General features: G+C 40.6%; 2 protein-coding genes, 1 non-coding gene and 1 pseudogene across 6 annotated transcripts; 2 read left to right on the top strand and 2 right to left on the bottom strand.

Moving 5' to 3' along the window:
• Nucleotides 1–24,380: 24,380 nt before the first annotated feature.
• Nucleotides 24,381–24,487, top strand: LOC123455136. Its single transcript, XR_006633695.1, has one exon. It is a non-coding gene; the product is annotated as a U6 spliceosomal RNA (small nuclear RNA).
• An 11,210-nt stretch (nt 24,488–35,697) lies between these two features.
• Nucleotides 35,698–72,451, bottom strand: Dsc2 (desmocollin 2). Of its 4 annotated transcripts, none has more exons than XM_045135090.1 (16): nt 72,435–72,451; nt 62,719–62,803; nt 61,625–61,824; nt 60,419–60,538; nt 57,411–57,566; nt 55,977–56,121; nt 54,673–54,839; nt 50,457–50,591; nt 49,718–49,903; nt 47,342–47,598; nt 47,076–47,218; nt 44,366–44,590; nt 40,587–40,823; nt 40,090–40,214; nt 38,276–38,536; nt 35,698–37,526 (listed from the first exon to the last, which is right to left on the bottom strand). In XM_045135090.1, exons 2-16 carry the CDS (start codon nt 62,795–62,797, stop codon nt 37,329–37,331), a joined length of 2,634 nt encoding a protein of 877 aa, XP_044991025.1. In that variant the 5' UTR covers nt 62,798–62,803; nt 72,435–72,451; the 3' UTR covers nt 35,698–37,328. The 4 variants fall into 4 exon arrangements, with proteins under 4 accessions (XP_044991025.1, XP_044991024.1, XP_044991027.1 ...); XM_045135089.1 differs by lacking the exon at nt 72,435–72,451 and adding an exon at nt 71,874–72,203; XM_045135091.1 differs by lacking the exon at nt 72,435–72,451 and adding an exon at nt 37,614–37,659 and having other exon boundaries at nt 37,386–37,526.
• Nucleotides 72,452–75,848: 3,397 nt separating this feature from the next.
• On the top strand, nt 75,849–75,948 carry LOC123455189 (annotated as a pseudogene).
• Nucleotides 75,949–99,667: 23,719 nt separating this feature from the next.
• On the bottom strand, nt 99,668–129,069 carry Dsc1 (desmocollin 1). The gene is made up of 16 exons (XM_045135225.1): nt 129,007–129,069; nt 126,455–126,539; nt 124,676–124,878; nt 123,288–123,407; nt 122,201–122,356; nt 113,261–113,405; nt 112,002–112,168; nt 110,252–110,386; nt 108,348–108,533; nt 107,624–107,883; nt 107,361–107,503; nt 104,452–104,664; nt 103,487–103,729; nt 102,119–102,240; nt 100,799–101,029; nt 99,668–99,865 (listed from the first exon to the last, which is right to left on the bottom strand). Exons 1-16 carry the CDS (start codon nt 129,067–129,069, stop codon nt 99,668–99,670), a joined length of 2,670 nt encoding a protein of 889 aa, XP_044991160.1.
• Nucleotides 129,070–144,179: the final 15,110 nt, after the last annotated feature.

Here is a 144,179-nt window from a genome sequence, read left to right on the forward strand (position 1 = left end):
GTCACCGGTCTGGGCTCCTTCTAGTCTACTACTTCCAGAGTGCGACCCTCCTGAGGTCTCAGGCTTCCTAAGTAACTGTGGGCCAAAATCCCTAACTTTGCGCTTCAAGCCTCTTGGAGAATTGTCATTAACTTCCTTTACAGATTTAGGGGTTCAGGAGATCCCAGGATGAACTCTGAGCCCACGCAAAGTTTCCCAAAGCAGGACGAAGGGTTCCCAAAGCACCCTGACCCTATCCTACTTCCCACTGGAGCCCCACCGTCACCCGTGGAATCCCTGCTGCTACATCCTTAAGCTTGCCCCACACCTGGCTCCTGGGCACCCCAGGCTGCAGGCAGGAGCGGGGCGTGGGCTGTTGGACCAGCTCCAGAGTAATGACTAGGGGAGTCGGGGAGCCCCGAAACCCATTTCTCACAGGCAACACCACTCCGGCACCGAGGGGTACAGCTTCACCAATTGGTGTCCCCCCTATCCATGTCCAGCTGGAACCAGCGCGGGAGACCCCGGGAGTTCCAAAACGGGTCCACTACTACCTAAAAAACCTTCTGGAAAACACCCTCCCTCCCCCGAAGATGCCCCAGCCACCACTGCCACGGGGACCTGGAGCCAGGAGCAGAGCGCGAACTGTCGCGGGTGGGCAGCAAAGCCCCCAGTGCCCACTCCTAACCAGGACATGGCATGCGGCACCCACTCCAACCCCCCCACGAAAAAATCTGAGTCTCTACGGGGTCCCTCAGAAATCCCCTTTCGCACTTCACCCCTCCAGACGGAACCTGCCAGGTAAGATTGGACTGAACCGTCGCCTGTCCCCCTACTCCCGAGGGGTGTGTGGGGGGACCACAGAGGACGCAGCCTGGTCCCCAAGCCCGCTCCTCGGCGCCCAGCTTTGGCTCACCACGAGGCTCAGCAGCAGCTGCGGGCACAGCGCCCCGGGCCCGGCCATCGCGCGCGCAGGGACAGCGGCAGCGGGACGCGGGAGCCTGGGCGCTGGACGCGTCCTCCTCGCCGCCGCGGGTCTCCAAGTCGCTCTGGCCTCTCTCCCGCTTCTCCGCCCGCGAGCGTGTTCGCTCCTGAAACCCGATTGGACCCGGGAGACGCCGGGCGGCCCCTCCTAGTGATTTCTCAAGTTTTATCACCGCCGGGCCGCCGCGGAGCTGCCCGAGCCTGCCCAGCGCATCCCGCGGCCGCCCGCCCGCCCTCCCTCGCGGGCCTGGCTCCCGGCAGGGAAAGCGGCCCCGGGCCCACCCTCGGCCGGCCGGCTCTCCCACGCCCGTCGTCCGCCCCGCGGGGCTGCCGCGTCCCCCTTGGCTGCAGCGCATCTCCCGCTTCCAAACCCCAACCAGCCTGGGTGCCAGGAACACCCTTGTGATCGTATCAGCGGAGCCTCCCTTCCATGGCTGTGCAAATTCTGGGCAATGTCTTCAGGTTGAAACAAAACACAAGTATTCTCTGAACCTCATTGACATGACAAAATAAACCACAGCAGGAAACGTGTCCCGAGTGCCACACGGGTCGCCTGCCATTTGCTGAGCCAGAACTAAACGATTTTCCCACACCCAACGGTGTGAACGACCGCACTCAGAGCTTTATCGACGGTCATTTATTTTGTGTGTGTGTGTGTGTGTGTGTGTGTGTGCCTTCTAAGAAAATAAAAATACTGTTGGATAATAAATTATTGCTCTAGTGGCTTTTCTTTCTTTCTTTTTTTTCTTTTTTGTTTGCATGTGTGTTAACTGTCCAAAGATGAACTTTGTCAATAATGATTAAAGAAAAATCTACCTCCCTTGCAAAAATCTTACTCAGAAAATATTTCTTTCTTTTTGTTCATTTTTATTTATTTATTTGAGAGTGACAGAGAGAAAGAGGGAGACAGAGAGAGAGAGAATGGGCATGCGCCAGGGCTTCCAGGCACTGCAAAGGAACTCTAGATGCATACATCCCTTTGTACATCTGGCTAACACGGGTCCTGGGGGATCGAGCCTGAGGCTTCACAGGCAAGTGCTTAAACGCTAAGCCATCTCTCCAGCCCAGAATAGTTCGATTTTAAATTTTTTTATTATTGATTAGAGAAAGAGAGGCAGAGAGAGAGAGAGAATGGGCATGCCAGGGCCTTTAGCCACTGCAAACAAACTCCAGATGCATGTGCCACCATGTACATCTGGCTTATGTGGGACCTGATGAATCGAACCTGGGTCCTTAGGCTTCGCAGGCAAGCACATTAATCACGAAGCCAGCTCTCCAGCCCTCATATTTCAATTTGAATCAAAGATTCCGAAGCCCCTGAAGCACTCATCATTCCCCGAAGGGCTGGTGAAAGCACAGAGGACCCAGCATCTATCCAAAGCAGTTCAAAGTCTAGGAAGGAAGAACCGCTTTATAGCCATCCCACTGGCTTTTAACAATAGGGCTCCTATGCCTTTGGTTACCTTTAAACTGATAGCAGTCTGCACTGACTGCATCCAAGAGAATCTCTCTCTCTCTCTCTTCTCTCTCTCTCTCTCTCTCTCTCTCTCTCTCTCTCTCTCTCTCTCGTGTGTGTGTGTGTGTGTGTGTGTTGTTGCTCTTTACAGTCTATCCCAAACTCTAGGGTCAGAACCCTGGTGCAGTCCTTAGTAATCAAGAAGCATACTATTGCTTTCATTCACCCCATCCTGGACACCTCCAGTAGAATCCTCCCCAGCTCTCAGCACTGAGACTCCCCTAAGTTCAGCTTCCCAGCCTCATTTCTGAGGCACAGGAGGCAGCCACCTAGTGGAAGGTGCTCCAAAGCTCCTCAGCCCAGGACCCCAGAGAAGATTACTCAATGTCCTCCTGCACTTGAAATTCTGTTAGCTCTTAACAGAGAGGGGCGGTGATGCCAATCAACTGTAGAGCAGGATCTGTAAGGAGAGAAGCAAAGATCCTGGAGATCAGAACAGAGAAAAGGAGTGTGTGGGGTGGGGTGAAACCAGGAGTATGGTTCAGGAAAAGCAACAGCAACAGAGCACCAGAAGCTGCAGAGAAGCTTGTGAATTGCTTCTGGTCTAAAGACAGAAAGGGGTCGTTGGTTCGGAACAGTTGGTTGGGAGAATATGTCTGGGACTGGGGTGGGCCTTCAATGACAGACTCATGATAAGTCATGCCTAGAGGCCAGAACTCCTCCTGGAAGAAATGGAGGACCACCCATTCAAGGGCTGTTAACAGAATTGCCAGGCACATTCTCAACCAAACTATCATGGCCTCATATGGCTTCCTCTTAGTAATTATGGAATACACACATATACATATTATATATATCTTTACTATAAATGTCCCTATTTTTTGTTTTTTGTTTGTTTGTTTGTTTTTACTTTAACTGTTTCTTCTGATGAACAACAGCCTCACCTGCTCTGACTGTCCTCCAAGCAGCTAAAACTGCAAAAATCCACCATTCCTGATTATCTGGACTGTGTTGGACATAGATAAGCCAACTGATATGACAATTGCTTTGCACGTCCATATTAGAGCCTATAAAATATAAATTGTCACCATCTATTTTATCAAGGCTATGAGAAAGCATATGAGAAGTATTTTCAATTTGCCCTGCAATATAAATATTAATAATAACTGAACGCATTATTGACAGCCATCTTGGAATTTCCTGTGTTATTATAACATGTGTGTGTCCATCTGAGTAGATTAATCTAAGTCCTAATATGGAGCAATTCATGTTTTTAGTATAGATAAAAATCTTTATACACACTTTTAATTATAACATACAATGGTTTAGAGATGAATTTAATTGTACATATTTTCTGTAAATTATAATTTTAAATGAATTTTGAAACTGTATTTAAAATATGATTTTCAATTTGAATATCACTAGAATTGGATGCCTTCTATAAGAAAATTATTTTTAAATCATCATGAATCATCATGACACATAAAGAGCTTCTCTGACATGTCTATTTTAATATCCATTCCCTCCTTTATATTGAAATTACTTGGAATCACAGACAATAAGGAGGGTGGGATGGGAGGGGAGGGGTTGGGTGGAGGGGCACAAAACTGGACACAAATGGCAATGGTGCCATAAAATTCTATATCCTAAAAGACAGACTAAATGATTGAACCTTCATCAGGTCTTGGAGAGAACTCCTGAATCACAGGACCCTGGAGAGGGTATGATGAAGGCTGACCTTAATCTTCTCCTGTTTCTCTCTCCCCCTCTTCTCTCTCTTCTCTCTTTCTCTTTTATATTACCTATCTTTTTCTTCATTTCCTTGGTTCTGGCCTATAATTCCCAATACCAGCATGCGGTTAACATCCACAATGAGCTGTTGATCAGAGAGACCTACAAGGTTTCCCAAAAGAAGACAGATTTTGGTCAGAATACTTGATGACTCACCAAAGGTTAGTGGTAAGACCCTACTGCTGAAAACACCATATGCTGCTGGTACAGAACATGAAGAGCACTGGCTGGAATCTGGAAGAGAGTCAGTCCGTAAACAATTAGCTTGTCTAGTGACAAAGGTGTTATATGAGCAACTGGGGGAAAATGACCAACATCTGTCCAAGCAACTCATGGTCTAAGATACTTAGCAGCAAACATCCTGGCATGATGCTCACACAAGTGCAATAGTGGCACAAAGCCATGGTAGGTAACCATCTGCTCTTGATTTGGCTAACAGATCTGCTCAGTGGAATGGAACCCATAGCTGGATCTGGGAAACAACTCAGAACCTTATCCAAAGTACAAGCCTGCTCTCCTTTCTCAAGCTCCCACAATTGTGGGCTACAAGAGGGCCTACACCTGTTAAATTCTTTCTAAAATAATAAAGGTTATTCCATTTACCTGGTGCTAACTTCACTCTCCATTGGAGAATTTGCTTCTCTTTTTCAGATGGACACAGAACCTGAGGAGAGAATCAGCCCATCACACCTCACCAAGCCCCAGCTGAAACCATAGAGTAACTGGGGAAATGAATAAGAGTGCTGCCTTCTTGGTGAACCTGGCCAGCATAAGGGGGAGGAGATAGCCACAGAGAACACTCAACTCCAAACCAGATATCCAGAGACATAGCTTCTCCTAAGACTTCATCACTGAAGTAGACCTCAAACAAACCAACGTGGCTCAAGGAAATTCATGGAAAAGAGGGTGGAAAGATTGCTCGAGCCACATTTTAAGACATTATGCACAAAGGCATTGCCTCTTCCCCATAACTAATGGAAGGGTCCCTGCAGAGGGGGAAGGACAGGGAGCAGGCTAACTATGATACCAACATGGCTGTATACACAGTGTACATGACTAATAATAATAATAATAAAAGAAAAAGAAAAGAATCATGGACCAGTGTGTTATCAATACAGAAAGGAAAAAACAAAACAATCAGAATGAAGGATAAAAAAATGGGAAGAGATTTGAGATGAAGCTACAGTCCTTGAGGAATCCAGAAGGCAAACCAGACAATCATGAAAACGCTTAGCAGGTGTGGTGGCTCTTGCTCATGTTGCCAGCACTTGGACGGGGGTGACAAGAGGATTGTGGCTTTGAGGCCGGCTTAGGCTACGAAGTGAGTCCCACACCAGGAGGCACTACTTAGCATGGTTCTGTGAAAGAAGACGAGGGGAAGGAGAAAGAAGAAGAAGAAAGAGGAGAGGAGGGGCAGGGTGTGGAAGGAGGAAGAGAAGGAAGGAGGAGGAGGAAGAGGGAAAGGATTCTATTATATCCAGAAGGAATCTGGCTGTGGGAAGAGTAACTAACCTTAGGAGGTGGAGCTGACCCCTTATCCACTCTTCCAGGCTGCTTTAGGCAATCCAGCATCAACAGGTCTACACACCCACTCACCTTAATGTAAGTGGTCAGTGATGTGGAAAGTATGGGTCACCCCAGGCACTTCCTGCCAGGGCAACCACTTGAAGCATTTCTGCCACCAAGAAAAGTAAAATACATGAAAAGATGCTTAAGTGAAAACCAAGCAAAAAGCGGCTTTAAATAGCCTTACTAGCTACACCAAATGGATCCTGCTGTGGCATCCCAGCTTACAAGTACTTTCCTGATAGTATTGAGGACAGACAATTTGACAAGGAGACCTCCACAGATTTCTCAGAGAGTCACTGAAGCAGCCTTGCCCTTGTTTCAAAAGGCTCCTGCACACTGAGAGTTAGTGGAACCCTTAAGTAAGGAGCTACCCACATAGACTGCATTACTACTATCCAAAATAGGAGCCGGCACAGGGTTCCAGCCTGCCCTCTCCCTTCCAGGTACCCCATGGCAACTACCATCTTCTAGAATGATTTTACTCCTTAGAAATGCTCCTGGTACAAAAGAAGACCTCAGGCTTACACCCAAACAACACATGGCCTCCAAGAAAAGAAATGCTTTTCTATCCTCTTGTTCTCTGGTGGGTCCCTCATGTCCCCCCTTCTCAGCCTAGGCCTCATTTCTCCCTAGAATGATTGACAGTAGGATTGTTCTTTCCTGTCCACAGAACATTCTTCTATGCAGAGGAGTGGCCTTCCACTACAACATTAGCAAGGATCACATGAAAGTATGACATTAGCACATTCCTCAAATTTACAGTCAAGCAGTCCTGTAACTGTAACAGTAAGTCCAAGCCAGGGAGGGTGTGCCAGGCTGGGAAAAGGCTCCCTGTCAGGCTCCCTGTGTTAATTAGTGAGTCAAGAACTGTTACAATGGTTTACCTCTTCCTCCGCCGAAGTCTGGATGCTTCCTCCCAAATACACTCTTCTGAAAACAGTCCTTTTAAGGAGGGTGGAGCAGGGACTCCTTGCTGGTCTGGAAGGAATGGTAATTTCCACCCAGAAAACAAAGTTCCATTGTGTGAGTGGCAAGGTCTTATAGCCATGAACAAAAGTCATGTGACAAAACCCTGACCACCCAGGTGGATTTTAAGTTCCTCTTATTTGGAATGGCCTGTAAGTCTGCAACTGGATTTCCTCCACAGGGAAAAGTCTCCCTACTGGGAGAAGTGTGAGTTTTTCCTAGATCTGGTGGCGTCTACAAGCTCACTGTGAGCCTCTGTGTGCACAAAGGGCATTGCTCAAGCATGAAGGTTACAGGTGTGAGTGGGCTGACTTTCAATCCCGTGCGTCATTATCCCAGCATCATCCCTGAATCACTCCCCCGTCAGCCTTCTCTTTTCCCAGAAGTCAAGGACCATCCATCAACATCACCCTAGGGAGGCGGCAAAGCACCCAGCTCAGGGGCTTTCACCTAGCCCAGGAGTAGAAAAGTAGCTTCTCCACCCCCCTCAGCTCCCAATGAGCAGTACATGGTTTAACATCCATTCATTTATTATTTGCTTCAGTAATAATTATGCATTAGTAAGTTTTATTCACGTCATATTTTAAAATCTTTTTTTGTTGTTGTTGTTGTTTTGTTTTGTATTGTTTGAGTTTTATTTCTTTGGTCTTTCTGAGAAATGTTATCACTCTCTAAAGTATCCCAGGAAGGCATGGCATTTATTAGGAAGCCCAGATTAGCCTTCTACTCAAAGTGATCCTCCTGCCTCAGCCTTCCAAATACTGGTATTACAGGCATGTGCCACCGTGCCTGGCTGACATTTCTTTTTCATCTTGATTTGCCTTTACAGGACTCTGTTTCCCGAGCATTCATGCACTGGAAGACAGCAGCTTCTCCTCCCTTAGCCATTTGGTGTTCACAGAGCTGGCCCACAGCCAAGCCATCAGTTCTTTCTTTGTTGGGCTTCAAGCATTGTTCCTGCATTTGCCTTTCCACGTTTTAAAAAGCTGTGCACCATCCTGCCTTAGCCTCTGCAGACAGATAGCTGTTTCAAATAAGTCTATTTAAATGTTCCCAAACTCAAAGATCCATCAGCCAGAACTTCTGCAGGTCCTATTCCAGACAGCATCCAGGCTGTAGTCCTGTGTGGACCGTGTCTCTGCCACCTGTGCAAATTCTCCTGGACCCCAGTAGATATGGTTGAAGGACTCATGTTCGTCCACCTTCTACTGGGCATTTCTTTCTGCTCCATCTGCCACCCTTAGCTGGGGATTCTGCCTCATATACTGGTTGCCAGGAGGAAGGTTCCTGTTGTGCTGACTGCTTTAAGTCTTTGGTTTTGGGTAGGTCTCCTCCCCACCCTCCCTTTCCCTGACCTCCCCCATCATCCCACCCCAATATTCTTTCCTCTACTGATTTGTCTGGTATGTCCTCCTCTCCTCTGCCTCTATTTTCTCTTTTACCTGGTCCATTTCGGTTACAAGCCCATAGTCCTAATGTCTACTCCCTTTTACATTCCTCTTCCTTTGGTCCTGTTTAGGAGACACATATGAGAGAAAACATGAGACATTTGTCTTTCTTAGTTTGTGTAACCTCACTTAGGATGGCATTTTTCAAGACCATCCACTTATCTGTGAGTTTCATTATTTCATTTTTCCTTACTGCTGAGTAGCATTCCATGGTGTAAATGTACCACATGCTCACTATCCATTCATCAGCTGGTGGGCATCTGGATTGATTCCAATTCCTAGCTCTTGTGAATAAAGCTGTGGTAAACATGGATGAACAAGTAACTCTGAAGTAGAGAGTGGAGTCTTTAGTGTATATAATGAGGAGTGCAATAGCTGAATCAGATGGTAAATCAATTGTCGTCTTTTTCATGAATTTCTATACTGCTCTCCATAGTGGTTTTACCAGTTTACATTCCCACCAGCAGTGGATAAGTGTTCCTCTCTCCACACAGTCTCAACAACATTTGCCGTTGTTTGATGTTTTGATGATTGCCACCTTGATTGGAGTAAGATAGAATCTCATAGTTGCAATAATTTGCATTGCCCTGATGAGTAGGGATGTTGAACATTTCTTTTTTTTTATTTCTGTTTTTCAAATTAGGGTTTCACTGTAGCCCAGGCTGACCTGGAATTCACTCTGTATTCTCAAGGTGGCCTCGAACTCACAGAGATCCCCCTACTTCTGCCTCCCAAGTGCTGGGATTAAAGGCACACACACCACCACACCCAGCATGTTGAACATTTCTTTAAACAAGTATTTGTATGTTCTCCTTTGAGGATTCCCTGTTCAGTTATCTGTCCCATCTTTTGAGTGGATTAGAAACGACTCATGAGGTCATAGGACTTAATGTCAGATAGGATGTATATTATTTTCTGAACATTCCCTTTTTATAACAAAGCATCCCTGAGAATGAACCTTGCTTTCACTGACAATTTTATGAACCCATATATTCATGATATAGGATTTGGGGTCCAGGGAAGGATTAACTTCTATAAAGATGCAGGGGATCCCAGACCCATGGACCCCAGCTTTTGGGTCTTTATCCAATTTGCCAAAGAATTGAGACAAAAAAACTGACTCTGAGAAAGGGAAATTCTGAATTATGAAGTTTGTTATAGGGAGGATTAGGATCAAGGGGAAAGTCAGCTGGAAGACTTAACCCTGAGTAAAATTCCCCCCTTTGCCCTTCTGAAAAGGGAAAACGGGGAATGGAAAGAATCATCTTCACATAGAGAAATCTCAAGGGAAGCAACCTTTGCAGGGCACATATGTGTGCACACACATGTGTACACACATGTGAGAAACAAAGCACAAGAGTGCAAACCCTCCACATAGAGGGTCAGAGGAGGCTAAGTGATAGGATAGTAAAGAGCTCAGAGCTTAAAGAGAGACTGGACACATGACAAAGTGAGAAAGCATGCAGAAACAAAATACTTGGAGGAAGAATGCAGAGAAAATGCTCTGACAAAAGGAAGCACAGCCCTCTTCCATGGGAAGGGGGAGAGAGAGAGATTTACACAGGCATATCTAGGAAGAGACCACACCAAAGCAAGGAAGAACAGCGATCACACAGGTAGTGAACCAGAAAAGCACCCAGGGAAAAAATATGTGTAGAAAACTAGCAGGAAAATGCCCAGAGAAGAAGCCTCCAACTCCCATCCTGGCTGGGAAGGGGGAAGAGCTTACCAAAGCAAGGGCTAGGAGAGTCCAGCACCAGGAGAATGAAAAGCCGAGAGAGAGAGAAAGAGAGGGTGATTTATGCACATGTGTCAGACCCATTTATATGGGTCAGACATCCAATTAAGATGAGGTTTGTCATCAGAATCAGGTGTTTAAGGGAGACCTGATTGGTTGGTGGACACAAGAGACTGACTCAGAAAGATGTTCTGAGTGGAGGAAGAAGCAGGAAGCCCTGTTGCTGAGGAATCACTTGCAGCCATCTTGGATGAGGCTGGATCAGATTTGGGTTCGAGACCTGCCAGGGTAGGCAAATTGGTAAACATGCTCTCCCTTGTTCTTTATCCCTGGATGACTGTCCATAAGGAGCTATCATGCTCCTTTTTCCCCTTCACTCACAGTGAGAAACATCATGTTAAGGCAATTGGTCAGGAATGTGCCATAGTTCTTCCTTGAGGTTGGCTGAGGGCCTTTAGCCTCTTCCTCCCATGGACCCCTTCAGTTTTCAATAAATGTGGACAATATTATTTAATTGTCTGTATCTTTTTATAGGGCTATGGTTAAGGAGAAATGAAAGCTATTATTTTAGAAATCACATAACGTTAAATAAAATGAAAAAACTCGCTCCAAGTCTAGTAGTTGGCTTCCCAACCTCATCTGCTTGGAAACTTCAATTAAGTTTTTACTCATCTATAGATTCGTTTGGCCCTTGGCATAGATGTCTGGGGATGAGTCCATATATTTTCAAATCTCTGTCCTCTTTGTCTTATGAAAACAGTGAGTTTGGTGAAAATTGTTTTGTTGTTGTTGTTGTTATTCTTTTTCATTGAGTCAGTTACCAACTCTATATACAATATCCAAAGTTCTCACAGCTAGTTGATGAAAACGGCACTCCTGGCCTTTTTCCTTTCTTCGTTGAATTCTCATGATACACGGTAAAATTCACACAGCTTAAATATGCACAGTTTCTTGAGTTTTGACGAACACATACCTGACATGTCACTGTCATTCAAATCACAATATAGAACACTTCTTTCACCTTTGTCATCTCATCACAGCCTGGTAACACCATGGTGCTGATTTGGGTCCCTACAGAGTGTCCGTCACTTCCCTGGGAGTTTCATATAAAGTGAATCCTACACTGTGTTAGTCTGATCTTGCTGCATTGCTTTTCACTATGACTGCAAAGTTTAGTGCCTGAACCAGGGTTTCTTATCTTATCTCATGGGTCGTGTGGAATGGATGGTTTGAGGAGCTGTCTTGGGAAGGAAAAGTGGCCCAGATTTGGGGTGTGTGGGTGGGTCAGGAGAGACTTACCAAGTATTTAATCAAGGTGTTTAGTGGGTTTTCTCTCATCTTAAGGCTTCACTTGGTTGTGCAATGCTTGTTTGAAGCTCAATTGTCTCACTGTTGACAAGACTCAAGCTCTTGATGACTATTAGCCAGAGACACAGACTTCTTTGTTTGTTTGTTGGTTTGTTTGGACAGGGTCTTCCTATGAGACCCAGGCTGACTTCTGTATGCTTATGGCTGGGATAAATAGTGTGCACTGCCATGTGCTTGGCTCTTCATTGACCTTTCTAAGCAGTGTGGAGTTACCTGGCTTCCCTCAAAAGGAAATATTCTCCAAACTAAAGCCACAGACTTTATGATTCAGTATTAGAAATAATTGTCACCACTCCTGACTTCTATTGGCTGGAAGTCAGCCTCTAGGAGCAGTCATTGTCCAAGGAAGGACGGATCTGTGGGTCACAGTTACATGAGGCTATGAGTGCCAGGAGGCAGAAACCACAGGACTTGAAGGCTATGTGACATGGTTGCTCTTGTGCCTGCTCTTGTCCATTCAGCCTGCTTTAGATTCATTCAATATGGTTGACTACCAATGCATGCTTCTTTTCTTGTGTAGAACTGCATTTTAGGAATGTGCTATAAAATGCTTTATATCTCTATTTCTTGTTATTGGAAAGGTGTGTTATTATAAGTTTGATATGAGCACTTGTATGCAGTTCTTTCTATGGGCATAAGCTTTTATTTTTTTTTTTTAATTTTGTTTTTCTATAAGAAGAATTACCTGGGCACAGGACAAAAAATGCAAACAAACATTTAACATCATTAGAATTTTCCAGAGCAATTTCTCATGAGCAAGATAGGTGAGTCTGGTCATTCTCCATTCCCTCAACACATTTCTACCAATCAGAAACTTAGCCCTGAAGACTTCACAGAGTTTTAAATTTTCATTCCCCTGACAAGGTCTATTTAACTATGTTTTGTAATTGCATTGTTCTAATGACTAATAATGTTGAGTAGTTTTATGTGCTTATTTGGCATTTGTAAGTAGAATGTTTTTTTCTTTCTTTTTTAATAAAAATTTATTCTTACTTTAGAGAGAGCAAGATACATACACACAGAGAGAATTGGTGTGTCAGTGCCTCAGCCACTGCAATCAAACTCCAGACGCTTGTGCCACCTGCTCTGAAGATGGGTGGACGATGTGGGAAATCTCATTTGCACCTGGGCCAGAACTAAAGCCTGTTTCTTCCATGAGCAAAGCTACGCACATAGGAGCAGCATCACCAAGATGTGTCGTTTTCACACTGGCTGCAGGTAGACAGCCTTGTGGAAGGTTTTAATAAACACCAAACCCATACCCACCCCAGATCAATTGTGTCAGACTCTGCAGGGAAGGAACAGCTTTGGTATTGTCCTGTGCTATGTAAAAGATTTCCAAGGTCTTCTATAGTGCAGCCAAGGATAAGACACTTATTTTGGATACCCAGTAGTGTACGCTCCATTCAGAAAGTGGATTCTTTGCTCATTCAGAAATATAGTCATGATAGAGATACAAAACCCACAAAATTATGAGACCAGTGATGGAAGAGTTTGATCTTATTGTGCTTTAAATTTTCATTTCACTGATGCAATTGTATGAGACAAGTTATTTTTTAAGTATTGTAGTTATTCACTTATTTATTTGAGAGAGAGAAAAGAGGCAGATAAAGAGAGAATGAGTATGTGCCACAGCCTCCAGCCACCACAAATGATCTCCAGATACATATGCCACCCTGTGTATTTGACCTAGGTAGGCATTGGGGAATCCAACCTGGGTCCTTAGGCTTACCAGGCAAGCAGCCCAACTCACAAGCTATCCCTCTAGCTCTGAGGCAAGTTCCTAATTAGCTTTTGTGTAAAAGAAGTTTGGTCATTTTTTTTTTTCCTGTTGATGAGAAACCCTAAGTTCCCTGGTACACACTTTAAAAAAATATTTTATTTATCTATTTATTTGACAGAGAAAGAGGAAGAGGGAGAGAGACAGAGAGAGAATGGGTGCAACAGGGCCTCCAGCCACAGCAAGTAAACTCCAGACGCATGCACAGCCTTGTGCATTTGACTAATGTGGGTCCTGGGGAATCGAACCTGGGTCCTTTGGCTTTGCAGGCAAACACCTTAGCTGCTACGCCATCTCTCCAGCCCCTTTTAAAAATATTTTATTTTTCTGATACACACTTTTTAAAAGGCAGACCCAACAGCCCTGGCAATTGAATGAGCTTAAATAGCCCAAGAAATGGGCATTTTAGAAAACTTTCCCATGAAAGAACAAGATTTGAACATTGACCCTTGAAAGATTAGAAGGAATCACAAGGAAAGCATTTCCATCTGAGAGAGTAAAGTCCTGAGTCAGGATAACCTTGTCTTGTTCAGTAAAGAGAAAGAATCCAACAGATGGCAGAATGGAATGGGGTAATGATAGACAAAGCAAAATGAAGGAGGTTTTAAAGAACCCTAAGGTGGTTTGACTCAGGTGGCCCCATAAACTTAGGTGTCCTAAATGTTAGGTTCCCAGATGATGGAGATTTGGGAATTGATGCCTGGTGGAGGCAGTGTATTGTTGGGGGCAGTATTATGAGTGCTATAGCCAGTTTCCCCTTGCCAATCTTTGGCAAACTCTCCTGTTGCTATTGTCCACCTTATGTTGGCCAGGGGGTGATGTCTACCCTCTACTCATGCCATCATTTCCCCCTGCCATCATGGACCTTCCTCTTGAGTGTGTAAACCAAAATAAATCCTTATTTTCCCAAAAGCTGCTCTTAGTCAGGTGATTTCTGCCAGCAATGCAAACCTGACTCCAACAATAATGTTGGTACTGAGAGTCTTTGAAGAGACCTAAGTTCTCAAAGAGTGTCCTGTTCTTCAAAGTCTGCTTTACCCCCTTGATTAACAAATTGGCACCCTGCCTGATACTGTGGAGCATAAGAAATGCAGGAAATAGAGGGTCATTGAATTTGCAACATGGTCTTGTGTTTTGGTAACAGCGATGGGCAGTGTGAAGCAGGCTGGCTGGAAGTCTGCATGGAGACTATGGAGCCACGAGGAGGGACCGTGGCTTGCAGTGGAGACCCAGTGGAGATGTCAGGACCATGAGATGGCTGCCAAGGATAGCTGTCAGCCCCAGATGAACTTTTCCAGGACTGCGAGTAGCCTAGTTGGTGGGTCAGAGTTGGAACTCCAGAGACTTGCTGGTGAGTAGAATGATCGGACTTGGAGACTTGTCACTGACTAGAGTTACTGGACTTGGAGCTACAGAGTTTGATGTTTAAATCTTGTATTTGCTGAATATTTCTTTGCTATGCCCAATGCCATCTTTTGCAGTGTGTTTATTCTGTGCCATTATGGGCTTGGAGGAGGAGATTTTGGTATTATGGCTCAGTTAAAAGACCTTGGATTATGGGGATGTTTGAACACCATTAGGATTGGCAAAAACTATGGGGACTTTTAAAGCTGGATTGAATGCATTGTATTTTCTATCATGTATGATCATCAGTTTATAGGGGCCAGGGGCAGAATGTGGTGGTTTGATTCAGGTGTCCTCCATAAACTTAGGTGTTCTGGATGCTAGGTTCCCAGCTGATGGAGATTTGTAAATTAATACCTGCTGAAGGCAGTGTATTGTTGGGTGTAGGCTTATGGTATTATAGCCAGTTGCCAATGTTTGGCACACTCTTCTGTTGCTATTGCTTACCTTACCTTGTCCAGTGGGTGATGTCCACCCTCTGCTCATGCCATCATTTCCCCCTGCTATTATGGAGCTTCCCCTTGAGTCTGTAAGCCAAAATAAAGCCTTTCTTCCTCCCCCCCCCCCCACCAAAGCTGCTCTAGGTCGGGTGATTTCTGTCAGCAATGTGAACCTGACTGCAACAAACCCATAAGACTTATGAAAGGATTGAGGATTTCTTTAACCCAAATAAATCATAAGAAGCCAGTGAGAAAGATTTTGAATGTAAAGAGTGGTGACTTAATTGACACAATTTATAAAATCATTCGTTAATGGTCTCTGTAGGAAAACAAGTTATAGAGGCAATCTCTTACAGATGTGGTAAAGTTTGGATTTGTGGTATGAATTAAAGCTAGACCACACAGAACTTATTTATAGATTGGAGATGGGAAATATGAAAATAAAAAGACATAAAGATTTCAGCCAAGGGCTTTGGACAAAGCAACAGTGTGGGATAGAATGAAGAGATGGGGAATCAGGGAGAAGAAGTGGTTTAGACTAAAATGTCAAGAGGCTTTGTGGGACATGTGACATTTGAGATGCCTGTTAATATGTACAAATCAAGATGTATCATTTAAAACTTTGAGACTGAAAGAGCAGGTAGAACCCTTGGAGTGGCCAGAGACGGAGGAGAAGCAGCTGGTGAAAGTGGTGTCCCCTAAACCAGGGGAGGACAGTTTCGACTGTAAGGAAGTAGTCGCTCATGCCACAAGCATTTGAGAAATTATGTAAGATTAGGGTTTAAAAGTGGTAATTGGGTTTGACATGACTAAATTCACTGGAGATAAGTAATAAGTCGATGGAGGAAATTAGGATCTTTGGAAGTGATGGTAAAGAAGCCATGATTGCTGCTGAGAACCAAAGACAGACCAAGTGAGGTGAAGAGGAAATGGAGTCAGTGGCAGCTCATTTACAGGGCATTATTCCCTTCTCTGTGGCCCACAGGTGCTCATAAAACGTGAACTTGAAACAAGGATGCAAGAGAAACCAGTCCATCGAGACACCAGCCAAGAGGTGGAGTCAGAGAATGAGAAAATATAAATGTAATGAAGTGTGTATTATTGAGGTGATTAGTATAGAAGTGGGCTTAATCCAGCTGGTTGCCCTCTGAGATGGTTAATTTTGATAGTCAACATGACTGAATGAAGAAACACATAGTCTTACGGCGACGCACCTTTGGGTGTGTTGGTGAGGGTGTTTCCAGAGAGGATTAACTGAGGACACTCTAAATGTGGGCAGCACCATACCAAGGGCTAGAGTCCTGGACTTCATTTTAAATGGAAAGAGGAAATGAAGTCGGTCCCGAGAATTCCTATTCCCGCCTCCTCAGCTGTCCAGATGTGACCAGCATTCTCTCGTTCCTCACTGTTGTCTTCCTCGCCATGATGAATTGTTCCCTCAAGTCACAAGCCGAAGTAAACCTTGCCCCCTTCTTGTCAAACATCTGATCACAGCAATAAGACAAATGACTAACGTGTCCTCTGAGAGGATGTAGAACTCACCCTCAGAGTGGCGTGCTCTCAATAGTAGTTCTAAGCTAACAAAACCCGCACACTAGTGACTAGAGTCTCATGTGTCGGCAGTCCGGGTCTGGTTTCACTGTGCCTTCGCTTGTGAACCTCATCGGGTTGCTATTCAGGTGTTGTCTGAGAGGGGTTTTTAGAAGATCAACTGGGAAAATGCCCACATCCAGAATTAGCAGAATTCCCAGGAGCTATTTAGCCAGTGTCTGCTTTTTTATGGATATTTTCTGGAGGCTATCTTTAATTCTTTTTTTTTTTCTTTATTAGTTATATACATACTCAGTGCATAAACAGCACATGTTGGTACCACTGTTAGCCTCCTCCCTGTCCTCCCTCCTCCAAAGAGACCCTCCTGTGGGGGATTATGGGTAATACATTGTAGGGGGAGCCATCAGTTATGGGGAAGAGGCAATGTCTCTGATAAAGCCCCAACGTGTGGCTCTAACAATCTACCCGCCCCCTCTGCCACGAATTTCCCTGAGCCATGTTGGGTTCATTTTAGGTCTACTTCAGTGATGAGGTCTTGGGAGCCTCTGTGTCTCTGGATCTCTGGTTTGGTAGGAGTGTTCTCTTTGTCTATCTCCTTCACCCTTGTGCTGATGCCAGGTTTGCCAAGAAGGCAGCACTCTTGCTCATTTCCCCAATTACTGTATGGTTTCAGCTGGTGAGGTGTGATGGGCTGATTCTCTCCTCAGGTTCTGCGTCCGTCTGTAAAAGAGAATCAGATTCTCCAAAGGAGAGTGAAGTCAGAATTGGATAAATGGGACAACCATTATTATTTTGGAGAGAATTTAATAGGTCTAGGCCCTCTTGTAGCCCAAGATTGGTGGGGGCTTGATATTGGGGAGCAAACTAATTTTTTGGATATGATTCTGACTTATTTCCAAGTCCCAACGATAGGTTCCACTCCACTGAACAGATCCATTAGCCAATTCAAGAGCATGTTCTTTCCCACCATGGCTGCATGCCACTATTGCACTTGGGTGAGCATCATGTCAGGTTGTTTGCTACTGAGTAGCTTAGACCACGAGTTGCTTGGACAGATGTTGGCTATTTTCCCTCAGTTTCTCATTTATCACTTTCTGGCACTAGACAAGCTAACTGGGGACTGACTCTCTTCCAGATTCCAGCCAGCTCTCTCCATGTTCTGTACCAACAGCATACAGTGTCTTTGGCAGTAGGGTCTCACCATTAACCTCTGATGGGTAATCAAGTGCTCTGACAGAAGCCTATCTTCTTATGGGAAACCTTGTAGGTCTCTCTGATCATCAGCTCGTTGTGGATGCTAACCACATCCTGGTACTGGAAGTTATAGGGCAGCATCAAGGGAAAAGAAGGGAGAAAAAGATAGGTAATATAAAAGAGAAAGAGGGATAGAAAGAGAAACAGGAAAAGATTAAGGTTAGTCTTCATCATACCCTCATCACCCTCTCCAGGGCCCTTTGATTCAGGTGTTCCATCTAAGGACCTGATGAGGATTCAACTTTTTAGTCTGTCTTTCAGGATATAGTATCTATGGCACCAGTTCCATTTGGGTCCAATTTTGTGTCCCCGCCCCCTGCCAATCTTTACCCTCCCCTCGGGCCCCACCCTCCCTATTGTGTGGTCCTTGAGATGCCTGTCTTTAAGTCTTATGGGCCACCTGCAGCTTTAAGGGCCCCTGTACTTTATTGTTACATGGACACCCTTTTTAAGGTTGTTGTTTTAAGCCATCAAGGAAAACTTCTTTCTCCAATTCTATAAAATGGAGCCTTCTTTAATTATATCTGTTCGTGTTGAACACATGCTTTCGTTTGTGTGTGAGGTGTATATTCATGTCCGTGGGGGTGTGTGCATTTGTGTGTACATGTGTCCACATGTATGTGGAAGCCAGAGACCAACCTCAGGTATCATCCTCTGGAATGCTGTCTACCTCTTTTTGAGACAGGCTTTCTCATTGTTCTGGACCTCACCATTAGGCTAGACGTGCTGGCCAATGAGCAACAAGAATCCACTTGTCTCCACCTCTTCAACCTTGGGATTGAAGGCAGGTGACGTCATGCCTAGCACTTTTACATGTTTACTGGGGATCAACCTCAAGACAAGCACTGCACTGACTGAGCTGTCACCCCAGTCATGTTGTTGTATATTTTATTGATTAGGAACAGTTCATGGGTCCCACCCAAGTTTGAGAGGAAGGAAACTGTACAGAAACGTGGACATCAATGTGTAGAATGCTACCAGTGGGTCACCAATTCAGGTGAGAACCCGAAACATATATCCACAAATTCCAATTCCCCTATGGGCGAGGGGGATCCCTAGGAACTATCACTGATGACTTTCTGGATGGCATGCACACTCACACTCATGTGAGCGACACAGGAGCAGGAGCTCCAGGTGGGTACTGGCAGCATTCAAGCAGTGACCAGCTCAGTTATACCAAACTGATAAAAGGTCGTGGAGCAAAAAGGCATCTGTACTGCACCATCTTGAATCTCTATTACATGCATTTCGTATAAAAAGAATTGGAGAAAATTTTTAAAAATTGGCTTGAGGGCAACTGAAGGTGAACAAGTTTTAGTCACACAGAAGAACAAGTTGTAGTGTTTAAGAATTCAGGTTCCAAAGCCAGGTTGCTGAAACCAAATACTGATTCCATCTCAAGCTAATGCTGGGAATAGTTCCTTATCTGAGTAAGGGTAGAAACAATTACCAGGCATAAATTTTCACAACAGGTTACAGTACATAATGTCTGCTAGACATGCAAGAGCTATTATTTTTATTTTATCTTATTTATTTATTTGAGAGAAAAATATGTATACAGAAGCAGATAAAGAGAGAATGGGAATGCCAGGGCCTCCAGCCACTGCAAACAAACCCCAGATGCATGTGCCACCTTACATATTTGGCTTTACATGGAAATCACACCTGGGACCTTTTGCTTTTCTAGCAAATGCCTTAACCATTAAGCCATATCTCTATCCCCAAAAGCTACTATTTTTTTATTTTTATTTATTTATTTAAGAGAGAGAGAGAAGCACAGAGAGAGAAAGAGAGAGGGAGAGAGAATTTACCAGGGTCTCTAGCCGCTGCAAATGAACTACAGATGCATATGCCACCATGTGCATCTGGCCTGTGTGGGTCCTGGGGAATCAAACCCAGGTCCTTTGGCTTTACAGACAATAACCTTAACTGCTAAGCCCTCTCTCCAGCCCAGCGATGATTTTTATTGGGTATTTCTGTATACTTCTAGAAGTAACATAGGCAAAAGTTTTGTTTGATGAAGGAAGACTTTGGGGAAGCAAAGGGTCATGGGAAAGCAATTAGTAATGGAGAGGCTGCTTTCAGTAGCTGCAGAGAAAGTGCACTGATTGCAAGAGTCCAGGTGAGGGTGCTCAGTACAGATGCTAGCAGATGCAGTGCGGGTGTTAGCAGGAAGGCGGAAACACTCTCTTTGGCTTCTTTTTAATTTATTATTATTATTATTATCATCATTATTATTATTTTGAGGTAGGGTCTCACTCTAGCCCAGGCTGTCCTGGAACTCACTATGGAGTCTCAGGGTACCCTAGAACTCATGGCAATCCTCCTACCTCTGCTTCCCAAGTGCTGGAATTAAAGGCGTGCGCTACCACACCTGGATTTTTAATTTTTATTTATTTAAATATTTGAGAGAGTGTGAGTATGGATGTACCAGGGCCTCCTGCCACTGCAAATGAACATCAGATGCATGTGCCAATTTGTACATCTGGCTTTACATAGATACTGGGCAATTGAATCCAGGTCATTAGACTCTGCATTAGACTTTAACTGCTGAGCTATCTTTCCAGCTCTCGGCTGCTATCTCATGACTGAAATCAGATGTGATGTCAGGAATGTGGAATAAAGTTGTTGTTGTTTTTTTTCTTAAAGTCTAAGTAAGTGTTTTGAATTGTTGACTCTTATCCATTATGAAGTATTGTTTCCAAGGATAGGTTTGTAGCCCACTGGTATGGTATTCATATAGTATATGCAAAGCTTTCATCCTCAGTACTGAAAAAGATGAATAAATAAGTAAATAGATAATCTAATGTTGTATACTGGTAATATAACTCGTCTGTATGTAGTGGGACAGAAGCTTTCTGAATAATGGCTACAATTCGTGTCTAATACACTATTATTGTTCATGGCCTTCTTCTCATTCATCAATAATATAGTTTGCATGTCTCGGAATTGGTTCATGCCCTACTGTTTACAAAGACACTGAACGTGGGGAACAGGGTAAAATTGAGTCAGGCCTGTGAACTTTGGGGATCTTTGTTCTAGGACTTAAGTAAAAGTTATTAAGTGGGTAACAAGCAAGGTTTACTTAGGAACACTGTGTTGCCTAGGGACTGTAAAGGGAAAGAGAAGGGAAAGAAGTTGCAGGATTTAGAATGATAGACTAAAGCAAGAAATAAGTACATTTAAATTGAGGAAGAAAGGAAATGGTGAGAGCAACAAGACTGTGGTGGGGTGGCATTGTTTCCTGGTTTGTCGACTGTTTGGAATGGGAACGCTCGAGTAAGAAAACTAGATGCCTATGAGAAAGTGAGGCAGTTAAAGTGCTCGAAAGTTAAATTTGGGGTGTAGAAGTTATTACAAAATTAAAGGTGTGATGATGAATATGGATAAGTGAAGAGGGATAATGCAAAAAGCTTTCCTGCCAGTGCTAACAAAGGAACACGGCACTTCCAGGACTGTAGGAAAAATGAATGGACAGAGGAGATGCTAAAACTTTCTTTTACTTACCAGCAGAGCGCTAGGATGAAAGAAAGATGCAGAAAAGAGATTTTTGACTCTGGAAGGATATTTTGTTTTCTTTTCCTTTTTTTTTTTTTTTTTTTTAGACGGCAAATTCTCATTTTACTTAGCACTAGACATTTATTAATGTCATTCTAGTATAGCTCTCTTTTTGGCTGTTTCTTAAAAATTCCCCTGTTCATTCTACTTGAGAGATGGAAGTTTTAGGGTGATAGGTACTTGGGTAGTTTATACTTTGTTAGTGCAAAAAAATGGGATGGAATAATCCTGGCATTTTCTTAGAAACTTGAAGCAATGAGTTCTAGTTATAGCTTCTTATTTACTAATATTTTTGTCTGCTTGCTTATTTATTTGTTGCATTATTTGTTTCAGACTGGACACAGATCCTTGGTCACACTGAGAACAAGCTTGTAAACTCCACCCCTCATCCCTACCCTCCCTCATAGGCAGCTGTGCCACCCCATTCCTCTCCCCCCTCCCCAAATTGTATACAAGCAATGCTGATGTCATAGAAGAAATATCCGTAGGTTGTTTTTCTCTCTCCCTCTCCTTGTTCCTCACCCGGCCCCTGGCCTAGTCATCACATGCTCATATTGACTTGTTTTACATAGAATAAAAACATCTCAAACATATGCTAGCACTTTAGCTGTTTCCTTCTTTTTGCTTATTTTAACATAGTGTTAAATGTTTATGTCCAGCCTACTTTTGAAAAAGGCTTGCCAAATTGAATAATATAAAGCAGATAAAAACAAGTAGATAATGGGCTGGAGCAATGGCTTAGTGGTTAAGGTGTTTGCCTGCAAAGCCAAAGGACCTTGGTTCGATTCTCTAGGATCCACATAAGCCAGATGCACAAGGGGGTGCATGCATCTGGAGTTCATTTGCAGTAGCTGGAGGCCCTGGCACACACACACACAACTCCCTCTCCCTCTCTCTCTCTCTCTCTCTCTCTCTCTCTCTCTCTCTCTCCCTCTTTCTCTCTCAAATAAGTATATAAAATATGTTTTTAAAAAGTAGATATCAGTAAAATAACTGAAAAGAAGTAACTGCCATCATGGAGTCCTGAATTTTACGTACTAATCATGGATATTTGGGCAAAAGAATATACTCTTAGTTTTAGAGCTATAACACACTCTTTGTTTGATAAAAAGCAATATGACTATTCATTTGTTTTGTTTAAACATTATATTATCACATAAGCATGCTAAAAGCACTAGGTATAATGTGATGAATTTAGTTCTCAAAATGGCTTTGTCAAAAACTCTGGAACACTGCTGAAATGTGAGGTTGCAATATGAAATATCATTCCTTGATGAGGCATCAACAGCCTCTGGTCTATGTCAAGTTACGTGTGTTATACAAATGTGGTGATTCCTCCCTACAGTACAGAGATCCCCTGAATTACCTCCAAAGAATCGCCTAGTGAAAAGTATAATCCTCCTTTACTGGTGTAGCCAAATTTACAAGCCTAACATATGTTAGCCTGTCTTATTTTCTTTAACAGAAAAAGGAGAAAATGGCAGATAAGAAGAGTAATTTTAAATTTTCCTTAAAACCCTAAGAATCAAGGAAGCAATTTTATCTAAGTTGTTTAAAAAGTCATTTGGCAACTTCTCTGAAGTAACTCAGGCTACGAAAGCAAATTTCCTAAGTAGCGCAGTTCAGGATAATGTCCCACAAGGCATCAGAAGAGCCTTGGATACAAGCCAGAGGCCTGTGCTTTTTGCCACCTAGACAGCCATCATCTGAGCTCCTTATCAGCCGTGGGGAGGTGTGACTCCAGCCTTAAACCAACCCAGCAACCCAACCCGGTCCCTTGATGTCTACCCTGCTCACCACAGATCTCAGCCAGGAAAGTTTGGGAATATTTATTTTACTATTTAATTGCATTTCACTCATATTTAATTAGCATGGTCATATAAAAATAATACCACAAGTGATTTCTTTTTATTTATTTACTTACTGCAAGCAGAGGAGGATAGAAAGAGAGACAGAGAGAGCATTAGGGTCTGTAGCCACTGCAAAGGAACTCCAGACTCATGAGCCCCTTTGTGCAGCTGGCTTTATGTGGGAACTGGAGAATCCAACCCAGGTTGTGAAGCTTTGCAGGTAAGCACCTTAGCCACTGAGCAATCTCTCCAGTCCCAGGATTAAATGATGTCTAAAGTATACAACAGACTTCTCAGAAAGCAAAGATAGAAATATTTAATTTTATGCCTATTTCTTTCCTTTAGATACTTTTATCAATTTTTAAAACTTTTTATTGACAGTTTTCATAAATATAAACAATATACCATGATCATAATCCCCTCCCACCACCTTCCCTTTTCCTATTCCCAAAACCCCCCTTCACTGAATCCCTTCTTCTTTACAAGTAGTCTCTCAATAACTTTTTTTGCAAGCAGAGAGAGATAGAGATAGAAGAGAGACAGAGAGAAAATGGGCGTGCCAGGGCCTCAAGCCACTACAAACAGACTCCAGACGCATGTGCCCCTTGTGTATCTGGCTTAAATGGGTCCTGGGAAATCGAACCTGGGTCCTTTGGCTTTGCAGGCAAATGACTTAACCACTAAGCCATCTCTCCAGCCCCTTTAAAGAAATGTTCAAGAGATTAAATTAATCTGTTAACAAAACCAAAATCATAATATTGTTTTCTTCTTTCCTACCTAAACCCCAGAAGGCCTGGGCAGGGCTTAAGTTATGAATGTCATTCTCAGGTGAAATAGAATACCTAATTGTAATCAAAAAGTACAGCAATATCTTCAAGTTAAAGCCTTCCTGGTATCTAGGAAATTATCTAAATTCTTTTGTTGTCCTAAAATTTGTTTGAAGCCTTATGAGGAACCAGAGAGCCATGTTGGGAATTTTAGCAACATGTTTATTAGACAGAAGTGTTTTATAGTGGCATCTATTCTCACAAGATTTGTATGCATCTTATGCAGCAAAGAATAACTGATGGTTACATAAAAACTTTATATGAGATAAGAGACACATGAAGATAGTGTAAGGCTGAGCCATGATTGGTGGTGCAAACCTGTCATCCCAGCATGCAGGGGCCTAAAGCAGGAAGTCTTAGTTTGAGGCTAGCCTAGCCTACATAGTAAGACCTTGTCTCAAAAAAGTGCATAAACATGTACTCGCTTCGGCAACACATATACTAAAATTGGAACGATACAGAGAAGATTAGCATGTCCCCTGCACAAGGATGACATGCAAATTCGTGAAGCGTTCCATATTTTTTGACAAAATACAACATCACTTCATGATCAAAACATTGGAGAGAATTGCCATGGTTGGTTCATATCTTAACATAATAAAGGCAATATACAAAGCTCTGAAGGCCCAAATAATACTTAATGGAGAGAGACTGGAGGAATTCCCATTAAGATCAGGAACAAGGCAGGGTTGTCTTCCCTCACCTCTGCTTTTTGATATCGTACTAGAAGTCCTAGCTCAAGCAATAAGACAGGAGAAGGAAATAAAAGGGGTACAATTTGGAAAGGAAGAAGTTAAGTTAGCTCTATTTGCTGATGACATGATTGTATATGTAAGAGACCCGAGAGACTCCATCCTAAAACTCCTGAAGGTGATTAACTCCTACAGCAAAGTAGCAGGATACAAAATCAATGCACAAAAATCAGTAGCATTTCTATATGCAAATGACAAAGATACAGAGAAAGAAATAAGGGACATAGTCTCATTTTCAATAGCAACAAAAAAATAAAATAAAATACCTTGGAATAACATTAACCAAGGAAGTGAAAGATCTATACAACAAAAACATAAAAACACTCAAAAAAGAAATTGAGGAGGACTTGAGAAAATGGAAAGACCACCCATGCTCCTAGATAGGCAGAATTAACATTGTGAAGATGACAATCTTACCAAAGGCAATATATAGATTTAATGCAATTCCAATTAAAATTCCTAAAGTGTTCTTCACAGAGATAGAAAAAATGATCTCAAATTTCATATGGAAAGGCAGAAGGCCTCGCATATCCAAACATATCCTCAGCAAATGAAATACCTCTGGTGGCCTCACCATACCTGATCTAAAGCTATATTACAAAGACATAGTAATAAAAGCAGCATGGTACTGGCATAAAAACAGGGGTATAGACCAATGGAATAGACTTGAGGACCCAGGCTTTGGGTCAAGCAACTATAGCTACTTGATATTCGGCAAAGGCCCGAACAATATAGGCTGGAAAAAAGACAGCATCTTCAACAAATGGTGCTGGACAAACTGGATAACCATAGGCAGGAAACTGAAACTTGATCCACACATTTCAACATGCACTACACTCAAATCCAAATGGATCAAAGACTTCAATATGAGACCAGAAACTCAAATACTACTGGAAGAAAATGTAGGAAGTACTTTCCATGCTATAGGAATGGAAAAAGACTTCCTGAACAAAACCCCAGTAGCTCACAATCTTAAACAGTCACTCAACCAATGGGATCACATGAAGCTGAAGAGTTTCTTTACAGATAAGCATACAATAAGAAAAGCCAATAGATTACCCACAGAAAGGGAGAAAATATTTGTGGGTTATTCAGCTGATAGAGGCTTAATCTCTAGAATCTACAAAGAACTCAAAAATCTAAACAGTAAGAAGTCAAACACCCCACTCACAAAATGGGGCAAAGAGCTGAACAGGCAGTTCACAGAGGAAGAAACACAAATGGCAAACACATACTTAAGATAATGTTCATCATCCCTAATTATCAGAGAAATGCAAATAAAACAACTATGAGATTCCACCTTACGCCAGTAAGGATAGCAAACATCAAAAAATCAAACAAAAATAAATGCTGGTGAGGATGTGGAGAAGTAGGAACACTCATCCACTGTTGGTGGGAATGTAGGATGGTACAACCACTTTGGAAAGCAATATGGAGACTCCTGAAAAAGCTGACTATAGAGATACCAACAGACCCAGTTATTCCCTTACTGGGTATCTACCCTAAAACCTTCCATCCTCATAACAGCCAGATTTTTCCTTCTGTTGGTGAGGACCCATATGTTATTTTAGATACCACACCAAGGTGAAAGTGGCTCTCAAGCTGGAGGGAGAAGGCCAGAGAGATTTGCTCAACCATGTTTGTAGTGGCTCAATTTGTAATAGCTAAGAGCTAGAATCAATCCAGATGTCCATCACTAGAATGGATAACTAAGATGTGGTATATAAACACAATGGAATTCTACACAGCAGTAAGAAAAAATGACACAGAGAAATTTGAGGAAAAATGGGTGAACCTGGAAGAGATCATTCTCAGTGAACTTACCCAATCACAGAAAAAGAACCGCCACATAGTCTTACTCATCTACAGCACCTAACCTGAATCTACCCAAGATACCTTACACACCCAGCAAGCATCTCCTGGATTAGACACTAGGATGGATAGGGAGGGAGGGAAGGGCATAGAAGGGGTGAGAAACACTAATCTAGACCCAAACATCAATGGTACCATAAAATTCTACTTCCTAAAATGCAGACCAAATGGCTGAACCTTCACCAGGCCCTTACAGGAAACACCTGAACCACAAGACATTAGAGAGGGTAGGATCAAGTCTAACCTAAATCTTCTACATCTTCCCTCCCTCCCTCTCCCTCTCCCTTTCTCTCTCTCCCCTCTCTAACTCTTGTATATTAGTTATCTTTCTCTTCATTTTCTTAGTCGGCACTGACCTGTAATTCCCAGTACCAGCATGGGGCTATCATCCACAAAGAGCTTTTGATCAGAGAAACCTACAAGGTTTCCTAAAAGAATGACAGATTTCTGTCAGAGTACTTGATGACCCACCAAAGATCAGTGGTAAGACCCTATTGCTGAAGACACCATATGCAGCTGACACGTAAAATGGAATGGCATGGCTGGAAGCCAGGAGAGAGTCAGTCCCCAGACAGTCAGAGTGTCTAGTGCCAGAAGGTGCTACATGGGCGACTGGGGGAAATGACCAATATCTGTCCAAGCAACTCATGGTCAAACCTACTTAGCAACAAATAACCTGTTGGGATGCTCACACAAGTGCAATAGTGGCACACAAACTTGGTAGGGTACCAACTGCTCTTGATTTGGCTAACTGATCCCCTCAGTGGTACAGGACCCATAGCTGGAGCTGGGAAACAAGTCAGAACCATATCCAAACATAAGACCACTCTCCAATATCAAGCTACCATCAATCATGGGCTACAAGAGGGCCTACACCTATTAAACTCTCTATTAAAAAAAAAAGTAAGGGTTATCTCATTTGTCCTGGTGCTAACTTACTCTCTGTTGGAGAATCTGCTTCTCTTTTTCAGATAGATGCAGATCCTAAGGAGAGAGCCACTCCATCATACCTCAAAAAGGCCCTGACTGAAACTAACGAAAATTGGCGAAACAAGCAAGGGTGCTTTTTTCCTGATGAACCGGATACCAGCACAAGGGGGAAGGAGACCAACACAGAGAAAAATGAACTCCTACCAAATCAGAGAGCCAGAGCCTCAGAGACCCCCAATACCTCATCACTGAAGCAGACCAAAACTGAACCCAACATGGCTCAGGGAAATTTTTCGGAAGAGGGGTCGGAAAGAATGTCAGAGCCACATGTTGGGTCTTGATACACAGAATCATTTACCGTACCATTAACTGTGGGCTAACTCCACAATGAACAACCCATATCCCTCAACAAGGAGGGGCCAATGGGGACGTGGTAGGCCACGGATGAGCCTAATAATGGTACCAAACTGCCTGTATTTGCTGAATAGAAAACCAATTTTTTAAAAAAAGTGCATAAAAATGAGAAATGCAGTTATAGCAAAAGGCAATCTACATTGCCTTCCTTATAACACAATACCTATAATTTCTCCTCCATTTTCATTACGCACCTATCAATCAAACCTTTGAACTTCTCATGTCCTAATCCATTTTATCCTCATAATAGCCAGATTTTTCCTTCTGTTGGTGAGGACCCATACGTTATTTTAGATACCACACCAAGCTGAAAGTGGCTCTCAAGCTGGAGGGAGAAGGCCTGTGAGCTCCACTAGACTTAAGTGAGCAATCCCAAGATCCCGGCAGGACATGTGGGTAAGCCCTTTGTAAAAGGGAGAGCTGTAGTTAGGAAAAGTGCATATAATTTCATACCTTACTGCAGGAGAGAGGATTTCAGGGTCTGGGGAATAATGCCAGAGGTTCTCTCCCCAGCTCAGCCTTCTTGCTAGTTCTCATGTAACTACCGTTGCAGGAAGGAGGCCGAGGGCCGCTCCCTGTGTGGAGGAAGACCACCGTGCCTCCCACGTTGCCCAGGAGTTCTAGAAAGTTACTGCTGGCTTTCTGAGTCATGCTCAACACTTTTCTCTCCTTTGCTTTTATCAGCTTGGTTTACTTCATATTAGATATTCCTAGAGTGCTGTGCCCTGTCCTGCCTACATCGCGTCAAATGGAAAATGGCACCTGTTTCTTGCTTTTGTGTAGGAATTCCCATATGCAAAAGGCAGTTTGGTGAGGTGCATATTGTTTGCACAGATAGAAAGAAACATGAGATTTCCCTTGGCTGCAGAGTCACATTTTAATTAGGATCCCAAATTACCCCTAAAGTAAGATCTACTTTAGAGAATAAAATATTCTCTAAGAAAACCTAGGAATAAAACTCCAAGCAGACACACTCAATTCAGTAATAGCAAACTGCCTACCACAAAGATGCTCAGCGTTATAATGAATGGAATAAAACATCTCATGCTAAATATATTCCTTGGGCACATTTAGAGTTGAGTATTCAGAGATCTGCCTGCCTCTGCGGACACTGGGATGACTCTGACGAGTTATCCTTGGGAAGATTACATCTTTCTACCTTGGTGAACAGTGGACAGAGCAGTGCTTTCTCTATCTTACCTCCCCTCCCCACTGAATGTTCCACTTAGACCTAGGAGAAGATGTTGAGGAATTAATATCTAGCCCTTAAGAAAGTGATTGCAGGTAACTCTCCTATGAGGGACTTCATTTGCACTCCAAGCCAACCCTGGCTTGCTGTGCACGTCCATCCCCAAGCCTGAGGGTCCACTGACTGTGCCATCTCCCTTTCTGCCCAGAAGTCTGATCCTGATCCGTCACTGAGGCTCTATCTCTAGAAGGTCCAGTCATCACGTCCTTCTTTTGGGTCTCATATGTTCTTTGTACTGGAAGCTTTCTACTATCTGTTCGTTTTTAAGACCAAAATTACCAAACTTTTACAGGGAAAACAGTACATTTAAACCTTCCCAACAAATGCAAACGCTTTCCCCAACGTAGCTCTTTAAGACCTTAAAAGAAACAAACAAACAAAAAACACGTCTCAGGCTGGAGAGATGGCTCAGCAGTTGAGAGATGGCTTAGCAGTGAAGGCACTGACCTGAGAAGCCTTAGGACCCAGTTTCGATTCCCTAGTGCCTACGTAACACCCCCCCACCCCCCCACACACACGATAATATTCAAATACAGATCTGTCTGTTGCATTTATTAATAGTACATTTCTGTGGATTTTTCTTATTTCTGGGATTGTGTGGATCCTGGCCGCCATGGTCACCCAATAAAGACTATCAGTCATCCTCCGCACTACAGCCTCCATGGACCAGCCCAGTGTTACCAAACAGCTGCCACCTCCTCACCTTCACGGGTCACAGCGGGCGTTTGCTTTCGTAGTTAGGCTTGTCTCTGCAGAATGGCAGCCCCACTCTGTCTTTAGAATACTCGTGGCATGAGTTGTAGGCACATGACTGGCTAGCAGCAGTCACGGGGCAAGTTAACTCCGTCAGCTGGATGCTCACTATGTGGACCGGTGTTCCCACCTTGCCCTATGCCTTACATTTTACACACACGGGATAAGTAGAAACCACGGGACTCCAGGACATAGTCTAATCTGCTCAGTGTACTGAGAATAAGGATTTGACTTCACGTTTTGTTCTGGCACTTACGTTTCTAGCGTTTTCCTTAAGGTATCTTAAAGAATGAAGCATCTTGAAACTTTATTTTTTCATTTATTTATTTATTTATTTATTTATTTGAAATCGCATCTTGCCTTCTGAATGCTGGGATGACAAGCATGTCCCACTATGCATGGCTCTTGTAGATTTTAAGCAAATACAAGCTACTTGTTTCGTAAACCCAGTTATTAAATTGCTACCACTAGCTGTTGTTGTTTTTAACTTTAGAGTAGGTATGTCACCCAGGACGTTCCTCCTCCACGCTCTTATCATCTCTGTGATTCTGGCTCAGTATGGGGTCTTTATTCTGAACACCACAGGTGACTCTGTCGTAGATAGTTTGTGAACCACACTCTAAATAAAAAGTAGTGAAAGCAAATATTTCAAAGAATTGCTCGAATATTTGTTAATTCCAAAAGAAATGAGTGCTCTACCTCGTCCTCGCTCCTTAATCCAGTGATATAACTAAATGGGGGAAACGAGCAACAGCTAACAGAAGAGCATCTTAGCCACACACAGATTTTTTTCTGTGGAAGCACAAGGCAGTCACTCTGCTTCCTCACAAGCCACTGCCATGCCTTCCTGCTATGGCAGAATTAAACCTGGAAAGGCAAGCTGAAATGCAACCTCCCTCCCCTGAACTGATTTCTGTTAGGAAGGTAACTGATTCACTTGGTCTCTAGTAAGGTGGGAAGTGAGAAGTGACACTCACAGCTGTCACCTGACTTCCACATGCATGCCACGCATATGCCCACACTCACACATGCAAACATGCGCATATACTTGCAGACATACACATCATAAACAAACATATACACAAAGATTAAAAAATAAAATAATCCGGTGTGGTGGCACACGCCTTTAATCCCAGCACTTGGGAGGCAGAAGTAGGAGGATCACCATGAGTTCAAGGCCACCCTGATACTACATAGTTAATTCCAGGTCAGCCTGGACCAAAGTGAGACCTTACCTCAAGAAACCAAAAATAAAATAAAATAAAAGATCTTTTTAAAAAAATTAAATATCACTACTTTTCCTGGCTTTACTTAGTTGTTTTTTTACATTATGATTATTCCATGTCTTAATTTAAAATGCAACTGCAAGATGCACTTACATGCTTAAATTAAAATAAATAAAAGTGACTTAGGTTGCTCCTTAGCCACTGCTGGGATAAAGGACACAGATGAGAAGTAAAGATGTCTCTGAGAAGGAAGATTGGATTCACTGTTGATGTTCTAGATGTGCTAGAACTGGCAGCAAGGAAACCCGAGGAACATAGTCAGATAATCCCTCCTCACTCCAAGGAGCCAAAGCAGATGCTGGGCTGTCATGCTGTGTACTCAGCCTCACACGGGCAGGACTGGCCTGTCACCCATGTAGGTCAGAGAGCAGTTGATTCTGGCAACATCAGGAGTTCAAAATATAAGGCAGCCACTGCCTGGGAGACACACTCCCACGTTTTCTTGTCTCAGGTCTTCCTCCCACAGCTTCTTGTGTCAGTGCGCATGTGAGTATTGCAGTGTCTGATACAGAGAGTCCTCCCATGGCACTCAGGTTCGTGATCTCTTTCCTGCTTTCTTTCTACTTTTACAAAATTTCTTGAGTTGAGATATGACTTTTGGCAGTTTATAAATAAAGTGCATAGCATATTTGTAAGAAATAATTTCTTGAATTCCTAATACGTGAGTGGTTCTCAGTTGCCTTTTTTTTTCAGAAGGTGGTTCTTGGGTCACAGAAAATGACTATGATTACCATTGTGGAATATGGTGACAATGGCATGATAGTGGCAGCTGTGGTTCTCACATTGGTCAGTGAGTCTCTCCTTGACCGAAAAAAAAAAAAAAATCTACAAATCTGAGGAAATTCAGTGGGAAAGATAGAAAAGAACTCTTGTGAATTGCATCTCCCTGTGCATCTGACTACAAAGAGGCTTGCGCAATTATTGGCGGTAGGAGTCGAGCTGACCTGAAACCCCAACACTCAGAAGCATACTGCGGAGTTAGAATCTCTGCTGTCTGCGGCCCTCACTACACAGGTAGAAGCAGAAGGAAGGGCTTCCAAGCCTCAATGCCGTGCTTTCTAGTGCTGAGTTCAAAGGTCAATGTTCTATTACCAAATGACCCTGCATGAATAAAAAACTAAATGCAGGATGTTACATCCATCATCATGCTACATTTTTGTGAAAGAAAATCTATCTCATAAGAAAGTAAAGTAGTAGTCAAAACTTATAATGAGGGCTGGAGGGGTGGCTTAGCAGTTAAGGCATTTTCCTGGAAAGCCAAAGGGCCCAGGTTCAATTCCCTAGGACCCACGTTAGCCAGATGCACAAGGGGGTGCACACATCTGGAGTTCGTTTGCAGTGGCTAAAGGCCCTGGCATGGCCATTCTCCCTCTCTCTCTCTCTCTCTCTCTCTCTCTCTCTCTCTCTCTCTCTCTCTCTCTTCTTCCCTCCCTCCCTCCCTCCCTCCCTCCCTCCCTCTTTCTCTGTCAAAATAAAAGATTTTTAAAACCTTATAATGAGTAATCTTTAATATGATTTTCTCTGGGAACTAGTAATACAATTTGATCTCATAAAAGTGTGTTGATAGCTAGTCCTCTAAAGCTTGCAAATGTGGACCCTGTCCTTTCTATTCAATGAGTAGAAACACACACAAATGGACAGATACCAGACACATATTCATCCATGAATGAACACGACAGCACTGTGCTCTAGTCATACAAATGTCTTCCTGTTAGAGAGTATGACATGTGAATTAGATCTTGCAAAAAAAAAAAAAAAAAAAAAACAAGTCATATTTTTATAAGGGAAGGAATGAAAATGAGTGAGCCAGGACATTGCAAAAGACTGAACATGAGAGAGATGAGTGTGTGGAACTGCTTTCGGCTCACCATGATCCAGGCCAGTTCACCTCCTCCCACTTTGTATGATTGCACAAACATGCTTAGAAACAGCCACATGTCAGAGTGCAGAGTTCACAGATTGGAATTGCAAAACAAACAAAAAAAAGTGCATGGTTATAATGCAGTCATCATATCCGCTCTTTGTGGGCAGAGGGAAAAGCTGGAAGAAGGAGAGAGAAGGGAAACTGGAGACACCAGCTATTCACCAGTGCAACTGGCAAGCAAAGGGCTTTAACAGGTGCTCCTGGTAGGGACGTGGTGAAAAGAAGAGTGGGATAGGAAAGGAAGGCTGCCCCTCCTTGTATGAGCTCCTGGGCAGCAGAAGCAGGGGCTCAAGGACTCTCACTCGTCACCTGGAATTGCTTCTGAGTTCTTACTCTGTGCTGGGTGTCATACGATACGTTTTACAGGCGTTAGTCCATTCCTTACTCACACCCACCATGTCCTGACCTGCACGGGGCGTGTGGGCAGGGGTAGAGCTGATTCATCCTGGACTTTCTCATAGGGGTGCAGTCTTTATGGCGATCATTACAGAAGACCGTGGTGACTGTACTGGGAAGGCATTAAGTGACTTGTACAAATGAATGACTTCACGAATAAAATGGTGATAACAGTTTCAGAAAGCTGGATGGTTTGGAGTTGACATGTGCATTGGGGAATCTATTGAGGGAATCTCTGCACTGCAGAGGGTTACCACGATGACAGCCAAGGAATGAATGCCTAGTAGGACAGCTGGAAGAGCAGCTGAGGAAATGCTCACAGAGCTCCAGAAGTATGGTCTCTTTAAGAAAATGATGCTTTGCCTTCTCTCCATTTTGAACCTGGTGTTTTCATATTACAAACTAGACAAACCTGTGTACAAGCTTCAGCAGTATTTACAAAACACACTTTGAACAATGGTATATATGAGACCTAGCCCTCCTGTGATCATTAGGAAGAGGAATATTCATAATAAACATACATTTAAAACTATGTCTTTCTAAAAAAGGTTTTGCTATTATCCTATTTTATCAATTGATTTTTAACCAAAAATGGGTTATTTAAAATCAGGCATTGGTGTGCGTTGGTTCACACTTGTAATCCCAAGACTCAGAATGTAAAGGCAGGAGGATCAGAAAGTCAAGGCCAGTGCTTGGGAGATGGCTCAGAGAGTAGGAGCGCTTGCTGCACAAGCATGAGGACCTTGGTTCAGGTCCCCATAACCCGTGTAGCCCCAGATGCAGTAGTACCCTGGGTACCTGTAATTCTAGCATGCTTATAATGAAATGAGAAGGGGAGACACGAGAACTACGGGAAGCTGGTGGGACAGCTGGCCTGGCATACAAGGCAGTGAATAAGAGACCCCTGCCTCAAACAAGGTGAAAGATTGGAACTGACAGCCGAGGTTGCTCTATGCTCTCTGATTTCCACAAGTACTCCATGGAACAGATGCATACACACACACACAAAGATTTACGAAAGGAAGTTCATGGCCATCCTCAGTTACATGAAAGCTGGTCTCAACAGAAAAAAAGTATTGTCTTTCTGAATCCAATTCAATTCTTAAAAATAACAGCTATTGGGCTGGAGAGATGGCTTAGCAGTTAAACACTTGCCTATGAAGCCTTAGGACGCTGGTACAAGGCTTGATTCCCCAGGACCCACATGAGCCAGATGCACAAGGGGGCGCATGCATCTGGAGTTCGTCTGCAGTGGCTGGAGGCCCTGGAGCGCCCATTCTCTCTCTCTCTTTCTATCTGCCTCTTTCTCTCTGTCTGTTGCTCTCAAATAAATAAATAAATAAAAATAACAGCTATCTTGGAAAGAAACTCAATGCTCCACATTATAATCCCTAAACTCATGTTAGAACCTAGATTAACAAACTCATGTTAAAAGATGTTTAAAGAGCTAGGGAGATGGCTGAGTGGATAAGAATGCTTGTAGCACAAGCACAAGGACCTGAATTCAATTCCCCTGCACACACATTAAAACCTGGATGTGGGGCTGGAGAGATGGCTTAGCGGTTAAGCGCTTGCCTGTGAAGCCTAAGAACCCCGGTTCGAGGCTCGGTTCCCCAGGTCCCACGTTAGCCAGATGCACAAGGGGGTGCACGCGTCTGGAGTTCGTTTGCAGAGGCTGGAAGCCCTGGCACGCCCATTCTCTCTCTCCCTCTATCTGTCTTTCTCTCTATGTCTGTCGCTCTCAAATAAATAAATAAATAATGAACAAAAAAAAAATTAAAAAAAAAAGAAACCTTCCCTATTGAATTCGCTGTTGTCATTTAAAAAAAAAAAAAAAAACCTGAATGTGGCCTCACATACATGTAACATAAGCACTGACTTGGGCAGGGTGAAAAGGATCTGTGGGGCTCACAGGTCAGCTATGAGAGCTGAAAACACAGCATGAGCTCCAGTTTCAGTGAGACATTCTATCTTAAGGAAACAAAATGGAAGCAGAGTATCAGAATGCACCCAATGTCCTTCTCTGGCCTCCATGCATCTGCATATACCACACAAACACACACACCCCACTACCACCACCACCACATACCACACACGTAACACATAACACACACACACCACATATCACATAGCATACACACACCACACGCCTACCACATAACACACACAATGAAAGCCATTTAATTTACTTTATCACCACTAGTAGCACACAAATAATTCTGTATACAATTTATTAACAACAACTCTGAGGAATTACATTTTTGGCTGAGCAGTAACAATATTGAAAGGATGTCTGGTTATCAAAAACTTACCCATGGCTAGTTCTGAAAAAAAATAATTGTCATAAGTTGACCTTGTGAATTTGAGACAGACATACTCAACAATTTCAACCTAAGAAATGTGTCAAGAATGTCCACATGGCTAGCACACATGAATAATTCACTGACTGTGAAATAGGCTGTAAAGTCTGGCCTGGAATTTGATTTGCTATTAATTTTACTTTTGTTTAAATCACAAAAGTTTGGCCAATTTCTGTATTTGCTAAAAAGTGTAATCACAATGTGTTTTTAAACTAATTTACAAGCACAAAAATGTGACTAGCCATCTCATCTAAAATTTTATCCTAGATAAGATAAAATCTTACCCTAGAGAGGTTTCAAGATCCAGATGTTGACAAGCTCATTTCAAACACCATCACTACTTTCACTGACAAATGGTGTTCTTGAATTAAAGATTGGAACTATAAAAGAGCTCTTCCACACTAAATATCCAAATCCCAATTCTAACATACCATTTCTTTTTTGTAACTTGGAATGTTGCTTCTAATAAATTCAAGAAATGGTTCTCAAAGGCAAAATTAATATTCTCTGCTGAGGACAGATGGAAGTAACCACCAAGACACCCACAGCAATACAGTTAATGTTGCGCTGATGTCAAGAACAACAGAAAAACATGTGCTTACATAACACAAAGGAAGAATAATTAACTTTATAAAAGGAGGAAAGAAAGACAACTTTTAAGAATACTGAATTCTTCAATCTGAGTAGACATATTCCAGAAAGAAAAAAGAGGGGATGGTGGTTAACTATCTGGCATTTCAAAGACAACTTATGAGAGTAAAAAATACATTCAGAAAGCAGTTTGGAAACTAAAATTTCACTGACAAAGTAGGCACAGAGAAAAAAATGTGATTTAGTGCAGAATTCAACATAGAGTAAAATGTAAAAAGTTTGAATTCCAGTAACAGTCAAGACCTGTTTACAAATCTTCCTCTGAAACATGAAGAAAGGTCATGCAACAAGAATAAACTGAGAGCAAGATGTTATAATACACAGTTTAAAACATTTGGGAAAACAAGTTTCCAGCACCACACAAACAAACAGTGAACCAGAGACAACGTGCTCAGTAGTACTCCATCAGGCTATACTTCAAGTAGCCTGAATGCACTTGAATTAATTAAATTTTATTACTTTATAAGTTGGCTGTTGTCAATGTACAAATGTAAACAATAATGCAAGTTTACTTAAATTTTCCATCTATTTCTATCTGTAGATCTATTTAGGTAAAAGACAAATAACTAAAGCCTATGCAGAAATCACGAAGTGTGTACTTGTTTACAGAATTCCTCTGTAAATGTTCAGTTAGCCAAAGAGATTCTGCAAATGGAAGAGAAAACTGTTCAGAACCTGACGTCTTCTATATTTCTTTTTTAAATCCTGGATTATAACTAAAGAGAGAAGAGGAAAAGGGAACAAATCCACTGGTTTCCACTGACTTATTGGAATGTGTTCATCTCTTTGCACACACTTCTGCTAATGTCCTAAATTTGGGCTCCAAGTGATCCAAAAATTCAAGTCCATCTTCTTCTGGCCGATCACTGCAGCAACCCACAGAGCCAGCCACTGAGCCTCTCCCTTCATAGTTGAATGGAAGGACATAGTCTTGGGCGTGTTTATGAACATCATCCTGATCACACAGATGGACCTTCTGCCAGGGGAAAGAACACAACACATTTTATTATTATTATTTTAAGCACCAAAACTTACTAACATAAAAAGAATGGCTTTGATTTACCTTTCATTGTTTAATTTTTAATCAGAGTGTGTCCTCTAATGGATTCCTACATGTAAAAAATGCACATGATTGGTCTGAATCAAAAAAATCACACTATAAATCCACCATTAACATGCTCCTAATAGCTGCTCCTGATTGCAAGTTGGAAAGTGTTCATTTTAAGAGGCCATTGCTTTCCTCTTCCAAAATGATGGCTAGGAGTGAAAATGCACACAGTGAACTGAACCCACATTAATGTGGACTCAGTTCTTTCCAGATAGACATTGGGTGCAGCACACTACTCTTGCCTTATGTAACATATACTTCCAAGTATATGTCCTCATATAACTCCAGTTACTACATATATATATTATATATATATTATTATATATATATTTGCTAAGATACAAGTTTTCAGATGGGACATAGTAGCACATAGGTCATGAGAATAAGCATCACATCTTATTTCCCTAAGAGTAACCCAAACCAAGCAAAACATGTGAAAAAGTAAATGACCACTTAAATCTGAACATAACTAAATCCAAATTAAGGAAAACATAATAACTTTCCAACAAGTAGATTTATAATTAATTGATGGTAGCAGTCTATAAACGCTAACTTGGAATCATTTGTAAAATTTTAAGTCAACCAAATAGGCTTCTGGGACATCAAGGGAAACTCACTTCACCAAGTCGGGGCTGAGTGAAATTGTGCCACTCGGAGTAAGTGAATCTGTAGTTGTCAGTTTCCACATGTCCTCCCCTGCAGGGATCCATGGTGTGGTGATGATAGCCGGGCCCATGGCAGGTGTCCAAGGTCTGATGTCCTCCTTTTACCATTTCAATGGTCTCTTGGCCTCCGTTTTTGACTCCTTGTCCCAAAGTGGCACCAATTCCCTGACCAGACGTGCCCACAGTGTGGGTGGTAAAGCCATTTGTGGAATACTGCAAGGAGAATGATGCACACTGGTCAGATTCAGCGAGGAACAAGATGATTACACAAAAGATGAGTCGCAGGCAGATCGTGCCTGTATTTGCTCTCGGCAGAGAAGAAGGGCTTTTAGAAGAAGGGAATGAATCTGTCTTGTCAATCCTCTGTATCCAGTCCATTCCCTGCATTGGATGTGGTGTCAATCACAATTAGTAGATTGCAGATGCCAGTGTTTGGCAACTGGGAACAATTCAAAACACTTAATGTAGATTTCATCTTTAGAATCTTCTTAGGGGATTGGAGATATGACTCAGCTGGTAAAGTGTTTACCTCACAAGTGTGAAAACCTGAAATCAGATCCTTAGCATTCATGTATAAAGCTGGGTGTGACCACATGTCCCTGTAATCCTAGCACTGGAGAAGCAGAGTCAGAAGGATCCCTAGGACTTGCTGGCTAATTAGTCTATTGAGATTAGTGTGCACCAGGTGCAATGAGATACCCTGTCTCAAGAGATATGGTGGAGAATAATGGAAGAAATCACCTGGTATCAACTTCTGGCTTCCACAGGTATGGGCACACACTCACATACATGTGTCCACATACATACAAACACATACATAAACCATACACATAAAATAAAACACTTCTTGGAATACATTGCAACTTCTGTTTCAGTCCCCCAGCATTTCTCATCTCAAAAGCCAGCACTATTATGTCATGTGTATTTATTCCCTTTGTTTAAATCCATCACCCTTTATCTGACTCAAGCAGAAATATCAGCGAGGTTTTTATTTTTTATTATTCAGTGCCTAATTTAGTTTCCTTCAACTAAACTAAAACATAGTTTCTATAAAAAGACAAGTCCTCTCAGCCTATGTAAACACAGGCAGGAGGAGTATGGAGAGCAGCAGAGCTTTGGCCACTAATTTTCTATCATGTTTTGGGCATGGCAGTATAAGTGAAGTCTTATCTTTCTCAGTGTCTTCCCAGACACCACCATGTTCTTGCTTCTTTAGTCTTCCCTGCTCTGATCCTGTTATTCTTTCTGCAGGTTAATGACTGGTTCTTCCTCCACCTTTGGGGCTAGAAAGTGCCAGAGCAATGCGGCCCCTCCACTTGCTGTTTCCAGTATTCAGCCCCAGGCTTCTTTCTAAACCACATCACAGCCAGGAGGACTCCATTAAACTTCTTCCCACCATGATCAAAGTCTATAGAGATTTAATTGCTGTTGTTGGAAAAGGGACTGACCTGAGAGTAATTAAATGAAACATTTGAAAGCAGAAATGGCAGTTTAAGTGAGTACAAAAAAAGTAGGCTTAACACTAAAACCATGAAACATATGAAGTAGAAAATAATCATGGCAGGCACTATATGATCAAATTGAAATGCCACACATCACCATGGGAACCAAACTGTGGAATGGGTGATATTTTATATAAGTTACCCGAGTGCAAAAAAAAAAAAAAAAAAAAAAAAACTTTGGTCAGTAAAGATCATTTTAGAAGGAGTAAGCCTTTTAGACTCATTCATCCTCTCCACATGATCTGGAAAGACAGGCAGACTTACCAGTTTGTCATCTCCTGGGGCTTCAGTGTTTGACACAATTAGGTTCTGCTGAGCTAAGTCATCAGGAAGCACTTTCAGTTGTTTGGTTGCCCTGGAAACCCCACAGACTAATGTAAATAGGATACCTAGAGGAAGGAAGAAAGGAAGTAGTTCATTTAAGTCAATCATAAAAGAATGTGGAGCTATACACTTACAATGATTAACATACATAAGCCATAAATCAAAGAGTGTGTTTTAGAATACATCTTTCTAGAGCATATAAACATGATTACATGTGACAAACATTATTTTTCTATACTGAATTGCATGACATGCTCAGAAGACAGTATTACATATACATAAGTGCATTTAAAATATATGTTAAGTATGTTCATGTGTTAAATAGAAATACAACTATGTACAGGTGGTGAACTATAGATAAGTAAATAACATTGACTCTTAGAATGTGTCTTGAAAGCTAATTTGAATATTTGATTTAAACTTAAGAAAGGACTTACAAAATAGCAAAGCAATGCCCAGGAGTATTGCAAGGATTGCCCATGGTCCGAGTCTTACTTCTGCGTTGCCTGTCCTTTCTCCTGAGCGGGTTGTGCAGTCACTTTCCGTAATGCAGTCACATATGATGACATTCAGTGAGGTGAGCGTAGACAGACCAAGCCTATCTGTAACTCGGATAGGAACTCTGTAGGATCCAAATGAAGGGTCGTTCTGATAGTAAAGACGTGCTGCTGTATCTGAAATAAGAAAGTAAATAAATAGATAGATAAAACCAGATATTACAAAGTCATGGGTGTCTCCTAGCCATGGATCACTAGTTATCAGATAGTCATATTTCACTGCAAATGGACTTTTCTGATGGATTGGCACAGCTGCTAGAAAACTGTAACTGATTACACTATAGTTCTAACCTCCATCCATTATGAAGATATTTATTTATTCATTTATATTTGGTTTTTCTAGGTAGGGTCTTGCTCTAGCCCAGGCTCACCTGGAAATCACTATGTAGTGGCCTCAAACTCACAATGATCCTCCTACTTCTGGGATTAAAGGTGTGTGCCACCACACCTTGCTCACAGTGAAGATGTTATGTGTTCAATCCTGTCTATGCTGCATGTGACAGTTAATATTGATTGTCAGCCTGACTAGATCTGGTATCACCTAGCAGATACTCCTCTGTGTATGTCTGGGTGGGTGAGTCCAGAGAAGTTGATCTGAAGTTGAATGTGAGTTGCACCATTCCATGGGCTGGAGTCCAAGGCTGAATAAACAGAAGAGAGCAAGGACGAGCCACTTCACACTCTAGCCATCTTCCTGAAGCCTCCATGATGAACCGTTCCTCAAATTCTGAGTCAAAGTAAACCCTTCTTCCCCTAAGTTGTATGCAGGTATTTTGTCATAGCAACAAGAAAAGGAATTACTACAATGTATAACTATTAAAATCATTTGGATCTTTTAATAATATATTTTGTCAGTTCGTTTAGGAATCTTTTCTACCATATCAAGTAGATTAAGAGGTTTCTTTTAACATATTTTTAAAATAATCATTTAACCAGTTAGTTAGTATATATGTCCCTTTACATGATTCATCAGAATTATATATTTGAAATTCTGGGTGGTACAATTTGCTTTCATATATTTTACCAAAGAAGCAAAAATACTTGTGATTTATCATCCTAAGATGATTCTGATGGTTTAGAATCATAAATATATTGGCATATTATATAAGTCACATTGTCGGAATTGCATCTCATGTTCCTAAACAGACACTGGGGCCAACTGCCTTTTTTTAATTTTGATGCCGTTTTTGGATCAAATGTAGAAAACATCCAGATCAAGTGCCAATCTTGGTCTCAGAGTGAAAGATGTGACATGATTCTCAATGTAGAATGCCACAAGCCAGAGAATAGTTGCTCTATTACTTAACAGTCCAAGGGAACATTTTAATGTTCCATATTGGGCTGGATAGATGGCTTAGAGGTTAAGGTGCATGTCCACAAAGACTCAGGACACAGGATTGATTCTCCAGGTCCCATGTAAGCCAAATACACATGGTGGCACATGTATCTGGAGTTCATTTGCAGTGGCTAGAGGCCCTGGTGTGCTCATTCTCTCTCTCTATCCCTCTCTCTGTCTCTAATAAATAAATAAAAATAAAGCATGGAAAATAAGATGTTTAGTGTTCCATATTGTGTTTAAAACTCTGAATGTGAATTTGAATCCCTAGGGGAAAAGGGCACTGAATCAGGATTTAAGAGAAACCATGATTAACCTTTTAAGTGTATTGTGTAAGAAGTAACAATGAGCCATGGTCTATTTCATTCATTATCTCATTTACTGCCAGAAGTAATCCCATTTTACACATGGTTAAAATTATGCTCAAAGAGAATAAATGTCCCTGTCAGAATTGTGTAATAACTGGTGGATCTAGTATTTGACACTAAGCTGGGGTGTAGCTTATTGGTAGAATGTGGGTCCAGCATGTGCAAGACTCTGGATCCAATCCCTTGTACTTAAAAAACAACAACAAAACTGCCAAAGGTTTTGACCAACTCTTTGCTGATAAAGTTTTATTTAGATATTAAGGCACTTTTTAAAATTACATTTTCCTATCAATACTATTTAAATTAAAATATGAACATCAAATAATTAAGGACAAAAATCTAAAAGTAAGCTTAATTCTTATTAAGAACATATAATTGAAAACACCTCTGGTTCTCTCTGTGTCTCTCTCCCCACCTACACATACCAAAATATTGTTTACAAAACTAAAAATCATTACAGTCACAGAGTTCAAAACTAAGTGCCTTGACTTACCTGGCCCTTGCTGTAGTTTCCCACTCTACCCTCACATTACCTACAGCCATCTTTCTCATTTGTCATAAGAAACTGAAGCATTGGACAAAAATCATGAAGCCCACAGGAACAACTCAAACAAAACCCTAGAACTGACCGAGGTTTTTGTTTTTTTTTTTTGAGGGGGGAGGGTTGTCAGATGTATGTGTAGTTTGTGAGTGTGTGGATGTGGATGTGTGTATGTATACCTCTTTCTGGGTGGGTACAAGAATGTGTGGGAGTTCATATGTGTGTGTGCACGTGGGAGCCAGTGTACGACATCAGGTGTCTTCGTCAGTTGTTCTCCACCATATTCTTTGAGGCAGGGTTTCTCACTAAGCCTAGAGCTGATCAATTCAGCTAGACTAACTAGTCAGTGAGTCCCAGAGATTCCCCTCCCTCCACCTTCCCAGTGCTGGGGCTATAGGTATGTGCTACCATGTCAGCATTTTATTTGGATACCAGGGATCCAAACTCAGGTCCTCATGCTTGTACAATAGCACTGTACTCACTGACCCATTTCCCCAGCCTTGACTCAGGTTCCTGAGTTCACAAAGCTCCTAGGTCATGACTTCACGGTGTATGGGCAGTGTGGACAGGAGACAAGGGATATGCTGAAGAGTTAGGAGCTGGTGTAGTGGGTCATGCAAAGGTAAGAATGGACAAAGGCCAACTTGGGATCGTCAACTAGGGATCATGTTGAGGGAGATTCCCAAGAAGACCACAGTAAACACAAAGTGGTGAGTTATCAATATGGTGGCAGAGAGAAGCAATGGGGTAGTGCACACTGTTGCAGATGCAAATCCTCCAGAAATGGAGGACTCATGGCCCCAGCTGTTTGGGAGAGTATCAGCACCTTCAGTGGGCTTACCTCTTGCCTAAGCTGCTGTCCTTTTGGGCCCACCAATATCCACTGACGAAGCCACAAGAAAGAGCAAAAGACTGATGTGGGACCTCTTTTGCCCAATACTGCTTCCCTTCCTTTCATAGTTATTGATCCCAAACAAATTATTTCAGAAACATGCTGCCTAAGATAGACAGAGTCCACTTCTTGGGGACCTATCCTACAACAGATAGAGACTCCCCTATAGCCAAGGGCAGTATTATTGCAAAACATCCATGCAGATGGCCATTTGAGTGGGAGTAAGAATTCAAGAAACACCTAAGGGAATCCTTTAAAAGCTTAAAGAGGCAATCTGTGAAGAGGTCTACTACCCATCCCATTTACCCTCCTTCCCCCCAAATACTTTCTTCACAAGTGGTCCCCACACAGCAAATTACTCTTCCATTTCATCAAACTGTAAGGAAGCCCAAGTCCTCCTCATTCACCCTCCTTCCCACCAAATTCCTTCTTCATGAGTGGTCCCCAGAGAGCAAATTACATTTCACCTTATCAAGAAAAAATATTTTAAAGTTGTTGCTGGTAAAATGGAAAAACACATACCATTGATTCTGCTCAGCCTCCACATTCTCCGCACTTCTGGGTCAGAACTCTCCACTCTAAACTCAAATGGCGGGCCATTTACAGGCTCATCAGGGTCTACAGCAACAATCTCTGCAGAGGACATGGTAGTCTTGCAAATCACCACTGTCTGCCTGGTTATGAATGGGCCATTGTCATTGACGTCTTCCAGTATAATACCCAGGGTGCCAGTGCAACTTCTCCCAGCTAGAGACACCACAACAAAACACATTTTCATGGCATGAATTTTCACTAGAAGATCATACCTTGACAATTAGCAAACCTGCATTTATTAAGCACTTACAATGTGCAAGTTACAGTGACAAATACAACCATGAGCTATGGTTCAAGGAATGTTAAGAGAGAAACCGTATTACTTCCAAATGGATTGTAGAGGTAAGAGCTACTATCTGGATGTACTCATCTATTCAAGTCCTCACACAATAGGCAGAGACGTGTTAGAGAGGTGGTTTATGTAATCTTTAAGAAGGGAAAGGAAGCTGTGTGTGGTGGTGCATGCCTTTAATCCCAGCACTTGGGAGGCAGAGGTAGGAGGATTGCCGTGAGTTCAAGGCCACCCTGACACTCCATAGTGTATTCCAGGTCAGCCTGGGCTACAGTGAGACCCTACCTCGAAAAAAAAGGGGGGGGGGGAGGAAGAAAGTGTAAATAAGGGCTTAAATGTAAACAAATTTGAGGAGGTAGGAAAATATGCCACATGTGCTTATGGTCTGGAAATATGAAAGAGAAGGCTGAAAGTGGGAGTTGACACAAGAAAAGGGCTTCAGACATTTGGAAAGTAGACTAGGCAGCTAGAAGAGAGAGAGGGAAGGGGAATAAGGAGGGAGAGAGAAAGTTCACACTTGAAGACGTAAAGTGCTAGATCAGGGAAATTGAACATAGAAGGTATAGATTTGTAATCTTTAAACAAATCAGTACATGGACATTCTCGAAAGTGGAAGAACTCCAAATGTAGGAAATCACTTGCAAACTGAGCTTATCACTATGGGCATAACCTTCACAATTAACTGACCTACATATTAAGCAAAGCTGGATAACTGCTCTACAGAAGGCATCAGGGACCCTGAGGCAGTCACAACTTCAGTCAAGGGCCCAGGGCGTGAATAAGCAATGCAGTTACGAAGTTTAGAGCTGACCTCAAAGCTACCAGTCCCATCTCATAGCTACTTCTTCTTTCTGTTTATTAAGGAGGCCTTGGGCGCTAGAGGTGGAGAAGAAGAAACCTGCACCACCAATTTTTGCCCGGGCTGTGTTTGATAAAGGCTGCCAAGCCAGGAAAGAGAGGACCAGTGAAGAGCCTGGCAACCCTAGCCTCGGCCTGGGTCCCTGTGGCTCAGCAGCTGGGCCTGGGCAGGTCCAGTGCTGTCGTAAGAACTGTCCACCAGGACAAGATGTGGTTCTGAATCATGGATGACAAAGAAGGATGCCCAGGGAGCAAAAGACTGCCAACTAAGATGAGGCAAAGTGAAGGGAGAAAAACAAAGGCAAAAGGCAAACCAAACACGTCCCCTTTAATATTAGCAGAACACTTAAAGAGTCTAAGGAAAAACCAACAAAATGGTTATTCAAGAAACTAATTAACTCCATGGAAGATGTCTTTGAAAACAGATAGATTTAAGACCTTCAAAGACATAAAGAATGGCAATTACTTAAACAAAAATAATGATAAAAATGAAGCTCAAGTCTCAGTAGACATAAAATAGTATCATTAATATAAATAGGATTAAGAAAAAGAGCATAACAGTGGAGGAGCAATATTTAAGGAGATTAACTCTTCAAGTACTCCAGAATTAACTTAGACAGAGATGTAATACCAAAATCACCTCTACACTTTAATTTTGCAAGTTAGAGATAATGATTTATGTTTATATACAAAGGCACAAAGTTCAAATAGACCATTTTAATTAATTATTTATTTTTGTTTTATGTAGCCAAGATTGATTCTGAACTGATTCTACAGCTAACCTCCAAATTCTAGAACTTATAGGTATGTTCCAACACACCTGACCATATATGACATAATAAATACATATATATCTATATATATATTATGTACCAAATGGGTCTTATGTAATCAATGTCTTTATTTCTCTCAGTTTTACAAGACACCTAAAATATGATTTTGTCTTTATTTGACTCATGCTTCGTTTATCTGATGTTATATTATCATGAGTATGAATTATTTTTGCATAATATCTTTAATTAGAAGTCTAGCCCTCAATTGTACTGTTCATTTCCTGTAAAAAATGTTATTCCGAGGTACACAATAATGTGATTCTATGTATATTCTCCTTCTTATAAGCTCTCCTGACAAAAGTTACAATGATGGTAAGAGAAATGAGTAAACTGAAGCTAATTTTTCTAATTTTCTCAACTTTTAATGAGTAATATTAATATATTATCATATTGTTTCATAGTCTAAATGATTTTACAGGTATATCTCATACAAAGATTATATTAGAAAGAAGACATGGGTTATTAAATGATAACAAAGTTCTCAGTTACTCTATATGTTATATTAGGGAAAAATAAGCAATGAGAATGCATGCACAGCTTGATAAGTATATGTGATTGGGCTAGATATATAGCTCACGGGTATGCACTGAAAGATTTTTTTAAAAAAGAATACAGTGGAACATGTATGTAGGTGACTTAGAAACAAATTTATTACCTGAATCTGATGCAAGGACTGTAATATTATATATACCATTTCTCAAGGTCTCAGCCTCTCTATCCAGGTTTCGGAAAATTGTGATTGATCCTGAATTTTCTTCAACGGTGACCCACCCTCTTGGATCATTTAATTTCCTATACCTGTCAACAATGATGAATTAAAATTCCAAAATGTATCACAAGCCAAGTTATAATGATGATAGCTCCATAAGCTATCGATTTTTCTAGTAAACCTACAAGGAGCGATAAGGGAATGACAGATACCTTATGCCACTGCTGCTTCTGGTTTCTGGGTCATAGGCTTTGTACCCATTGCTTCTTGTTCCCAGTGGTGCATTTTCTTTAATTCGAACCGTTTGTGCTGGAGGTATGCACACAGGCCCTTCGTCCTGATTTTTCACAGTGACAGTCACTGTGGCAGTGCTCATGGCTGATCTGGAAGTCACCTCCCTGGTATATGGTGCTTCATTCACCACACCGATTTGCAGAGTCACCTGTTGTCTTTCTTCATAATCCAGTGGCTACAAAAACATGTTGAAAGTTAAAGGTGGTCAGGGGAGGGTGAGTCATTCTTTCCCTTGGCATAGTCACTGGAAAGTGATAAGAAGTATGGTGAGAAGAAGGGGGATAAGGGAAGGAAATGTGGGGACATATGATCAAAGTATAAAATGTATGTAGGAAAATGTAAAAAAAAATTAAAAAATGTTGAAAATAATTTAAAAGTTGGCAGTTAATGACACATAGGACTTGCTAAATTTATAATAATGTAAGAACTGGGTTGGGAATAGTCTTAAGAATATTAAACGTATGCCTAAGACTGTGATGACAGTGATAAGGGGAAAAAATCTTTCATCCCGTGTTGATTGAAGCTGGCCAAAACAAAACAAACAGAAAAAAAAAAAAAAAAAACTTTCAACTGTTCAACTGAGAAAAAAATCTCAACTTGGAAAAAAAGAAACCTCAAGTGAATATTTTTTGAGTATTTTTATTTATTTATTTGAGACAGTGAGAGAGTATGGGTGCACTAGAGGCTCCTGCCATTGCAAATGAACTCAAGATGCATGAGCCACTTCGTGCATCTAATTTTGCATGGCTACTAGGGAATCAAACCCAGTCCATTAGGCTTTGCATGACAGTGCCTTTAACTACTAAGACATCTGCCTCCTCAGCCCTCAACTGAATAATGCAGGCACTACCACAGAAACTGATAAAGAGTTCAGTAAGCAGTCAATGCAGTCACTTTTATGCTTACACACAAGATCCCCCCGTGTATCCACATCGTGGGAGCTTTTCACTTACTGGATTGCTACTTTTATGACAGGTTTTCTTATATTCTTGAGCTAAATAAAATTATTCACACCTCGTTTGGGGCAAGAAAACTCAGTCAAATTTTATTAAATGATTCTAAGGAGGAAGAAGATAGAAAGTTTAAACATATACTTTTTTAATAAAAAATATATTCCATCCAAATTCCTTCCTTTACAAAGTAGATGTACTAATTTTAATGGAAGAATTTGTTTTATTTCACCTGATTTGTAGTGCAAGGAGAATGGATGGCAGCATTTTTTTTCACGCTTAGACTTTGCAAGAATAACTTTTCTCCTTAGGATGGAAGCAGAAGGGGAGTGAAGGGAAAACAGGTTTCTCTTTGCTGGTTCGAAACAGAAATTAACCCACAAACCGCATCATTATACGGAAAACAGTCTTATCATTTTGAATCTATACTCCTGCAGAATATATACAAAAGAAAATCCTTATAGACCCATGACAGAAACATGTACTAAAGACAGCCAAATTAATCTATGTCTTCGTCTAAGTTCAGAGTAGCTCCAACTACTTTATGAGATAACTCTGGCTCCTAATTTAGCAGAGAGTTCATCTCACATGAAAAAAATAGCATTAGAAAGAAATCCAAGAAATGGTTTCATCTCAGAATGTGTAAGTTACATGTCTGAACCTGAATGTGTTAGCATGTACCGTATACTGGATACAGAGAAGTGGACTTACATATACCTTCTCTGAAGCTCTGACCAGGTAGAACTCACCTGGGAAATCCAGTAAATTGGAGGGGGTTCCCTAACCCAGAAAGAAGAGTCTAGAAAGGTTGGCTTTATCCATCACATCAAAGCTGTGCTAGTTTTTGAATTGTTAACAGATGTTACTTTCAGAACACAGTCTATACTATAAGAACTGAACACAGATGCATGATTTCTTAAAACTCAGGCCTGTAGACTGGAGAAATGGCTCAGTGGTTAAGGCTCTTGCCTGGAAAGGCTGATGCCATAGATTCAGTTCCCTAGCACCCACATAAAGCCAGATACACAAAATGGTACATGCATCTGGAATTCATTTGCAGTGGCTGGAGGCTCTGGAGTGCTCATTGTCACTCTCACCCCCCACCTGTTTGTTGAAAATAAAAAATATATATACATATTTTTTAAATCATGTCTTTATAAAGGGTTAGCAAAAGTGATGTGTTCATTATACCACATATTTTATATATATATATAAATGGTGTATTTACTAGTATTATCTATTTCATTCCTACATTTACTAGAATATCTCATATGTCCTCGTGTGCTGCTCTATGACATTCTGCACTACACATTACAAATAACCAATTCATGAATCAATTCTTACCTTAACTACACACAGAACTCCTTCATTGGTTTGGGGATCAGTCACAATTTTAAAGTTTCCATTTTCATTACCCGTTAGAATGGTATAATTAGCTCTCCAATTAGGAGTATTAACCAAATCTTTATCCTGAACAGTGACCCGTAAGATTTCCACATCAACTGTATTTTCTTCCACAGATGTCACGTACTAACATAATAAAAGAGACACACAGAGTTGGATTAATTCACCAAAATGGGCCACCATGTGAAGTGAGCCCCATTCTTCCAATATCCGAAGTGTTATGTTCTCCTGACTTTAACACCAAACTACTGTTCTGCTATTGTGAGTGCTTCTATGAAGCCAGGCATGGAGACGTGGGGTGGTGGGTGTAATGTTTGTTCTATGCACATGTGTGTGCCTGCCTCATGCACATATATGAGGTCAGAGAAGAATATCTGGTTTCCTCTTATCACTCATCCTCTTGTTCTTTTCTTGAGATGGAGTCTCTCCCTCAACCCAGATCTGCTATCCCTCAGTGCGTGAGCCTCTTGTTCCCACTCCCATCCCTTCCCCATGACGGTGGTTACAGGTGTGTCTGCATGTCCACTCCCTGCTTTCTGGTGTAGATTCTGACAAGCGAAACACAGCAGTGTCCAGCCCAAGGCCTTTGTCCTTCAGAGGACAAGTGCTCTTAACTTCTCGTGTCATCTCCTCAGCAGGAGATGTATGCATTTTGCAGTTGCGCACATCACACACTTACCGAAGTACGAGTAAATGTTGGCAAGTTGTCATTCACATCTCCAATAGTAATGATACAAGTTGCAGTTGTCTGCAAACCAAAAAATTGACCGTCCATGTCTTGCACCTTTATTTTCAACACATATGTCTCAATTAACTAGAAGCAAAGAAAGATGTAATTATTGGATGAAGGCAGCCATATGGTAAATTAAACATCAACTTTCATACTACATAGAGTTTTTAACACTAGTAATGTACAGGCACATTGTTAAATTTCATAGCATTTATGTCCAGAAGGGTTTCCTCACACCAGCCATTTTCAATCAACTTATGAAAATGAAGTCCTTTCTCAAATGTAAGGTGCTATCAACTCACAGTCAATTGGTTTCACTATTTTTCAAAAGAAAGAAGCATTGCATTCCTAAGTGCACTTAAAATTGAATGCCAATTACTTGAATTCTTCATATCCCCAAACCAAAGTACAATGTTATATTCAAATCATACATAGCAGTGACTCAGACATTGTGAAACGAAACAATAAAATAAAATGACTACCTGTGAATAAGGGATAGATTTTAAAAAATTACATTTATGAAAAGATCATTAATTTACTATGAATACAAAGGTTTGGGGTTATGAATTTTTTTAAATTTTCCATAGGAAATAGAAGGTCAGTTTTAAAGCCACCATCCATCAGATGTTGAAGGCTCATCACTACTTTTAGAAAACAATTTTCCCCCATTGTGGGCTCATTTATCAGAAGTGACAAGGACTGAAACAGCAATGATGTCTTTCGCATAGAGACTGGAGAAACTTGGATTCTGTTCTCAGCTCCAAAAGTAATGAACACAATCTTAAGCACAGGTGAATCCCTCTTTACCTGGGAGTAGTCTTCTATAAAGTGATTGTAGTGAGATCCTGTCTTACTAATTCATCTCTGTGACAAAACCCTATGTGAAAATCTATCCTAGCCTTCTCCATAGAATAGTCCCTCTTCTAAAGCCATCATCTTCCCATAGTTTATTTGCTGAACTTTCTTGTTTTCATGCAGTAACAATAAAATCAAAGTTTCTAACCTTATGCATTTTGCAACTAACTTTCCTGATTTACTCCTTCCTTATAACCTGTCATATGTGTAGACTTAAAAATTTTTCAATATTCCAGTTTAAAATTTTTTAAACTTCATACTGCAATATATTTGGGAAACAATTCCTGTTTTTCATGGTGTAGTGAATGGTGATTTATTGAAATAAAATACTGATTTATTCCAGGCAAGATGACACACACTTTTTAGTCCCAGCATTAGGAAGGCAGAGGTTGGAGGATTGCTGTAAGTTCAAGTCTAGCCTGACCTAGACGGAGTGAGTTTCAGGTCAGCCTGGGCTCAAGTGAAACCCTACCTTGAAAAGAAAATGAAAAATAAATAGCAAATAAATAAATAAATATTGACTTGTGATATATTCATTTGGAAGAGAAATGCCAATGTGTGAATGAAGCAACTGAGGCTATCTCACCACTTAATACTTGACACATTCCTCAAGGGGACCAGTATTGTTTTCAATGGATTCTTTCTCTGGTGTAACTTTAAAAGATTTGACTTAGGGGCTGGAGAGATGGCTTAGCGGTTAACCACTTGCCTGTGAAGCCTAAGGACCCCGGTTCGAGGCTCAGTTCCCCAGGTCCCATGTTAGCCAGATGCACAAGGGGGCACACGTGTCTGGAGTTCGTTTGCAGAGGCTGGAAGCCCTGGCACGCCCATTCTCTCTCTCTCTCTCTCTCTCCCTCTATCTGTCTTTCTCTCTGTGTCTGTCACTCTCAAATAAATAAATAAAAAATTAAAAAGAAAAGATTTGACTTAGAAGTTTGTATTTCTTTGGTTTATTATTTTTATTACTTATGATCCCCTTGGCATCTATATACAGCTGGTTATCCAGGCTAGATAACACAGAAGACAGTCAAATCACTTAACGGAAAACAATTATTTGTCACTAATGATAAACAGAAGTTTTCATGCAAAAGCTGGAGTTTTGGGTCATTTCAGTCAACCACTAAGATAATAACAAAAGTGAAAAGTGATTTCTTTGATATTATTAAATGATGGGTCATTCTTTGGGAGATCTATAGAGTTTAGTGAGCCAACATTTTCCAAATAATCAGTGTAGGAAGTTATAAAATATATATATCACAAGACATCTATTATGACATTATAGATGGGTCTACAAGTGGATTTCAACATAATGTACCAAAGTTCATTAACAAGGTTTCAGAGTCCTGATTATAATAATAATAATAATGAGGCCACCATCACTTGTTAAATTTAACTTTTAGTGCAGTATAATATGAAATTACTATCAAAATACTCTTTTCTAAAATACTCTTTTTATGCATGTCAGAGTTTCTTTCATGTACACTTTTTATACACTTTTATTCATTTTAGCCAAAATCGTATATTATAATAGACAATGCAAAATTGCATGCAAAATCTATTTTTCTTGCATTAAGCCACATATTGGGAAGATTTAAAATAATGCCTAGTAACTTTCCATAAATTATTATTTTGAAAACTACTTGTTTTTATTTAAAGCCTATCTATATTAATATGTACTTCATTTAATGTTATATTAAATGAGTTAATACATATTTTAAAGTTTCTTCTGTTTAAATACTAATGTCATAAACACCCATAAATATAACCCCATAAATAAAAAAATGGAATCCTAAATAACAGAAAACAATGTAAATATGTCCTGAAACCAAACATTTTGAGGACTACTGCTCTCAACTGAGATAGAAAGATAAGAAAAAATAAATTTGACAAGTTTGAAGCATCAAAGAAATGCCAGATAACCACATATTGCTATAAAACTAAAGAGTATCGATTACAAGCAGGACAGATGAATGGCTGTAAGAATTCAGATGCTAAACACTTGCTTGTGGCTAGAACAGTTGAATAGACAGGTAAATAAATGACAAGTTAGGGTGGCCACAGGGAAAAAAGGCACAAACGTTATCTCCAGAGTACTGTCAACATTGTTTGGAAAAGCATCTTGATCTATAAGGTAAGAGACAGCATGACTAAGATGATAACAGAAAATTTATTAGTAAGGGAGGCACTTACCAAGGTCATTTTAACTGGAAAACATGAAGAGAAAGCTTGTTTAGAAGGAGAGAAGTGAAAGTTTAGGGATCATGCATCTTAGGCACTTTGGAGACATCTGAATAACGCTTCCTAGCACTTGTAAGAAATGGGAACCCAAAGGTACAAGATGTACAGACTTTGTTTTTATCTACATCACAGGAAGAGCATAAATGAGACTAGACTGTTGAAGAAGAGGCTACACAGACAGATGATTTGGTTGGTAACAAACTTTTGCATATATCTGAAAGTTTAGCTCTTCATATTTGACTATATTTAACACTATAAGTACATTTATATGAGAATATTTGATTTCATGAAAGATAAAAACTCAGAAAAGAACTAATAGTTCCAATTTTGCATTCTACAAAACCATGTAAAGACACCCACTAATATACTTAAAATAATAAATTCCTAAAGCTTAATTGATACCATACATTTCCAAAACATGTGTACAGGTGACCCAAAGATATGTATGGGCATAAGCTGAGCATCTTCTAAAATGCTTGGGGATCAGAAATGTTTTCAGTTTCAGATTCCCAGATTTTAGAACACTTTTATATATACGGTAACTTGCCTTGGTTATAATCTAAACACAAACTCTGCTTCACTTGATCAGTGCATGCAATGTTTGAAGGTGGTTTTATAGGCTCCTTTTGCCATGTTTGCTTCGTGGGTGTGTTTGTATGGCATGTGTGTGGGTGGGCGCACGTGCACTCCAGAAGTTGCCATCAGGTGTCTTACTTGATAACTCTCCTTCTTACCAGAGAAGATAGGTGCCTTCAGTGAACCCAGAGTTTACACGGTTGGAAAGAACAGCCCTGCCAGCACACCCCACGGATCCTGCAATCCCTGAAACTGGGATTACTAACGCTTGTGCCATGAACAGTTTACCCACTGAGCCACCTCCCCAGCCATGCCCCATGCCTATGTTGAGACTAAGACCTGTCCATGAGGCCAAGTGAGGAATTTTCCACTTACGGCATCATATTTTTGCTCAAATTTCAGAAGTTGGAAGATTTCAGACCATGTTTTTTTTAGGTCAGGGGTAATGTGCCTGTGTTGACAAGCAGCCATGCGAGAGTCTGTTAGCGTTTGTTACCTCTCTGTCAAGCTGGGAAGACGTGGTGGTGATGATGCCTGTAGCTGGATGCATAGTGAACAGAGTGGGCGGAGAAGGGGACTGCTCCAGGATGGTGTACCTCAGACGTGTGTGCATCGTGTCGGGTTCGTCCTTGTCGGTTGCACATACCTGCCCCACGGAAGAACCTACAGAGGGATGAGTTTCTTTCAACGTCCACTTTATTATAGATCGAGATCATGACTTTCACTTCTTACAGACGTCTCCACAAAGCATCCCTTCCTTTTAGAATGCCCGTGTTCGGACTGGAGAGATGGCTTAGCGGTTAAGGAGTGTGCGTGTGAAACCTGAGGACCCAGGTTCTATCCTCCAGCTCCCACGTTAGCCGGATACACATCGTGGCGCATGTGTCTGCAGTTCGCCTGCAGTGGCTAGAGGCCCTGGAGCACCCATTCTCACTCTCCATCTCTCTCTCTCTCTCTCTCTTTCTCTCTCTGTCTTTAATAAATAAAAATAAATCTTGAAAAAAAAATAGCCAGGTGTAGTGGTGCACTTGGGAGGCAGAGGTAGGAGGATTGTCATGAGTTTGAGGCTACCCTGAGACTATACAGTGAATTCCAGGTCAATCTGGGATAATGTGAGACCCTCCCTTCCTTGAAAAACCAAATATATATATATATAAAATGCTCATGTTCTACTAATTTTTAATTTGTTGTTCATGCCCACTTTTATTGCATTTTAATGAATGACTTTATAAACACTGTGAAATTTGTATTTCTCAACTGAAAAAAATATAACTGTTCTTTAGCCTTTTTCTATTTGCAAGTCTGTACTTCAATTAACAGAGAAGGCCACTTTCTGTGAAAATTACTAGCTCAGACTTCTGGCTAAAATGGGCTGAGACTCACAAGACTGAGGAAATACTTGTATTGCTCTCAAGGACTCTTTTGATTAGGGCCAGAATCCTGTCACTCATGGGTCAATGTAGAAACTAAGTAGATATTTTCAAGACTAAGTCTCCGAATGCCAAAGGCTTTCTTTTCTAGAGCACACTCTCTTCGAAGCATGAGTTTCCCTCCTGGAGGAAGGCTAAGTGACTGCTGCTAATTCCGTGGTACTATGCTTCACCAGTCTTCATAGCGATCTGGGATTTCAAGAGCCCACTGTATAAATAGGCAAATACAAAAGTAGCAAGAGACAGAATAAGCCTCCACCCGCTGTCCCTGTTCCTGCCGCCACCACACTGTGCTGGTTGCCAGTGGCCAAATGGAATTATAAGCAGAAACACTGTTATCCTGCCACGCATCGTTTAGGTCGCTACTCACCAACTTTGCAGTTTTCAAAGACCGTAAAACTGTACGTTGTCTCTGTGAAAATTGGGTAGTTGTCATTTTCATCTTCTATTTTAATAAGGAGGGGCAGTGGATATTCGGGTGTGTACCCGTCTGGGGTTGTTGCAAAGGCAGTTAGCTGTGAGGAGAGAGAAACAAGGGGAAATAATTAAAATAATTATTAAATTAAATAATTAAAGCAACTAAATTAAAATAATATCTTTGGCTTTCTGGGCTTCTTACATGTGAAGTGCACAATCTACCATTGCCCTATGCCCTGAGTCCCCAAAATAATCCCTTTAAAATAAAATGCGGCTCAAACTTTCTTTGGCGTTCATTTGCACACAGCTCAGGATGGCAGTGTTTGTCTTACCACTTGTTACTATTTTGGGATGTCAACTTTACATGGATACCAAAGAGGTTGCTGATGTCATGGTATACTAAAATATGCTTAAATTCACCTACTAAAATGGCACATATATTTTTAATTTCCTCGTCATCACTGTATGTTTTTCATGAGCATAGTATCATCATTATTATTGTTGTCACTGCTATTATTTTTCAAATAAAAGTCATGAGTACTTTATTTTGTTTAATGATTTCAGATGTATGTATTTTAAATGCAACTTTTGGACCTTTCATAATTTAGAACCTTACAAACTCTTCTGGTAGAATTAACTGTATAGTATCGTATTTTCTGTTAGTTAGGGCGTTAGGCATACAAATGGTTTGTGTCATTTCTTAAGACTTTTTTAATTTAAAAAGCAAAAGTTAGAAATAAATCAAATGATAGCTACATATTTTGTATGAAATATAATGCATAAATCAATTTTATAGTGTGAATTTCATTTCTAATTTTTATTCATAGCAATAATCATTGAAAGAACAGGAGATTATGGGTACTTAGAAAGTATGCTGTGGTAATTCTAGACTTAATTCAAGACTTGCATGTTTACACTGCTAGTTTGATCCCCAGACTGAATAATTAATTCATCTAAAATAGATGTAAAAATATTTAACAATAAATGAAGGAAGGTAACAAGGTCCTGTTTGGAAATCAAAATATCATAAATTCAGATTCTCACATATGAACCCACATTCCACCATGGGAATTAACAAGATGATTGAAAGAATGAATGACATTTGTTAAGGGCTTTGTTAAGTGCTTCTATTTCAAGGTATAGGTTCATGGAGCTTATAAGCCTTGGTTAATTTCTGTGGAATCTCTTCATCACAAAAAAGCTCACATGTCTTTTCTGACAACTAACTAAAGAAAATATGCTTGTGCTTGATGTTGATGATGCGTTATTAACCATATAGTCAGAGTACCAATGACAAACTCAGAAAATAAAAGTAAATGAACTGAGAATGGGGCATAAAATGGCACAGCTCAGTAATTACTAACAAAACACAAACTTCAGACTTTACCTCAAAAGATTCATACTGCTCTCGATCTACTGGGCCAGTGCAGAACAGGTTTCCAGTATCTCTTTCCACATAAAACAAGTTTAGAGGTTCTTTATCTACTCCAGGCCCTCTGATAGAATAGTAAATTGTGTAGTTTTGTGCTGTGTCAGATTGAATCTAGAGATAAAACAATACAAACCTGAGACACATTCTCATTTCAGCAGAATCTCATTGTGTCTTGATGAAATTGCATTTCCATTTTTACTATAATAAACAAGTGACTACTCTGTTATTATATATAAATAAAAACAGTAATAGAACAAGAAAGCATAATTATTGAGAAATCTGATGAGCAATGCATGAACAAAATCATGTTCCAGAGTCTTAGTTCTCCAAACTAAGGAATAGTTAAAAAGCTTAATTGTACCTACATGAACCAAAAATGTAAGACTTTATCCTATATTATAAAATGTAGCAATCAGACTGTGAAAACTTATTCTGTTTTCCCTTTTTGTGAAAAATTACTGGATTCTTTTTGCATATGACAAGATATTTAAGAAATTGTGTTTAGCCAGGTGTGGTGGTATAGGCCTACAGTCATAACACTGGGAGCTAAAGAAAAGAAAATGACAACCTGGGCTATATAGTGAGTTCAAGACCAGTCTGGGTCTCCATAATAAGTCTGAGATCAGCCTTGTGCTTCATAGAAAAACCTTGTCTAAGTGAAATAAGACAGACTCAAAAACATAAATATCTCATGATTTCTCTCATTTGTGGATCCTAGGTTTTGTACAAAACTATATAAAGGCATCTTTATGACAGGATTGTAGAAGGGAAGCTCTGGAAGGAAGGACACTAGCAGAAAGGGAAAGGGAAAGAAGGAGAAAAGCAAATGTGTGGGGGAAAATATGATCAAAGTTCATGATGAACATGAAAGAAATTGTCTTCATGAAATATAGTACTATGTACAGTGAATATACACAGAGAATATATACAATATGTACAATGACTATACAGAGATAAAAATAAAAATGCTGTGGTGTTTGAATGTAAAATACTGTCCATCGCCTCAAGTGTTTGTGGGTAAGCCTTCTACTTAGTCCCCAGTTGCTGGAACCTTGCTGGAGAAGGTGTAACACTGAGTGTGGGTCATGTGGTTTATTAGCCCATCTCCACCTGGTGTTCAGAACTCACTGTCCTTCCTCCCTGCTGCTGTGGAGATGTGATAAGCAACTGTCTGCTCCTGCCACACTTCCCCCACCATGATGAAACCTCCCCTTGAAACTAAAGTAGGAAATAAACTCTTTCCTTCTATGAGCTGCTTCTTCTCAGGTGTTTTGTCCCAGCAGTGAGAAGGCAACGGCTACAAACTTTTTCCTTAATGGAAGACTCTGTCCTTTGTATCTACCTTATTCCAAAGACCAAATAACAAAAGCTGCATGAGAATAAAAATGATATTTTGGTCCTTGATTCAGAAAACAAATTTCTTCCAAGTTGCCTTCATCCTGTTAGTAAGATCTTAACTCTAATGATTCCCAGGTGATTAACACAATTATTTCCCAACAGTATTCCTCTCAGCTATCCTAATTTTATTACCAGAGTACAATGGAGGAAATTCCCTACCCCTTCGAGAACTGAGGGGAAAAATACAAGTCATGGGCTAAACGGTAGTGGCCACTGACAGTAATGCATGGCAAGGTCTGGTGGAGCCTCCACAAAAATGTTATCAAATAGAAAGAGAGAAAGTTGGAGCACCTATGATTTAAGAAAGGGATTTGTCAGATGAGGGGACTGTTTGGGAGAGGAAGGAGACCAGCAGGAGTAGGGAGTGGGAAAAAGAGCAAGTTATTAGTTATTATAGGAGGTGAATATGAGAAAAGTATAATGGCATACATGTATGAAAATGTTATAATAAAGCCATTATTCTGTGCATTCATTTAAAAATAATTTTAAATGCCATATAGAAGGGAGAAACAAAGAAAGAGAAAGGAATTAAAAAAGGAAGGAAGGAAGGAAGGAAGGGAGGGAGGAAGGAAGGAAGGAAGGAAGGAAGGAAGGAAGGAAGGAAGGAAGGAAGGAAGGAAGGAAGGAAAGAAAACCAAATGGAAGGAAAGGGAAGTGAGGGGAGGGGAGGGGAGAAAAGGGAAGAGAAGGGAAGGGGAGAAAAGGAAAGGGAAGGGAAGGGAAAAGAAGGGAAGGGAAGGGAAGGGAAGGGAAGGGAAGGGAAGGGAAGGGAAGGGAAGGGAAGGGAAGGGAAGGGAAGGGAAGGGAAAGGAAGAGAAGGGAATGGAAGAGAAGGAAGAAAGGAAGAGACATAAACACTAGAAAGATATATGTGTCTTTCTCTTTCATGGCATCAGAAATTTTTATATGGAATATATTGGGAGATTTTCTAGGTTATTTCCCAACCTCTATGATACCCTTATGATTAAAAAAGAATTATTGGGCTGGAGAGATGGCTTAGCAGTTAAGTGCTTGCCTGTGAAGCCTAAGGACCCCGGTTCGAGGCTCGGTTCCCCAGGTCCCACATTAGCCAGATGCACAAGGGGGCGCACGCATCTGGAGTTCGTTTGCAGAGGCTGGAAGCCCTGGCGCGCCCATTCTTTCTCTCTCCCTCTATCTGTCTTTCTCTCTGTGTCTGTCGCTCTCAAATAAAAAAAAAAAAATTAAAAAAAAAAAAGAATTATTGAAGATATGTGTTTGGTAATTCAACATGATTTTTACCATTTTATAAATTGCTTTTGCATGACTAAAGCTACAAAGTGTGTGTACAACTGCAGATAAGTTATATTTACATACTTACGTAGAAACGTGATACACATGCCCCTTCACTCATATATTCACATACAACTACTTTTACATACTTTTTTTTTACAGTACTAGGGTTGGAATTTAGGGCCTCCAGCATGTTAGGCAAACGTTCTACTATTGTTCAACATCTCCATCCCTCACACAATTATTTTTAAATAGCTATATAGTCAATGTTAATTGTTTTTAAAGCTGGAAATAACAGTTGAAGGAAACTGTACCTGTTGAAGGAAGAGTGGGAAGGGACCCAAGGAATTCTCTTGCATGGAACAAGGAATAGGAGCCCATCTTCTCTTGGGTCGACTTAGAACTTTTTCTTTATTGTACCCTTGCTTTATTACCTTGATGTAGAAGACAGAAAAGACCAATAGATGAATGCAATGACTAATCATTCTCAAACATGAGAGCACTGATATATCTTCCTCCTTTTGTGAGGACTGGTTGGGGAGCGTAAAAACAGAGAATGCTTGAAAAGCTAACCAACACTGCACATCATGACAATGATGATGGTGAAGAGCTGCACTAATCCTCTTCAGAAAATAATGGTGAAAATATGCAAGAAAAAATATGAAACTGGAAGCATAAGTGCAAAACTGAAAAGAAAATTCTTTTTGCCACATTGCCATGCAGGCAGGAACATGAGAGGAGAAAGATGCAAGGAAGATGACTGCAGAGGGTCATTCCATGTTTAGCATAAGCATGGTCCACTCACCAGCAACTAAGCCAGAGCCAGAGGACCCATAGACAGATCTATGTCAGAATGAGGAGAGAAATATGGTGAGAACTCTTAAACTACTGCACTGAAGATTTTCCTCGCTAAGGAGAGGTTATTTTGATCTTGGGCATTGCACTGAAATAGGTACATGCACGATTCAAACCTCCTCCTAAAATATTCACCAATTTTTTTTTTTTCAAGGTAGGGTCTCACTCTAGCTCAGGCTGACCTGTAATTCACTATAGTCACTGTAGTCTCAGGGTGGCCTCGAACTCATGGTGATCCTCCTACCTCTGCCTCCCAAGTGCTGGGATTAAAGGCATGCGCCCCCACGCCCGGCTTTCATCTGCTTTTTAAGACTACAAGCTATGCGAAGATGCTAGAAAAAAAGATTTTCTTTATCTAAAGATAAGAGCTTCAAAGCTTGGTTTTGGAAATACAGTCTGCAGTAAAATATACAAATACTTCTCCATGTCTAATCTTAACCTATTGTGCCTTAATGCATCCTAGTTTCTCTGTTTATGTCTCCAATGAGAAAGATTAATATTTTGCAATATCCTTTGATGTATAACCTTTTCCCTCTTAAATGGCATTGACTAATGACTCATTCTTCCTTAAACCAAATTATACCAGTCTTTTCTGATTCTCTCGTAGTAATGTTAGTCAACCCTAAAGAAGTGACATTCTATTTCACTTATACAGGGTTACATACCTCTGTTGGACCCTCTAAAAGGACAGATATTTCCCTCCCTTCTTGGGTCTCTGTGTTGAAAAGTAATATGGTAAAAGTTCTCTTCGCCAAGGACAAAATAACAGTATTTGTTGTGTAGACTGAACCATCTTCTAAGATTTGGAAATCAGGGTCACTGGAATGAATTAGATTTGCAGATTTGAAGCACTCCTTCAGGTTAACTGCAGAAAATACATGACATGGCTGTCAATTGTCATTGCTGTCAATTGTCAACAAAACAAAACCTTCAGTTTTACAATATATATAGTTTAAATAATATGCTGTTTAAAATATGTGCATGAAAGGCAATCAAACACTCAAATTATACTCACACTTATTTATTTAGCATTCTCAAAAAATATATGAATCTATGTGATTCCTTTCTGCTAAGCACATTATTTCTAATGCTCCATTTTAAAGAGACATTTGTCCTGAAATAAAGGCTCACAGTCTAGTATTTGAATATTTAAGCCAACACTGAAAAAGAAGTTTTTCTTTATTAACTGATATTAGCTACATTTGAATTAAGATAAATAGAATCTGATAAAAATCTAAAATTAAATTTTATTTATTTGAATTTGCACTTAATTAATTAAAGCTTAGTAATTAAATCATTATTCAACTTGTCACCTACTATTAAATAGTGATATTATCCTCTCATTGGTTTTATATTTTATTATACAAGTGAGCTTATAAAAATAACCAAACAAAAAAACTGCATGTGAAAGTATGTGTCAAATGCCTTATGATAAACATCCAAAACCAATTTTGAACTCAAGAAATAGTTTCAACTCAACTTCTTAGAAGCATGTTCAGCATAGACCATATCCTTTATGTGTTGAAAATAGTATAAAAGACTGTATTACTCAAACTAAACCTCATACCTACTTTATCTAACCATATTTTCAATAAAGAGTATTTTCCATTGGTATGACACCACATGTATTATAAATGATAATGTTACTATATCAGATTTAGGTATTACTTCAAACTCACTTATGATTCTAAAAATGACAATAAGTTCTAGCAGGTCATGGTGGATTAAGATTTGTTACACATTCTAACAGGTTTTTTACCTCTACCAACAAATTTCTCAGCATGCAGTTCAGAGGGAACATGTAGAATTACTTGCTTGCAGGCGTCACACCCAAGCATTAAGATCTAGAAAACAAAGTCAGTATCAATCAGTAAAAGATTCTTTAATGCATGCATTTGTAGTTCACATACTATATTGATTAATGTATATTTAATTACATAAATTAAATAATTAAAATTTAAAAAATATTTAGAATTATATAAAGCTCATATGATTGTAAATGACTATGTAATAAGAGAAATAAAATTGTAAATATATGCTATCTAGAGTAAGAAGTCAGAAATCTATTAGGCAAGCTAATAAAACTATGAGCCAAACATCACAGTTCCCTTCTTTACTGTGAATATAAACTCAGGGAATCATACTCTTATAGACTTTGATTTCTACTCTGTAGAATGAATTTACTGGGAAATGGGTAAAGTGTAGATCCAGAAGCCCTCTGTGTGAGACACTGCGGGAAACTATGATGAAGACGGCACAGGGTGACCGATAGAGAAGAGAAGTAACGAGCATGTTTAGAGAGCCAGCAATTCCTATGAATAAATTTTCAACTGCCATGAACTCACTGAACCCATATAATAATATCAACAAAACCTCAGTACTTTCATGAGAAGCACTAGCTCACTGCCTCAGAAGGTGTGTCTTAGTCCGTAAAAAGACAAGAACCATTTTGCTGGGATATTTTGAAGATGCATTTTCTCATTAATGAAAGTTAAGGTCATTTAAGAAACAGTTTATAGCCGGGTGTGGTGGTGCACACCTTAAATCCCAGCACTCAAGAATCAAAGATAGGAGAATCACTGTGAGTTCGAGACCAGCCTGAGTCTTCATAGTGAATTCCAAGTCTGCCTGGTCTATAGTTAGACCCTACTTCAAAAAACTTTAAAAAAAAAAAAAATTTACTTTAAAAAAATGAGTAATTTTTTTTTTTGATTTGTAGCTAACAAATTCCAATACAATGAATTCTAGAACACATGAAAACTTCATTTGTTTTCTCTGAAACCTTTAAGTGGATGCATATGAAAGATACACGTTCCTTTTCCTATTGATCTGATACTTCAGCCCAAAGCACGACTACTTACTGCATTTACACTGTAAAGTGAAAAACTCCATAAACATAAAGCCACCTAGACTGGGATAAAAAATTCTATTCCCAATATATTTTAAAGAACCTGCAATTATCCAATTTAAATTACATAGGGAAGATTGGGTAAAGCAGAGATTAAATTTTGTTCAGAAATGAGCAATAATAGACAGAGAAAGATGAATTTGAACTGGAACACAGAAGCAGAGAGCTCTCCGGACTGCACAGTGGAGAGGAGGAGCAGAACCACATGGATGTGAGGATTGCAGCTTAAGGTGATTGACAGCAAACACCCACTCACCATGCACCCAACACTTGGTCCTTGCGAGGGAAGTGCTAAGCAGAGCCATAGCTCCAGCAGGGAGCAGAGTGTCATTGCCATCATGGGATCTCACTCTACAATGAGACAGCAGAATTCCCTAATTGAAAAAAAGTCTTCCAGGTGGGCCCAGAAAACAGAACAAAAATGGAGGAAAAGGATTAACTCCTGGTATGTTAGAGAAATAGCAAGCAGGTCAGAGTAAGCAAGCACAGCCAGGAGGAAAGAAAAGAAACGAAACCAAAGGTCAGCCCCAGACATGCCATGCAAAGTGTCAATGGCAACAGAACGGTAGCTGGATGGTTTAGGGTTGCAGGGTGGCATAATCTACCGTTCACAGCAAACACGTCTGCTGGTTGTTTGGTGAGTAGACCATAGACCACAGAAGGGAGAAGAATGGAGGCCAGAAGTTCAACTGGGATGACATAGTGGGAATCTTAAAGAGGGATGGTGGTGACTTATGCTTAGGTCTCAACAGAAAGAGTCAAATGAACAGACTAAGAGAATTATTTTTAATAAGAGTAGCCTAGTCACTCATTCATTCATATGTTAAACAAAAAGTTATTGAATGCCTACTAACTTATACTGAGACAGAACAGTAAACACAAACCATGGGAGACATATGATTCATGAGCAAAACATATGTTTTAAGCTCAACGATGTAGGAAAATGCCTTAGCGGGAAAGTGTAAGGTGGTATGGGGGAGCAGGGCAACCATCCTCATCTAGGGGCCAGATGTGGTCACCCAAGGAGTAAAGATGAGGCAGCCGCGGTAGGAGGATGCAGAGCTTACACTCCAGTCACAAAGCATGGCACTGATAGCAGAGAAAGGGAAATATAAAATGGCTGACATATATAATGGCTGACATGTATACTCCAAGGAGAAAAAAAATTCAAAGCAATTCAGAGGAATAAATGAGGGCTAGTTTCTAAATGGTGTTAACAAAATAGATGGACTACTTCTCCTATAGATTAAAAACAAAACAAAACAAAACACTATGCCTTAGATCTTAAGCGTGTCCCCAAAGGCTGAGGTACTGAAGGTGTGGTCCCCAGATGTTAGATCCAAACACTGTGCTGCTTTTGAATAGCGGGTGCTTGTTCTAATCAGTGGGTAAATCTCTTGATGGATTCCTGGCTTGATGGGATTTTGGGGAAGGGGTGGGGCCTGCCTTAAGGAAGAAGCTAATTGGAAGCATGTCTTTGAAAAGTGTATCTTGTCCAGCCCTCATGTTACTCCTGTTTGCTTAATGGATGCCACAGGGTAAACAGAGTTCCTCCACCATGTCCTTTCTATTTTTTTTTTTTGTGATTTTTATTTTTATTATTTTTTTACTTTTTTCTCAATTTTTATTAACATTTTCCATGATTATAAAAAATATCCCATGGTAATACCCTCCCTCCCTGCAACTTTCCCCTTTGAAATTCCATTCTCCATCATATCCCCTCCCCAACTCAATCATTCTACTTACATATATACAATACCAACTATTAAGTACCCTCCTCCCTTCCTTTATCTTCCCTTTATATCTCCTTTATTATTATCTCTTACTGGCCTCTGCTACTGAGTTTTTTCCTTCTCACACAGAAGCCCAATCATCTGTAGCTAGGACCCACATATGAGGGAGAACATGTGGCGCTTGGCTTTCTGGGCCTGGGTTACCTCACTTAGTATAATCCTTTCCAGATCCATCCATTTTTCTGCAAATTTCATAACTTCATTTTTCTTTACTGCTGAGTAGAACTCCATTGCATAAATGTGCCATATCTTCATGATCCACTCATCAGTTGAGGGACATCTAGGCTGGTTCCATTTCCCAGCTATCATAAATTGAGCAGCAATAAACATGGTTGAGCATGTACTTCTAAGGAAATGAGATGAGTCCTTAGGATATATGCCTAGGAGTGCTATAGCTGGGTCATATGGTAGATCAATCTTTAGCTGTTTAAGGAACCTCCACACTGATTTTCACAATGGCTGGACCAGATTACATTCCTACCAACAGTGTAGAAGGGTTCCTCTTTTTCCACATCCCCACCAACATTTATGATCATTTGTTTTCATGATGGTAGCTAATCTGACAGGAGTGAGATGGAATCTCAATGTAGTTTTAATCTGCATTTCCCTAATGACTAGTGACCATGACCTTTCTTGATCTATGAAATGTCTGTGTCGTATGAGCCAACAATAAGCTGACATGGAATGTGACCTGGAGAACTATGAGCCAGGGGAAGTCTTTTCTCCTTTAACCTGTTTCTTTAGGTATTTGCCACAACAATGAGAAAGCTAACTAGCAAAAACAAACATTCAGTCCAGGCAAATCAATTCTATTAGCAGCTTCATAGGTGAATAGGGCAAGTCTGAATACTGTGAGATCAGGGGAAATAATTTTCCACTATAGACAGGTGAGGTAATTAGGAAATTTCATGCCAAAACTAACAAGGATTGATAACTTGTTTTTTTAAGCATCCTACAACATCAAAATAATAAAAGAATGAAAAGGAAGTGGTAGGTTAAAAAAAAAAATCCGGCAGCTAAGACTGGAACATAGGCAGCCAATGCAGGAAAACAGAAACAACTTCTGACCTACCAAAATCTGGGTCTGGTTTACTCCAATAGAATGAATCAAATCAAAGGGCAGGGCCCACCTATGACCTAAGAGCCGATCCCTTCCACCACACCTCAATGTAAGGCTGAGCCAGAGGCTCATCTGGCCTTTGCAGGGCTCGTGATCCACACTCACATTCACAACTGGCCCAGAAACCTCAAGTGAAGACTGAAGCACGTGATCACCACACAGATGCTGAAAGGCAGTTGACTCAGTTCAATAGCCGTGATTATTTTCTTCAAAAAGTCTTAGGAACAGGGGATTGATAAATACTTCTTAAATATGACTTTTGCATATTATAATCAGGATGCGAATGGGAAACCATTAGAAGCATCCTCTTGTGGTGATGAATGCCCACTGGATTTGGAGTGTCCTGGAACACACATCTGTGTGTGTCTATGAGGGTGTTTCCAGCAAGGCTTAACTGAAGATCCATCCTGGATACGCGTAGCACATCCCATAGGCTATGGTTGCCCCACTGAATAAAACAGGCAACTGAGCACAAGCATTCCTCTGTCTCTGCTTATCAACAGCACGTGCAGTGTGACGAGCCACCTCCAGCTCTTGAACATGCCTTCTCCACCCAGGTAGACTGCACACACAAACTTTCAGCCAAAACAAACCCTTTCTCCCTTCAGTACAGCTGAACACAAGATGGGCTTCTCAAGGCCCCCACAGGTGCTACACTCAAGGCTTCTTAGGCAGAAGCAATGAGCTACAGAGGGAGAGGCAAAACAAAAAATGGCAAAGTCTATTTCAGGAAAGCATGAAAACTTCTCTGATGACATGCAAATTATTTATATATAAAAAAAGTATACAGTTATCTAGGATGAGAACAAAACAGCAGCATACATACAGAAATCCTAAGGAAAATTACAATTTTAGGATCCCATAAAATATCAACAGAGTATTTCCTAGACCTAAACAGGCTGATTTAAAAAGTCATGGAAAAAAATAAGACTAGTCAGGGAAACGATGAAAGGAAGATCAATGAAAGGATATTAGCCCCAATGTTAAAGGATTCTGTAAAGATCCAGGAGCTAAAATGAGGTGGCACCAGTGCATGAACAGATAGGCATTAGGTACATGACTTGGAAAGGAAGAGACAGACAATTTCCGTTTGCACTTAATTGACTATGTACAATCAGTCCATAAAGGACATAGGACTTTTAAATTTTATTTTTTATTTTCTTTTTGACAATTTCATATACGCACATTATGTATTTTGATCACGTTTATCCACCATTACCCTCTCTTATCAACCAGTCCCATTCCTACTTTCCTGTCACAGTTTCTTTTCTTTCTTTTTTTCTTTTTGTGACCTATCGAATTTCACTGGGCTTGCTGGCATGAGCTTGTTAGGAGGAGGTGTTACTCACTGGATCACTGGATCATGGGCAACTCAGCAGTGGCTACACCACTGAAGAAATGACTCTTCCTCCCCCAGCAACCACCAACTGCCAAGAGCCCTCCGATGAGCCCCTCCACCCCCCCGTGATGGAATGCTGGCCGCCTCAGTCCTGTGTACTGAAACACTGCTGCCGCGAATTCACGAGAGTAAAGGCCACGTCCTGTCCACAAGACAGCATTTCATAGCAATTCTCTCCATCCTGCAGCTCTTATATCTTTTCTGCTCCCTCTTCCATTATGTCCTCCAAGGAAATACAACTTTTGTCACCAACAATTTATGAGGATTTTGTTTTGTTTTGTTTTTTTGCTTTTGGGTTTTTTTTTTGTTGTTTATTTTTTTAAAATTTATTTATTTGAGAGCGACAGAGAGAGAAAGTGGCAGAGAGAGAGAGAGAGAGAGAGAGAATGGGCATGCCAGGGCCTCCAGCCACTGCAAATGAACTCCAGACGCGAGCGCCCCCCTGTGCATCTGGCTAATGTGGGTCCTGGGGAATCAAGCCTCAAACCGGGGTCATTAGGCTTCACAAGCAAGCACTTAACCACTAAGCATCTCTCTAGCCCAACACAGCATGTTGTCAAACTTTTGCATGTTTGCCAAATATAACATGGCATTATAATATAGTTTTTCTAACATTTTATTTTTATTGATTTATGAGAGAAGAGGTAGAGAGAAAGGGAAGTAGGGTGGGGGGAGAGAATGGGAGCACCAGGCTCTCTAGCCACTGCCAGCGAACTCCAGACATATGTGCCACCTTGTGCATCTGGTTTATGAGGGTCCTGGGGAATTAAACCTGGATCCTAAGGCTTTGCAGGTAAGTGCCTTAACCACTAAGCTATTTCTCCAGCCCTTCAATGTAGTTTTTAATTCACATTTTCTTACTATGCATCAGGCTTACATATTTCATATGCATATATTTCAAGGAATCTTTTACTACTTTGTAAGAATATATCATATCTTTATCCATGCTGGAATTTTTCTTCTTCATTTATAAGAAGTTGTACATAGCCACAAGCAAGAGATTTATGTAATATTGGGACTTAAAGAGGGCTTGGGAGTGAAGAGACACTATAAATAGTTTCCGGACTCCTATTTGAGGAGCAAGGCATGCAGGAATGCTATGGATTGAAATTGTTCACGCTAAAAGAAAAACAACATTATGTGGGAAGATAATAAATGTTGTCATACATTATGTTATATAGAGAAATATAAGGGCTGTTGTTTAATGATGAGCAATATCAGTTTAGGACAGTGTGATATATTTTAAGACACAAAGTAAATAAAATGGGATAAGGAAATGTACATTCCAAACAAGTTGGGAAACTATCAGCATTAATGATATTGAGGGGCTGGAGAGATGGCTTAGCAATTCCCCAGGACCCACATAAGCCAGATGCACAGGGAGGTGCATGCATCTGGAGATTGTTTACAGCGACTGGAGGCCCTGAGGCACCCATTCTCTACCCCCCCCACACACACACACCTTACAAGTAAACAAAAACTTTAAAAAAAAATTTAAATATATTAATGAGGCACACAAGTGGCGAAACTCAAAGAAGGGAAAAACAGTCAGTAGCTGTCAGGGTGTGCAGTATGAGGAGAGGAGATGTGCTCTGAAATAGGTACAAAGGGTCTGTCGTGCAAGATGAAAGTGTCAGTGACCTTCTGTGCGCTTGTAAATTAACACACTGTAGCATACATAGAAAATTTGTCAAAGGGGCAGGTCTCATATTATGCCTTTCTACCTACACATGCAGAACACAGAGACCAGATATTAGGATAACTTCTTTTTGACTCACTTTTCACAAGGCATTCCTGCATTTTTTCTTAATCACCAATGCTGTGGTTGTGACAGTTAGCAGCGTGCCCTTCCCAAAGACCTGAATGAATTCAAACCCTTGAGCAGGATTCCAAGGAGACAGTGTCACCATACATAGGAAGGTCCAGAAGCTCACAGAGTGAAGAAAAAGAGACTAGATAGGGAATAAAATACTAAGGTTTCAGAAAGATTTTTTAAAAAAAGAATTTCAAGAATAAAGATATAATAATAGGGTAGAATTACATGCGGAATAAAACACGTCACTTGTATTTGTCAAGGGAGGTCTTTGAGGCTTTCGAGAACAAAGCACCCTCATTCAGGAGGAAGCAAGCTGAAGCGGTTAGGACACGCATGGGGCGGGCCGCGGAAGAAGCCGGTGTGTGGAGTGTCAGGGGATTACTAGAGTGATGGGAACAGGCAGTGAAAAGGGCACCGCCCCACCAAGTCATTCTTCTCCCCAAAACCTCACACTTAGCCTTTTCAAGTTTCTCACACCCACCTGAGTCTGGCAGTGCATTGCACAGATGGGCCGTGGGGCCAGAGCCACTGGGGACTCAAACTAAGGGCTTCCTGCCGGAAAAGCAAAATGAGGGGCACGGCCGACCAGGGCCCCCGTTCTTTCTCTCTACCCTATAGCTCCACTATTGGACTCCAAAGCACGGGCGGATTAAGGGCACAGGGATTTGATGTCAGCTTCGTCGTTCACATCCCCGCTCGTTTCCCGGAAGGATCTGAGAGGACAGGCATGAAGTCTCCTGGGGTCGTATGCCAGCATCCCTGGACCGTCGAGCTAAGCGTGCATTCTGTGCCACCTACTCTGGGACCTTCATTCACCCCTTTCTTAGTCCTCAAGCGTACAGCGCTGAGGGCAGGCTTCTGGACCTTCCTATGTATGGTGACACTGTCTCCTTGGAATCCTGCTCAAGGGTTTGAATTCATTAGGGTCTTTGGGAAGGGCACGCTGCTAACTGTCACAACCACAGCATTGGTGATTAAGAAAAAATGCAGGAATGCCTTGTGAAAAGTGAGTCAAAAAGAAGTTATCCTAATATCTGGTCTCTTCGCTTCCACCACACGAGAGCTGCTCTCTGGGTTCCTCCACATCTACGCACAGAACAACACTTGAGCCCAACGCGGGAGGCTCCTGTGGACATTCATGCGCACCAATGAGCTGTTTCCTTGCCAAGAGCACCCAGTTAAATTGCACTCTGGGTACTTTGGTCCCAGACTCCCCAGGGGCCAGCGCCCTATCCTTGGATACTTGGGCCTTAGGTCTCTGCAGCGAGATCTGGTCTTTTCTGCCAGGGAATCGGGAATGCCTGGTCCCAATTAAAGCCACTCCTGTGGCTCCCAACTCTAGAAAGAGGCTCACCCAAGGTCGCTGTCTTGCTCCTTGAAAGGGGAACACAACCGGAGCAGGGATTCTAGGTGAGGGGACACACAGCTACTAAGACCCAAGCTCAGAACCATGCCTTTCCTTCCAGAGAGATTTTAGGGGACAGGAGGCGTCGCAAGCTCACGATGGAAACCATACAAAAGGTCACCTAATGCCTGCCCATCTCAGGATTTTAAAAATAGAGGGTCCCTTCCTCCAGTCCAGCTCACACTACCCTTCCGTCAGCACACACACACACACACACACACACACACACTCCCAAGTTCCCTCTTTGACCCCCAAGGACACTCGCTCTCCGCGCCAGCCACCGCTGAAGCGACTGTCCTTTGGACGACCCGAAGGCGCCGGGGCCGAGCCAGGGCGCAGGGAGCGGCCCGGCGCACCCGAGGCCACAGTTCCGCAGGTTCGAGCCCCCGCCCCCGCCCGGCTCACCCCTGGGCTCCAGGCCCGCCCGAGGACCCCGCAGCCTCCCGCCCCTCTCGTCCCGGGGCGCTGCTCACCGCCGCGGTCAGCAGGAGCCGTCCGCAGAGGGCCCCGGCCCGGGAGCTCCAGGGTCGCGCGGCCGCCATGGCCAGGACGCGGGCGGGATGGTCACCAGCCAGGACGCGGAGGCGGCGGGAGGCGCTTTTCCAGCGGTTCTGAAGCTCTGGCCCTTCGTCCCCAGGAGCTTTTCCTCCAGCCGAGGGTGGGGTTCCGGGCACGTCCCCCAGGACACCGAGCGGCCCCTCCTTGCTATTTTCTTAAATCTCCAAGCTTAGGAACTCAACCAGTGGGAACTCCCTCTCTCCGCCACCCTGTCACCTGTGCCAGGTGTTCCTCTCCAGCGGACGTCACCTATATGGTCCTGTCTCCCCCCCCCACCCCCTCCCCCCCGCCCCGCGGCAACCTGGCAGGATTGGCCGCTGGCCCTGCCCAGCAGAAGCCCTGACGGTGCCGAGACTCACCGGGAGCCGCCTGGCCCCGCCCCGGCCCGCGCAAGGCCCCAGGCCACAAGTCCCTGCCCTGCCCGGGGCAGCTCCAGACCCACAAGGCCGCATGCGTCACCGCTGCCTGAGGCCCACCTAGTAAAGAGTGGATGGACTTCGGGGAGACTCGGGATGGTTAGGTCAGAGTCCGGCAGACGCGCAAATGTAATTTCCACTGGACTTCCAGCTGAGCCTCTAGAAGTCACACAGTAGGTGTCTCAGGGATACAAGTTCCATCATCCATCAGGAGGGAAGGACTAGGGTACAAAGGAAAGAGAGAGGGAAGCAGAAAGGATGGAAGGAAGGAAGGATCAGGGATACAGGGGGAAATGACAAACCCAGAGTTACTATAGAAAACTCGTGGGCTACTGATTTTCCCCCAACCCCCCCCCCCACACACACACACACTTGTTCACAAATAAAACCAAAAGAGAGGTTTCCTTTAACTTTTCCCCTGAACAGTTCTAGCAAAGGCTATTTTTCTCTCTGCTGCTATTAAGGCTGGAGTCCCTGGTGAAAAGTGAAAAAGGAGTGGGGGGAATCCACGTTGTAAGGAACGAAATGGTGACAGTTCTTTTACCAAGAGAAGGAAACAGAAAAGCTGTGCGCTTTCAGCTTTTCAGCAATGACATGGCATGACTCAGTCCCCCGCCCGACCAGGGAACAAACAAACTTCTCAGTGTCTGGTTTAAGTCCGCTCAGGGATGGTTGAAGAAAACCAGTTTGAAGAGTCAGCAAATTCAGTTCTGAATGAAAACATTTTCCTGCTGCGCCTAGGGACCCAGAATGATTTGACATCTACCACACGTTAAATTCAAAATGAATGTCCAGTGGGCATGCCTTACACATTATCTTGTTAATGGATGCCACATAATTAGTTCTATTTTCTCCACGTTCATAAAATTACCAGCAAGCCCTTTGCTTGTAAAAATAAGCCTGGGTCATCCGTGTTTGACCTTGTGTTTGACACACTTTTGGTTTTGTGTGTTTTGAATACTCGGGTGTATTTTCTCGGCAATAATTTAATAGACACCTGTCATCCTATTAATGATGGCATCACAGTATCCGGCTGGAAGCTTCAGAGAAAACAGAAGCAAACTGGTTTCAGGGTCCAGAACTCTACTCAGACTGTCATCACAGCTTTGGACAATAGGAAATTGCTAAACTCACTTGCCCTTCCACCTCCAGTGCCTTAGAGATGGCTCATGGTTTTCCTCATTCCAGAAAAGGGTGGAAGATCAATTGGATAAGAATTCATCAGATATTTATTGTCATGTTTTCTACCACATAGCTGAGGCTTTTAAAATGGAGATTTTCGTTATCTGTTTCATGATGCAAAATGGTTAAAAAAAGTTAGTTACTTAAAATAAAATTAGTTACTTAAAATAAGTGATCCAACTTTTTGGTGGTAATTAGATTATACTTCCTAATCATTGAAATAGTTTCCTCTATAAAAATAGGTTTGAAATGTGCAACCCATGTTTAGAGACAATGAATTTAGGTAGATGTGATTCTTTGGTAAAAAAATGTCTTTTGGGGCTGGAGACATGGCTTAATGGTTAAGCACTTGCCTGTGAAGCCTAAGGACCCAGGTCTGAAGCTCGGTTCCCCAGGACCCACATTAGCCAGATGCACAAAGGGGCGCAAACGTCTGGAGTTCCTTTGCAGTGGCTGAAGGCCCTGGTGCACCCATTTTCCCTCTCTCTCTCCCCCCCCCCTTTCTCTGTCACTCTCAAATAAATAAATAAAAATGAACAAAAAAATTGAAAATAAAAGTCTTTTGGTTAGGAACATAACTCTGCTGACATGTCAGTTTTTTGTTTGTTTTTTGCTTTGTTTTGTTCTGTTTTGTTTTGTTTTGTTTTGTTTTGTTTTGTTTTGTTTTGTTTTGTTTTGTTTTTTGAGGTAGGGTCTCACTCTGGCCCAGGCTGACCTGGAATTAACTATGTAGTCTCAGGTGGCCTCGAACTCACGGTGATCCTCCTACCTGTGCCTCCCAAGTGCTGGGACTAAAGGCATGTACCACCATGTCCCGCGATATGTCAGTTTTTCATTGCATTGGAACAGAAAGTGCACCAGAGCAAAGGTAAGGATACATTTCCTGTGCATCATTAGCTCAAAAACCTCTCAGGGCTCCATGCTCCCACTGGTTAATTAAATAACCAGTCATGGTGGATACCACCTAAGGGATCTTTTCCATTTAAAATTAAACTACCAAAACTTACTGAGTTTTACTGAGAAGCTAGGCTGAAAACAAATCTTCTATACCTAGATATCACAGAAAATCAGAACCTGAAGGGTCCTTAAAGAGTGGAACAATGTTTAACTCAAATTCCATGGGCCGGATTCACCCAGAATACCTTCACAATTTCAGAGGCCAGATACTAAATGCATTAAAAGCAAAGAAATAATCCCAGTTGACACATGTGCATGCAGAAAATCAGCTCCATGAGTAGCAATTCTTACTATCCCTCCCCCTGACAAGATTCTGTGAAAGAGAACTCCTGTGGACACATGTGGTCTTTAAAGAGAACCTGTCTCAGCCTGGTGTACACATGACAGAGACTGAAGCCCAGACAAATGGGATAAGCAAGACACAGTACCCAAGGTAGGAAATAAGGCCAGGTTGAAGGTTATTGTCTAGTTTCCATAGAGGTGGGAGCAGAGAGGAAATATTTGCTGATGGCAGTAATGGAACCAATTATTTACCTTCACAGTTGTCATGAGCCTAAATGACAGGCACATGAACTGCACTCAGAACAAAACTTTGGACGTTCTAAGGCCTTCCCCATTGTCAGTTGTCATCATTAACAGAAATAGTACTAGTAGTAGTATTAAGTTTATTATTAAATACTTACATTTTCCAAAACAAACTTTCTAACGCTTTACCTGTGTATTTGAAGTTTTATTTTCAAAATTAGCCTTTGTGAAATAAAGTATATCTGGGGCTGGGGCTCAGTGGGAGTGTGTGTTCAATATTCGCGAATCCCTGGTTCTTGGTTTGCATCCCGAGTGAATGTGTATTTGTACTAGTGAAGTCAATTTTCATTATATTTCACAACCCATTTTTGAAATAACTCATGGATTGAGTAAAAATAAAGAAAAAGCTATAAATCACTTGTTACTACAGTACTTCTCATTGAGTAGATCCTGAATGAAAACAAGCCAATGAGTAGACTCTGGAACAACTGTGGTGAATGTGATAGGAGACAGTTTATAATATCTGGTCTGTTTTCCATATTCATCATTGATATACTGATATCTCCTCACTAGGAGTGCTACACAATTTGTAATCATCAGTTTTATGAATTAAATAATTAAAAAATATTTGCTGAGTATTTGCTATTCATGAGGCTTTGTTCTCGGCTTTATCAATGGAATGGCAAGCATGGGAATAACAATCATGTGCTTCCTTCAGCAACACACGTATTAAAATCGGAACAAAAGTGTCGGGAGAGAGGGAGGGAATTACCATGGGATATTTTTTTATAATCATGGAAAATGTTAATAAAAATTAAAAAATTTTTTAAAAAATCAGAACAATACCAAGAAGGCTAACATGGCCCTGCACAAGGATGACATGCAAATATGTGAAACATTCCGTATTCTTCAATGATCAGGAGGCCCTCAGAGGAATGGAGGTGTAAGAGAGGGAGTATAAAAACATAACCACATGGAAACATGACTAACGTGCAATATGTTCATATATTGAAGCTCCCCCAATATTATCTAAAAAATAAATGCATGAAAGGGAAAGAACAACAGCTCCAGGGAAGAACCTAAGACTTGTCAAGTAACTGGGTAAGATAAAAACTATTCCCTGCCCAAGATTTGTACCGTGTTGATTTCTTCTTTAAAAGGCAGGGAAGAAGAAAAAAAAAAAAAAAAGGCAGGGAAGAGTAACCATAAGTGAAGTATAAAATAGGCTATAAGCAGGGTTTTATACAAATGAAAGATTGCCAGCATAAGAATTATTAATTGTATCTGTGTTATGATTTGAATCTCAAATCCTCCTCACAGGCACATGTCTTGTATTTCCTATGAGATGACAGTATTCAGGCAGGCTGTGGAGCCTTTTCATGATGGGCACTAGCTGGAGGAAGTAGACCACGATGGGCGGGCTTTGGAACGTTATGTTCTCTGGACCCTGGTCCCCCATGATGTGATGAGTGTCTCTCACATGTCCCACTGCCATGATGGACTAAAATTCCTCTGAAACTATGACCCCAAATTAACCTCTTCTCTCTTGGGTTGTTTCTGACAGGCATTCTCTTGGCCATGGCAATGCAAAAGTAACAAATACAATTTCAGGTGATTAAATGTTACTCTCTTTAATGGTCTTAAAGTCAAGAGACTTGTTATTCTGGGATATAATCATATCAGAAACACTTGTGATCTTGGCTTGCTTGACTGACACATCTGCTGTTTCCTTCTTTCCTCGCTGGCTGTGTCTGTGTTTTCTCTTGCTGACTGGCTCTTTCTTGCGCTCTGACCTGTACATATCAGTGCATCCCATGTGTGGCTGCACACACGCACATCTGTGATCCTTCAGGACCTTGTACTCATGATGCTCCTTCCCCTCTAGGTGCTTCATGCATAGCCTTTCCTCCACCTGAAGTCTTCCATCCCTCTGCCCCGGTGAACTCCCATGCACCCTACAAATGTCAGCTTTTATACTGCTCCTCTACCAGCTCAAACCTTTCTTATTAACCACTGCTGCTAATACAGTGTTACATTTGTCAGAGCAATTTTAAATTGCTTTATCTTTCTTACTAAAGATTATATTTCATACCTACAGTGATCTGTCTTGTTTGGTTTATTCATATATCCCATGCATTATCACATTTGCAAGAATATTATATATTTAGCTATTTAATAAATGACTGAAGAGATGAATAAAGAAATAAATGATTTGTGTCTAGTATATATGGGCAGTTTTGGCAAGTAATTCTTCCTTTTTTTCATCTTAATGTGTGTTAGCATAATAATATCTTAGGTCATATTTGATCATGTAGGAGTTTACTGAACATGTTTGCTGAAAAAGATGCAAGTTGGACTGAGTAAGAATTTCCAGTGTTATTTTTGCACATTGACAGATAAGTACACTAATGAATTTTAACATAAAATTCATGACCAGTAAATGTATAAAAGGAAACTTAATATCTGAAAAAAAAATATGCCAATAGATAACTGTGATGGTTAATCTTGATTTTCAAGCTGGTTGGACAAAGAAACACACATCTGAAGAGGTTTGTGAGTGCATTTCCAGGAAAGGTTAGCTGAGAGAAGACCCTCACTCAGAGCAGGAGGCACCTGATGGTGAGTGGCCCACTTATAAAGAGGTCTGGAGAGAGGTGTTGTTGCTGGCCTGCCCTCACTTGCTGCTGGTGAGTATGCCTATCCCTTGGTTGTTGTTGCTTTCCCCATTGCTGTCACCATCCTTCTTTGACACCATTCCAGCTTCTTTGATCTTCCAATTTGGTCCAAAGACAGGCAGTTCTCCAGGAATCTTCCAGACCTTCAGCACCAGACTGGGGCACTGAGGCCTTTGTGGACTGAGCAGGTCTACCAGGCTCCCAGCCACTCAGCATGCAGACAGCCGTTACTGTCCTGCCCAGCCTATAGTTGAAGCCTTCTGAGTCAATCCCTTTGTATTTTATATGATTTTATTTTTCTAGAAAACCCTTTCTAACACTGACACCCTGGTGAAAAGGATAAATTATTGTGCAGTAGCATTGAGTAAACAGACTCATTAGAAAAAAATAATAATAATAATCCAACACCACATACAAAGTGACTGCTAGATTAGTCTGTCTCTGTAAAACTATGGCTTTGTAGCAGTCAGATTTGCACTGCTGGCAGAAAACACCTGACCAAGTGCAGTTTGTGGGGAAAAGGGGGTTTATTTTGGCTTACAGACTCGAGGGGAAGCTCCATGCTAGCAGGGGGAAATGGTGGTATCAGCAGAGGGTGGACATCAACTCCTGGCAAATATAAGGTGGACAACAGGAACAGGAGAGTGGGCCAATCACTGGCAAGAGGAAGCAGGCTATAACATCCATAAGCCAGCCCCCAACAATACGCTCCCTCTAGGAGGCATTAGTTCACACATCTCCACCAGCTGGGAACCTAACCCTCAGAATACTTAAGTTTATGGGGGACACCTGAATCAAATCAGCACAGGTGTCCAAGATAAAAAGTAAATGGAAGACATTGTAATACAACATCTATATGACCCAAGACGTTGAAAAAGAAAAAAAAAATACCAATATCATAAAGTTTTTTTAAAACAATGAATAGTTTTAAATGAAGATTCCCAAAGAATACAGACTCCAGGAAAATAACTCAGTATCTTTAAAAAAAAAAATCTCATCTAGGAAGTGGAAATCCATTAAGGCCTAGGGTATTCTGTCTGTCCTGTGCCTTATTTCAGGTCCTCATTTTCTCTTACTAAGTAGAAAGTTGTATGGATACATCATATGTTAGTACCATCATTCCCCTCCCTCCTGCCCCATCCTACTGAGGACCCTCCTCCATGGGATAGCTGGTATGTTCCGTAGCTTTGTAGGTTATTAGATGTGAGAGCGTAGGTCAGCCATTGTAAGTGGGGAGGAAGACAATGCCTCTGGACATTCCCTTCCACTCTGTGGCTCTTCCATACTTTCCACCCAGTCCTCTGCAAAATTCCCTGAGCCATGGTGGGTGTGTTTTAAGCCGACTTTAGTGCTGTGCTCTCAGCAGGTTCTGTATTTCTGCTTTGGTGAATTTTGAGAATCCTCTCTGTCTCCATGACCCTGGCACTGGTTGACAGTCTCACTATTGAAGCCGCACTCTTGCTCATCCTGGCAATTCCTCCGTAGTTTCACCTGGGCCCTGGCTGATGTGCGAGGAGTGGTTTATCTGTTTGGTTCTAGCCACCTTCTGAACAAAGAGAAACAGATTCTCCAAAGGAGATGGAGGTCAGCATAGGCCCAGTGAAATAAGCACTGTTGATTAAGAGAGATTTAGGTTTGTGTAGCCTCCCTATTGGCTAAAGACCAGTGTTGGAGTCCATGATGTTAGTATCCATAGCATTCTGACTCTGTTCCAAGCTCCATCTAAGTGTTTCTTTCCATCTCTTAGCCAACCCGTTTGCCATTGGTTACCCACCTAGGCTGGGCGCCACTATTGCACAGGGGTGTCCATCTTGTCAGGCTGGTTACGTTTGTATAGCAGTGTCCCCTGTTAGCACACAAAGTTGTTGGCCATTTTCCCTCAGCAGCTCATGTAGCTCTTCCGGCACTCTATGGGCAGACCGTCCGGGCACTGTCTTCCTTCCAGATTCCATCCAGATCTCTCGGCGTGCTGTGTCAGCAGCATGCGGTGGTCATTACGACCACGGCAAGCATACGACCCGTAGACAGATGTTAGATAGGGAGAAGAAAGTTATTGTGACTAAAATGGACAGGGGATGTATGTAAAATATGCAAGGGGCTCCTACACATCAGCAAGAACATGACAGAGTCTCAATGTACAAACAGACAAATGTACGACCAACTATTTGAAAACTTCCAAAGCCTATAGGCAAATTTATGTAATCAGAGAAACGGACGTAAAAACCTTAGGTTATCCTTTTACATCTGTTTTGCAAAATTGAAGAAAACAGAATGATTCCAAAGGTTGATAGGATATGGGTAACTTGGGAACCCTGGGGCATTGTTGTTAAAATTAAAACTTGGCCCAAATGCGCAGGAAAGTAGTCTAATAGTGTTTGCATATCCTATAACTAATGGTTTCTCTGTTACTTGTGTTGCAGTCAGGTTCGCATTGCTGGCAAAAAACACCCAATCAAGGGCAGCTTGTAGGGAAAAAAGGGGGGGGGGTTATTTTGAATTACAGACCAGAGAGGAAGCTCCAAGGTGGCAGGGGAAAATGATGGCCTGAGAAGAGGGTGGACATCACCTCCTGGCCAACATCAGAAGGACAACGGCAACAGGAGAGTGTGCCAAACACTGGCAAGAGGAAGCTGGTATAACACCCATAAACCTTCCCCCAACAATACACTGCTTCCAAGAGGCTTCATTTCCCAAATTGCCATTAGTTTGGGACCTATGCCTTCAGAACCCATAAGTTTATGGGAGACACGTGAATCTAACCACCACAGTTGTAATGCAAAGGCGTTCTCACTGGAGACTTACAAAGGGCCGCATATTGTACAGGGAATTGGGAACAATCTGGGCTTCATTGTCAAGGGGAGAGTAAGATAAAACATGATGTCTGCCTCACCTCCTGGATCATTGTGCCAAGTTGGAGTTGACAGGCTTCATATGAAGTTTAAGAACAGTAAAGTGACTGAGACAGAATGTGTCTGCATTCAATATAGATATATATAGAAAAACAATTCCACAAACAAAATAACACATTCTAAACATATCTAAGAAATTCCTCTTAGAGGTAGAGAGGCATGGGTGGGCAGAACAGAGGTGTGCAGAGACTAACAAAAAGAGGAAAATCAATAGTATATTATAATGTTTTGAATTAGTATCTTACAATTTTAATATATTGCAATAGTTTTAATAGGTAGCAAAGGGAAAATTGTATTATTTGTATTATATGCCTGTTTATTATTGTTACACTATTATAGTGTATGTGCATTATATTTTATATCGGTGAATACTTATTTCTAGCTTGCAATTAGGAAACAGCAATGCAAATGGCTATATTCATAAACCAAATGAATGAAAATAAATCAATATTGAATAAAAGGAAGAACTGTCAACTTCAATGTTCACATCATAGCCAGACATAATAAATGGTTAAATGTACTAAATTCTTACTCAGTTTTGTTGTGGGAATTGAGAGCAGCACAGCTTTTTGTTTTTTTCAAGTCTAGACTGGCAAAACTTAGTTACACAGGACACTCTAATTCCCCAAGCCAGTGGCTCTCAAACTCTTGTGTTATAAATAGAAAAGAATTGACAAGCACAGACATAAAGGAGGGTAGGATATAAAAATTTATTTATTTATTTTTGCAGTTATCATTATTAGTATTTATTTATTTATGTTGGGTTTTCGAGGTATGGTCTCTCTCTAGCCCAGGCTGACCTAGAATTCACTATGTAGTCTCAGGGTGGTCTCAAACTTACGGTGATTCTCCTGCTTCTGCCTCTGCCTCCAAAGTGCTAGGATTAAAGGCGCGTGCCACCACGCCCGGCTTTGCAGTTTTGATTTTTGAGGTAGAGTCTTACTTTAGCCCAGGCTGACCTTTAATCCCAGCACTTGGAATATGTATTCATTTATCTAATGAATTAAATAAATATTCATTATGCAGTCTCAGGCTGGCCTTGAACTCACAGTAATCCTCTTACCTCTGCCTCCAAGTGCTGGGATTAAAAGTGGTGTGCACCTTCACGTCCAACAGAGACTGCACAAACTCCAGACATGTCACCACCCTGTGCATCTGGTTTTACCTGTGCACAGGAGAATCAAACAGGTTTCCAGGCTCTGTAGCAAACACTTTAACCACTGAGCCATCTCTCCAGCTCAGAAATTTAAGAGGAAGTAGATGTAAGGCAGGAAATAACCCAAGGAGATTTATGGAGTTTGTTGTACATCTATGTGAAATATGTAAAACATGGCATTCTAAATGACAAATATGAGACATTTCCATGAAGACTGGGCAAAAAAAAAAAAAAAACACAATTGACTTACTGGACAACAATTTTTGTTGTTATTGTTGTTGTTGGTTTTATGTTTTTTGAGGCAGGGTTTCACTCTAGCCCAGGCTGACCTGGAATTTACTATGTAGTCTCAGGGTGGCCTCAAACACATGGCGATCCTCCTACCTCTGCCTCCTGAGTGCTGGGATTAAAGATGTGCACCACCACGCCCAGCTTGGACAATGTTTTGTTGTTGTTGTTATTTTGTTTTGTTTTGTTTTAGTTTTTTGAGGTAGGGTTTCACTCTGGTACAGGATGACCTGGAATTCACTATGTAGTCTCAGGGTGACCTTGGACTCATGGTGATCCTCCCACCTCTACCGCTTGAGTGCTGGGATTAAAGGTGTGCGCCACCACGCCCAATTTGGACAACGTTTTACTTACAGAAGGAAGCTAGTGCTGACGAGTGTGCAGAGTGCTAACCACCTAGAGGAAAGCTTCTGAATGTTTGGGTCACTGACTACAGAAAGGTTCTCCAGCCCACCAGGCACTCTGTTTTTTCACTAGGGCCTCCTAGAAACATTATATCCCAACATGAGTCAAAATAATCTTACTGAAAATCTAAGTAAATGCTGAAACAGATGAATCAGTAATCTTAAAACAGGGATAGAGAATAGAAGGAAAATTTATTAATGATATTGATGTTCTAGAATAAAAGTAATAATTATGGGCTGGGGAAAAAGAAAAAAAGCTCAGGAGGTAAAGTGCTGGCTGCATAGGTACAAGGACCCAAGTTCAGATCCCTGGCACTCACGTAAAAGCTGGATATGGCGGTGTACATGTATAATCCCGATTACCACTCCTCCCCCTTGCAGAGGCAGAGATGAAAGTGTCCGTCCCTGGGGTCTGCTGGCTGTTACACTAGCCAACTCGGGGAGCTCGAAGTTTGTTGTGAGACCCTGTCTCAAAAAACAAGGTGGACAGCAATTGAGGAAGAAACTTGCCATCAGACTCCAACCTCATACGCGTGCTTGCACACGTTCACATGCACTTACACACACATGCACACCACACACACACATGCACAAAAAGAGAAAACCAGAAACCCGGTAATGCGCTTTGAGACCATTTCATTTGTGTATCACTCACGTTAACATTAAAATTGTCAAAAAGATCCAGCAATTCAATTGAAGTTTATATGGTATGAATAAACTCATTTAGTGACCTCTATAATCAGTTTTCACACACTCAAGAAAACATGTTCTTTGAAGTTTTCTGAATAGGACGTAGTTCCTTCCAAGTGCGCATGGTCATGACATTGAAGCAGGGAACGTAGGAAGGCTAAAGAGGTTCACAGCAGTGGGGTTTCGGGAGCGTTTGATGTGACAGGTGAGAGAGAAGAAAGAGCTGGGAATAGCAGCTGTTCCTATATCTGGAGGACATTTCAAGTCATAATGACAAAAGATGGAAGAGAAGAACTTAACTCTTTTACTGCACAGATAATGTTTTGCAGGTGTCCCCTCTTGCCCATTTTATTATTATTATTATTATTATTATTATTATTATTATTATTGTTATTTTTGCAGCTAGAAACAACTTTATTTTTCCCATCAAGCTTCATGTTCAAACAGAGTAATCAAGAGCACAAACATCACATGCAACCAATGCCTAATGGTCAGTGGCTCTGTGTAGGCATGAGCACATTTCTGAATCGCTCGTACTTCAGACATGTCCAGCAGTTTCTACTTCCTTAAGTCAGCCACACAAAAGATGCACTTTGGCTAAGTGTCATGTTCTCTCCTACCTTTGCTCATGCTGAAAAAATTCAGTACCTAGAAGTCAAACCTTTTACTGTGCAGAAATCTGACAGAATCTTTGACATGATAAATTTTGATATTACAAAACCACACACAATTGGCATTTACAAAAAGATGAAAAACAAAATAAGCTGCTTGAAAGAAAACATGAATGATTTGTGTTATCTAAATAACTTCAATCAAATGAATAGTATATTCATCTGATAAGATAGACTCTATATCTTAGAATATAAAATGTGCTCAAATTACATTTAACAAAAATAACAAAAAAAAAAATCTCACCAAACTGGAATAATTTAAATAAAGATAGTAGCATGGGGAATCAAAATGGAATCTCTGTTGCCATGCAGGAGGCAAGGGTGAATTTACCTGACGTGGGGCTGGAACGAAAGCACTAACATTGTGAGTGAGAAGCTTCCTGCCTACAAGAGCGAGAAGTTGTCTCCGAGCACTCCCCATGTGCCTTGCTTTCTCTATGGAAACCATTAACATAAAATCAGGTGTCTGGGCTACACTGCTTGCAAGATGACAAGACTGGGTCACCTCTCTTGACTGTCCTTTCCTAGCTAACTGTGGACACCCCACAAGAGCTCAAAAGAACATACTGACATCTTTGAAGAAACCTAGGCCACCAAGATCTGCACAGTATTTTCAAACATATTGCATGAACATGAAACTGAGCTGAAGAATTTTCATACCCAAGTCACTGTGTGCCTTCCCACAGCCACTGGAGAAGGCCACGGGGAACGGCTCCTCAGGGCAGACAGGGACCACCGGGTCTTTGTGCTCAGAGCTGGGGGAGGAACCCAAGGCTTGGGAAGGTGCTGGGCCGGGGTTCCCTCTCTACTTCATGAGTACCATCAACACGCTCCCCACAAAGGGAAAGTGGACGCAGTAGGGCTGGGGCCAAGGACAGCGGCACTGACTCCACTCCACTGAGACCTGCCATGCTGCCCACTTACCCATTTTGAAGTGAGAAGAATCTCCTCAGGCGTTCAATCTATTTCTCTAATCCACTCATTTGCTTGTTTTCCTTGGCAATGCTTTTAATTTCTTTTTTAATTTATTTGTAAGGAGAGGAGAGAGAGACAGGGAGAGAGAGGGAGTTAGTGTGCCAGGCCTCTTGCTGCTACAAACTGCAGACGTACGCATCACTTTGTGTATTTGGCTTTACATGGGTAAAGCCATGGGGAATCAAACCCAGGCTGTCAGGCTTTGCAAGCAAGTGCTTCAAGCACTGAGCCATCTCTCCAGCCCCTTGGCAATATTTTTATGGCTCCTCTGTGTCCATACCTCAAATTCATCTGCCTGCTCTGTTATTCCCCTGATTTCTATTTCATAGAGCACATGAAAGCCATCAAGGAAGGGGCTGAGCACACAACTCATTTGGTAAAGAGCCTGCCTTTCAAGCATGAATTGGCTTCCGGAGCCCATGAACACAAAAACGCTAGGTATAGGGGTGTGCTTGGAACCCCATTGCTGGGGAGGCTGTGACAGAGGAGCCGGGGTTCACTGGCCAACAAGTCTGGCCTATTTGGCAAGTCCAAGTCCAGTGAGACTCATCATCTCAAAAACTGTAGTTGGAAAAAAAAAAAAAACTGTAAATGGCCTCTGAGGAACAAGCCCTGAAATCATCCTCTGGCCTCCACGTGTACCCTCATACACGCACGTGTGTGCACACACACATACACATTCACGCATACACTCACTATCTAGGACAACTTCCATAAGCTTCTTTCCGCCTATGCGCCTCGCTCCATCTGCACATCTATGTGGTCTTTTCTTCTATGCACTCCTCCCCCACTGGTCAGAATGGTATCACCCTCCCTTTTGTGTAATCGTCCAATCTGCTCCCACCTGCTCAAGGTCACTGATCTACATTGTCCATCCAACCCCTCTATATGTTGCTAAAACCACCTGAACAAAATGAACAGAAATTTTTATATCTATCCTACTTCTTCTACAGCCATCACATCCCATTAATCTGCTCTCTTTACAGAAAAAGGAAAAAAAAAAAGGATACTCTGATTTACTATATGTCCTTCATTTCCTCCCACGAGCTCTTAGCCCCTTTCTGGCTCTCTTCTCTACCTCATGACCAGGAATGTTCTTACAGTAGTTACACGGTTGTCCCTACTGGTAAATCCGGCAAACAGTTGTTAGTTCCGTCGTCTTGGTTGCAGGAAGTTGGCACACTTATCCTTGAAACATGTTCTCAACTTGGCCATTGTCGCTCTCATCTTCCCCTGCGTCACATCAGCTGCTTCACCTTCAGACTCATTACTGGACTCTGGTGGACCTCACTCGCCTCTGACATTGAGCTAGCCAGAATGCTGATGAGCCTAAGCAACGAGCCCAGGGCTCCATCCTAGCCCCTCTCTCTGCTCCAGATCCCAGCTGCCTAACAAAAGCCTAACTCCAGTGTCTGCTATGTTTTGCCAAATCAGTCAGTCTTTCCAAGTGTGAGCTTCCAAACTTCTCCATAACAAACACCCCCAAATCTTCTCACTTTTGGTCATTGTCAACTGCCCTCTTTATAGATTTGGGCCTATGATTTTTCCTCTCATACTCTAAGTCTAGCCTGTCACCAAACCCATCAGATGTCTCTGAAACCTACCTGTCATGCACATTTCACTCCTCATCCCCATCCTTTCCCTGAACTATGCCCAAATCTCCCAAGTGGTGTTCCAGATGCCAAAGTTTCTGACCTGAACCTATTTTCAACCTAGAAGCTATATTGTCTCTGTTCTTAAATCAGTTGGGTTCATCCCTGGGAGGGTTGAAGCAGAAGGATCAGGAGTTCAAGGCTAGCCTAAGCCACATAGAGAGACGCTATCTCAATAAAGAAATACAACAGGATGGAGGGGAGACCATAATCTGGGAACTGGAATGCTAGTCTAGCCTTGTTGTAAGCTCCAGGCCAATAAGAGACTCTATCTCAAAAAGACTAGATGGCATCAAAATGAAAGAGAGACTGATTGAGAGGGGGAGGAGATATGACGGAGAGTGGACTTTCAAAGGGGAAAATGGTGGGGGGGGGGGAATTGCCATGGGATATTGTATACAATTATGGAAGTTGTCAACAACAAAACGACTAGATGGGCTGGAGAGACGAGTCGGCGGTTAAAGGTGCTTGCTAGCAATGTGCGGGCTTGGGTTTGATTCCCCAATATTCACATACAGCCAGAGGCACAAAGTGAATGACCATCTGGGGTGTGCAGAAGCAGGAGGCCCTGGTGCACCCATTCTCCCGCTCTTCGATCTCTCTCTCTCTCTCTTTCAAGAAGATAAATGTTTTTTGGTTTTTATTTATTTATTTATTTATTTGAGAGCGACAGACACAGAGAGAAAGACAGATAGAGGGAGAGAGAGAGAATGGGCACGCCAGAGCTTCCAGCCTCTGCAAACGAACTCCAGACACGTGCGCCCCCTTGTGCATCTGGCTAACGTGGGACCTGGGGAACCGAGCCTCGAACCGGGGTCCTTAGGCTTCACAGGCAAGCGCTTAACCGCTAAGCCATCTCTCCAGCCCAAGAAGATAAATGTTTTAAAAGAGAGGTAGACAACATACATAAGGAATGTCACCCAAGGCTATCTTCTGGCCTTACACACACACACACACACACACACACGCACATGCACACGCACCCTCATACACACCTGTACCCACACTTATATGAATACACATACACATATGCAAAAATAAATTGTTTAAACTATCATATTGCTGTATTCAAGCCCCTCTAAAATTATTCCAGGATTTTAGAAGAATCAAAAATCCTGCCGAGGCACCTTATCTCATGTAGATCAAATCCAGAGGTTCCTAGTGGCCCACAAGGCTCTATAGGGTCAACTCCATATTGCTCCATATCTGCCCCACTGTGGTCAGGTCGCAGCCACTTTCGGAGTCTTTTCTTTCCGTGCTCGCTCCCTCCAGCCTGCTGCTGCCTCGGGAAATGGAAATGTCCGCTTTCCTACTGCTCTTGCTCACGCTTCTCTGCACTCCAGTGCCTGCCAGACTGGTGGGGTCTTTCTCTCCCTCTGTCCTTTTCTTTAACAGCTTTACTAAGATAGAATTCTCATCTTTTTTATGTTCACTTTATTTCACCCCAAAACAAATGTCACTAGCATATTACTGATTAGCTTAACTTTCATAACAAGATCCCTACACCCTAGAGTCAGAGGAGGAAGGCTTAGGTGAGTGGGAAGGAAAGAAACACAGAGGCGGAGGAAGAGCCAGCGTACGCACTGACTGGGCAGCACACAGAAATGAATTTGGGACACCCTCGCAGAATAAAAGATTCTTGCCATGAGTTACATAGAGAGCTGAATAAAAATGTTTCCCTGTCCTAAGAGAACGTCCGACACGTGGAGATGGATTACATGGGTATTAAGCAATAACACAAGGCAGAACATTAAGTACATCCTGTATCTCTAACTTAGAGACAGGAAGTGCTTGCCTGAAACTCTCATAAATACCTCAAGCTCAAAATATCCCAATCTGAAGCCATTATCTTTCCACAACAAAATAGCTTTGCTTTCCTCCTCGTTACAATTAATGGCTTCTTGATCCTCCCACTTACTAAAGAAAGAAATTAAGGAGTCATGGGAGGAATCCTCTCTGCCTCCCCCTCACCGATGTCAGGCTCCAGGATCCTTGCACCACTCAGCTCCTTGAGTCTACGTCTCCCAGTTCTCCATCGCCTCCTGCCCATTCCCCGGGCTCCGGGGTCCTTACAGAACTCAATCCTTGACTCTCATGTCTCTCCATCACCTCCTGCCTATTCTCCACAATATTAATGTTCAAGCTGTGCTTTTTTGGAGGCTATTGGTTCTTGCTCGTTTTCTTCATTTGCTTTGCCTGTGGTCGTTTTATTTTGTTTGGGAGTCTCCACTTCCATTTCAACAAGAACACTGCCTTCTGTATGCTTATGAGCCATGCCTGACCTTTCCATGGAGACAAATGCATTTGAATTCTCTGTGTGTAGTGCTGGTTCCGTGGTGTAATGGCTAGCATTCTGGACTCTGAATTCTCTGTGTGTATAATAACTCTCTGGCGTCCACCTCAGTTGTTGCAGTTGGCCAACATGCTATACTGATTCTATTTGTAAATCTGTCCTCAGTCTCTAATTTTCTTGTTTTCATATGGTCAGATAATTGTAGAATTCTAGATTAGTTATGCATACTGAAAATAGATGGGCAATGTCAATGCCAAGGAGACAACTGGGAATGGCTAGGCTGTGTAGGAGTTTAGTTGCCTTTGAAAACACTGAGTTTGAGACTTCTGTGACAATCAAGAAGGAAATAATTAATAGGAAGTAGGATATGGAATTCAAAAGAGATATCTGGTATAGGTGTTTAATCTTGATCATCAGGATCTCAACATTAAAGGTAACTCCAAATGAAAGCAATCTGCATAGATTTTTAAAAAACACTTTTACTTCTTTCTAATTGGAAAATAATTGTATATGTTTATATGACACAATGTTACGTTATGATAATGTGACTATATTGCAAAATGATTAACTCAGTCTAATGAACATGTCCATCTACCTCATCATATATAATTATAGTTTCAATCCATTAACAGTATTATAGACAGGATCACTTTAGGCAGTAGGAGTTTCCTTTTGTTGCTGTTGTACATATTTAAGAATGCATTCAGGGCTGGAGAGATGGCTTAGCAGTTAAGCACTTGCCTGTGAAGCCTAAGGACCCTGGTTCGAGGCTCCATTCCCCAGGACCCATGTGAGCCAGATGCACAAGGGGGCACACGCATCTGGATTTCATTTGCAGTGGCTGGAAGCCCTGGCCCACCCATTCTTTTTTTTTTTTTCTCTCGCTCTCTACCTCTTTCTCTATCACTCTCAAATAAATAAAAATTTTTAAAAAACAATGCAATCATATTTTGATATGTGCATGCATAATGGAATAATTATTATAGTCAAGTAAATTAACATATCCTTCATCTTTTCTAGTTATCTCTCTTGAGGTATGATAAGATCATCCAAAATCTACTGTTTTAGCAAGTCCTAGTAGACAATATGTTAACCATAGTTCACATACTGTGTACGATGTCTCTAGAGATTTTCATGTTGTGTATGGACACAACTTTGAACCCCTTGACATTTTATCTCATTTCCTTTCATCCTCACTCCATGTGGCCTCTGGTTTGATTTGTGTTTATATGTGCTTAATTTTATTTTAGAATCCATAAATAGGTGAGGCAAGCCAGTGGTTTTCTTTTTCTCTGACTTATTTCAATTACTATGATGTCCTCAATATTCACCCATAAAACCTCTCCTTGATTTTTTAATTATAATTTAATTTTTTATTTTTTTATTTTTTTATTTTTTTTATTTTTTTTTTTATTTTTTTTTTTTTTGAGGTAAGGTCTCACTCTAGGCAAGGCTGACCTAGAATTCACTATGTAGTCTCAGGGTGGCCTTGAACTCACAGTGACCCTCCTACCTCAGCTTCCTGAATGCTGTAATTAAAACTGTGCACCACCATGCCTGGCAATGCCTCTCATTTCTAAAGGTAGAATGCCCATTCTCTTTCTTTCTCTCAAATAAAGTAAATAGTTTTTAGAAAAAATTGTAAGTGCTGGAGAGATTGCTTAGCAGTTAAGGCACTTGTCGGCAAAGCCTAAGGACCCCTACGGTTCGAATCCATATTTTTGCAAAAGTATTCTTTAATACTTGCACACAGTAGGTCTTCGACAAACATTCATTCAGTTCCCTCCACGCAGCAGGCACAGTCCTGAGCAAAGGACCTGCACTCTCATGGAGTTTTGGTCATATTTATTTTCCATACCCACCTCCTTCTCATGGGTTACAAGGTCATGAAAAAAAAGTGGGTATGTAAAAGATCATGTCTAAATCCACTGTCACAGGAGGGGGGAGTATTAGCAACAGGACAGAACAAGGTAGAGAAGCTGAACCTACAGAAGAAAAATACAAGAGGAAACCAAGAAAGGGTGGGGGGAGGATGGAGAAGGAAAAGGATGCAATGGGCCAAGAAGTGAGCTGATGCATAAGTCCTCAGTACTTATGATTTTTCTTTTGTATTTATTCATTCTAGTTATCTAGCTATTCCATAAGATGAATATTTGGGGGCTGGGGAGACAGTTCAGTGGTTGAAAGGCACTTTCTTACAAGGCCTGCCTGCCCAAGTTTGACTCGCTGGTACACATGGAAAGCCAGATGCACAAGGTGATGCCTGGTCTAGAGTTCATTTGCAAGTGCAAGAGGCCCTGGCACACTCATACTCTTGCTCTGTCTTTCTCTCTCTCCTTGCTAATTAATAAAAATATTTTAAAATAAGAATAAATGTTTTGCGACAATATATGTTGACTTCAGGAAGTGGAATGTCTTCCGGATTATTTATATCATTTTCCTAGATTAGTTGTCATCCTTATAAAACGTCTCCCTTCATCATAGTGCTGGATTTTGCTTATATATTAGAGTAAATCCCCTATTTACTTCCCCTTTCTGATGGAAATAAACATGGAAATAGCCTCCAAGGATACTTGATAAGCAGAGATTGGTGGAGGAGCGTCTTAAAGAGCTTTTTAGCATGTTCATTCTCTGCCTCAGACATAGATGAAGTTATTAGAGTTGCACCAGCTATCTTGTGAGTGTGAAGCAATTTTTATAAAATATGGTAAGCACAAAGACTCCTGGAACCTAGATAGCATTAAAAAGCCTCCATAAGAACCCTGAATTCATTTTGTTTTACATTAGAAAAACAGTAACTTTTACTTTGTACAAGCCACAGTTGTTCACTTGTTATTATGGGCTAATACCAGTCCTAGCTACTCACTGAGAGCATTTAAAATGACGTTTTATATAATCAATCTATAATATGGAACAGTAGAATTCCAACTCAGTTAATATAATTCCCATTGGTCATAAACAAAACCATAAAATTGTCTTGATTGTTACAGGCTGAAACTACCACGCTTTCTGTCTGTCAGACTCACCTTGCTGACTCTAAATTCTATCCATAAACATAAATGTAAAATCAGTTTTGAGATTTTAATGGAAATTAAAAAAGAATTTTAATTTACTTTTATTTGCCTTTGCATGGACTGAGTGAAAAATAAATGAGAATAGATCTCAGGCTATTAAAAAGCAACCCAGTAGTGAGTCTTTTGAACTTCAGGATACATGCATTATTTGCCTTGTTACTCATAGGAGTGAAGAACAAAGTGCTGAGAATATTATTCCTGATTTTAATGTCTTTATATCTAGAAAAGTTGTTTGCATTTATAGTTTTGATGTACCAATTAAATATTAAACACGATCTAGATGAATAATTAACCTGAATAAAACCCTGAACCTGGGGCTGGAGCCCAGGGGCAGAGCTGTACCTTGCAAGCATGAAGTCCAAGCTTCTATCTCCAGCACCACCACAAAAAAAAATAATAATAATCCTGTTAAATACAAGTAAAGAGGGGATACGGAAGATGCCATGAAGATTTCAGCTACAATGGTACCCTTTTCTGTAAGAACAAGAACAATAGTATCAATATAAGAACTGCATAATTGGGCTGGAGGGATGGCTTAGCAGTTAAGGCATTTGCCTGAAAGCCAAAGGACCCAGGCTCGATTCCCCAGGACCCACGTTAGCCAGATGCACAAGGGGGCTCATGCGTCTGGAGTTCGTTAGCAGTGGCTAGAAGCCCTGGTGCGCCCATTCTCTCCCTCTCTCTCTCTCTTTCCTTCTTTCTCTGTCAAATAAATAAATAATTGTTTAAAAAGAACAGCATAATTATAAAGTTAACCAATAAAATTCTTTTAAAAGCTGAGGATCAAAGTCTATGAGGTTCAATAACTGGCAAGAAACACACCGCAGCTTATAAGGAAGCCCAGACTAGAAGACTGGTACCAGAGTCCAGTCACCACACTCCTAGAAGGAACTGACAAGGAACACAAGCTTGTAGAAAAGCCCAGGCCAGCAGATGGTATAAGAATCTGGTCACCACGCTCCTAGAAATAGAGCTTGCTACTGAAGTCAGCCTTGTCAGCTTAGTGAGGCTGGAAGAAAGAACCTCCTAGTGACCCATTACCAGGCCGGTTTTGATTTCCAGGAAATGACTAATATCTCTCCAAGCTTTGAGGCTGGTTTGAGGAACACTGAATAATTATCATCAAGGCTCATTGGCTTAAACTAACAATCAAAGGAAAATGAGTTCTCATGATGGAATAATTTCACTGAATCACAACAGGTAAAATAATTATTTCCTTCCAATATTTGTTATCTCCCTACATCAGTTTAGGACCAGAAATTTTATACCTGAAATGCATAAACATTAATGTACTCACATGCAGGCAGGTTTGAAGCTGCACAGAACTTCAAGGAATCATGTTGAAATCTTTCAATTCTTTCTTTCTATTCTATTCTTCTATTTATAAACACTGTCTCCCTGTTTATCCCAGGCTTATCTCAAAAACGTGATCCTCCTGCCTCAGCCTCCTGAGTGCTATGATTTGACCACATGCTACCACACCCATTTCAGCCTCTACAGATCCTTGTGCTGTTCCATTCTTAGTGCTTAGCTTGCAACCTGAAGCTGCCTGACCACCACACCTCACCTCTTTATTTTAAATATGTTAAATAGAATGAGGGTGAATTTCCACAGTTCCCTTGCAGGCATCTACTCAGAAGCTCTTACACTCCATTTTCAGTTCTCAGGGGCCAGAATTTAGGACGTGGTCACCTTCAGTTCAACGGTTTGGTAAGTAATGTTGTCTTAGGAAAACACAACTCGCTTAATTCAAATGGCGTGCTGTCTCTAGAAAGAATGCTATTGAGAGATCATTGGCAGATAGCCAACAGACTCTGCCAGGGCTTCATAAAATAACAACAAATATGTTTGTCAGTGGTAAGCATCCTGTTAATGTCCAGCTTTGAATATATTTACAATGAAGCATTAATGTCAAATTAACACTTCACATTAATAATTCATGTATTCAACATTTATCATATTAAACATATTTTATATGTAAAATGTTTGATGACAAATCATTAGTATTGATTAAATTAACTTTAGACTATTAATATTTTTCAATTGTTGAAAACTTAATGGGGCTGGACAGACTAATCCATCAGTAAAGTGCTTGCCTCATAAGAATGGGGCTCAGAGTTTATCACCAGTATCCACATAAACATGCTGGGGGTAACGGCGCACATTTATAATCCCATTCCTGGAAAGGCAGAGACAGGAGGATCACTTAGGTTTTCTGCAAAGTCAATTTAATATAATTGGCAAGTTCTAGGCCAATAAGAGACCCTGGTGTTGAAAAGGTGGGCAGGATGGCATCTGAAAAAACGTCTCCCAAAGCTGTCCTCTGGCCTCCACACACATGCAGATGCATGTGCACCTACACATACCCGTTTGCCCTGTGCCCATAAACATGTGTGCATAAGCACACACACACACACACACACACACACACACACACTAAACTGACCTTCTGCATGATCTCTCCCTGTCTGAAACTAAAAGAAGCAGTCATGACAGAATATGCTTACTTAATGCCACAGACAGACTCTGATGGCTTCGTAGCCACCCCATGATATCCTGAACTCTGCCACACCCACCAAAAATCAAACTTTTAAAGCACAGTTAACAAACTGGATCAAAAAGCAAAGGTTCCATCAGGGTACCTGTTTGCCAAAAGGACCCCAGCAGATTGGTTATAATCATCAGTAATATTCAGCATGGTTTTTACACAAACATTTAGAAATTTGTCAAATAGACCTGATCAAAACTAATGGGATTTTTTTTTTCTTAATTGCAGGTGAGCAAAACTAACTTATTAAGTATAATTGAAAATCACATACTTAAACTTGGTTCCATCGTAGACCCTTGTACACCTTCCCACATATGGTCTTGTTTTAAGGTCCAAAGTCAGTTGCCCACACATACAGGCACACAGAGAGGGTGGGGCTGCTGCTATGGCAGTGGTGAGAAAGAGTCTTGAATTTGGGTCACCAATGGAGTGAGGACAAATTTGCTTACCACATGTTGTTGGTCATGGGCCAGGCGCCCTGGGATACCTGCCTTGCACACTCTGGCTGGCTAATTACTTTGTGCCCCTCCTAGTACCTGCTGTTCCTCTCAGCTAATCATGTATACAGTATTTATATGTTGGGTACATGCAGATACCCTGGCCACCTTGCTAAAATGCTGATTGTGATTTCCTAGGGCTGAAGTGGGGCGAAAGAACCTGCTGCCCTGACAAGCTCGCGGGTGATCCCGCGCTGATGGGGAGCGCGGGACGTGGAATCAAGGAGCCAGCGCTGAGATGAGATCCGGAAGGACAGGCGTCCCTGAAGTTGACTGCGGCAGAAACCCCTAGGGGCTGTTTGCCAGCTTCCAGCGTCCTATTAGTAGGTCAGGGCTAGGACTCCCGTGTTTGCTTTTCTAAGTCTTAGCTGTTCCTACTGCTCTCCACACGGGTGATGGATCGAGAGTCGCGGTCTTCACGAAAAGCATCAGTTGCTCTCTTTATCAGAAGCAGCCGAGACCAGCTCAGGAGGGATTCTAGATTGGGCCTGGTGACTTTCCCCGTAGAAGGAAGGAGCTGAGGAGGCTTATGAGAGCCTCGCCTTGGCTTTCTTTTGCCCTTTGTGCCAGCTGTATGCAATGATGCACTGGCCTCCTGGCCTCAGGGGCTGGTCAAGAGACCAAGAGCTGTGGGGCGATCATCATCATCATCATGCATGAGAACTTTTTTTAAAACAATGTTTATTATCCTTAAGAAGATGTTTCATATGCATACATAATGTGTTGGAACCTTCTTTTCCCTCATTCCTGCCCCCATTGCATTTCTGAAAAAGAAAAAGGGATTCTACAATAGGGAGTGATGTCAGTACAGTCTAAATGGGATAAGCATTATTAATTTAGGGAGAACTTGAGGTATGTAATCCCTCTTTTAGCCAAAGACTAGTGAGAGCTTGACACTGGAGAACATAATCTTTGTCTCCATAGGATTCTGATCTGGTTCCCAATTCCAGATTTGAGTTCCATGACACTGAGCAGATCTCTTAGCCAATGAGAAGGCTATTGGTCACCCACTGAGGTGTGTGCCGCTATTGCACTGGTGTTTCCCAGCGTGTGGGTGTTTGCTTTTGAGTAGCTTAGACTTCTGTTTACTCAGACCGTTGTTGGCCGTTTTCCCCCACTAGCTGGGGACCCAGGGGCACTTCCATAGAGAACTTATTTATTTGCTTATTTATTTATTTTGGTTTTTCAAGGCAAGGTTTCACTCTAGCCTAGCCTGACCTGAAATTCACTATGGAGTCTCAGGGTGGCCTTGAACTCACAGCAATCCTCCTACCTCTGCCTCCCAAGTGCAGGGATTAAAGGCTCGATAGAGAACTTTTGATGCCACAGTTGCCTTGGAGTCTCCATGCTTCAGTAAGTAAAGATGCCCAATACACTCATTAATTCACCAGACTGAACTTTGGTGGAATTGAGCTTTATGTGGAGTGCCCTGCCTGGGGGAATTGAACTTTATGTGAGCTGCCCTGCCTGGAAGGAATTGAACTTTATGTGAGGTGTTCATACAGTTTCTCTCCAGAAGAGCTTAGGCAACATGGGAAATGAGAGCTCTTCTGGGCTCAGAACAGAGCATTAACGCTTGCTTCCTTCTTTCTCATACCTACCATGGATTCAGCACTTTTTGGAACTGGCTCAGGAGGAAGACTTTGAACTGCATAACTGTCATCTACTCTGCAATTCCCCATTCTAAATATTTCAGGCGAGGTAAAGACAACCCTTTCATTTCCACCTTGATGTTTCATTTCACTCTTGCACTGGGTGGCATCAAACCCAGGGCGCCACACCGAGTAGGCGAGCTGCTCACCAGAGTCCCACACACTTGCTCACTTCCCATTTAGACCGGAGTGTTTTATTTTTCCTGAACTTTACCAGGTGAAAAATTACTCCATGTGAATTTCAGGTGTGGATTCTAGATGAATCTTCACATACCTCAACTGAAGCCTCAGTATCTTAATAATCAGTAATTAATACAATGTTGTATCATTTAAAAATGCCTAAGTATGGACAAATAAAGCACCACAGTGGTAAGTATCTACTGTTACAAGTAACAACTAAATCAAACAAATCTTGTACATTCTATGTAGCACTCTAGAGTAGACGAGGGTCATGCTTATTTTCACTTGTTTGTTTTTCTCTAATTTAGGCAATAAATTAACTTCTAATTCTTGTAGATTGACTTAGCAAAGACTATCTTATCCCCATTGACCAAAAACTTACTTTAAGTAGTGCATATGTTAAACAATTTATCTTCATAAGATGAATATTATGGACATACTTGACATAATGGTTTTCATACTTATATACTTGTGCTACAATGTATATCTCCAGTTGAATAATGATTATCATCTTGTTTTTCTGAGGATTTCAGGTCATAATGCACTGTTTTTCCCTTCTGTGCAAATGATGTCTCTTCCAACTATTTTTTTTTCAATATTGAGCCTCTAAAACTATATATAAGGGCTATCCATTTTTAGTCATGTTTTCTCTGCTATTCTTTTTCCATTCCTACCTAAGTAGAAAGACAAAGACAATGTTTGGCCAAGTAAAGCGTTCCTTCAGATTTATTAGAGAAGCAGATAAAAGAGACTAGATAAATGTAGCAACATATACACTGTTTCATTACTATGATTTCATTTGGGGTTTTCAAGTAGTATAGGACTTTTTTATAACTAATATACTATAAAAAGGGATAATAATTCTCAACTCTAAAACATCTAATTTGAGCAATTTCATAATAACATAGCAAATAAAATTTTCTACAAGTAAACATTTACACAGGTTTCAAGTTTTATGGAATACGTTTAATGAACTCAGAAGAATGTATTTTAATGAAGCTCACATAATAATTGCATTGATTTTTTTTTCCTCTCACTTTAGGTTCCCATTGAATTTTTTCCACATGAAATAGTTAATGACATAATTAAGATAAAAATTGGGTTGTATTTCCCCCTCACTATACATTTCAAAATAGAAAAAACATATCTATTTGTTAATAGACAATTAACTGACAACTTACATGAAATATAGTATTTTATTAACAAACTAACTTTGTAAACAGTCTGGTGGAGTTTCACAAATTTCATTAACCATACAATTAACATTCAATTTTGGGGGTAAACAGAATGATTTGAGTTGCCTAAGTAAATCAAACAAATAATTATAATTTGGGGGGAGATAAATTTTAATATTTTCAAAATACTTTAAGTAGCTAAAACTGCTTAATGCAAAATAATTTCCAAACAATTTTTTTTCCATGCTTCATTCAGTGTAAGAGCAACCTGAGGACATAAAACACAAAATGTTCAACTAATATTTTAGTTGCTCAGAGAGCATTCTATATCTACATTCAGGACTATGACAGTATGATATTTGATGTAGTTCCAAAGTGATAATATTACACCTGAAATTGCATCACCTCCAATTATCTTTAACTATAAAAAATAGTACATTTGGGCAAATTATAAAAGCAAATGTGACTGATTAATATATTTCCTTCTGTTCCAGTGTCCAATTTCACATGAAGAAGCACCTTTCTGAGAATGAGAAGACTAAGTACAAAATTTAAAAGAAATAGGCTATTTTTATAGGTAAGGTTGTGAATTATAAAACAGTTTTTTGAATGTGAAATTTCCAAGTTATTAAAATTGTTATTGTATGTAAATTACAGTTTGCCACAAGTGACTATTTCAACATCATTAAATACATAGTTCAACAATGAATAAAATGTCCCAATAATTGTTACACCTTCAAATCAATATATTCACTCATATATTCATTTATTCATAAATGCATAACTCAATAACTATTTGATTGATGTTGCTGTCATGGATTTAAAATGGTTCTATATATTTCTGATCTAGTTTTTTAAGTCATGTCAATGCAGCCTGAGTATTCAGTGCTAATATGGGTGCTAATTCAATGTTTTCATAGTGTGTTAGGCTTTGTGTACCTGAGTTCCTTCAAGGCTGATTATACAAAGGTTTGAAGCTGCCAGATGAAAGCAACGATGATGGTGGGTCTGTGTCAAACCAGAGGACAAATGTTTTTGCCAATGTATTTATAAAGCTTTTTAAAGCTAGTACATAATGTTGAGCAAACAACCAATATTTGTGAGCCTCAGTCAACTTGTAAGGTTTAGGGTTCCAATTCTTTCATGGGATGTTCTCATGTAATGCTTGGCAAGCCTCTGCAGGCAGTGAGCTCTGATCCATGTCATTCCTGCATAAGGCACCTGGGCAGAGATGCAAGGACTAGCTCTGAAGGCTCCAGAGTAAGGAGCAGGCTCCTCTGCAGAGCTCAAGTGTGGTGAGAACTGGGCTTGCTTCCTGAGGGGAAGGCTGCACCAAGAACGCGTAAAGAGCACATCTGACGACGCTCTGAGAGAGGGAAAGCGACTGACGCTAGAGAAATATTTCCAGAAGCAGAATTCTCCCCCAAGATTTTAAAGAAAATATTTAATTAGCACATCCAAAATTAAAATTCTTTTTTTTTTTTTTTGATCAGGCCTCCACAGTACCCAACTCTCCCATAGTCTTGCATAGCAGGCAAAAAGAGCCTGTTTTCACACAACACAGAAGGTGCAACATGCACAGTGGAGTTCTGAGAGGGAGATGTATGCACGCACAGAAAAGAAAATGAACAAAATATGGAGGATCCATCAGAAAAGGTGAGTGGAGGGCAACCTTGATACTAAGCACCCTGTCGATACATGACTTTCCCTCCAGTAAGCAAGGAAGGCTGTTTACATCCAATAGACTTCTCCCTGTGCACCTGCACATGTTACTCTACTAAAAGGAGCACTTATTTCCTTACGCACGTCTTTGCTAATGTCTTAAATTTGGGTTCCAGGTGATCTAGAAACTCCAGGCCTTCTTCCTCCTGCCGATCACTGCAGCAGCCCACAGAGCCCGCCATGGAGCCTTTACCTTCATAGTTATATGACCGCACATAGTCTTCCGAATGCTTGTGTTCCTCATCTTGTCCACACAGATACACCTTCTGTGTTAGAGAGAGAGAGCATATTTTATTACATATATTTTAAAACTCACCTAAACATACTAGCATAAAAATGATGTCTTGGATTTACCTTTTACTGTTTAATTTTTAATCAGTGTGTGTCCTCTAATGGATTCCTACATGTAAAAAATGCACATGATTGGTCTGTATTATATTCATTCTTAAAATATAGCAAATAAATCAATGCTCATAGTGAACACATTTATGAAAGTTAAGACTATGCATACATCACATAAGTTAGCAATAATTTCCCATTTGAACATAAGGTAGGTTTCGTTGAAATTTACCTGTGGAGCTTGTCATATAAGGTACGTTTCTTATGTTCACACTATTATATAGTTATGATACTCTAATATATTCATATTATATGTGATAATATAGTAAGATATATCACATAGTTATAATAGTGTAATATATTAAACTGGTTCATATCTGCCTATCCTGACTAATCTGAACCAAATAATAATTGAAAACATGAAGGAATGAAACAGGACCTAAAGTAAGACGCTAACAATGTGTCTGGCTGATTTTGGTAGCTAACCTTCCATAACTACATGGGAAATTCAAGCACATTGACAGCATGGTTAAAATTTAATGATCTTTTCATTATATTAAAACCAATATTTTATCCTGGATTTTTTCTGATATTATTAATGAAAAAGCCACCAGTCTTTTAATCTTCCTGAACACATCTACATAAAGGACTCCCATGGTTTTCTATTTTATAAACTGGATTTCAAAATTAGATCCTTAAAAGCATTCTGCTCTTATTTTGGATGTGATGTCCATATCTATGCTGGTATAAAACTGGGAAGATGATGTGTTTCAAGAGTCTGAGGAATAAAACTTTTGGTAATTCCTTATGTATGGTGCTTGACTTTCATAGACTATGAACTTGAAGACTTTGAGACTCACTTCACCAAGCCGAGGTTGGGTAAAACTGTGCCAGTCGGTATATGTATATCGGCCAGAATCTGGGGCTCCCTGTACAGCTCCCTTGCTGGACTCCAAGGTCTGGTGGCCAACTCCTCCTTTGACCATCTCAAAACTTTGCTGTGTTTTGATTCCTTGGCCACCAAGAGTACCAACAGACATGCTTGTGTCACAAACATTGGATGTCTGTGTGGGGATTCTAATGTTTGCTTCCTGTAAATAGAGTTATAAATTAAATCAACAAAATTGAAATTATCTTGCTTTATTTCTTTCACACTATAGACAAGTCACTTGTTGTGCCTCAGTTCTCTGTAGGTAAAATCCCAATAATGAAAACAACCATATCATAGGCATTCCCAGCTAAAATCTGTCTCCTCAAAGTTCATGGGTTGAAGTCTGTGGTAGTTTAGATGTGGAATATTCCCCATTGATCCATGTGTTAGAGTGCTTAATCTCCAGTCAGGGTGCTGTGTGGGAGGCTTGTGGGATCTTCAAGAGATAGAGCCTTGCTAGAGGAAGTATCTCTGGGGGCAGGCTTTCAGTATTGTAGTCTATCTCTGATTGCTGCTCTTCTGCTCTGTAGCTGCTCCCTGCTGATGTGAAGATGTGGTGCCAGGCTGTCTGGTCCTGCCAGGCTTTCCCTGCCATGATGAAACTTCTCTTGGAAACAGTAAGCCAATAAAATCCTGTCCTTCCATACATTGCTTCTGGTCAGGAATCTTGTCACAGTAATGAAAAGTGACTGATACAAACCCTTACCCCCACCCCATACCTCAGAATCTGACTTATTTTGAAACATGGTTATTATTGATAGAATCACACAAGTTGACATGGCATCCCATCTTAATCTGTTGAATCTGTAATCTAATTAATCTAATATGACCAGAGTTCTTTTTAAAAGGGAAAATGTGGACACTGACAGGCACGTGGAGAATCTCGTGAAGATTTGATGTGCCGCCATAAGCCAAGAACAAGAAACGGTGCCTTCATGGGAGAACATGGTCATTCCAGGCCTTTGTTTCTGATTTCTATCCTCCACAACACTGAGAGCATACATGTATGCTGTTTAATGCCTTGTGCTAAGACAGCCCTTTGAAAGCAATGTGATAGGATTGCAAAGCTTAAATGAATTAAAATATGCAAGGCACGTGAAACTCTGCTTGACATAGTAGGTATTCAACAAACACCACAGGTTATTTTCACTGCTACTTGTAGGAATATTGTTACTGCTGTTTGTAGGAATAATCAAGTTCTGGTCACTAGGTCGCCATACAATTCAGTGGGATGGTAAATCTGATTTACCGTCACTTCCTCTCCAGGTCCTTCAGTATTCGATACAATTAAATTTTGCTGGGCAACGTCATCTGGAAAACATTTCTTTACTGTTCTCTTGGCAGTGACACAGAAGCATGTAAACAGAATACCTAAAACAATTGAAAGAAACATGAAGATAGAATAGTGCTTATTTTACCTGGCTTATATTAAATAATTTGATTATAAGATTTAAAATAACATTATTTGTGTGTGTGTGTGTGTGTGTGTGTGTGTGTGTGTATTCATGCTGCTACAAATACCAGACACTTGTGCCACTTTTTGTCCAGCTTACATGAGTCACTTGTGAATTGAACTCAGGCCTGCAGGATTTGTAAGCGAGTGCTTTTAACTGCTGAGCCATTTCCTCAGCCCCATAATTTTTTTAAGTGTCTTTTTACAACTTTAAAAAATTCATTCTAAATTTTGAGATAACTTCACTAAAATTTAAAAATCATATGGAGTATACTTACAGGGCATAGAAACAGAAAACAAAACGAAAAGAATCAGGCAAAAGTATAAGTAGGGGCTAGAGAGATGGCTTAGCAGTTAAGCACTTGCCTGTGAAGCCTAAGAATCCTAGTTCAAGGCTCAATTCCCCAGGACCCATGTAAGCCAGATGCACAGGGGGCACATGCATCTGGTGTTCATTTGCAGTGGCTGGAGGGCCTGGCATGCCCATTCTCTCTCTCTGTCTCTCTCTCTCTCCCCCCCCCCCACACACAAGTAAATAAAAATAAACAAAGTATAAATAAGCAATTTCTTAAAATTGGTTGTTTGAACAGGTACATAAAGTAATATAATGCTAAGAGGAGCATTCAAATTAATGAAAATGCAAATAAAAATGAATTAAGGCACAGTAAAGATTATGGGAAAAGTTGGTAAATGTGGTGGTGCTTTGTGTCTGAGAGAGACTTAAGTTGAAAAAAAAATTGTCATATTTTTTTTTTCTAAACTGCTACAGTTTGGATAAGTTTTCCCCAAAGGTACATGTGGTAAAGTCTCAGTCCTCACCTTAGAGTGCTTTGGGAGGTGAAAGAATCTTTAAGAGATGGGTTTTAATGGAGGAAATCCAGTCATTAGGGAGTATGCCCTACAAAGGCCTTAAAGGGGACCATGAGACTCTCCCCCTTCCTTGCTCTGTCTTTGCTTTCTATCTACCCTTAAGTGAGAAACTGGCTTCACCACCCGCTCCTGCTCATAAGCACAATTGCAACAGAGATTCAAAACCTCAGAAACCGTGTTAAAATAGCCCTTTTCTCCTTACAAGTTGTTTTCTTGGATATTACAGTAATGGAAAGCTGACTAACAGACACGCATTTGGTGACACTTGATCAATGCATTCTAAGTGATACTTACATAACAGCAAGGCAGAGCCCAGCACCATGGCAAGAATAGCCCATTTTCCAAGTATCACGTTGGAAGGTTTGACATCCCTCTCCTCTTTAACGCTCATTCTACATTCCGACGGAGTTGTGCAGTCACACACCCTCACTGAGAGCACATGTTTTGCAGATAAACCATGTCGGTCTTGGATTTGGACAGGCACAGAATAATAGTTGTAATTGAGGTTGTGTCGCTGACGAAGGAAGGCACGTTTACCTATGAGGGCAAAGGCGGAGAGAACATACGTTATAAGACCTTTCAATAGCAATATTGTTCCTACTCGATATTCTTGAGCAGGGATTAATTTGCATAAAAATTCTAATTTTTTTTTCTTTAAAAAAAATTACCTTCTTTGAAAACCAAGGAAAAGAACTGATACTTGTTGCACTTATCTTCATGGTGCTGGGCAAACACCCGACTAAAATTAGCTTAGGGGAGGAAAGTTGTTTGTTTTGGCTTCCAGTCTCAGAGGGAAGCTCCGTGACGGCAGGAGGGGGGTGGTGGAGCATAGGCTGGCCGTCCCCTCCTTGCCACAGCAGACGGCAAAACAGCAGCTGGAGAGTGAGCTGAGCTCTGGCAAGTGGGAGCTGACTACAAGACCCCTAAGCCCACCCCCAATGCGCCTCCTCTACCCAGGCACTACCTCAGATTGCCATCATCTGAGAATCAAGCATTCAAAACACATGGGCTTATGAGGGACACTTGATTTAACCCATCCACAATACTACTTTAATCTCAGGTTAGACTAATGTATGCTTAACTTATTAGTCATTGAAAATGGGTTACATATCTTCGTAACAAAAGGTAAGTGTAACATAACTGTGTGTTTTAAGAGAAGACAAGTGAAAATATGTTTACTATGACGAATTAAGGTGAAAGTTGAAATTATCAGCCAGCTGGAATCCCTGTTGCTTGCAAGATTTAGCATAAGTACTCACCATCCTGTGCCTCTATTGTCCAAAGTTTGCTGGCAGAATTATCCAGAAGGAACTGAAAGGGTGGACCATTGTCAGGCCCATCTAGATCTACAGGTTCCAAAACAGCATAATCCTTCTCATGCTGACAGATTGTCAGGTCTTTATCAATCTGGGGTGGGTGATCGTTAGAATCTTCCAAAAGGACTACTAATGTTCCTGTGCAGGACCGGCCGCCTGTGATAAGCCAAAAACAGGTTATTTCTCCTCTCAGAAACGTGTTCATTTTCAACAATTGATAGAATGCACAGCTGTCCTCTGCTTTCAACGAGCCCCCCAGATCTCTGACAGCTTTATGTCACTATGCGCAGAAGGGCAGTGGATGATCAGATCATTTCTTTAGGAGCTTTCTGAAACTGAAAGGTGTAAGGTTAGGGGGGGCTGCCACCACAGAGCAACCCGCGAAAGACAGGATTGACTTGTATCTTTCTTTATGGAAAGCAAATCTTCATCCTAAGAATAAAACTACATCTGGTCATCAGGGACCTTCTCAACTCCTTTACCTCTTGTATTGTTCGTTAAATTTCTCGTTAAAACCTTCTGTGTGCTTCCCGTCTTGTTATTTTTGTTGCTTTACTTTTTCCTGGCGCTGGGGAGGAACACAAGGCCTCACCATTCGAAGCATGTGCTCTATGAGTGAGCGTCACAGTTAAGAATTCGCCTGAGTACCAGCGTCTCATCAAGCATGCTTTGACAGAGACAGTGGCTGTCATGGTGGCCTGGGTTTGCTCAGAACAAGTTGTTCATCTACTGCAGCCAACACAGGGAACGCTGAGCTCACAACCCAGGGATCCATCTGAGAGCTCAGTCACCTGCCTGTATTTCCTAACTATGACTTAATGAAACTACATTGAACATAATGCAATTGCTGTTTTTTGTGGTTTAAAAGAAATCAGGTTAATAAGCTAGAAAAGGGTATTTGTGCTTCTCCACACCAATTCAATTGATATGTTTTCATTAGCAAGAACTATCTTTTACTCATCACTTGATCAACACTATTTTAGCCAAATATTTCACACACAATGAGTAGTTTTATTTGAAATGCTACTTATAATTTGTGTTTGAGATATAATGAAATTCAGAAATAGTCAAATTATATCATTATCATTTGTGAAAGTTAATAAAGTCCCATTAACAGTGTAGTTTGAAAATTAAAATGAGCTGTGGAGATGGCTCAGTGGTTAAAGGTGCTTGCTTGCAAAGCCTACTGTCCTGGGTTCAATTCCCCACTACCCACACATAAGGCCAGATACACAAAGTGGCATATGTGTCTGGAGTTCATTTGCAGTGGCAAGAGGCCCTGACAAGCCCATATTCATTCGTTCTTTCTCCCTCTTTCTCTCTGTCTCTCAAGTAAATAAATAAATGAATATTTTTTAATTAAAATAAACAAGTAAATTATGCAATTTCTCATTTTCCAACATTGTGCACAGGTCTAACATTGAAACATTTTGTTAAAGTGATCATTAAGACTATTCTTCAGTGGAATGTTTTTCTACATAAATTAAAATAATTGCATGAAAAGAATATTTGTGTGAAGCCAGGCGTGGTGGCGCACGCCTTTAATCCCAGCACTCGGGAGACAGAGGTAGGAGGATCGCCATGAGTTCAAGGCCACCCTGAGACTACAGAGTTAATTCCAGGTCAGCCTAGACCAGAGTGAGACCCTACCTCGAAAAACCAAAAAAAAAAAAAAAAAAAAGAATATTTGTGTGAAATACTGGTAGGAAAAAAGTCATCTGCAGATGATTAAATAATGGTATTTACATTTAGACTTTCTTTCACAAGTAATTTCAGATATTTGAAACTAAGTGTTTTTTGCTCATAGCATTCCTATGCAATATATTGCATGGTCAAACATGTACATAAACACACTAGCCAACACATTTAGCATATTTACATGCATATTTAAATATATTTAAAATAGTGACTGGTAGGCATATTTGTTCTACAGAGTTTCAAGATAACTCCTTTAGAATATTTGAAGGATATTCTTTACAGAATAGGTACTAGAGTTAACCTTGGAGCTTGCAAACCAAAGCAAAGATGTGAGCCAGCGTTGGATCTTTTCTTTAGCAAATAGGATACATGATCTGTTAAGAGAACTGTTTGAGGTGGATTGAACCCTTCAGTATGTTGAAATCATCGTAATACTAAAAACAAAATGGATATACTTGAGGTTGTCACTGTTTATGTAGCAGATATCAAATAATATGATACTCAAAATATAAACCAAGTCAGGCGTGGCAGAACACACCTTTAATCCCAGTATCTGGGAGGCAGAGGTAAGAGGATCACTGTGAGTTCCAGGCTAGCCTGAGACTACATAGTGAATTCTAGGTCAACTTGGGCTAGAGTGAGAAACTACCTCAAAAAAAATTAAAAATTTAGACTTTGGTCATTGACACATCTGCATGAGGGCATAAACTGGGTGAGTTTGAATAAAATGAGAAATTATGATGAATACATCACTTTGCAGTGTGCATTGCTTGTACATTAATGTAAACATGGTTTTCCTTAAATTTTGACCCGGGGCTGGAGATATGGCTTAGTGGTTAAGCGCTTGCCTGTGAAGCCTAAGGACCCCGGTTCGAGGCTTGATTCCCCAGGACCCACGTTAGCCAGATGTACACGGGGGCACACACATCTGGAGTTCATTTGCAGTGGCTGGAAGCTCTGGCATGCCCATTCTTTCTCTCTCTCCCTCTCTCTCTCTCTATCTCTCTCCCTCTTTCTCTCTCTATTGCTCTCAAATAAATAAATAAAAATGAATAAAAATTTAAAAAATGACCTGGAAACTAATGAATTTCACACCATGTTATCTTAGAAATGCATCCAATATTCATATTTTATTTTTAGAAAATGGCACTCACCTGTATCCCTCGCCACGACAGAAATATTGTACTGGTTGTTTTTTACAAACTTTGATTCTCTGTCTAGTATTTTTACAGTTTTCAAGTCTCCGGTCAATTCGTTAATTTCAAACCAGTTGTCTTCATCTCCTAACTTCTGATACCTAATTTTTAGAAATCAAATGTAAATGCTAAAGCCACAGAGAGAACCCACAGAACTTTCCTAAAATTGAAATCAGTAATAGCACAATTAAAATTAAGGAGCTTTGTGAAAAGTACGTCACCTTAAGCCTTCACCACTGCTTGTTTCTGGGTCCAGAGCTTTGTATCCAAGGAGATCTTGGCCAGCTGGCAGGCCGTCTTTGCTCTGAATGATTTTCACGGGGGGCTGGCACTCGGGACCCTCGTCCCTGTCTTTGATGTTAACAGTGACGGTTGTCGTACACATGGCAGGGGTTTGGGAGCTGGCTGCTTTAGAGAACTGGGCTTCGTTAAGAACTCCAATTTGCAGAATGACTTGACGGCTGAGTTCATAGTTCAACGGCTGTTCAATAAACATTCTTTAATCAGACAGACATCACTTATGGAGGATGAATGGTTCCGACTTTTAATACAAAAGGAATGCCATGTTTATGTTTTAAACGTTATCAGAAGTTGGTGCTAACCAAAACCTAATAATGAGCTCTTGAAATGATCAGTACTGTGAAATACAAAGTGGTTGATTTCCAGTTTCAACTCATTTTACCCTTCCTTATTCACTATAACTTTAAATATCAGATAACTGAAAATCTCAAACGCTTCCATTATGTGTTATATGAGATAACTAACAATGATTCTATAGACCACCCCAGATGAAACATACAAATAATTAGATGGAGATTTGGTTACATACAATAAAACAATTACTTGAGTACCCAAGTCAAGTGATAGGGTGACATCAAAGTGTACAATCCTAAACTGGATCACTAGACAGACTCTTGAAACAAGTTAAATGATGAATTTATTTACCTTGACAACACACAAGACCCCTTCATTTGTATTTGGATCTGTGGTAATTTTGAAGTTTCCATTTTCATTTCCCTGTAGGATCGTGTACACCGCTTTCGAGTGAGGCGTGTTTGGCAAATCTTGGTCTTGTACCATCATTCGTAAAATCTCAACATCTATTCTGTTTTCCTCAACTTCAGTAGTATACTAAAAAACAAATTTACTTTCTAGTTATCAATCTATCAATTTAACACTAGTTTTTCTATTCTCAAAATGATATTTTGAAGAAAAGGTGATACATAAATAATGTAGGCTCATAAATTGACAAGATATTTATAGATTTGATGCATAGCTTATTTCATTCTTTTTTTGTTCATTTTTTGTTTATCTATTTGAGAACGACAAGAAGAGAGAGAGATTGAGAATGGATGCACCAGGGCCTCCAGCCACTGCAAACAAACTCCAGACGCATGCGCCCCCTTTACATCTGGCTAACATGGGTCCTGGGGAATCGAGCTTTGAACCAGGGTCCTTAGGCTTCACAGGCAAGCGCTTAACCACTAAGCCATCTCTCCAGCCCACTTATTTCTTTCTTCCTAAGCTACTTTCCAGACTTTTTTCCATTCCCAAAAGATGACTCATGCCTTAACTGTTGAACTTCTGAGCTGATTTTCCTCTCACTCTAGTCATCAGATTTGTCTCTTCTCTGTCCCTGTGTGGTATTTACAGTCCTCCTCTTTTTAAATATAAGCGCTGGATAAATGCTTTCTTATAACACACTCACCACACAATACCTGTACATAATTAGAGTATACATTGACTTCTTATTACTAGATAGCTTGCTGCCCAGTGATTTTTTATTGACTTTGATACTAACGAATACTTTAAAAGTTTTCTCTTTTTTGAAAAATTAAGTCATACACTTCCTCTCAGAACAAATATGGAGACAGAAGCCCAAGATAGAAAAAAAAGTATAAATGAGATTTTACAAGGTATTGAAGATGAATTCATAAGCAGATAAAAGAAATTAAAACTAGGATTTATTTATGCTTTTTTGAACTCTTTGTTTTTGTTATTTATTTATTTGAGAGTGACAGACAGAGAGAGAATTAGGCAAATAGAGAATGGGTGTGCCAGGGCCTCCAGCCACTGCAAACAAACTCCAGATGCATGAGCCACCTTGCACATCTGGCTTATATGGACCCTGGGGAATCAAGCCTCAAACTGGAGTCTGTAGACTTCACAGGCAAGTGCTTAACTGAGAAGCCATCTCTCCAGCCCTTATTTATGTTTGGTTTTTGAGGTATGGTCTTGCTCTAGCTCAAGCTGACCTGAAATTCACCAATAAATAAAAAAATAGATATTTTAAAAATACATATTATATAAATATACCTATCACTGTATTAGCAGATATTTCATTCTATGACTAGTACTATAGTGTTGATTCATGAGAAAATGGAAATGGGAAATTACTTATTAAAGGTTATAAAAACAACCATTCCCTGTGTTTCCACATGCTTGCTTAATGTGAAGGCAAAATTTGGTCATACATGATCCAGGAAGAGCCTTGGGGGAGAAGGCTGGACTCTAACCCAAGCAGAACATATAAAGCCTGCCTAGAAATGTGAAGGACATCAGAGAGAGGGCCTCTTTTCCCAACAAAAGAATGTGCGTCTGATTTTAGAGCTCAGTAATCAAGAGCATCTTGCACACAGGAGCTGTGTCAGGCTCAGCTGTGAGCATGGCGATTTCCTTACCACCCCAAAGAAGTACTGCACGGATTTTTCTTGTGAGAATCACGTTTTCTCTGTGTTACTTTAAGTAAATGCTAGTTAAATATTTGTGATCTCAGAGAGCTGCCAAATTCTAGATTTGACTTTTGAAAAAGCAAATGAATCCAGGTAGACGGGCACAGAAATACTCACGGAAGTTTGCGTGAAGAATGGTGAGTTGTCGTTTTCATCCTCAAGAGAGATAGTAACTGTTCCTGTGGTAAATAAACCAAAAGGTTGCCCTCCCATGTCCCGAACTTCCATGACTAACTTGTAAGTGTCACATTTCTGAAAGAAAAGAAAATGGTGTATTGGTGAACACTTCTGTTTACTGCAACTTTAAATTACCATAGAGGCTGTATGTGTTGTGGTTATTTTACAAATATTCTTTTAAAGTTATTATAGGTATGTACTATGTATCCAGCCCAAAATGTTATTTCAAAAAAATTAGCTGGGCACGGTGGCGCACGCCTTTAATCCCAGCGCTCGGGAGGCAGAGGTAGGAGGAGGATCAGCGTGAGTTCGAGGCCAGCCTGAGACTCCATAGTGAATTCCAGGTCAGCCTGGACCAGAGTGAGACCCTACCTCGAAAAAAAAAAAAATTAAACACAAATACAGAATAAGTGATTACCCAATTAGTGTAATATAAGGCTATAATGTTCTGGGTGTGCTTTTTGTTTGTTTTGTTTTGTTTTTGTTTTTGCTTTTTTATTTTTCAAGGTAGGGTCTCACTCTAGCCCAGGCTGACCTGGAATTCATGATGTAGCCTCAGGGTGGCCTCAAATTCATGGCGATCCTGCTACCTCTACCTCCCGAGTGCTGGGATTAAAGGCGTGTGCCACCACGCCCGGCTAAAATGGTTACTTTGGATTGCCGACTTGATTGTGTTTAGGGTCACCTAGGAAACACCCCTCCCAACATGTCTAGGAAGGCATTTCCAGAGATGTTGACTGAAGAGGGAAGAGCCATCCAGATTGTGGGCAGCAACACCCACAGGCTGGAAGTCTCCAGCCAAATGAAAGGAATCGTCGCAGGGGCAACTGAGAATGGGCAGCACTCATTTCTTTGCTTCCTAAGTGGATGCGGCAGCCTAGGCACCCTCAGACCATGCTGTCCTTCCATGACGGGTTACACGCCTCAAACCATAAGCCAGAATAAAACATCTCTACTTAATTTGCTTTTGTCAGGTACCCAAGCACTATTCTTGTTTAGATAAAACCAATATTGCCACAGCAATGATTAAAAAAATAACTAATACTGGAGCTAATTGGCTTACTATAACATTTTTAAAATGTAAGGTTACTTTCTTCACTTATAATTGCTAAGCCTAAAATTGCCTTAACGTAACATTTATTAAATTTTTAAAACTTCATATGGGGGTTGGAGAGATGGCTTAGTGGTTATGCGCTTGCCTATGAAGTCTAAGGACCCCGGTTCAAGGCTCGATTCCCCAGGACCCACGTTAGCCAGATGCTCAAGGGGGCGTACATGTCTGGAGTTCATTTGCAGTGGCTGGAGGCCCTGGTACACCCATTCTCTCTCTCTCTCTCTATCTGCCTCTCTCTTTCTCTGTCTGTTGCTCTCAAATAAAAAAAAAAAATTTTAAACTTCATATGGTGCAGTAAAATAAAATTAACTTTTTTTTATAAAGCAGAAAGAAACTGAGTACGACAAGGTCATACCACATCAAACCAATGAGTGCAAGTAGACGCTGGCCTTAAACCTTGTACTATATCAACATCTTTTTAGAAGTAAAGGAAGTTTCCAAAAAAAAAAGTAGCCCTAAGGACAGTCAAGGATGCTTAGGAGTAAACAACAATAGCCAGATTGTAATTTGTTTTGGCAGTAACTATCAATTTAAAAACAGCAGAGTAACTGGTAAGTTAATCAAGCAATTTGTTACTTCTCTATCCAGCAGAGGTGTGGTGGTCGTGATCACGCCTGTATCTGGGTGTATGGAGAAATGCTTTGGATGATCTGGGATTTGTTGTAGGATTTTGTATTTCAGGCGAGTGTGTAGAGTTCCAGGTTCATCTTTGTCTATGGCAGTCACTTGTCCCACTGAAGTTCCTATTTAGATTAAACCAATATTGTCAAAACACTAAAATCTTAATATAACTACAAACCAAGGATAAAATAAAATCAAGTGGGATTATACATACACAACCTACAAAAGTCAACTCTTTAAATTACAATAGACAGTTAAAAATATTCTTCGACATGGTAAAATGGATCTTCCTGGGGCTTCTTCTTGTCCCTCTCCTTTGTCCCTCTCTGGATTATAAGGGAAAGTTGAATTTTTCCTGTATCTAACCTTTCATAGCCTTAGGTAAATGATTATTTTAAAAAATCCACCAAGGAACAGATAAATTAATGAAATAACTTATTTGACTAGAAGACACAGTGTTTCCTGGTGCACTTGTAATTTCTCATGACATTCTCTGTGAATTCCTGGCTAGAAATTCCTTCCTGCCATCTCATCCTACTATTTGCATTCAGAAAATCCAGCAATGTTCTCAAACCACAAAGTTTCCAAAATCCAGCTGGAAATCAAGCTTCACTTCAACAACTAAGTTCAAAGCGAACTGAGCCAAATAAAAATTTCCAAAATTACAAATATCTTTTGAATCAGCTCAACCTAACCCTGAGTAGGAAAGTTATACAATATCAGTTTCTAATGGGGAGAAGGGTGTATATAATTAAAAGTACCCCCAAAACTCAGGAAAAGTAATAACAGAATTAGGTATTCTAGTTATATTTTGTATTGTGGTGTATTTATGATGTGTGTGTGTTCCTGGGTGAGAGTGTGGGCATGTGTTTGCCACAGCCCTGTGTGGAGGCCAGAGGACATCGCTGGGTATCAGTCCGCACCTTCCACCTTGTTGGAGGCCAGGTCTTTCATTGTTGTTTCTGCTGCCATCACCAGGCTAGGTGACCCACAACACTGGGGTGATTCTTTATTCTCTATCTCCCTTCTCACTGTAGGCACACTGGGAGTACAGATACCCACAATAGCATGCAGCTCTTACTTGCATTATGGGGAGCCAAATTCAGATGTGCACACTTGCATATCACATTTTTATCTACTCACCAGCCCTAATCACTTCTTTTTTTAAGTTTTAAGCAAATTCTTTACCATATCACCATTAAACATGAACTTACCAGATCGGCAATTTTCAGGTATACTAAAAACTGTCAGTTTGGTTTCAAAATAAGGAGCATTATCATTGTCGTCTTCAACTTTGAACAGTAAGGGAAGAGGGTAGTCTGGGGCATAGCCATCTGCTGTTGTCGCATAGCCATATACCTGGGAGGAAGGGAAATAACAGTTTGTTCTCAAATGACAAGCTATGTACAAAAGCAAGCCTAGGAGCAGGGCAGGCTGTATCACTTTTAAACACCACCCACAGGCATGTGTGCTAGGAAATGATGCAAGTGAGAGATGGTGTCCATACAGAGTGTGCATACCACATAGCTTCAGTGTCCTGAATGTATTATTTCTTCTTATTCCTCCATCACAGTACCATGCTGTCCCAGCACCCAGAACTCCAGGTGGCCTCAGGGTTAACTGTACGCTATTCTAGTTATTAGAACAAATGTAGGCTCCTTGTACTTATGCTGGTAAAAGTATTTTGGAAAGGATATTCATAGATTTTATATATGCATATATATCACAGCTATCTCTGGGTTATTTCTTTCCTGTTCTTGTTTGTTTTTCTACCATAAATATATATTTGTTTTTAATGAAGATGCAAATACAATATGCACATATGCCAAACTCCATGTCAAAATAATGTATCTTGACCCAGGCTAACAAGATTTAATGCTTTCCCCTTTAAGTTCCATCAAACCATATTTACATTTTTCTCATGTGGCTTGTGCAAAGTGTTCAATAAGTACTTGCAGAGTGGGACCACTGCCCCACCTCTTCTTCTATCACTACTACCACCACTGCCATCACCACCACCATCGCTGCCACCAACACCACTCCTATCCATGCCACCGTCGCCACCACCATCATCACTGTCACCTACACCATGCATCGTTACCACCCTATCCACAGCACGCAAATGTCACCCTTTTCACTCTTCTAACAGTTCCTCCATTCTCCCCCTACAGATGATGTTAATTTTTTTTTCTTTCTTAAAATGCCACCACTTTGTGATCTGAGACTAATAAAAGCATAAAACTATTTAATATCTCTGGTATAGCATAATTATGCTTAGGCATGGAAGCCTATCATTCGTGGATACTTTTGTCACTGAAGCATCTATCGTAGTAACAGCATGATTTACAATGGGTAAGTCCTGAATAAATAACACTCCTATGCAGTTACAGCCACTTCTCATTTTTAGGACGAGAAACTACCCCTTAAGCTTGTTCTCCAAAACTTTCCATTAGCCTTTTCTACCTCCTCACAGGGCATCAGACTGCTCCTCTGCCTAAGCCCATCCTGCCATAATTTACACCAATTCTTCTTAATCTCCCTCTCTTCAGTGAAAATGAAGATCATCTGTTTCCCACCATACAAGCTCTGGCAGTTTGAAATAATATTTCTTGATATTTGACTGCAAGGAAGTATGCTTTCGCATGCTGCTGATGGAGATGCAGGGGTTCGTTTCCAGTGCAATTCTGATTTTATCTTTTTACTACCAATGAACCAAGAATCTGCAGAAGAAGCCTGAATGAAATGACTGGTGCAAACAAGGACACTGAAGCTAAGAAAAAGATAATCACAAAAGCCTCACATAGATCACCTGGAGAATCCACTCACCCTCACATAACAGAGCAAGTGATTAGTAAATACCTTCTTACTTAGTCATAATAGCTACACTTAGAAAAACTTCAAGTGGGGTTGCAGAGCGGGCTTAGTTAAGGGCACTTCTTGTGCAAGTATGAGGACCTAAGAAGGACTGAGAGACCACTTGAGTTAGACCCTCAAGACCCACATAAACAGCAGGAAGTGGCCATGTGCATCTAGAACCTGTCCTGAAGGGAACAGACAGGAGAATCCTAAAGGCTTATGAAAAAATTTTGCAAGAGACCCTGGCTCCAGCAAGACCAATAAGAATGAACAGAGAGGAATAGCAGGGGCCACCCCACTCCAAGTGAGTGCACAGGCGCGTACACGTGCATACACCATACACTACACACATGCACACGCGCAAACACACACACACACACACCACAAACCAAATACATTACACATATACAGAAAAGGCTCAGATAATGGCTTTGTACAGAAGATGTCTTTATTCTCTATCAAAAGCAACAATATATTGCAATTCTAGTATACTAAGAGGAATAATATCTTAGTCCTGTTTTCAACCAGGCTAAGTCTATTATTTAAATATCATGGAACCATGATTTTCATACTCTTCCCCCTTTGAATTTTTCTGGAGTCTGACGAATCCATCTCCTTTAGGCCTCCCGTGCTTTATTTTTCTGAAATTGCTATCATGTTGGGAAAATTCGAACAGCCTCCACCAGAGCACTTGTGGTCTGAGGCAACCAGTGCAGACTGAGTGAAGACAGTGAGAAGAGTAAGACCAGACTGCACAGGCGCAGAGGGGCATTAGCAGCATGCATGGAAAAGAGTGAGAGACCTGCACGTCTGGAAAACCAAAAAAGTATCAGTGAGAGGGAGCTTCTGGTTGGACACGTCAGAAGGACCATAGTTTCCAGGTCTTTCAGACAGTATAGATTCTCCCCACCCTCCAGAGAGGAAGGGTCAACCAGTTTCTATCAGATAAAGATGTAGAATTGAAAGCTCTCTTCTGCTGTTTGGAAGACTTTCAAAAATGCCCAAGTGTATATCCCTGTACCGTTACCTAAGTGTAATGATTTAAAACAAACCAGCAATTTGCAGTGACAGAGGCACATGCCCAGGATATATTCATGAGCCAGGATTAAACAACAAAACACCAGGGCAGGAAAGAGTAAGAACACAGTAAAAAATATGTATTGAATTTGACCCATGGCCAGTATTTTCTAATATTTATTAATGTTACAGAAAGAGGAAGATGAAGAACAAGTATGGGCTTCCTGCCACTGCAAATGAATTCTAGCTTCATGTGTCACTTTGTGCATCTCGCTTCATGTGGGTACTGGGGAATCAAAATCAAAACTGGGCCATTACGCTTTGCAAGCAAGTGCCTTTTCAGTGCTAAGCCATCTTCCCAGCTCCTGTGGCCACTATTCTCAGTAATCAAATAAGTCAAATTATTTAAAACATAATTTATTATTAATATATATATACAGATGATTGGTCAATTCCACCAAAATCCCCAGGACAAAATTCTGTAGTATGAACCTTGTATGTTTTAAAAAGCTTTCTACTTTGCACATAATATCGTCAACATTGTGGCATTGAACACCAGAAATGTTCTGAGGTAAGTCAGACAGCTATTACCAGGTACAAGCAAAGAAAACAGACTACTAGAATTCATGTCCTATCCAAGCTATAAGGAGTAGTGGTGAATACTTAGGCTGTATCTGAGAAATAAAGCATGCAGTGTACCTTAAAAAAATAAACGTGCATTTGGGGCTGCAGACATTGCTGACTGGTTAAGGCACTTGCCTGGAAAGCCATAGGATCCAGGTTCAATTCCCCAGTGCATACATAAGTGAGATGCACAAAGTGGCACATGTGTGTGGAGTTCATTTACAGTGGCTGGAGGCCCTGGCGTGCCCATTCTCTCTCTCTCTCTCTCTCTCTCTCTCTCTCTCTCTCTCTCTCTCTCTCTCTCTCCTTCTCTCTTTCTCTCTCTCTAATTTAGTCTTAACTTCTCTCACAGAGAAATCTCCCATTCCATCTTAATCTAGGTCATTCCACAGCTTGCATTATGCTCTTGTCATACTTCACTTGATAAATTTTATTAATTTGAAAGTGGTTTCATGGGGGGGGTATGTCTCAACACAATAAAGACTATATATAAAGCTCCTAAAGCCCAAATAACACCTAATAGGGAAAAACTCAAGGAGTTTCCTCTGTGATCAGGAGCAAGACAGGGGTGCCCACTCTCACCACTGCTCTTCAACATAGTAATAGAAGTACTAGCCCAACCAAAAAGGCAGGAGAAAGAAATAAAAGGGATTCAAATTCGAAAGGAAGAAGTCAAGTTAACCCTATTTGCAGATGGGACAATCCCATGTAAGTGACCTGAGAGTCTCCATCTCAAAATTCCTAAAGGTAATAAATTCCTTCAACAAAGTGGCAGGGTACAAAATCAATGCACAAATCAGTGGTTTTTCTATATGCAAAGGACAAAGATATAGAAAGAAAGAAATCAGTGAAGCTGCCTCATTTTCTTAGCAACAAAAAAGTTAAATACCTCAGAATAAAACTAACCAAGGATGTGAAAGACCTATATAATGAAAACATAAACACACTCAAGAAAGAAATAGAGGAGTACTTGAGAAGATGGAAAGACCTCCCATGCTCATGGAGAGGCAGAACTGATATTGTAAAAATGGCAATTCTACAGATCTAATGCAATACCAGTAAAAATACCTGCATCATTCTTCACAGAGATTGAAAAAATGGTCTCAAAATTCATATAAAATTGCAGAAGGCCTCAAATATCCAAACATTTCTTCATCCTCAGAAAAAAAAAAAAAAAAAGGTTTCTGGAAGCATCACCATACCTGATCTAAAGGTATATTACAAATCTATAGTGACAAAAACAGCATGGTAATGGAATAAAGACAGAAATGTAGACCAATGGAAAAGAATTGAAGACCCAGACCTTAGGTCAAATAACTACTATAGCTGCTTGATCTCTGACAAATGTGTCAATAATATAGACTGGAAAAAAGACAGCATCTTCAACAAATGGTGTTGGAAAAATTAGATGAGCATATGTAGGAATATAAAATTAAACCCATTCATTTCATCATACATAAAAATCAAGTCCAAATGGATTAAAGACCTTAATATAAGACCTGAAACTCTTCAACTACTGAAAGAAACCATAGGAGGCATTCTCCACAACATAGGACTAGGAAAAGACTTTCTGAACAAAACCCCAGTAGCCTAGGAAATTAAACAAGCACTCAACCAATAGGATCTCATGAAGCTCAAAAGCTTTTGCACAAATGTACTATAAGCAGAGCCACTAGATTATCCACTGAGTTTAAGAAAATCTTTACCAGCTATATCACAGTCAGAAGCCTAATATCTAGAATCTACAAATAATTCAAAAAATTAAACAATAAAAAAAATCAAACAATCTGCTCCAAAAGTGGGGCAGAGACTGAATAGGGAGTTCTCAGAGGAAGAAATACAAATGGCTAACACACACTTAAGAAAATGTTCCACATCCCAACCATTAGGGAAATGCAAATTAAAACAACTATGAGATTCTACCTCACCCCAGTAAGGATAACAAACATTAAAAAATCAAATGAAAACAAATGTTGGCAAGGATGTGGAGAAATAGGAGCACTCATTCACTGTTAGTGGGAATGTAAGATGGTACAACCACTATGGAAATAATTATGGAGACTCCAGAAAAGGATGGATATAGAGTTACCAATAGACCCTGTTATTCCCTTGATGGGCATTTACCCTAAAATGATGCTCACACAAGTGCAATAGTGGCACACAGCCATGGTGGATAAGCAACTGCTCTTTGATTGGCTAACAGATCCACGCAGTGGAAAGGAAGCCATGTCTGGAACTGGGAAAGAAGTCAGAATCATATCCAGATAATGATTCTGCTTTCCATTGTCAAGCTCCCACTAATCTTGGGCTATAAGTGCACTCTTCAAATTCTCTCGTAATTAATAATGGTTATCCCATTTAACTGGCACTGACTTTATTTTCTGTTGGAGAATCTGCTTCTCTTTTTCCAGACGGGAACTGGACCTGAGGAGATAAATGACCCAGTGTACTCCACCCCAGATGAAACCACAGAGGAATTAGGAAAAGGAGAAAGAGTGCTGCCTTCTTAGTGAATCTGATATCAGCACAAGGGTGATGGAGATAAACACTGAGGATACTCAACATCTACCAAACCAGAGATCCAGAGGATCCTAAGTGCCCATCACTGAAGTAGACTTAAAATGTTCCCAACATGGCTCAGGGAATTTTGAAGAAGAAGGGGTGGAAGGATTGTTAGAACCACAAGTTTGGACATTTTGTACACAGACATTGCCTCTCCCTCCCCCATAATGTATGACCCACAATCCCAATGGGGTTGACCTGTATCCCCAATGAGGAAGGCCTCTTCAGGAAAAGAGGAGGGAAAGGATGGTACCAACAGGTTTTGTTTAGATAAAAAATATGTCTATATCTAGTAAAAAAATATGTAAATTTTATTTTAATATGTTTTATCATAAAATTTAATGTAAAAAAGAAAGTGGTTTCTTGATGTAAATTCAATCTTAAGTATTAGAGAAATATGGATAATTCCTGAAGTAACATTATTCAAAATCTTTATACTGAACATAAATTAAAAACTATTTTTTGAATCCCATAAAAATGTCAAAAGAAGAAAAAGAGCTTGTTGTTTTCCATTCTCTCCTCTTCCTTCTTACAGTGTTCACAAGAAGCCCTTAAACACAAAGGCAGCAAACTAGACCTTGTCACATCATCTCTCAGCAGAACAAATAACGAAGTTAGGATGTGACATGCAGGGTAAGTGGCTCTTTATTTCTTTGTGAGAGTGACTTCTAAAGTTCCAACTTTACTATTGATGAAGGATATGTATTGAATATGGCTCTTGATAAAAGCAGCAAGGAATTTATATCCTCTTTATCCATTGTTGAGTTTGTGGATAGGCAGATCAAAATATTTGCCGTGGGGCTGGCTGGACAATGAACATGTCTGATGTCTCTGTTCAATCACCAGCACCATAAATAAATAATAAATAAATGACACTGAAAGGTAAACTAAGCTGGAGATGTAGCTCAGTAGTGGAGTCCACTACTGTGTACAGCATTCTGGGCTATAACTCCCAGCACCACAAAAAATAAAGTGAAATAAAAAGTTTTCATGATATTTTGCTGACTTCTCCTATAAGAACTTGAATTTACTATTCTCAAAAAATAGGTTTATAGCCGGGCGTGGTGGCGCATGCCTTTAATCCCAGCACTCGGGAGGCAGAGATAGGAGGATTGCCATGAGTTCAAGGCCACCCTGAGATGACAGAGTTAATTCCAGGTCAGCCTGGACCAGAGTAAGACCCTACCTCGAAAAACCAAAAAAAAAAAAAAAAATAGGTTTATATTATTTATATTATTAGAAGAAAAATATGCTTATTCTAAAGACATGAAATTCTAAAGAAAGAATATCACAATAATACCACTCTGTATTTAATTCTGAAATACTTATATGAAAACATATTGTTTTAAAATGTATACTACCTTAATGAGTACTTTGAAGACATTTTATATATAACAGTCTTATAGCAGTGTGGTTTTTATGAAGAATAAAGTCTTTAACACTCATTCTATAGTCCTAAAGCATCTCTGTCAACTGTATTTCGCAATCTATGTATCAAACGACAATCCAGCCAGAGTTTGTTATAGTTAATGTGCTCTTTGTTCTTTTCTTTTGTTATTGCTGTTGTTGTTTAGGATAGGATCACACTAAGTAGTCCAGGTTGGCCTTGAGCTTGTGATCTACCTGCTTCAGCCTCCCAGGTGTAGGAATTATAGGCACATACCAGCCTGCCTGCTTCCAAGCAGATTTCCTATTGTGGATGTATCTTCCTGGAAGCTCTCCACATCTCCTCCCCACAATCGTAAACGTCTTTCAGACTTGAATCTATGTGGCCACCAACACATGCTCATCTTTCACATGTGTGCTCTGGACTGCCCATGAATGTAAGAACTGTGTCACCCTCACAATTCAAGACAGCAAGAACCTAATACTATCATTCAACATCAGGTTAAACACAAGGGTCATGAGGAGACGTGAAGCTTGAAATAAAGATGTGACCAAATTTTTAGAAGAGAAAGCATCTGCCCGTAGGTAGAAGAAGATAGCTGGTAAGTACCTTCTGGGTTGCTAAGGAAATAACCTGGCACTCAAATTACTTAACTGCTGAGAAAGAAGGGGAAATGAGCCCCAGGCTTTAGAGGGACTACTGCAGGGGCTCCAACCATTTCATTCACATTCAAGGTCACCTTGGATGACTGACTGAGCCCCAATTCAGAACAACTAGTCAGAGCTCCTGGGCATGGACCCCATGGGTCAGTTTTCCTTTACCTTTTTCTAAAATATTTTTTTAATTTTTTATTTATTTATTTGAGAGCGACAGACACAGAGAGAAAGACAGATAGAGGAAGAGAGAGAGAGAGAATGGGCGCGCCAGGGCTTCCAGCCTCTGCAAACGAACTCCAGACGCGTGCGCCCCCTTGTGCATCTGGCTAACGTGGGTCCTGGGGAACCGAGCCTCGAACCGGGGTCCTTAGGCTTCACAGGCAAGCGCTTAACCGCTAAGCCATCTCTCCAGCCCCCTTTACCTTTTTCTTTTCTTGTAGCTAATGTGTTTCACAACATAAAGGCGTGGCTGACAATTACAGGTATTTTATAAAGAGAACTTCGAACTCAATAAAATTCTTTGTTGCTTCTCTAGAATCTTATAGATAAAAATCTGTCCTGTAAATTTTCCCATTGCATTTCCCGTATTTTCCCCTTGCCCCTGTTACTGCCTTTCTTTTTTTTTTTAATATTTTTTTTTATTTTTATTTATTTATTTGAGAGCGACAGACACAGAGAGAAAGACAGATAGAGGGAGAGAGAGAGAATGGGCGCGCCAGGGCTTCCAGCCTCTGCAAACGAACTCCAGACGCGTGCGCCCCCTTGTGCATCTGGCTAACGTGGGACCTGGGGAACCGAGCCTCGAACCGGGGTCCTTAGGCTTCACAGGCAAGTGCTTAACCGCTAAGCCATCTCTCCAGCCCATGTTACTGCCTTTCTTACAACCTCTGTCTGCATTCTTTTAGCAGTAGCACCAGTGGGGATGTGTTGTTCCCATTGAATATTAATAATATTCCAAATATTAAGTAAAATATTTGACTCAGAAAATCAACATTTGAAATATAAATGAACCAACAATAAACAGCTTTGAATAAATGTTTCTTTAATCCTACCAAAAACTGGTCATACTCTTCACGGTCGATGCTGCGTGTACAATAGATGTCCCCCGTATCTTTCTCTATGTAGAACAAGTTGAAAGGCTTCTTGTCCACTCCTGGTCCACTTATGGAGTAAAAGATGGTATAATTTTGTGCAGCATCAGATTGGATCTACAACAGTAAGCTACAATTTAGGGGCAGAACAAATATGTCATATCTAATATCTTCAACCTAACCTTTGTGATGGTTCATTTCTACCGTACTACTTCTCACTCACCTATTCTTTCTTCTCTCTGTTCCTCTGATCCACTACTTCTAGGTTTTCTGAATTCTTAGTAATACTGTGCAGTGTGCCTAATAATAATTATAATAATATGCATTGTGTCCCTGTTTCATCCCAAACATTTCATTACTTTCATAGCCATAACATTTGTATTATAACTTGCTTTCACAAGGCATATTCTCTTATCCCTACATATAAGTTTTTTTTTTAATCCAGAGATTTTGAATTATCTGAGATTGAAAATTATGTGACTACTCTTATGTAATGCAACTCTTCCAGATCATTAATTCTTCAAAACTCAAAAATTTTCAAAATTTTCCTAGGTTTGCATTCTAGCTATATGAGACTGAGAAAACATAGTAAACAAAAAGCAGCCATTTTTGGAGAATAAGTGTTATTAGTTTAGGCAAGAGCTGAATTGTGTCAAATCTCTGGACATAGTCTCTGTAAATGAATGCTTAAATGTCTAGCATTGTATTTGGTTGAATTGTGGTGCAAACTAAAAGGCATAAAAATGTCAAACATAAAACTTGGTTTGAAGTGCTGAATATGATTTTGGGCAGAAAAGAATGAAATCTATTGGGTCACTTTCACATTCTCCTTGTTGTGGGGAGTAGATGAGCCAATAGCTCAAAAGTTCAATACATTGTGATTTAGTTATTTATTTATCTAATGTCATACTGGGAATGGAACTCAAGGTCTTGTGCATTCTAGACAAGCACTCTACCACTGAATTGCATCCCTTTGTGTACCTTTTGAAAAGAAAAGTTTAAGAACAAAAAATCATTAAGACATGAAATACATCAATATGGAACAGACCTGCTGAACGTGTTGAGGAAACGGACCTAAGGAGTTCTCCATCAGTGAACATGGGATCGGAGCCCATTTCCTCTTACTGCGCTTGAGGGCTGTGTCTTTGGAATTCCTCCTTTTAAAAACCTATGTTTGATGAGAAAGGAGAAACACATAACATGACTTAGTATCCTTGGAACTGTAGTTTTCACATGCATGCTAGCATGGAGAAAAAAATAAGGGTGATGCATAACAGCATCCAGGAGAATTTCTGGAGTTTTCAATTTTTTTTCAGTAATACGATATCAACACACATACACACATACACACACACACACACTCACACACACACACAACTGCACACTAAATTTTGTTCCGTAGTGCCACATAGTTCCTGGTGTAACCAGTTAACAATCAGAAACTTGAAAGACATTGGGATAGATGTTTTTGAGAAACTATGGCGCACCCCTGACCCCAAGGAGAGATACTCCATTCACAAGTAGAAAAAGTGGTTTTATTCTAAGAAGAATGTCACAATTCAGATCTTTTGAAACTCTGTCTACAGTGCAAGTATTTATGTACCTGCAGAAAGACATAGGGTGCTACTTATTCAAGTGAGTTGTATGCAATTTAGAGATACTGTATAATTTGGATAAAAGAATACTATTTTGTAAGCAGTAAACATATTTTAACTCAGTGAAGTGTTCTTGCCATCAAAAGAGAATTAGCTGAAAAATCTACTTATAAATTGAATCAGTTAATAAGTTTATATGGCTAAGATCATCTTGCTGAATTTGCTTGATGGAAGATGTAAAATTTAGAAACCTTTTCCCTTTGCACTTCTAGCACTTATTTCCTTTCCTTGCCAGGAAAAAAAAAAAAAAAAATTAGCTCCTGTTCATGATATTCAAACCAGTCCAGTGGTCTGGCAACATGTCCGCTCAGAAGAGAGAGCGGGGCACTGTGGAATTTGCTAAGAAGATGAGAGTGGGTCTGAGACAATCTCCATTCTCCGTGGAGAGCACGTACCTAGTCATTTGGGAGGGAGCCACAGAGGGTGGGAAGGTGCATCCTCGCCTGCTGCTCTCTGCTCTGAGCTGCAGACCTCCCCCACCCCCTTCCCCAGCGCCCCCCCACCCCTGCCTAGTTCCTGTTTTTCCTGCCACACCTCAAAACACTCTCTGAAACCTGTGATACTCTGACTCCGCTCCTCGCTGCAGCTGCACCTTCCTTCATCATGATGCAACTGTGTGCTTAGTTCTCTGAGTCTAGTCAGCATGTTTGGTAATGAAAGTGGAGGACAACAAATGATCATTGAAGGATGACAATTTTAACCTGACAAGCAGCACAGGAAGTGAAGGGCTTTCCTAAGGACATTAAGACACGAGGCTACTTGAATCCTTTGCCCATCTTACCTTTTTGTCTCTTGCTGATAGCACAATTTCTATCTCTTTTTGTTCCTGCCTCTGGCTGTCAGAAAGCAAAATGGAAAATGTCTTCTTCTCAGAAGACAAAAGCAAGTCGCGTGTTGTGTAAATCGTGCCATCTTCTAGCACTTTAAAGGCTGGGTCACTGGACAGGGCTAGGCTGGCTGACTTGAGACACTCCTCCAGATTCACTGCAGAGAAGAAAAATGTCACAGCACTTTGTCAGGTGAAACAGGAACGGAACATGTCTTACAGGAATGACAAGGGAGTTAAGAAAGAGCAGGGACCAGAAACACCTGTCAGGCTAAAACTTAGGAGCCATGAAAATTAAATAATTAAATGAGTGGAGTCATGCTTCCCACTACTTTCTTCCTATTTTTTTTTTATTCACATATTTTTAGGTGCCACTGGATATTAGACTCAGAGCCTTATGCATGGAAGGCAAGCACTCCACCAACTACCCAGCTACATCTCCAGCCCCACCCATTACTCTCATTATAAATTGACTTAAGAATCCATTTTAATCAATTTAGTTTGCTTCCGCTTTACCTCATAACTGGTGTGTATGTGTGTGTGTGTGTTGCATAGCAACATCAAGGGGAATTTCTGGAGTATTTTAATTTTTTCAGTAGTAAGATATCAACACACACACAACACACAGACGGCCTTTGATTTGCAGTGCTTTGCATGGTGGTGTGAAAGTGGCACACATTCTGTAAGAACTGTATTTTGAAGTGTGGGTTTTGGCTTCTGTCTTTTCTCAGGCTAGGGGGGTCTGGTAGGATCCTCTCTCTAATGCTGTCCGGGGTAGTGAAAGACTCCTAGTGAGCCTGGGACAAGCGCAGTGGACTGTGTGGTAGAGCAGGTTTGTAAAATGCATTTTTTCACTTACAACACTCTCACATTATAATGAGTTTATTGACACGTGACCTATCATCTTAAGAAGTATCTAGAAGTAGATAGGTAGATATGCATACATATATATATATATATATATATATATATATATATATATATATACATACATACATACATACACACATCCACCCACAAATTTGTTGATGTTTTTTAAATCAAATTGCTGATTTCTGAATACGTTGTTCTACAGTGCTTCCATTGTAACCACATGATGTAAATAGATTTTGACAGTAATTTAAAACTATGTTGCAACAAAAAAAAAAAGAAATCTGGTCTATTATGTAATATTTCTCTCTAAAGTTACAAATAATCTTCCTGTTGTATCTTGTGGAGATTTAACAAACTCAGTCCTTATTTTGCATTCATGACACTGGTAGTATGATCCAGTGAAATTTTAATTGACTTTCATAAGCTACTCTGAGAAATAGGCCATGTAAACTCTTGGTAAATACTTGGTCACTGCTACCCATTCATGTGCAAATCTCATTTGGAAACTTCAATTGTGGCATGTCTCCTGTCTTGTATAATCAAGTAAAGAAACCTGACATCAGGATTTGGGCAGCAGGTTAGTATGTAAACATGTATTTTGGATAATTTGCTTTATTTAACTTAAAATAACTTGTTAGTTTTTCTGACAAGAAAGGTCCCTAATTACCTTTGGTGTTTTGTCTATTTTTAACCACTAACACCAAGAAAAAGAAAACAAATAGATAGCTACTTTTCACTGGGTGGCCACCTTGAACACCAAGGAGCAATTTATTCTAGGACTTTTCTCCCAAGTTTACAAGAGCAGCTGAAGTTAATCATAGCAAGTTATAACAATTAAATTATCAATATATATATCCTCACCTTTGCCTACAAGTGTTTCAGCCTTAAGATGAGAGGGAACTTGAAGAGAAATTTTCTGACAAGCATCGCAAAATAATGCCAGAACCTCCAAAGGAAAAAAAAATAAAATAAAATATGCATTTGATCATATATTTTAACATTTCAGCATTGTGGTATTAATAAAATTATTATCAAATTTGGAAAAAATAACCCCTTAGTCCTTCCATTTTTTATATATTCTTTTAAAAAGTAACTAACAATGGCAAACGGTTTTAGGAACACCGTAGTCAGTTACTACCAATGAAAAAATTAAATAGTTCTTAGGTTCTTATTGTAAGTGCAGCAAATTGGGTTACAGTCTCCTCAGTTCTTATTGCATTAGCTGCTTTTAAGACTATCCATGTTACTTTGATTACTTAGTCTGATACAGTATTTAACTTTATAATTTAATAGTCATATATTTGTTCCTACTCTCCAATCACCATTTGCAAGACTTTAGGGTATTGCGGATTAAGTGAGAAAATATTTGAGGCCTTCTTTTAGACCTACTAAAATAATGCCCACTGTTATTCACTGCCCAGATCATGTTGGCAAAACACTCCAAAATCTAAGTGTTCTCAAACCGCGCAACTAGCCAAATAAGGAAATATTCTTCAAAATGTTAACTCTAACCTTTAGCAAGTAAAGACTTTCTCACTCTAGCCCAGGCTGACCTGAAATTCACTACGTAGTCTCAGGATGGCCTCAAACTCATGCCTCCTGAGAGCTACAACTAAAGGCGTGTGCCACCATGCCTGACCCAGCTGGGGAAAAACTTTCAGTTAAATTCAAGAACTATGATTGTTTCAAAAAATTGTGTAATCTAAAGAAAACATAACATCTAAAAACACAATAAAGCTTTCCAGTTCAAAAACATAAACATTCAAAATCTTTTAAACCTTTTCCAACACCTTCACTTTGCATTCTCTTCTCATTATCAAAATAACTCCAGTTTGATTTCTCAAATATACAAGACTACAGCTAGATTTTCCAGAACCATTTGTGGTAAGTTTGGGATGAGTTTTTCGATGAAGACATATTTCTAGGGTCATGGGACACATTACGTGTGTAGATCTAAGAAAAGGAGTTTAATGTTCATACTAAGGCTGTCCATGTCTTTTCTCACTCAGCTTGAGACTGCCAGATACAATGTAGGGACCTTTAAACTCATGGTCAATTTATAAATCTTTTAGGAAGATAATATGAAAATCTGGAATTTTAACAGTCACATTTGGATACATCTTTTTAAATAACCATTATGAAAGTATAAGACATTTCATTTACTTGACTTTTTGTAGAATATCTTTGTGCCTAATGATAAGAAATGCACTAATTATATCTCAAAAACTTGTTGGGGTCAAGTCTTTTATCAGTAGTGGACTAGATATATAATGTGAACAACACACTGTGATTAGAAATAGATACATACTATATGTATATACATATGGGTACATTTGTATACATATACACATATTTATGTGTATGTATATATTGTAGGGGATATTTTCTTGTCCTCATTTCCTTCCCTCCTTGTCATAGGACCCCAACTCAGGAGTGTCCAGTCTTCCAGCAGAGCTGATGGAAGATTCCAGGCATCAGAAGTCTCCTAACTATGAAGTTACTCAGGGGCTAAGCAACCTGGGGGTTGCTTCTTTAGTGTGTATGGAGAATCAAGGATGAGGGCACAGGATATCTGGTGGGGCAGAGACCCAAGACAAGAGAAATCTGGGTCCAATTCATCCCTTGGAAATTTTTCACCACATTTTACCTAATGAATACTAAGTCCAAAGGGTTTCTGTGCACTCTTCTCACAGTTACAGGATGAGTTGACCTTCAACCCTGAGTTTTACATCATTTACATGGAGAAAATGTTGGTGTCCAAACAGGAAAAACCCTCAAACATTTGCAATTAAAATATTTTGACAACAATTTTAAAAGCAGTAAATTCACAATTCAGAATTGCTGAATGAAGATGTGAGAAAACTCTTCCCAACAAAGAAAACAAAGGATCTCTTAGATATAGTAGTTACAAAGTTACCAAGAACCCAAGAGGAAAGTAAGCTCCTGGCACTTCCAAAGACTGTCACTGTTATTGTATTTCTTCAGTTAAACTGCTACCTTAGACCGAATTTTCTTTACTTTTCTTAGCCCTTCCTGGGTAAATTAAGATAGTCTTGAATAATTCATATCTTCCCCAGAACGCTTTTCCTCTTCTTGCTGTATCCATGAGCAGATGTGATGACTAGTAATGAAAGCAAAGTTCAGAACCTTTGGGGCAGAATGCCAGAAACCTGAATTGATCCTACTATTTAGAACAACCCCATGGCAAGACTGAACAAGGACCTGCGTGGATGTTTGAAGAGTAAACTAACCACTCCCCATCTCTCCATCCTGTGAAGTTTCCTGAGAGCTTGTCCATGTCTGTTCTTCCTGCCTTCCCTTCCCACCTCTCCACTCTTTCAAGCCCAAACTGGAGGGAGGCAGCAGGTAGTGGCAGACAGGTTCCCTAGTCCTATGCACATGACGTTACTCACCAGGAGAGAGAAAAGGAGCTGCTTAGAGAAGATGCTCCCTGGGGCAGCGCAGGCCACAGCCATCAGAAGCGGTCCCAATGGCCAGGGATGGTGACCAGCTAAAGAGGTGGCCTGAGAAGCACGGGGCAGCTCAGAGTCGCTGGCACTCGGTCAAAGATGTGCTGCAGCCACCTTGGCACAACAGAGCGGCCCTGGAAGATGGTTGGGAGGAGGTGATAACCCACAGGAGGAAGGGCAGCAGAATGACTTTCCTCCTCTCCCCGGCCAGGCCTCCTCCTTCCAACCCAATTCCCTGTGGATGGAAAGAGGGTTTCCTACAAGTGAGGAGAGTGAGGTACCAAGCACCCCATGCCCAGCCACTAGCTCCTCCTCACAGTGGCTTTCAAAATTTTTCCTGCCACTTAACACATAGGCAGAAGCAGAAGGTAACACCCTCCATCCTCTGCCCTCCTCCCTTTCCCCCCAGGTTGATGCTGTGAAGTCCTCCCAGTTATTATGGCCTCCCACGGCCTCCCCTCCTTCTTGGCCTTATTAACCTGCCTTCCCCCCTGGGTACAAACATAAATTGTACGTGAATTCTATGCAAAGAAGTGATGCCTCCTTGGGTGCCATTGGCAAATCAGAGGCCTTACGCTTGTGTAATCATATCCATCTGGAGTTATCTCCCCATCTAAGCATTTAGGTGCAGCCTTTGCCAGGGAGCACTGTAGATCTGCCAGAGAGCTGACATTCCAGCTCTCAGACAGCAGAAACGCCGTGGCTGAAGTATGTGTACTCCCTGTGATTCTCTGTCTACTGGGCTGTGGCCCTGAAGACATTACAAAGAATGTCCAAGTGTATATCAATCTCATAAAATTAAAATAATGAAGAAGTATCTGGAATATAATTTTCTTAATAATGTTACACCGTGGATCTTATTTTTTTTTTATTATCTTTTCTTTCCCTGTGACAACTGCAATCTCTGACACTAGTTCTCATTAAAACTACCCCACTCGTCCCAACTAGCTGTGCTTGACAAGGGGTAGAAGCTGGGAGAGGAGGATCAATGTTTTCAAGTGTCAATTGCCTAATTTGGAGCACAGACAGGAAACTGAAATTCAAATTTACTGGGTCACTGCATAGCAGACATTTAAGGGACTGCTCCCAACATTCCAAGGGAGGCTCATTTTAAGAAACGTTGGACCCATAGGAGAGCAAAACTCACCCCTTTGTTGATGGGCAAAAAGTGGAGAAGAAGGCTTGGAATGGACCTCAGTTGGTAGAGTGCTGGCCTAGCACACATGGGGCCCGGATTCCAACGCCATCACTTCATAACCTGGGTAGGGCGGCCACACGCCTGTAGTCCCAGCACTGAGGAGGTTGGAGCAGGAGAATCAGAAGTTCAAGATCATCTTTACTTTAGGTACAAGGCCAGCCTGAGCTACATGAGACTCTGCTTCAAAATAAGTCGGGTTGGTGAAGTAGACATGGCTGAACCTGGGCATGTCTACCACCAAATTCCTATTCTTTTTTTTGTTACTTTTTTTTGTCATTTTTATTTAGTTATTTGAGAGCGACAGACAGAGAGAGAAAGAGGCAGATAGAGAGAGGGAGAGAGAACGGGCGCGCCAGGGCTTCCAGCCACTGCAAATGAACTCCAGATGTGTGCGCCCCCTTGTGCATCTGGCTTACATGGGTCCTGGGGAGTCAAACCTTGAACTGGGGTCCTTAGGCTTCACAGGCAAGCGCTTAACTGCTAAGCCATCTCTCCAGCCCAAATTCCTATTCTTATTTTTCCTTTGTTTACTTATTTGTTGAGGTTGCATATACATATGAAAATGTACGTATCCATTGAAAAAATACCAAAGGGTTCATATACTAGTTAGGCTCTATCCTCTACTGAAGGAGGAACACCATTCAGAGAAAAATAAGAAGACTGCAAATTTTATGGTGTTTAAAAAGCGTGCACTTCTTGAAGGAGATTGTATAAAAGCTTAGAAGACAGAGTAAGAAGCAAACATCTTAGCAGTTAAGAAAGAAATGAATAATGGACCTTAAATTCTTAGTTCAGAAACTCAAGTAGAAGGCTCTGTTTAATATGTACATGCCAAAATTGTATCATTTATATTCCAGCACAAATTTATGGTTATAAAGAGTTAAATGTAAAGACCTGCATGACCCTTGTATTTCTTTAATTTTTAACTTGAGGTACAACAAGAAAGCCTACCTTTTCATACAATAACAAAGTTCATAAAACTTGATTACACATGGCCAATTTTCAGAAATCCTGGTTATGAGTAAACTCAAGACCTCAAAACAGCTATTTATAAACCAAATTATCATATGTGTCAGATGATCCTATTTCTTCTAAAAGACTAAGTTTATAGAAATGGTGTATGTCTTGATAAGAACCCTTTGTATCAATAACAGGTGACTGAAGATAATCAAACTATATGGTGAGGGAGAACAAGGTACAATGTTTTTAACGAGAAATAATGTATGAACCAAGAAAAAGGAAGTCTTAGCTGTCAAAAGCAAAATCTTGGATGTTGTGATTTCAACATCTACAGAGGAAAAAGCCTCTTCAATTCCAGTGGCTCCAAAGACCTTATCTGGATTCAGGTTGTTACAATTTATAAGGACACTGTGTGCCCAAAACTTATTTGTAGTGATTTCTTAAGGCTGTTTGCATAGTAAGCTGATTAATTTTACATAAAATGACCACTCCCATTATTACCAAAACTATCAGCAGAGCTATGAAAAGAAATGTCAGCATACACCCCTGGATAATTTAGAACTCTCTCAGCATGCACACTCACCTCAGACTGGGTTAAGAGAAACAAATCAAAATCATTAAGGATGAAATGCATGTTAGATCATATCTAAACACGGAAGTCTGAAGATATCATGGATTTTTAAACAGTTATCTCCATTGCTCTAGCTAAGCAATTGTTTTGATTTTGTTATCAGTTTCCTCACTTTGAAGGCAAAGATGGCCACAAGAAGCTCTGAGCTTACATCCCACTGGTTTAGCAATTCCATGTTGGCTTGAGCAAAACACAATCCCTTTGCATTGAATCTTCAACATCAGCTTCAAGGTAAAATGTGGGTCAGACCATGTAGGCAAACCGGTAGAAAAGTCATTGCCTAAATACAGCTATCGTATAAATTTTTTTTTTAAAGGAGTAACACCAGCTAGATGAGCAGTGCCACAGATGTTTACTACACTATACTCTTCCATGTTATAATTTCAATAACACTAATCAATTATCCATTAATTTTTAGCATGGTCCATACTCTAAGCATATACTTTTCTCCTGACTCAAGAGACATCTATTCCCACATGGAAATCAGTGTCTCCCATGCATTCTGAAAATCAGCTCAAGTAATTCTTGTGGCCAGATTAATATCCTGGTTAAATGAAACTAGAAAATATTGTATACTTTAGTTCATTTTCTGCTACTTATTGAAATTACTGTTTTTTTTTTTCAGTGGACTTCAGAGTTGAATACTTGAAAAATGAGTCTTAGTTATAAGTGGAATCTTACTGCAATTGCTTACCTTCTGTATCAAGTATTACATTATTAAATATTGACCTTTCAAAAATGAGATTATATACTCACTGCTGAATCTTATTAAGACAGAAAATTAGAGAGAAACTTCTCCCATGACCTAAAAGTAATGTTTTGGTATATATCTTTTCCATCAGTTATTGTGTATAGAATTTTTTAACATTGCTCTGCTTATGCTACAAATATGATTTTGTAGTATATTTTCCATGAAATATATTATGGCATATATGTGCAATGTCATGAGAAGCTCTATGTAGTACCACATCAGAAACTATAATAAAAGCACCACTTAAGTCATTCCAGACTTTCCATTATAAAGGCCATCTTTGTACATAAATCTGTTTTCAGGATTTAGGATATCCTTCTTGAGCTAGAATGTCACAAACAAAAGGGGTCTAATGGCTCTTGATGCTAAAAAGTCAATTTTCATCACAAAAGCAGAAATGCCAGGTTCTGGAGGTGGCTAAGTAGGCAAAATACTTTCTCTGCAAGCATGAGGACGTGATTTTTAATCCCTAGCACCCAGGCAGCCAGTGGTAACATATACCTGTAACCCCAGCGCTGGGGAGACAAAGACAAAAGGATTCCTGGGACTTGCTGGCCACATCTTAGTGAGGAAATCTGTCTCAAAAAATAAGGTGCAGGATGATTAAAAGACACACCTGAGGCTGCAGAGATGGCTTAGTGGTTAAGCGCTTGCCTGTGAAACCTAAGGACCCCAGTTCAAGGCCCCATTCCCAGGACCCACTAAGATAGATGCACAACGTGGCGCATGCATCTGGACTTTTTTTGCAGTGGCTGGAAGCCCTGGCACACCCATAGTCTCTCTCTTTGTCTGTCTGCCACTCTCAAATAAATAAATAAATAAAAATAAACAAATTTTTTAAAAGACACACCTGATATGAGCCTCTGTCGTCTATGCATATATGTGTATATTCCTTCACACACATGTACCCACATGAATACTAACATGCATAGCAACATGCCTACCCACAAGCAGAAATAGCACACACACACACACACAAAGAAGCAGGGTTTCCAGAGTTATTGACAGTGAGCAAAACAATAAGTATTCCAGCAAGGATTGAATGTGACCATTTCACTTAAAAATTCTGCTATTTTGCCAGGCGTGGTGGCACACGCCTTTAATCCCAGCACTTGGGAAGCAGAGGCAAGAAGATTGCCCGTAAGTTCAAAGCCAGCCTGAGACCCCATAGTGAATTCTAGGTCAGCCTAGGCTAGAGTGAGACCCTACCTTTAAAAATAAAACAAACAGCTGGGCATGGTGGCGCATGCCTTTAATCCCAGCACTTGGGAGGCAGAGGTAGGAGGATCGCCATGAGCTCAAGGCTACCGTGAGATGACAGAGTTAATTCCAGGTCAGCCTGGACCAGAGTGAGACCCTACCTTGAAAAACCAAAACAATAAATAAATAAATAAAAGTAAAAACCAAACCCTGTTATTTTAATAAGCAAGAAATGATAACTAACCCAAAGCATCAAGTATGTATGATATAGGTCACCATGACTGCCACTGAGCTTTCTCTGATTGGCTAGATGTCATACAGATCTAATACACTAGCCTCTATGTTGAAATGTGAGGGAATTACCACTTTAAACTGAATGAAATAAGTCAAAAATTCTAACTCCCTCTTCCATAGGGCTTCTTCTGCAGATGAGAAAACTGTCAGTCTTTTTACTTTGCAGCCTTCCTTTCTATTTTTGTGGCTTTGTCTGAAGAGAGTGAAATAGTATTTGTGTCTTCTAAGATAAGGGAAACCCTGTTCCTATCTTTCACAGAAACTTTCTGTGGTGACCACCACAAAACTCACAGGCAGCTTTTTTTAATCGGTTTACAAGTTGGTGACAAGCGAGTGTTATCATGTCCACAGGAAATGCATGCTCAAAGGAGTCACTTCCAATTTCTTTGGTACTGTCAAATCCATTCCTTAAGGTTCCCACAGCTGGTTTTGGACAAAACAACAATAAATGTCTCTTGACTGGTTTCTGGTGAAATACCAGAATGGTGTTCCATGAAATACCACTAAGAATTTGATCCTATCTGGAGTCAACTGAACACACAGTCAGCCTAAGGGTTCTGCCATTGCTGTACGGGGCTGCAGGAGATGGCCAAAGGTGGTGGTGGCCCTGCTGGCGTCCGCAGTGGCTCTCTGAACTCTCACTCAGCTCCCGGAGAGGAGTCAGAAAGATGGAAATGAGAAAGTGAACTCACTCGGCACAGAGCTCTCCTCTGTGGTCAGAGAAGACATCGGCTTGTGCTGTTTGGCTCAATGGTTCCCTTCCTCTAGAAGAGCTCACAGTCAAGTATTTCTGTCCTTGTGCTTGGGAAATGTGTTTGAATGCCTGCTTGCTAGACTTTCTTCAAAGACAAATGCAACGTCTCGGGCACAGTGACAACGATGACACCGTGTTAACAGCTCTGATACCCCAGATTAGCCTAGCTGGCTCTGTGCACTCTTGCCATCTCACCAGGGTTCGAGAAGGCATATTGGATCATGTCTTGCCACAGCCCAGCTGGTGCTATTTTGAGATAGATCATTGGAATTCTAGGGTACATATGCCTAAATCACCATCCCTATATGTTGTTCTTCTGGATGACGGAACAAAGATATTGAAAAGTCCTCTACTTCTATAATTAGGATATCATTTTCCAACAATCAAATAAAGGACAGGTGCACCATTCACACTCTGAGCAAGTGCAGATCAGATGCTGAGGGTAAAGAAGGAAGCACAGGAGATTTGTGATGTACTTCTCGCGCCTCGTGTCTCATTTTACATTTTATGCCGGAACAGGAGAGGGGTTGTGCTTTGCACTGTCTATATTTTTCCATTTTGTAAATATCTAACAAGCCCACACATTCAGGTATGGTGGCCCATGTCTTTAACCTCAGCACTCAGGAGGCAGAGGTAGGAGGATTGCTGTGAGGGTCTAGGCCAGCCTTAGACTACATAGTGAATTCCAGGTCAGCTTGGGCTAGAGTGAGACCCTACCTTGAAAAAATAAAAACAAAATAAAACAGCAACAACAAAAGAAAGGCACACAGAGATATAATTTAAACTTCCATGTACTAAATGAGGAAATTCATTTAGGATAAAAAGGACTCTCCAAAATTCCCAGCAATGGCCTTAGATTGAACATATATTTAGACTTTTCTTGTAACATAGTGAGTCTATCTTACTAGTTTGAATAGATATATTGATTTAAAACAAAACAGAAAGTCAGTGTTGTAACCTAAGGGTTTTCAGAATTTTATACTGAGGTTCTTTTTGATCTAAGATATTCAGATTTCTAAATTTTCAGATATATTAGTGAATTTCAGTTAAAAGACAATGAACATTGTTAAATTCTTTATTAGTATATTATCTGTTTGACATACGACATGAATATTTTTATACTAAGCTACACTAAGAACACACCTCTCCACTTTATGCTCGTATTAACCATGCTTTCTTTTGTGTACATGTATTAAGAATGATTAACATTAAACAAAAGAAACTGCACCAATTAAAGCATACACCCTCTGTAAAATATCCTCAATTAGCCACTAGGCTCAAATTATCATTACGTTATGGTGTTTCTGCAATCAATTGGCAGCAGACACTCCTCTTCCAGTGGGATAGTTCCGACAAGCATGAGTGTACAAAATGCTGAGGTTAGGAGCTTCCAGGTTCTTTCCCTGTAGTTTGGGTTCACATTGGAACGGACTAGCATTTTGCCAGGTCATCAGATAGTGCTAGTCTAGAATGATTATTAGTGATGAACAATGCCAAGAAATGTGAGAAAAACAGAAGAAATAAGGGAAAACAAATGTGTTCTAAAAAGAAGTGCAGCATTATTTATTCAGCAGAAATGAAGAACGTGTATGGGAGGGGAAAAAAACAGAAGAAATATGTATTCACATTCTGTCAACATAGAATTGGAATACTGCAGGCCTTCAGAGGAGGGACATTAAATATAAATTAGGGTACTCAAGAAACCAAACCATAGTATGTAAATGAGCCAAAGACCAAGTGACCTGTGGGGAATATGACAATGGCCCTGAGCCTAGAGACTAAAAGACATTAAAACAAGGAGAGACGAATGCAGAGTGTCCTCATAATGAAGCTGAAGTTAAAAATTGTAAGGATGGGCCGGAGAAATTGCTTAGCAGTTAAGGCACTTGCCTGCAAAGCCAAAAGACTAAGGTTTGATTCCCCAGGACCCACATAAGCCAGATACCCAAGGTGGTGCATGCTTCTGGAATTTGTTGGCAGTGGCTGGAGGCCCTGGTGCACCCATTCTCTCTGCCTTTCTCACTCTCTCACTCTCTCTCTCTCTCTCATAAATAAATAAATAAAAATAAAAATATTTTTAAAAAATAAAGATGTGAGCTTATCCTGTAAATGGAGGCATACAATGTAGATCGGAATAAGATAAAAGAAGGAATTGAAAACTCTATTAAGAGAGGAGTTTCAAAAAAAATATATGAACAGAAGAATGAATGGGAGGAAAGGCCAGTCCGTGTATGACCAATTTATTCAGCTGATACTTAGCAGGTCCTCTCTATGCCTAGAGCTCATCTAGGACTTGAGGAAAAAAATTACAGCATAGCATAAAGAAATAGCAACCTTTATATGCAATCCCATAACAGCACAGAGGCAGGAGGAAGAACTCCGTGTGGTAACCAAGGACAGCTGCTGCTAGACTCACTAATGTCACAGGGAGGAGGTGGGATTGTAGCAGCTGTTGGGGAATGTGCAAAAGTTAAAGAAGATAAAGAGGCCAAAGGAAAGACTATCTTCCATACATTCTTTCACTAATAGGTGTGTAAGAGTTGTTCATTCAGGAAGTGGTCAGACACTTTTACAATGGAGGCAGAACTGGAACCTGTCTTATTCCGGAAACAAATGGCTTTTTAAAAGATGGAAATTCTCACCTGCAGAGAAGAAAAACCAATATGATATCACATACTACTATCTTTCCAAGTATTTATCAAGAGAGAAGTCATACACTTCTTATTTTTGTGCCTTAGGACAGTCTTAGATTTACAGAAATGTTACAACAATGATAGAAAGACTGCTAAAGGATTGCTTAGTGGTTAAGGTGCGTGCCTGAATAACCAAAGGACCCAGGTTCGATTCCCCAGGACCCACATAAGCCAGATGCACAAGGTGGCACATGCAGTTTCTTTGCAGTGGCTAGAGGCCCTGGTGTACCTATCCTCTCTCTCTCTCTCTCTCTCTCTCTCTCTCTCTCTCTCTCTCTCTCTCTTTCTCTTTCTCTCTCTTTTTCTCTCTCTCTCACACAAATAAAATAATTTTTTTAAAACATGGTATAAATAGATTCCAAACATTTCACAGCCTATTTTCCCTATTATTGACATCTGTGATTGGTATGGGACATTTGCTGAAACAAATTAACCATTATCCAAGCAGGATTATTGACTAACATCTACCAGTTCCACCCCAAATTTCCTTAGGCTTTGCCTAATGTGCTTTCTAAAATTGTTCCAGGATCATATCCAGGACCCCACATTTAATTCAGTTGCCATGTCCTTTTAGACTCCTCTGGGTTTTTGAAAGACTATTGTCTCTCAGACACTTCTAGTTTTGATTGTTCTCACAGTTTTCAGAAATACCAGTGAGGTAACGTAAGGCCTGTGCAATTTGTTTGATGTCCTTTTCATGATTAGAGTAGAAAAATAGCAAGAGTGCATACTATCTTCTTGTTTGTTTAGAGACAGTATCTTAGTCTCTCACTCATTAGTCCAGGTTGACCTGAAACTTACCATGTAGCCCAAGCAGGACTGAAACCAGGTCTCCTGCCTCAGCCTTCCAAGTATGAGGATTGCAGATGTAGACCAGCATGCCTGGCTTAAGGATGCATATCATTCATTAGGCATTTGCTAAATGTTTTGTCCTGATATCCAAAGCTAACCAGCAACACAAAAGCAGAGTATCACTGAATATTATACTCACAATGAATGCAGCAATGCACCTCCATTGCACTGAGACATGCTGCAAAGTAGAAAACACTCAAAAATTTGCACCACAGAAATCAAAATCTTTTCAATGAGGGTTTTTCTTCCTCTAAGACTTTTGTTTCCTAGAAAGTTGATTGTTAAACATTTGCCAACACAATGTTGATGGTCTGTTATATTTGCTTTGGTTTAATTTTAGACCTTAGTAATCCTATTCCATCCCTAATTGTGAGCTTAAATATACATACACAGACACACAAACACACATGCACACACTCATGCATGCACACTTTCTTTTTTTTAAGTTTTTTTTGTTTTATTTATTTATTTGAGAGAGAGAGACAGAATGGGCATGGCAGGGCCTCCAGCCACTGCAAACAAATTCCAGACACGTGCACCCCCTTGTGCATCTGGCTAACGTGGATCCTGGGGAATCAAACCTTGAAGTGGGGTCCTTAGGCTTCATAGGCAAGCACTTAACCACTAAACCATCTCTCCAGTCCACTTTCCTTTCTTAAAGAATTAAAACACTGTGAAATAATTTGTGCCTAAGTAAAAATAATTAGGTTTGTAGAATTAAGTGAAAAATATCTATGTGTAAAAAGAGAAGTGTATAGTGAAAAAGAAAAATAATATAACTCATGGGCTGTTTTTCCCAAAATATGCTATCTAGTTATTGCTCTTGAATATGATGTCATTTCATTTAGTCGTGTTTGTTTTATAAATGCTGAAAGCCTTCAAAGTCTGTAGCAATCACTATATTCTTAGAGGAAGTTGCAAAGAGAAATATGTGTTTCTAGAACCCCACATTGAGTTCAGTGCAAATGTTCATAAAGAGATACTGAGAATAAGAATGCCATATGTAATATTTAAACTATGATAATGCAGGAGTTCCTTTCTCCACGCCCCACCTAGCTACACTTGGCAGCTGCAATCTGACCCTTGGTTGAAAGACACCCGTCCACATGAATCAGCTCTGGATAGAGTCCACTGGGTGGATCCTTCAGAAGTGGGAAGTCAGAAAAACAGCAACTCCCTGCCCTCCACAGTTAACTCCCAAATGAGAGCAGAGACGAGGCGCTCGGGCAGGAAGACTAGCAGAAAATGAAGAAAGCATGTTCGACGGCCCGCGTTCTGCACCCGGAGCTGTCAAACTCTAAGAGTGCTAACTTCTCCTGAATAGAAGACAGTGATTCAGAGTTGAGGAAAGTGCCGTAAAGAAAACAACGTCCTCCCCCCCAAAAATAATATCATTTGAAGGGATTTTTTTTAGTGTCCAGCGTGATTAAGTATGCATGGGTATTTTACCACAGCTTCATTTATTGTTTTTATAGACTATGTGCTTGTATGACTGTGTGCATAAAATATATACAAATTTTAACATGATTCTGGACTATTCTGGAAGGATTCAATGAAACTAAATTTATGCACATACATAAATACTGATATGGATAAAGAAGAAAATATTCTAAGAATTCTTTTCAACAGAAGATGAGATTATCATGAGTTGGAGAAAATTTTGTCATGCAGCACAAAGCAGCCTGTTTTTCACTTGTATGGCATGGCCTAGGCCAGCGTTTTCCAAACCTGGGTGATTAGCAGAAACACCCTTGGTGGAGGTAGGGGTATTAAAAGTACATATTCCATTGGCCTACCACAGACTTACTGAGTCCAAGTCTTGAAGGAGTGTCTAGGAATGTGAATTTTTAAGAAATAATTTTTATTTATTTATTTGTGAGAGAATATTATTATTTGCAAGCAGAGAGAGAGGAGAAAGAGGGAGAAGGTGAGAGAGAGAATAAATGTAGGAGTGGTAGGGTAAATAAATCTAGATGCTCACACCACTTTGTGCATCTGGCTTCATGTGGATACTCGGGAATTGAACCCAGTCATACAGACAATGCAAGCAATTACCATTAACCCCTGAGCCATCTCCTCAGCCCAGAATGTAAATTTTTAATAAGTACCCCAGGTGCTTTTCTCAGTAACATGGATCAGATCTGAACACTTAAATCGGTTGTAGAGAAAAAAAAAAATTAACTGCTGATTCAAGAACCCACTTGTGTGTAGATATTTCCTTCAAATTAAGCCATTCCATCCTGGAGCAAGAGGGTGGTTCATAAGATCCAGGAAGCTAACAAAATTTACAAGACTCATGAAAGTCAGAAAGTTTTAATATTTACAAACCCCTATCCAATGTTACATAAACAACAAACAATTGCTGGGCTACAGGAAACTCTTCAGTGGAGCTGCCTACAAGTTGGGCAGGACGCTGCAGTGATCCAGCTTCTGAGAGACAGCACCCATTCTGGGATGGGACTTTTAGTGATGGGGCACCTGAGATTCGCCTGTGCTCCTATAGGTAACCCCACTGAACCCATTGGTTTACCACACTAGACTTGGGTGGAGCTATTTGTTCTGCCTTCAGTGTCCTGTCTGGTGCACAAAACTTTGTGCTTCAGCTCTCCCCAGCAAGTCTCACAACATACTCCAGACCAATCAACCTAGAAGCTCTGGGATTGAAACTCCAGGCAAATATATTTAAAAAACAAGTCCTTCCAGGTGATTTAGATGGGCTACCAAGACTGAAGTTCACTGGTCTGGATAAATAACGTATTTGTGGGATAACACCCTACAAGAACCAGGGAAATCATAGTGAGCACATGCCTATCGTCTCATCTATGAAAAGATGCATGCTTAGAAACAAAAGTAATGAAATTGAGCATTTGGGGGCTATTTTCAGCACTACAAATGGATGCATCTGTTCTTTAATATCTTTTGCTTTGACAGAAATTTTGCAAGGAAGGAAATAAGGTAAAAGGAGTCCTATGCATATTTTGAGTATTTAATGTCTCTGAGTACACTCTCACCTATACCCCTAACAATTTAAACCTGACCCTGACCCTGTCCTAGTATGTATGTATGTATATATGTATATGTATATGTGTGTATATATATATATATATATATATATATATATATATATATATATATATATATATATATATATATAATTTGTTACTTAAGAATTTCCTTTAAATTTTCACTATTCAATCTTATGGAGAAAAACATTCTACTTAAATTTTAATAAATCCTAGTAGAAAATGAATGAAAAAATGGATTAATATTATTTGATAAAATCTTACCTTTTTAAAAATATATTTTATTTATTTATTTGAGAAGGAGAAAGAGGGAGAGAGAGAATGGGTACACCAGGGCATCCGGCTACTACAGACGAACTCCAGACGCATGCGCCCCCTTGTGCATCTGGCTTATGTGGGTCCTAGAGAATTGAACTGGGATCCTTTGGCTTTGCAGGCAAAAGCCTTAACTGCTAAGCCATCTCTCCAGCCCCAAATCTTACCTTTTAAAATATACTTTTTTACATTTAGAATATTATTTCTTCAAGAAAAGATAAGTAATTCTCAATTTACCAAGTTGATCTAAGTACATAGAATTCTCAAGTTCTTGATTCTATTATTTGAATAGACAAAAGAACTGGTAAATTTTTTTCTTTTCTTTTTTTTTTTTTTTTTTAATCCTGGAGAGAAAATTTTTCTCAATATATCTCTACAGGCATTTTTTTTTTTTTTTGCCTGAAATAAAGACACTTTCATTAATCCATACATTTTAAGGCTATGTACTTTCATCCTTTTAAATTCTTACATGTGTCAACATAGTAGGAAAATATTAAATATGCTAATTTCTGAAATTATAGCAGTTTATTACTTCCTATTTCCTAAATGCTACTTCTTCCCCGTAATAGAAATTCCTTTCAATTCAACAACAAGTGATGTCCAGGCTACAATGGTTCAACTTTCGACTTTTCCACATGAAAAGCGTGCTAGAGCAACACACATTCACTAGAAACCATACTTGGGACTGTGTTCTGGGTCTTCCCCTGCTAGCAGTCCATAGCCAGGTGTTTGGAAAGACTTTAAGGCAGCCGCGCCCGCAAACCCTACTATCACAAGGGTACGTGCAGGCGTCTTGCTGTGGGCTGGGTGCTGAAGCTTGTCTGTTTGGTAGGATAGGTACATTAAGTGTGCTTTCAATGTAACTATATATTTTTTTTTTACTTACCATAGGTTCATCAGGACATAACCACACCAAGAATCAGAGCATTTATATTTATTCTGCTATGACCTGAAACATTGTTAAATAATGTGTGTATGCACAAAATGTTTTTTCCGAGCGACTAGAGAGATGGCTTAGTAGTTAAAGGTTTTTGCTTGCAAAACCTGCCAGCCTGGGTTTGATTCCCCAAGACCCACATAAAGCCAGATGCCCAACGTGGCACATGTAATGCATCTGGAGTCTATTTGCAGCTGCAAGAGGCTGTGGTTTTCTCTCTCTCTCTCTCTCTCTCTCTCTCTCTCTCAAATAAATAAATAACTTGAAAAAGTCACGTTCCAAATTTATGAATTGTTTGTTAAATTTGTATTATAGAAAATTTATGTTTAGCTCTCTTATAAACCTTGCTTCCCTCAACAAGTCAGCATTCTATCCCTCTTCCACTCAATTTCTTTCACAGGCATTTGGGCTGCCTATCTCTTCCACTTCTCCCCAAGCTGGATGTTTGGAGTTCCAGGGCCTAAGAAGAGCAAACCTCTTGATATTTCTCTTTAACACAGTGTGCAAATTTCTTGTACTATAGTCTTTTGTGTGTCTCCTTTCTTTCCTGAAATTTGTGATACCCAAGTAATCACAAATACACCTAGTACCCAGGTCTTGGTTTCTAAATATCATTCTTTAGAACATTCAAAAATATACAACAGGGGCTGGAGAAATTAATGGTTCAGGTGCTTGCCTGCGAAGCCTAAAGACCCATGTTTGACTCTCCAGATCCCAGTAAGCCAGACACACAAGGTGACGGAAGCACGCAAGGTGATGCACATATCTGGAATTGAGTTGCAGTAACAGGAGGCCCTGGTGTGCCAATTCTCATTCTCTCTCTCTCCCTCCCTCCCTCCCTCCCTCCCTCTCTCTCTCTCTCTCTCTCTCTCTCTCTCTGTTGGTCTTGCCTTAAAAAAATCCATGGGATATTATTGATTAGAAGTATAAGTCAGGAAAATGTACCTATTGTTAAACTATATCCCAAGCACTTTTCCAATGCTTTCCATGGAGCTTCTCTAACTTAGAGCCTGCCATAATTGATGCTGGTTTGTGTTAGGCATTATAATATTGTTATTGATCTATTAAGTTTATATTTATTATTTATTGAGGACCCAGTGCCACCTTAATCCAGCATGGCAACAGATATGGCAGGGAGGGGGCAAAAGCTCTTCTTGTGGGCAGAAGGCAAGGTGGGCTCTGTGCCTGTGTGAAGACGGTCAGGAGCCATGCATGCAGATCTGGGAAAAGCAAAACCAAGACAAAGCTTCTCCTAAGGCATGGCTCATGATGTTATATGGCTTTCCAGAAGACACTAAGCTCTCTCAAGGGAAGACCCCATATATAACTATCTTTGTCTTTGTAGGATCTCATATCTCATGGTAAGGTTGCCAAAAAAAAAAAAAAATCCTTGAGTTGATTAATTTTGGGTTGAAGTCATTTGACTAGAATTGTTTATATGTGAGAAAGACATAAAACAATCGGAAACTGCTAAGGGGGAAATCAGTCAGAATCCCACTGTGAGCACA

The sequence above is a fragment of the Jaculus jaculus genome, chromosome 15, assembly GCF_020740685.1.
Source record: "Jaculus jaculus isolate mJacJac1 chromosome 15, mJacJac1.mat.Y.cur, whole genome shotgun sequence".
NCBI classification, from domain to species: domain Eukaryota; kingdom Metazoa; phylum Chordata; class Mammalia; order Rodentia; family Dipodidae; genus Jaculus; species Jaculus jaculus.

Coding starts and splice junctions, on each gene's coding strand:
- Dsc1 (XM_045135225.1), bottom strand. CDS start 129,069: ATGGCTGTGGCCTGCGCTGCCCCAGGGAGCATCTTCTCTAAGCAGCTC. Junction 124,879..126,454: donor TGAAACACTTGTAGGCAAAG/GTGAGGATATAT, acceptor TCTTCTCTGCAG/TGAATCTGGAGGAGTGTCTC. Junction 108,534..110,251: donor CATTCTTCACGCAAACTTCC/GTGAGTATTTCT, acceptor TTTGTTTTTTAG/TATACTACTGAAGTTGAGGA.
- Dsc2 (XM_045135089.1), bottom strand. CDS start 71,942: ATGGCGGCCGCGCGACCCTGGAGCTCCCGGGCCGGGGCCCTCTGCGGA. Junction 50,592..54,672: donor CTTCCCAGCTTGACAGAGAG/GTAACAAACGCT, acceptor CTTTGCTTCTAG/TTAATTGAGACATATGTGTT. Junction 40,215..40,586: donor GGGCATTGCTTTGCTATTTT/GTAAGTCCTTTC, acceptor TCCTTCCTCTAG/GTATCCTATTTACATTAGTC.